At 35.6% G+C, this 144,179-nt stretch overlaps 4 protein-coding genes and 2 long non-coding RNA genes across 6 annotated transcripts; 1 reads left to right on the forward strand and 5 right to left on the reverse strand.

The window, feature by feature from the left end:
* Positions 1–18,942: 18,942 nt before the first annotated feature.
* Positions 18,943–20,474, reverse strand: LOC113693758 (receptor-like protein EIX1). The gene is made up of 2 exons (XM_027212436.2): positions 20,190–20,474; positions 18,943–20,070 (listed from the first exon to the last, which is right to left on the reverse strand). The coding sequence occupies exons 1-2, from the start codon at positions 20,472–20,474 to the stop codon at positions 18,943–18,945; spliced, it is 1,413 nt and encodes a 470-aa protein (XP_027068237.2).
* A 2,787-nt stretch (positions 20,475–23,261) lies between these two features.
* LOC140009499 (uncharacterized) lies at positions 23,262–32,213 on the reverse strand. Its single transcript, XR_011816912.1, has 3 exons — positions 25,585–32,213; positions 24,185–24,222; positions 23,262–23,461 (listed from the first exon to the last, which is right to left on the reverse strand). It is a non-coding gene; the product is annotated as an uncharacterized lncRNA (long non-coding RNA).
* A 30,440-nt stretch (positions 32,214–62,653) lies between these two features.
* LOC140009501 (uncharacterized) lies at positions 62,654–65,300 on the reverse strand. Its single transcript, XR_011816914.1, has 2 exons — positions 63,146–65,300; positions 62,654–63,000 (listed from the first exon to the last, which is right to left on the reverse strand). It is a non-coding gene; the product is annotated as an uncharacterized lncRNA (long non-coding RNA).
* A 13,872-nt stretch (positions 65,301–79,172) lies between these two features.
* On the reverse strand, positions 79,173–81,752 carry LOC113702969 (uncharacterized). The gene is made up of 2 exons (XM_027224166.2): positions 79,823–81,752; positions 79,173–79,565 (listed from the first exon to the last, which is right to left on the reverse strand). Exons 1-2 carry the CDS (start codon positions 81,657–81,659, stop codon positions 79,312–79,314), a joined length of 2,091 nt encoding a protein of 696 aa, XP_027079967.1. The 5' UTR covers positions 81,660–81,752; the 3' UTR covers positions 79,173–79,311.
* Positions 81,753–99,551: 17,799 nt separating this feature from the next.
* Positions 99,552–101,465, forward strand: LOC113693772 (protein FAR1-RELATED SEQUENCE 5-like). The gene has a single exon (XM_027212458.2). The coding sequence runs from the start codon at positions 99,552–99,554 to the stop codon at positions 101,463–101,465; it is 1,914 nt and encodes a 637-aa protein (XP_027068259.2).
* A 35,262-nt stretch (positions 101,466–136,727) lies between these two features.
* Positions 136,728–140,484, reverse strand: LOC113693787 (uncharacterized). The gene is made up of 2 exons (XM_072055223.1): positions 137,851–140,484; positions 136,728–137,120 (listed from the first exon to the last, which is right to left on the reverse strand). The coding sequence occupies exon 1, from the start codon at positions 139,823–139,825 to the stop codon at positions 138,554–138,556; it is 1,272 nt and encodes a 423-aa protein (XP_071911324.1). The 5' UTR covers positions 139,826–140,484; the 3' UTR covers positions 136,728–137,120; positions 137,851–138,553.
* Positions 140,485–144,179: the final 3,695 nt, after the last annotated feature.

The raw sequence follows: 144,179 nt of genomic DNA on the forward strand, positions 1-144,179 counted from the left end.
TTGTCTAGGCAACTGAGATATCCCCAAAGAAGAAAAGATGGGGTTTCAAAGATGGTGAGCTGGTTCCAAAGTTGAGTGAGACGGAGTCAAAGGAGAAGAACCAGGCAGCTGAGGAGGAACATGGGCAAACAGCAGATGTCAATCAGGTAAATGACAAAGTTGACATAGCTAAGCAGGCGCAACTAGAGTCTGAAACGAGATTGTGTGGAGGCCAGCTCAATGTAGTGCTGGAAAAGTTAGTGGAACAGTCTTCTAAGGAAGTAGAAGTGGAGAACATGCAAGTGGAAGCTCAACTAGAGGAGGGGGAGGAAATGTGCAACCACAAAAGAACTACACGCACAAGAAGCAAGTTGAATACTCCACTGATAATCAGGAAATCACACAAAGGGAGTCAGAAACAAAGGCTAAGTAATCAGGCCACTGGGAAAAGGAAAGTGCAGCTGCTGGATGAGGATATGTTCGATGTTGAAGTGACTGAAATAGTGCCAAAAAAGGGAAAATTGGGGACTGATCAAGAGATCTCTGCAAGCAAAGCTAAAGGGGCGGTGACCAGTCTAACCTGGTCACCTATGGATAAATGAAAGCTCTGGTGTGGAATTGCCAAGGTGCTGGGAGCCCATTGACAATTCCCCAATTAAGGGAGGCTTGCAACCTCCTCTCCCCACAAATGGTGTTCTTAAGTGAGACCAAAAACAGATTACAGTTCATGGAAAGGATCAGAAGACAACTAAGATTTGATCAATGTGAAGTGGTGGAGTCTATGAATAAAGCAGGTGGCATGATGGTCTTGTGGAACTATGAGGTGATAGTGATGGACATTAAAACTACGGCTTTCACTATGGAATTTCAAATCAAGGATACAGAAAAGAATGAGGATTGGTGGTTCATTGGCATTTATGCCAGTACTGATAATCAGATTAGGAGGAAGCAATGGGAACTGGTGCAACAAAGAAAGATTTTGTGAGGTCATAAGTGGATCATCACAGGTGATTTTAATGACATTACCTCAAATGAGGAAAAGTGGGGAGGTAGGAAAAGAGAGCAGGGGTCATTCCAAGATTTTAACAACTTCATTGAACATAATGGACTAATAGACATTGGATTTGAAGGTAATCCCTGGACTTGGAGTAACCATTGGTCTCATGAAGGGGAAATCAAGCAAAGATTAGATAGAGCCTTAGTAAGTCATGATTGGAGCCAGATTTTCGACAGAACCATAGTCAAACACATTGACACCCTGGGATTAGACCATAGTATGTTGTTAATAGACTCCAATCCCATCCAGGTTAAGAAAAAAAAACGATTCTTTTTTTATAAGAGATGCATGAAAACAGAGGGGGTGGAACAAGTCATAAAGAATGCTTGGGAGGAGGCACAAACTGGTTCTAATATGTTCAAAGTGCATAGGAAAATTGCGAATTGCAGAGTGGCTCTTTTGAAATGGAAAAAACCCTTCCAAGGAAACTCGAGAAGCAAGATTGATGGCCTCAAAAAACAAGTGGTAGACCTTCAAGGACAGGATTGTGAAAACAAAAAGGCTGCTACTAAGGAGCTCAAGAGGAAATTAAAGGAGGCATACGATGAAGAGGAACTCTTTTGGAGTCAAAAATCTAGAGTGCAATGGTTGAAGGAAGAGGATAAAAACACTCATTTTTTCCACTCTAGTGTTAAAGGTAGGAGGAAGAGAAATAAAATGCAAAGAATTCAAAGGGAGGGCAGAACTTGGACCACATCTGAGGAGGACATTGGAGAAGAAGTGGTTAAACATTACAAGGAGCTTTTTACTAGCAAGGTAGGTAGCCCTACTGAGTTGGTTCTGGATGTAACGACCCCACTTCTCCCAAGGGCGAACCCAAGGGTATCGGCGGGCCGCCTGCCTAGCTCGCGCCAGGACTCAAAACTTAACACAATCAAAGCCAGAAAATTCAAAAGAGTACTATATACAACCCCAAAAGAGTTATAATTACATTCTCCAAAAGTATCGAGTCAAACCACCAAAACAAAACAAACATCCTAACTGTTCAACTATTACAAGCCAATCTTACTATACTAGTATACGAGCCAAAAGTCCCCGCGTCGGCCCCTGCTAAGGAAAACAAAAGGAATGGGGTAAGCTATATGCTTAGTAAGTAAACAGGGGCGAAAGCATAAATTTCACGTAACAGTTACACAATAAGAGTAAAGTAAAAGCAGAAAAGTAACATCACATAATAAGGATACAGGTGGCTCCAAAGCCAACTCATGTGCCATGCGTGATCTCCTGCCGACACTCCGTCGACCACAAATAATAGTCCGTAGAACTTCACTTGTACACCCACCGACACCTTATCACCCTCACTGGCCAGTCACCTCACAAACTTGCCCGGGCGAACGAAATCACAAACTTGAGCTTGAGTCACAAGCTCGGGTCACAAACTTGGTCACATTCTCGGTGAACCGGATTCACAAAATTGGTTCATAACATGAACCTACAAACTTGGTGACCTCAGACTAAGTTGGACTGCCTTCGACCAAGCTCTAACCGGCTCGAATAGTCCAACCAGGTCAAGAGTTCGCCCCAAACTCACAAACTTCACAAAATTATTCAAAATCACAAACTTTGCAAACTTCACAAACTTTATTCGAAAGTCGCCCCGAGCCACAAGCTCAAGGGTTTTGGTTCCAAAAGGTTCATATACATATGCCAAGTACAATTATACATTCAAATTAGGGTTTAGGTCGAGTGCGATAAAGTACACCCTCGCCTAAGTGCCCTTTTCACATATCTCAAACACATAGCAAAGAAAACACACCAAACTGGCCTGAATACTTACCCAGAAACTGAAATAGCAAAAGTACGAAGTCGGATCGAAATGAACAGCTAGTAGTGGGCCCACCAGTTCCGCCCAGCTCACCACCGTCTGAAATAGAAGATTGTGTCACATAATATCGCAAACGACTACTATCGTGCCTAAAACAAGCAAAACGGCAAAAACGGCACGCGCGCACGTAAATATGACGAACGGAAACGGAGACGGCCGTTAGCGGAAACGGCAGATTTGACACTCGTTTCTAGTTTACTCATAAGTTGAGCTACGAATATCAGATTAAGGAGTATGAGACGCCATATCGAAGCTTAAAGGATGAACAATAACTGTTATGAAGACATCCAGAACTGAAACTGGAGGCTTTAGTCCCAAATGAACCAAACACAATCACTTACGAAATCTGGCCAATGCACAAATGGTCAGTTTTGAGTGCAAACTGTTTTCTATGATACACATGGTCAAAAGAGCTGAAAATTGGCAGTTAGATAGTTCATTCCAAATGGAACAACTTTCATGAAGGTCGGCAATCCAAATTCGGAACGAAAATTGGTCATCAGGACCAAAACAGATTTCTGGTCATTTTCACGGGCAGGCCTTGTTTGCTCGGCTATATCTCAGGTTTTATAAATCCGATTCATGAAATTCCAAGGGCGTTAGAAAGCTCTGATATAGGGCTATAAGTTTGGTGTTTTGGTCGCAAGCCCAAACAGCTTGTAACCCAGTCAAATGTGAAGCCAAAGTTCCAGTCATAAACTGTCCAAAAACGTACCAGATTCACAAACCGTATTTGACCTCAATATGCGGTAATGGCACCAAATTCACTACGGTTATCGGATGGGGGTGTAAGACCCACTGTTTCGAAGCTAAGAAACAGGAGTACAACAATGTAGAAGGCCACTCAGTCCAAATCTTAGCACAACTAGGTCAAATATGCAAAATACAAATCCAGAATTACCAAAACAGGTTTGCAAATCACATAAAACTGTAATGACTATAACTTAGTCTATACAAGTCTAAATGCCGAAATTCCAAAGGCATATGGTAGCTAAGACGTCCAGCTACATTTCATCAGAAGACACCAACATCCAAATCCAAACCAATTCCAGTCAAAATGGCCAATTACCAGTACAGTTTTTCGCATTCTGTCCAAAGCAGAACAGCTACAGTAATTTCGTCATATCTCATTCTACATCAATCCAAATGACCTGAAATTTTACAGGCACCTCAAACACATCAATACCTAAAATTTTCATGTTTTGAGCTAAGGCCAAATCGGCCTCTAACTATGAGATATAAATTCGGGCAGAAGGAAGAATCAAGAACCCTAATTTTTCAATGTTTGGTCCAAAACAGAAATTGATTGCAATTATCACTAATTCACACCTACTAGAGTCTTTCCCCCTCATTATCAACCATCATAGATGACCACAACATCCCATTCATATTAAACCAGAAAATTTATCATAAAATTGAAAACTTCACCAAATCACTTCAAACCAAGATAAAAACCAGAAATTTCAGCACTTTAATCACTAATAAGCATAACTTAAGCTTCATAAGGTGTAAGAGGGTGTTCAAGCTTCACTTACCAATAAACAAGAGAGAGGAGGATGTGGGACACCTTAAACCTTCAAACAAGCTTCACTAAAGCACTCACTATCATTAAAAGGAAAGATGTAATGGAGTGGAATTGGATGTAACAAATGGTTTTGGGTGATTTGCACCAAGTAGAAGCTTGAAAGTTGAAGAAATTTCCTTCCTTCCTTGCTCAAGAAGAACCGGCCACCAAGAGAAGAAAAATGGTGATTTTTGTGCATTTTTGAGATATTTAATCCTTTGGTCAAAAAAGTCAAGAAAGTGAATAGTAATTCTTAAGTCTTCTCCAATGAAATGGTGACACTTGTCACCACCATTAATGCATTCCTATCCTTTCTTTTCTCTCTCACATCAATCATATCTCACTCTCTACTTATCTCTTAACATCCGATAAATTTTACACAGTATCCGGAATTTAACCTAATTGGCCGAATTTTTCTGAACTTTTCGCACTAGTGGGTCCCACGTCCGATATACGCTCTTAATTTCTCAAAATCTAACCAATACTAGAAAAATCATTTAAAAACTATATTTACTCATAAAAATTATCTGGGGAATTTTCTAATAAAGAAAATGTAGAAAAACGGGTTTTCAATCTTAACCGGAACTTAGGGTTTAAATCTTAATCCCTACTTAGGGTTTTTGAAATACTCCCAAAACCAAACGTTACCACCCAATTAATGATTTTATCAACGTAGAACGAACTGGGGCCTCACAATCTCCCCCACTTAGGACAATTTCGTCCTCGAAATTTCTATGAACGGAATCTATCAAATCTAAAGTAACCAGTAGCCTGTACCTTCCACGTTCTTAAAAGAAACGAGGCTCTTCATTCCAGTCCCTTCTCTAGTTGACGGTCCAGGGTCGGTCTGGGTTAGTTGCTGAGTTCCTTTCTTTTCGTGCAATAAACCCGGACAATTAGCAATTTGGTGCTTGGCGTTCCCACAGCGCAGACATCTCCTCCCCTTTCTCCAACAATTCACTTCAATGTGATTGGATTTTCTACAATAACCACAAGTTGTCACACCACCCGCTCCACGACCCTTCTTAGCAGATGACCTACCTCGCTTACTCGGTTCTGGCCTTTGATTCTCAAGAGATGCGCTCCTTTTCTTTGCATGGAAGGTCTTCACTTGCGGCCTTGATATTTCTGTCCTTTGAGTTTTCTCTGGAACCCCCATAGAAGTAGTGCTCTGTGCCATTGCTAAGGCCTCCCCGGAAATCCCTTCGTATTTCCTTTTTAGCTCTAAGTTCTTGTGCAAGAGCTCAATTTTCTCTGAATACTCGTGCTTCCATCGCCCTTCCCAGTATGCGACTAGTTTCTTTTGGACTTCTATTTCGTCTCGAAGAACCGTAATTTCCTTATACACCTCAACCCAATGTGCCATCTCACAAAATTGCTGGAACTCAGATGGTAGCCTGTCGGGCAAAACAATGGGTCATAATCAATTCTTGACCACAAGTGGCATTCTCGGTCCATGTTTTGTTCAGCTATTGTTTCCTCCCTTTCTTCTCTTGATTCTCGGCCTCGTTTTGTTCCACAGTTATGACCATGTCCGCGACTATGTCTTCCTTCCACATGTATACACACATATATATATATATAGTTTTCCCTTCTCTCTCTTTTCTTTCCAAAAAGGTACTTTAATGAATGAATGCAGTAAATTGACTACAATAACAAAACCCAACATACCAATTACACAAATAACATATCGCACATAACACGCCATATCAAAAGACGGACAAGCAAGTATACAAATACATATCAAGTTGGACAGATAAGCATGTACACAAACACATATACTAACTTTAGGTGGTCGTAATATACGGGCGAACCAAAAGGAAAAGGTGAAGTCGTCCCAGTATCAGACCGTCTGATCTCTCACGTCCCTTACTATCCAAACTAGATGTCCGTTGACCTTTTGTACGCATTCTAGTCAGGCAAAGCCTGTTCATGTTTCCAATATACAAGTCTCAAGTACCTAGTAGCTTGCATCGCCTCAATTCTGGAGTATTCGGGCACAAGAATCCGAAATAAGATAGTTCACATCTCGAGCTGGCCAGTCCCAAGAGTAAACCATCTACAAATCGAACTTCCTACCCGACATACCTATCTATGGTTCTTAGATACCATGAGAAAGATTGAAAACCTATAACACTTCAGGGTTCATAGCTTATGCTCGAACGAGCACTTAATCCTTCATACCTATTCACCACTCAACCCAAGCTCACTCCGCGCGGAGACCATGCGAAGCAGGCTCTAGGTTTTATCCCTCAATTGCTTGACTTTCAAATCAAATCAAATCCCACAGTCCGGCATCCTAAACTTCAAGCCTAGGATACACTACAGGAATCTGAAACCTAAGCTCTGATACCAACTGTAACGACCCCACTTCTCCCAAGGGCGAACCCAAGGGTATCGGCGGGCCGCCTGCCTAGCTCGCGCCAGGACTCAAAACTTAACACAATCAAAGCCAGAAAATTCAAAAGAGTACTATATACAACCCCAAAAGAGTTATAATTACATTCTCCAAAAGTATCGAGTCAAACCACCAAAACAAAACAAACATCCTAACTGTTCAACTATTACAAGCCAATCTTACTATACTAGTATACGAGCCAAAAGTCCCCGCGTCGGCCCCTGCTAAGGAAAACAAAAGGAATGGGGTAAGCTATATGCTTAGTAAGTAAACAGGGGCGAAAGCATAAATTTCACGTAACAGTTACACAATAAGAGTAAAGTAAAAGCAGAAAAGTAACATCACATAATAAGGATACAGGTGGCTCCAAAGCCAACTCATGTGCCATGCGTGATCTCCTGCCGACACTCCGTCGACCACAAATAATAGTCCGTAGAACTTCACTTGTACACCCACCGACACCTTATCACCCTCACTGGCCAGTCACCTCACAAACTTGCCCGGGCGAACGAAATCACAAACTTGAGCTTGAGTCACAAGCTCGGGTCACAAACTTGGTCACATTCTCGGTGAACCGGATTCACAAAATTGGTTCATAACATGAACCTACAAACTTGGTGACCTCAGACTAAGTTGGACTGCCTTCGACCAAGCTCTAACCGGCTCGAATAGTCCAACCAGGTCAAGAGTTCGCCCCAAACTCACAAACTTCACAAAATTATTCAAAATCACAAACTTTGCAAACTTCACAAACTTTATTCGAAAGTCGCCCCGAGCCACAAGCTCAAGGGTTTTGGTTCCAAAAGGTTCATATACATATGCCAAGTACAATTATACATTCAAATTAGGGTTTAGGTCGAGTGCGATAAAGTACACCCTCGCCTAAGTGCCCTTTTCACATATCTCAAACACATAGCAAAGAAAACACACCAAACTGGCCTGAATACTTACCCAGAAACTGAAATAGCAAAAGTACGAAGTCGGATCGAAATGAACAGCTAGTAGTGGGCCCACCAGTTCCGCCCAGCTCACCACCGTCTGAAATAGAAGATTGTGTCACATAATATCGCAAACGACTACTATCGTGCCTAAAACAAGCAAAACGGCAAAAACGGCACGCGCGCACGTAAATATGACGAACGGAAACGGAGACGGCCGTTAGCGGAAACGGCAGATTTGACACTCGTTTCTAGTTTACTCATAAGTTGAGCTACGAATATCAGATTAAGGAGTATGAGACGCCATATCGAAGCTTAAAGGATGAACAATAACTGTTATGAAGACATCCAGAACTGAAACTGGAGGCTTTAGTCCCAAATGAACCAAACACAATCACTTACGAAATCTGGCCAATGCACAAATGGTCAGTTTTGAGTGCAAACTGTTTTCTATGATACACATGGTCAAAAGAGCTGAAAATTGGCAGTTAGATAGTTCATTCCAAATGGAACAACTTTCATGAAGGTCGGCAATCCAAATTCGGAACGAAAATTGGTCATCAGGACCAAAACAGATTTCTGGTCATTTTCACGGGCAGGCCTTGTTTGCTCGGCTATATCTCAGGTTTTATAAATCCGATTCATGAAATTCCAAGGGCGTTAGAAAGCTCTGATATAGGGCTATAAGTTTGGTGTTTTGGTCGCAAGCCCAAACAGCTTGTAACCCAGTCAAATGTGAAGCCAAAGTTCCAGTCATAAACTGTCCAAAAACGTACCAGATTCACAAACCGTATTTGACCTCAATATGCGGTAATGGCACCAAATTCACTACGGTTATCGGATGGGGGTGTAAGACCCACTGTTTCGAAGCTAAGAAACAGGAGTACAACAATGTAGAAGGCCACTCAGTCCAAATCTTAGCACAACTAGGTCAAATATGCAAAATACAAATCCAGAATTACCAAAACAGGTTTGCAAATCACATAAAACTGTAATGACTATAACTTAGTCTATACAAGTCTAAATGCCGAAATTCCAAAGGCATATGGTAGCTAAGACGTCCAGCTACATTTCATCAGAAGACACCAACATCCAAATCCAAACCAATTCCAGTCAAAATGGCCAATTACCAGTACAGTTTTTCGCATTCTGTCCAAAGCAGAACAGCTACAGTAATTTCGTCATATCTCATTCTACATCAATCCAAATGACCTGAAATTTTACAGGCACCTCAAACACATCAATACCTAAAATTTTCATGTTTTGAGCTAAGGCCAAATCGGCCTCTAACTATGAGATATAAATTCGGGCAGAAGGAAGAATCAAGAACCCTAATTTTTCAATGTTTGGTCCAAAACAGAAATTGATTGCAATTATCACTAATTCACACCTACTAGAGTCTTTCCCCCTCATTATCAACCATCATAGATGACCACAACATCCCATTCATATTAAACCAGAAAATTTATCATAAAATTGAAAACTTCACCAAATCACTTCAAACCAAGATAAAAACCAGAAATTTCAGCACTTTAATCACTAATAAGCATAACTTAAGCTTCATAAGGTGTAAGAGGGTGTTCAAGCTTCACTTACCAATAAACAAGAGAGAGGAGGATGTGGGACACCTTAAACCTTCAAACAAGCTTCACTAAAGCACTCACTATCATTAAAAGGAAAGATGTAATGGAGTGGAATTGGATGTAACAAATGGTTTTGGGTGATTTGCACCAAGTAGAAGCTTGAAAGTTGAAGAAATTTCCTTCCTTCCTTGCTCAAGAAGAACCGGCCACCAAGAGAAGAAAAATGGTGATTTTTGTGCATTTTTGAGATATTTAATCCTTTGGTCAAAAAAGTCAAGAAAGTGAATAGTAATTCTTAAGTCTTCTCCAATGAAATGGTGACACTTGTCACCACCATTAATGCATTCCTATCCTTTCTTTTCTCTCTCACATCAATCATATCTCACTCTCTACTTATCTCTTAACATCCGATAAATTTTACACAGTATCCGGAATTTAACCTAATTGGCCGAATTTTTCTGAACTTTTCGCACTAGTGGGTCCCACGTCCGATATACGCTCTTAATTTCTCAAAATCTAACCAATACTAGAAAAATCATTTAAAAACTATATTTACTCATAAAAATTATCTGGGGAATTTTCTAATAAAGAAAATGTAGAAAAACGGGTTTTCAATCTTAACCGGAACTTAGGGTTTAAATCTTAATCCCTACTTAGGGTTTTTGAAATACTCCCAAAACCAAACGTTACCACCCAATTAATGATTTTATCAACGTAGAACGAACTGGGGCCTCACAATCTCCCCCACTTAGGACAATTTCGTCCTCGAAATTTCTATGAACGGAATCTATCAAATCTAAAGTAACCAGTAGCCTGTACCTTCCACGTTCTTAAAAGAAACGAGGCTCTTCATTCCAGTCCCTTCTCTAGTTGACGGTCCAGGGTCGGTCTGGGTTAGTTGCTGAGTTCCTTTCTTTTCGTGCAATAAACCCGGACAATTAGCAATTTGGTGCTTGGCGTTCCCACAGCGCAGACATCTCCTCCCCTTTCTCCAACAATTCACTTCAATGTGATTGGATTTTCTACAATAACCACAAGTTGTCACACCACCCGCTCCACGACCCTTCTTAGCAGATGACCTACCTCGCTTACTCGGTTCTGGCCTTTGATTCTCAAGAGATGCGCTCCTTTTCTTTGCATGGAAGGTCTTCACTTGCGGCCTTGATATTTCTGTCCTTTGAGTTTTCTCTGGAACCCCCATAGAAGTAGTGCTCTGTGCCATTGCTAAGGCCTCCCCGGAAATCCCTTCGTATTTCCTTTTTAGCTCTAAGTTCTTGTGCAAGAGCTCAATTTTCTCTGAATACTCGTGCTTCCATCGCCCTTCCCAGTATGCGACTAGTTTCTTTTGGACTTCTATTTCGTCTCGAAGAACCGTAATTTCCTTATACACCTCAACCCAATGTGCCATCTCACAAAATTGCTGGAACTCAGATGGTAGCCTGTCGGGCAAAACAATGGGTCATAATCAATTCTTGACCACAAGTGGCATTCTCGGTCCATGTTTTGTTCAGCTATTGTTTCCTCCCTTTCTTCTCTTGATTCTCGGCCTCGTTTTGTTCCACAGTTATGACCATGTCCGCGACTATGTCTTCCTTCCACATGTATACACACATATATATATATATAGTTTTCCCTTCTCTCTCTTTTCTTTCCAAAAAGGTACTTTAATGAATGAATGCAGTAAATTGACTACAATAACAAAACCCAACATACCAATTACACAAATAACATATCGCACATAACACGCCATATCAAAAGACGGACAAGCAAGTATACAAATACATATCAAGTTGGACAGATAAGCATGTACACAAACACATATACTAACTTTAGGTGGTCGTAATATACGGGCGAACCAAAAGGAAAAGGTGAAGTCGTCCCAGTATCAGACCGTCTGATCTCTCACGTCCCTTACTATCCAAACTAGATGTCCGTTGACCTTTTGTACGCATTCTAGTCAGGCAAAGCCTGTTCATGTTTCCAATATACAAGTCTCAAGTACCTAGTAGCTTGCATCGCCTCAATTCTGGAGTATTCGGGCACAAGAATCCGAAATAAGATAGTTCACATCTCGAGCTGGCCAGTCCCAAGAGTAAACCATCTACAAATCGAACTTCCTACCCGACATACCTATCTATGGTTCTTAGATACCATGAGAAAGATTGAAAACCTATAACACTTCAGGGTTCATAGCTTATGCTCGAACGAGCACTTAATCCTTCATACCTATTCACCACTCAACCCAAGCTCACTCCGCGCGGAGACCATGCGAAGCAGGCTCTAGGTTTTATCCCTCAATTGCTTGACTTTCAAATCAAATCAAATCCCACAGTCCGGCATCCTAAACTTCAAGCCTAGGATACACTACAGGAATCTGAAACCTAAGCTCTGATACCAACTGTAACGACCCCACTTCTCCCAAGGGCGAACCCAAGGGTATCGGCGGGCCGCCTGCCTAGCTCGCGCCAGGACTCAAAACTTAACACAATCAAAGCCAGAAAATTCAAAAGAGTACTATATACAACCCCAAAAGAGTTATAATTACATTCTTCAAAAGTATCGAGTCAAACCACCAAAACAAAACAAACATCCTAACTGTTCAACTATTACAAGCCAATCTTACTATACTAGTATACGAGCCAAAAGTCCCCGCGTCGGCCCCTGCTAAGGAAAACAAAAGGAATGGGGTAAGCTATATGCTTAGTAAGTAAACAGGGGCGAAAGCATAAATTTCACGTAACAGTTACACAATAAGAGTAAAGTAAAAGCAGAAAAGTAACATCACATAATAAGGATACAGGTGGCTCCAAAGCCAACTCATGTGCCATGCGTGATCTCCTGCCGACACTCCGTCGACCACAAATAATAGTCCGTAGAACTTCACTTGTACACCCACCGACACCTTATCACCCTCACTGGCCAGTCACCTCACAAACTTGCCCGGGCGAACGAAATCACAAACTTGAGCTTGAGTCACAAGCTCGGGTCACAAACTTGGTCACATTCTCGGTGAACCGGATTCACAAAATTGGTTCATAACATGAACCTACAAACTTGGTGACCTCAGACTAAGTTGGACTGCCTTCGACCAAGCCCTAACCGGCTCGAATAGTCCAACCAGGTCAAGAGTTCGCCCCAAACTCACAAACTTCACAAAATTATTCAAAATCACAAACTTTGCAAACTTCACAAACTTTATTCGAAAGTCGCCCCGAGCCACAAGCTCAAGGGTTTTGGTTCCAAAAAGTTCATATACATATGCCAAGTACAATTATACATTCAAATTAGGGTTTAGGTCGAGTGCGATAAAGTACACCCTCGCCTAAGTGCCCTTTTCACATATCTCAAACACATAGCAAAGAAAACACACCAAACTGGCCTGAATACTTACCCAGAAACTGAAATAGCAAAAGTACGAAGTCGGATCGAAATGAACAGCTAGTAGTGGGCCCACCAGTTCCGCCCAGCTCACCACCGTCTGAAATAGAAGATTGTGTCACATAATATCGCAAACAACTACTATCGTGCCTAAAACAAGCAAAACGGCAAAAACGGCACGCGCGCACGTAAATATGACGAACGGAAACGGAGACGGCCGTTAGCGGAAACGGCAGATTTGACACTCGTTTTTAGTTTAATCATAAGTTGAGCTACGAATATCAGATTAAGGAGTATGAGACGCCATATCGAAGCTTAAAGGATGAACAATAACTGTTATGAAGACATCCAGAACTGAAACTAGAGGCTTTAGTCCCAAATGAACCAAACACAATCACTTACGAAATCTGGCCAATGCACAAATGGTCAGTTATGAGTGCAAACTGTTTTCTATGATACACATGGTCAAAAGAGATGAAAATTGGCAGTTAGATAGTTCATTCCAAATGGAACAACTTTCATGAAGGTCGGCAATCCAAATTCGGAACGGAAATTGGTCATCAGGACCAAAACAGATTTCTGGTCATTTTCACGGGCAGGCCTTGTTTGCTCGGCTATATCTCAGGTTTTATAAATCCGATTCATGAAATTCCAAGGGCGTTAGAAAGCTCTGATATAGGTCTATAAGTTTGGTGTTTTGGTCGCAAGCCCAAACAGCTTGTAACCCAGTCAAATGTGAAGCCAAAGTTCCAGTCATAAACTGTCCAAAAACGTACCAGATTCACAAACCGTATTTGATCTCAATATGCGGTAATGGCACCAAATTCACTACGGTTATCGGATGGGGGTGTAAGACCCACCGTTTCGAAGCTAAGAAACAGGAGTACAACAATGTAGAAGGCCACTCAGTCCAAATCTTAGCACAACTAGGTCAAATATGCAAAATACAAATCCAGAATTACCAAAACAGGTTTGCAAATCACATAAAACTGTAATGACTATAACTTAGTCTATACAAGTCTAAATGCCGAAATTCCAAAGCCATATGGTAGCTAAGACGTCCAGCTACATTTCATCAGAAGACACCAACATCCAAATCCAAACCAATTCCAGTAAAAATGGCCAATTACCAGTACAGTTTTCGCATTCTGTCCAAAGCAGAACAGCTACAGTAATTTCGTCATATCTCATTCTACATCAATCCAAATGACCTGAAATTTTACAGGCACCTCAAACACATCAATACCTACAACTTTCATGTTTTGAGCTAAGGCCAAATCGGCCTCTAACTATGAGATATAAATTCGGGCAGAAGGAAGAATCAAGAACCCTAATTTTTCAATGTTTGGTCCAAAACAGAAATTGATTGCAATTATCACTAATTCACACCTACTAGAGTCTTTCCCCCTCATTATCAACCATCATAGATGACCACAACATCCCATTCATATTAAACCAGAAAATTCATCATAAAATTGAAAACTTCACCAAATCACTTCAAACCAAGATAAAAACCAGAAATTTCAGCACTTTAATCACTAATAAGCATAACTTAAGCTTCATAAGGTGTAAGAGGGTGTTCAAGCTTCACTTACCAAGAAACAAGAGAGAGGAGGATGTGGGACACCTTAAACCTTCAAACAAGCTTCACTAAAGCACTCACTATCACTAAAAGGAAAGATGTTATGGAGTGGAATTGGATGTAACAAATGGTTTTGGGTGATTTGCACCAAGTAGAAGCTTGAAAGTTGAAGAAATTTCCTTCCTTCCTTGCTCAAGAAGAACCGGCCACCAAGAGAAGAAAAATGGTGATTTTTGTGCATTTTTGAGATATTTAATCCTTTGGTCAAAAAAGTCAAGAAAGTGAATAGTAATTCTTAAGTCTTCTCCAATGAAATGGTGACACTTGTCACCACCATTAATGCATTCCTATCCTTTCTTTTCTCTCTCACATCAATCATATCTCACTCTCTACTTATCTCTTAACACCCGATAAATTTTACACAGTATTCGGAATTTAACCTAATTGGCCGAATTTTTCCGAACTTTTCGCACTAGTGGGTCCCACGTCCGATATACGTTCTTAATTTCTCAAAATCTAACCAATACTAGAAAAATCATTTAAAAACTATATTTACTCATAAAAATTATCTGGGGAATTTTCTAATAAAGAAAATGTAGAAAAACGGGTTTTCAATCTTAACCGGAACTTAGGGTTTAAATCTTAATCCCTACTTAGGGTTTTTGAAATACTCCCAAAACCAAACGTTACCACCCAATTAATGATTTTATCAACGTAGAACGAACTGGGGCCTCACACTGGAGGGAATATCACAGTCAATATCGGATCACATGAACACTGATCTTACCCAACCAGTCAAGGAAAAAGAAATTAAAGATGCACTTTTCTCTATGCATCCAACCAAAGCCCCGGGACCTGATGGCATGACACCAATTTTCTTTCAGAAATATTGGCACTTTCTTAAAAATGACATCATTTCAGCAATCAAAAGTTTAAATCATTCGGGTCATATGTTAAAGGCTTTGAATCACACAACCATATCACTCATTCCCAAAGTCGATAATTCCACTGAGGTGAAGCAGTATAGGCCTATAAGTCTTTGTAATGTACTCTATAAAACCATTTCCAAAATCCTAGCAAATAGATTGAAAAAAGTTTTGGGAAACTGCATTAGCAAAAACCAAGCTGCTTTTATACCTGGAAGACAGATTTTGGGCAATGTCATTATCTCTCATGAGTACTTGCACTACTTAAAAAACAAAAGTGAAGGATCTAAAGGGTTTATGGCTCTAAAGTTAGATATGTCTAACGCTTATGACAGGGTTGAGTGGGGATATCTGAAGGCAATCATGATTAAAATGGGTTTTTGTGATACCTGGATAAACTGGATAATGGAATGCATCTCAACAGTCTCTTTTTTCTTTAACATAAATGGTGAGCTTAAAGGATATGTGATACCGTCAAGAGGGATTAGACAAGGAGACCCATTGTCGCCTTACTTGTTTCTACTAGTATCAGAAGGGTTTTCCAACTTGCTGGCTCAGGCACAAAGAAGCAAAAAATTGACTGGAATGCAGATTAGTAGAACCGGACCTTCACTAACTCATCTCTTCTTTGCCGATGACTCGTTAGTTTTTTGCAAAGCCGATAAGCAGCAAGCTCAAGAAGTGATGAAAATTCTGCAAATGTATGAAAAAGGATCCGGACAGATGATCAACATGGAAAAATCTTCAGTTTTCTTCAGCAAAAATGTGGCGAAACAAGCACAAGAAGATATTTGCAGCAGTCTACAACAGGTTAAGGTAGTGAAGTAGGGGAAGTATTTGGGTTTGCCAATGGTAATCACAAGAACCAAAGCGCAAATCTTTGGTTTCATTAGAGACAGATGCCAAAAATCAATCCTCAACTGGAGAAATACACGGCTTAGCCAAGCAGGGAAAGAGGTGTTGCTGAAGGCTGTCACTATGGCGATGCCAACTTATGCCATGTCGTGTTTTAAGCTGCCCGTGAGGTTATGCAAAGACATCAACTCTTTGATGGCAAGATTTTGGTGGGGGGAGGCGAATAGTCAAACGAAAATGCATTGGGTTTCATGGAAGACTTTGTCAACTGGAAAACAAGCTGGTGGTCTTGGCTTCAAAGATCTTCAAAGCTTTAACAAAGCTTTGCTAGGCAAACAGATTTGGAGGCTCTTCACATGCCCCAATCTTTTGCTTAGCAAAGTTTTGGAAGCCAGGTACTACCCTAAAACAACCCTCTTCGACTGCGAAATCAAAGGAAATGCATCATGGATATGGAAAAGTTTAATGTCCGCAAGAGAGGTGGTGCAATGCGGAGCTAGGAAACAGATTGGAAATGGGAACAACACCAGAATTTGGGAAGATGCTTGGTTGTTGGAAGGAAAGGGTGGTAAGATTGCATCCACAAAACCCCCTGGTTGCAATATCACAACAGTTAGTGAATTGATAGCCAACTTTAGGTGGAAATCAACTCTCATCTTCAGGCTCTTTAGTTCACATGAAGTTGCTCATATACTCAAAACACCTATAAGCTTGACAGGGAGACCAGATTGCTATTTTTGGACTCATAGCAAAAAAGGGAACTACACGGTTAGCTCGGCATATGCAGCACTCACAAGTCTTGCCACGCAGCCTATGGGGCAATTGAATGGCAAGGGGGAAACAAGCTGGTCAGGGGGAAATAAGAAAATCTGGAAACAGTTATGGGGTCTTCCAGTAAAGCACAAACACAAGGTGTTTTTATGGAAGTGTCTCCATCAAGTGCTACCAGGTCGAGAGGCAATCTTTCGGAGAATGGGAAAAGGTGACCTAATGTGTAAGCAATGTGGTGAAAACATGGAGACAGTGGAGCACATTTTCTTCCAGTGCAAGACCGCAAGGATGATCTGGAAGATGGCGCCGTTGCAATGGGATGGTCTGCAGCAGTTTACAAGCGATTTCAGGAAATGGTGGAGTACGCTAATGGACGTCACAGATAGGAAGGAAGGAAGGGAACATATAGCATTGACAGTGGACATTCTTTGGCAAATTTGGAAGGCCAGGAATACAGTAGAGTTCGACAAAGAAAGACATCCAATGAAAGTGATTACAAAGGCAGTTATGGAATGGGAGGAATATTTGAAATCCCAACAGACTGAACAACAAGTGAGCATCTCAGAAACAGATATAGCTGATGCACAAGAGCAGAGGGTGGTCGAAGATACCAACACACTGACCATTAGTGTACATGTAGGACAGCATCTCGAGGGTCTGAACATGGGAATCGGTATTACAACAAAAAACAGATTGCATCAACTAAGTGCAGTGTGGCTGATGAAAGAAAGAAGCACCGGATCACCAGTACTGGACAACCTTGTGGCTATACGGTTGGCACTTTGCAAGCTTCAGGAACGTGGCTGCTTTAGTATCAAACTTCAGACACCAAGCCTACATGTTTACAAGCTTCTCAACTGTCAAGTTTCATGCAACATGCTACTAGCAGCCCACATACAAGAAATAACAGATCTTAGCTTAATGTTTACGATATGCTCTTTTGAGTTTCAGTCCGCTAATGATAGCATTAATTGTCTCAGTCATAAACTGAGTCAGCAGGCAATGCATTTACATTTAGATGAGGAATTCTTCGATCCTCAGTATTTCAGTACACTTTTGTGAAGAAAAACTTGAGCCTTTACTCGAATAGTGTAATTTCTCTTTTAGTAGAAATAAAAACTTCTACCGTTTCGGGAAAAAAAAAAGGTTAAAGATAAATTGATTTTGACTATGAGAATTATTGAATTTTCATCTATTGTCCTAAATTTGAAGAAAAAGGAGAAATTTTGGTGATCAAATTTATTTTGATCAAAACATTTCTGACCACTTTAGTACGTGGGCCCAATACTGGATCAAAAAACTGAACTGCTCCCAATAAAAATGTTCATCTCAAGTTTACAGTTTGATATGCATTTTTGGTAATATTGACTTTTCTTCCATTTACATAATTACATCAAGAGGAGGGGTACAAACGTCATTTCCTATTGTTATCAAGTAGATAACAATGACCATTAGGTGGAATCTAACAGTCATAGCTTCAAAACACTGGTGCATCCATTACGGTTAAAAATTACAAAATTACATCGCCAACAGCACACAAAGTCACTTTGATGTCTATCTTATTTTTACCCATAGGATCAAACATCAAATGCCTCCACAAGTCTGCTGTGGGGTTCCGAATTCCAAACTTATTTATTCATGATTTACAAAGTCAAAGGTTATCGGACCAGTGAGACTGTTATTACCCAAACCTAAATAATCCAGATCTTCCAAATGAAACAATGACCTTGGAATGCTTCCGGTGAAGTTATTGCTGTTGAGGTTGATGTGATACAAGTGTGAGTAATTCATCCAACAGTCAGGAATTTCTCCTGATAGAGAATTGTCCCCAAGATCCAGATACGAAAGTCCTTGATTTTCATTCTTCACTTCACACAAAGCGTGAGAGATGCCTCCTGAAAACAAATAGTTGGAAATTAAATTCTAATTATGTCAATCAATGATAAATTAATTGGGTGTGTAGGCAATTGAATTTGTTTGATTGTTGTGTGCATATAAACCTTTTAACAGTTTTAGAGATATTTGAACTTTTATCATAAAATTAATTGTGAGAAAGTTCCACGTGGACCAATGATGGGTTGAATAATCAAGAGAGAATAGCTATTGAACTCTTACCATGGATTTGATTGTGAGAAAGGTCTACGATATCCAATGATGAGTTGAAAAACCAAGGTGGAATGGTATCTAAAATTCCTGTGAATGACAAGTTCAAATACTGAAGGAATTTTTGTGATCGGATCCATGTAGGAAATTGGGGACCCAGCTTCCACGAGCTCAATCCAAGTACTTCAAATTGGACACGAGGAGTCCAGCTTGCACTTACTTTTAAGGTCAAGGAGTTTCCAGATGCATCAAAATACCTTAAAGCTGTCAGATTGTCTAGGTGGCTCTCACTCACAACACCTTCCATTAAATTGTCGAAAATAATAAGCTCTTCAAGTTTGAAAAGCTGCCCAAGACTTTTAGGAAGAGTTCCAGTGAGTTTGTTGTGAGATACATTCCACAGCTGCAAGGATGACAGTTTTCCTAAATTTGATGGAATTGAACCAGATAGAGCATTATCATTTAGCGAAAGGTATTCTAGCTTGGTACAGTTGCCAACTGTGCTTGGAATTGGACCATTCAAGTGATTCTCCTGAAGGTTGAGAGAAATGAGATTGTTAAGATGAATAAGCTCGTTTGGTAGCGAACCATTCAGATGGTTGAAAGAAAGATCCAAGTATTTGAGAGAAGTCAAGTTCCAAAGATCTCTGGACAATGGCCCTTCAAACCAGTTCTCACTTAAATCAAGAGAAGCAAGGGCAGTAAGACCGAAAATCCATCTAGGGATGAGGTGTCCAAGAAAATTTCTAGAAAGATCTAGGACAGTAAGAGAAGAAAAGTTGGCATGGAAGACAAATGTATCTCTGCCAAGATGATGAGAACTTAAATCAAGTTGACAAGAGGACAGATGTATCTCTACCAAAGAAGGGATCGTGTTAATCACCTCTAGCCAATTAGACGCTGTACTAAGGTCCACGCCACTCATGTCTAGGTGCTCCAGATTAGAGAGACCAGCCAACCATTGCAGGTTATCAACTTGAAGATCGAACCGATGGCCTCCTATGCTTAAAGTGCGTAAACTTGATAGGTTTCCAAGCTGATAGGGAACCATTCCTTGAAATCCAGCTCCAGATAAATCCAGATACCTTAGACTTCTGAGAGACCAAAAAAACTGGGAATTGGAATTCCAATGAAATTATTTTGACTTAGATCAAGGTAACGCAAGTGAGTCAAATTTTGTAACGAATGACTGATTTTACCGCTTAATGGTAAGTTAGGAGCAACCAACACCTCATCACCTTCGGCCACGACATAAATTTCAGGATCAGGACTCTGAAGGTGAAGTTGAATCACGCGGCCACTTCGGTTGCTACAAACAACTCCTTCCCATTTGCAGCAATCAACGTCGTGAATCCAAGACGAGAGTCTGCCATGGGGATCTTTCAAGTCTTTCTTGAAGTCCATAAGAGCTTGTTTCTCACTTGCATAGCAAGTTGCATTTACAGTTTTGCTGGAAGAACAGTGTAAAATTATTGCGACGAGTAAGAAAACAGAGAAATGGGTTGAGCCATCCATGATCATGTGAAATGTCGGAAAAAATGCATTGCATTCGGCTATGTTGCAGGTAGATATACAGAGCTGGATGGAAGAAATGCACCGTTGATGTGACTATGAATGTCAGGCTTGGAAAGCATATTTCACTTTTGCTGCGTTTACATTGACAAGGCAACAATGGAAGACTCAAGAATCTGATTTCGAAAAGAATTTATTATTCGTTTTTTGCTTCATCATTGAGAAATTTTAACCTCAGAAATGATTTGAAACAATTTACTAAGAAAATTACATAAACATAAAATTAACAAGTTAAAATGAGAACTGGGATTGGGGGAGAGGAAAGTTCTTCTTTTGTCTTTTTTTTTATTATATAGTTTTTGTGTAAATTACGTTGTTCAAAACCAAATATTGCTACGATAGACAAAATATATTAGGATTAATATTTTTGTGGTAACAGTGCACTAAAATTAGTAAAGCCAGAAAGTTTTATAGGAAAGCCAAGGAATTGCCTTACACTAACACTAAACAGAATAGCATAGAGTCGAATTTCCACATTTTTCTTTATACATTGTTTTTATTTTTTTTTATTTCTTGCATCTAATTATAATCTATCGTGCTTTCATTTTGCTTTTAATATGCTTTATTTGCTATAATATCATTGATGATTCGTGCCCACTAAACTTTTGAATTCGTCACTGATGCTGATGCATATTTTCAAGGGTAAATACATCAACATAACCTACATATAAAGACGATTAAACATAAGAAACTTAATAATTCTGTTGATTTAAATCTACATATAAGATTGTTATACAAGTCATTGAAAATAGTTTATTGAAACTTTTTAGTATAGATGAAAGCCGTCAAAGTTTATCAAATATATACGTGTCTTTAAAAAACAAAATACAAAGAAGAAGACGTCAGGGAAACACCTACATGCTAGTGAAGAAAATCATATCAAAATTGTTTTAAAGAAGCCAAAAATACACTAGAAATAATTGGTACTCTTTCACCTTGGCGGCTGACGGGATGCTGTCTCCTCAAATTTTCAAGCAAAGACATAATACTTCACCGAAGTAAAGAAATATCTGATTGAAGCCTCAGAGAGACTTTTGCTGGGTTACATTGACAAGTCAACAATCGAAAACCATTGAAAAATCAAGTTTGATTTCTCATTTATGATTTTAGGCCATGATGTAACAGGTCTAGGCATTAATTTGAGTGGAATCTGATTAGGATAAGAATGTATTCATTTTTGGCCTGAGTAGTGACAAATAAAAACTCGACTTTTAAGAAATCTTCTTGTTCTCATTCAACTTCTCAAATTCAAAGTTTTTTTTAATTAATCATCTTGTTCTCAAGCACCGCAGTAAGAACAGTTTTGCTCGGTTCGCATTTCAAATTTTCTCCAATAATTGTTCCTTTTTTATTATGTGGTTTAGAGCTAGAAATTGGCCCCACAGGTTAAAATCACTCCAATAATATGCTAGGATTTAACTCTTATTGCCATCACTAAAGCACTCATTTAGTAAGATTTTTTTTTTTGTTGCACAATGTAGTAAAATTAGTAAAGCCAGAAAATATGAAAAAAAAGAAACATTAAAGTTGCTTTGATTATTCTAATTTTGTAATTATTCTTTAATACAAGTTGTAATACCAAAACAATTTAACGCAATCTCATCACTTAAGCATAGACTTTAAGCCTCTTGCCAAAAAATTCAAGTATATTTACTCATATATATATGCACACTGTTTTTTCCCTCGGAATATTTTGTTTGGATTGTGAATTATTAGAGATATTTTTACTGTAGCACTTTTTGTGATGTGATGTATGTGAGATAAAAAAGTAATTGGGAAGATAAAATGGTGTGTTGGAAATTGTAATGATGATGTAAGCAAATAAATTTTGGTAAATAAATTGCAATCCAAAATGGATACCCAATGTTCGAGGGATACCCAAAATTTTGGCAAGTATTGCGATTTACTTTTACGAGAAATTCCAATTTGGATACCCAATGTTCGAGGGATGGAGACCAAAATGGTCTCTTTTGCATACACGTTAAACAAAACAAATTTAGCAATCAAAGTTTGGAAGGTGAAAAAATTTGATTCAAATAATAATTCTTTTTCTTAAGTAAATTAAAAAAAAAAGGAAATTTCAGTCTGCACAATGTTTTCTAAGAATCGTAGTAATTTATTTATTTATTTTTTTGCAATGCAGAAACTTCCATTTCAAGTTTAGGATGGAAAAAATACTGAAATGGAAAATAAAATTGAAAGAAATTGATTTCAGTGCACACATGCACAAAAGCAGTGGAAAGTGCTGAAAATACTTGATTTTGGAAGCACATATAATGCTGATATGTACCTTAGGCATAAGTATATCATCACATCCTATGTGCAAAGTAGATTAAACATAAGAGACAAAATATTTTTCTTTCTGATCTACCTTATTTTTTGACTAACTTTTCCTCATTTCTTCATATTTTATAAATGTTCGTCCAATGAAAAGTTTGAAGATAATTACGTTTATTATGAAAGTCTTTGAATGAGGGGCCGAGTAATTTTGTTATTATTCTAAAGTTGAACTATTCATTTGTTCATTTATTTGCAAATTAGGATTTAGGTTGCAAAGGTGCACAACTTAATATTTTGAGGCTAGAAAAAAAAAATCGGTGATATTTTGTGACGACCCCACCTTCCCCTAAGGCGTACCAAAGGGTTCGGCGGACCGCCTGCCCAGCTCTCGCCAGGACTCACTCACTATCTCAATCGAGTCATGTACACACATCCATGAACCATAAATAATATCCGCAATTCAAGCTTATAATTTACATTGATAGAAATCGAGGTACAAAGCCTCAATACACCAAACTAGTTCAAAATGTATACAATCCAAGTACAACATGTTCCATTCAAGGAATAGCGCGAGTACAAGACCAAAAGTCAAAAGTCAAAACAAAAGGCTACGCTAGTCTTTTACAAGTCTCACGCGTCACTCGTACCCCCTGTAAGGAAAACAAATAACGTGGTATGAGCTAAAAGCCCAGTGAGGTTCCAAATAGTAAATTGACCATTATTTATAAGTACAAGTTTTCGATATAGCAAAGTAACGAGCATGAAGAGTTCATAAATGTGAGTAATAACACGTCAAGTAGAAATCTCAAAATGAGCGAGTGTAAAAGTTTTTCAAAATCAACAATAATCCAATAAGCAATAATCAATCCAAAGCATAAGGATACGGATGGCCCTCAGGAGCCAACTTCCATTCATCATCAGGAGCTTGATCACGTAGTAGTTGACACTCCGTCAACTTTCAAGTAAAGGAACCAATCCAGTAGAGCACCACTTACACGACTCTCCGTCCACCATTCACACCCCCTACTGGGCCCAAAATCCTCAATAAACATGGGTGGTAATACTCGAGTATACCGATTAGCCGAGGAGGTATCACTCCACTCGACAAAATAAGAGACCCAGGGTTCGTTACCCAATCGACCAAGCCCTTGCCGGCTCGACTAGAGTAACTCGCCACAGGGTTTCTGGAATTCCAGGAAGTGCGCACATCAAGTATATCAAGTCAATTGCAATCAATAAACAAGTATATCACGTAAGGGCAAGTGCGATAAAGTACACTCTTGCCCTGTCAATTCACGTATATAACAAGTACTCATATTGGTCACGTATCCAGTTCAAGTATCTAGTGCAATTCAGTATTTGAAAGCACTCACCACAAGATATAGTGCCTTTACTGGTTCGGAGTCCAAATCTGCGATAAAACTCAATTTGAGAACTTTGAAACATGACTAGAGTTCGAAACTTAGACGTTTCGTTCAATAAGAATCAAGAAATTGAAATTCACTTGGACAGTAGTCGTGAAACACTTGCTCGCCTTTTTAAACAGTAAAACTTTGTAATATTTATACTTGAAATTGTCTTGCGAGTTGAAAGTACAAGGAAAACATACTTCGAGCAATCATTATTTCATTTCTCAAGGGTACAAGTTCGTCCAAGTCCTAACGTATAACACTCAAGAAACATAGTGGCCAAGGTTCTCGCTAGTTCAAGTAATAAGTACTTAACCTTCACTCAAGTTGCTAATATAGTTTTCTAGTCCTCGAGTAAAAATTCGGGCAGCATGCCCTTTGTGTTTACCTAATTTTCCAGCCTTTTAGGCTTCATGATTTTTCTCAAACACAACCCAACATTATACATATCAGCAATTCATGTCAAGAGCCGTTCCATAGGCTCACAATATCATAATAACAAGAATTATAACAATCACAAGTGCAGAAATTCAACTTAGCACAAGACAGATTTGACATACGAATGCGGAAATAACATATCCAAAGCAACGCTTATCGGATTGAGACGAAACCTATGCCGTTTCGAAGCTAAGACACAGATCTACAACATTCATGAAGGTCACTTAGTCCAGTTCCTAATGTAACTCAGTCAAATTCTCAAATTACTAAACCAGAAACCAATTCGTCGGCTGTTTAAACGCAGAACACTGTAATGGACATATCTCAGAGTACACAAGTCCGAATCAGGTGTTCTTAGAGGCATTTGAAAGCTAATTCAGAATACTACAACTTTCATGTTTTGGTAAAAAGCTAAATCAGAATGGATCCTAGTCGAAAAACGGCATAAACTGGACTTAACTGATCACACGGACTGCTTGGGAAATACTTAAAACAGTAAGGGTATTTTGGACTTTTCACATCCTACGTTGCTCTGATTGAGCTGAAATTTTGTAGGCACCTATAAAATGTCATTCTCTACAACTTTTCTTCTTTGACCTAAGGCCAAATCAGCCTCTAACACACAGATACAAATTCGGACAGAATGTAAGCAAGAATTTCCAGAAATCTGAAATCTTTAGTTTTTAGTGGAACTTTCCTAAATTTCTTGGTCTAATCACTACCACAACACCTTATGAAACCTCAATTGCAACATATAAGCATCTTACAACAATTTGGGCAGAATTTCCATAAGCCCTAGTTCATCAAATAAATTGGGGAAAAACCTCTAAAACATGCTAATCATCCATGATTCCACCACTATAATCAACTACTAAACTTAATTTAACAAAATTGAAAGCAAAACTTAGAGAGATAAGCTCTCTTACCTTGAATAGAGATTACAAAGAGCAGCCCAAGCCTTCCCTTTCCAAACTTTCACCACCAAACACTAACTAACCACTCAAGGACAAGATTAATCGGTTTAGTTCTTTGGTTTTCTCACTTTGTAGCTTGAATCAAGAAGAAATGAAGAAGTTTTTCTCTTGGTCTTTCCCTCTCTCTCTTATTTCGGTTATGGAGCAAAAAAATGAAGGAAATGGAGCTTAACTTGTCTTATAAGGAAGTAAGAAGATTAAGGCTAATTGTGTCCACAATTTTTGGCCAACACTTGGACTAATCTTGTCCACAAATTTTTCTCTTTCTTCCCTTACATTTCTAGCCTTATAATTTCGGTCAAACCAGCTGCAAATTAGGAAGATATTTTGTGCAAAAGTCAATAAGCTTGTTTGGTAAGAAAAATGGTGGTCAAGCGGTGCGTTCAAACGGTAGTGCGCGGGACCCGTCGGTTCGCGCCGTTTTTCTTAAAACTCACGTACTAGGGTTTTTACTTCCCATTCACTAACCTTATATCATTGCTACTACTCACATATTATTTCTCACTTAAAAGTCACTTTTAATCACCCAATTTGGTCCTTGCTCCGTACCGAAAATTCATCCGGCGGAAAATCGCGAAAACCCTAATTTTGCTCAAATCTTGAAACCGAAGTGTAAAACCCTATTTTCCAGGTTCATCTGCACTTATTGTTGAACAATTGGGTAGTAGGGCTTTAATAAATAATAATTTTCAAATAAAAGGAAATTTTTAAGAAAACGTGAGGAATTTTCCAATTCCAATGATTAAATTTAGGGTTTCAATCAAAATGTGAGAGATTTAAGAGAACCGGTTAGTCACAAGTAAACTAGGGTTTTTGACTAAAATATTAGGGTTTCTAGTCTTTTAAAACAAAATAAGGTTTTAAATCAAACCCGAAAAAATATACTTTAATATTTTCTTCACAAACAACCTCCTAATATTCGGGATGTTACAATCTCCCCTCCTTAAAAGAATTTCGCCCTCGAAATTCCAACGGGTACTAAGAGTCGTTCAAAGTCAGTCAGGTACTAGAAATCACTCCAATCCCTTCTATATGACCTTATCATTTAGCAAAAAGCTAAGAAATAACCAAATAGAACATGCAAAAAGGGCTCAATTCACATAACTAGCCCTGAGTTGAAAGTAAAGTCTCAGATATTCGAAAAGCTTAGAACATGGCTTAGCCTCAAGTCGAAAATTTCTCAAGTCGAAAATTTTACCCCTGGCGGTGCTTGGAAACACAACAGGCAAAGCCTCACCAGAGAGTTTTAGTTCAACCGCTACAGAGGAGTAGTAGCTGGTCTACAGTCACACAAATACGAATAAGTTCAAAAGCAAGGTCAAAACAGGGTTCAAACATATAAGTTCAAAAGTAGATTCAATTACTTCAAGTTCAAGAAGCACGGGTACGAATAGGAACTCACTCGACTAGCCTCGACTAGCCTATACCCAGCAATTCACATTCTCAAACAGTCACCGAATTCAAATCCACATATAGGTCATGTTACTCAAGTGTAAAAATCAAATCAGGTCCATTACATGTACGTAAGAGCACACTCGCCAAAACAAGTTCAAGTCCCAAATGAGCTCATTTTAGTCTGTCTCAGACAGTTCAAGTACTGCAAACCCCTTTGATCAGTCCAATAACAAGGTTAAATGTTAGAATCATCCACGCTTTAACCTTTTCCATCAAAACTCACCTCAAGTGCAATCAAGATACAGACCCTTATTGTCGCGCCCCACTTTTCGATAAGAAAAGTGTTGTGGAGTGGTGGTGTGAGTGTGTGTGATATACATGTGAACGTGTGCGGAATGAAAAGTAAAAGGCCATGGGACTTAGAATGCGACGATTTGGCCAAGTGAAGTTCAAAAGGGTTTTTTGTATCAAAAATGGAGTCGCCACTTGGTATAGAGTTAGGGTGTACCAAGTCACCCAAAAAGTGTTTTTGTTTTTGAATAAAAAGTAAATAAACCCTTTTTGAGAACTTTTGGGTCTGCGTAACCAAAAGAGGGATCGGGGGTCACATTTGACGAAGGGGAAGGCAAGGATAAAAATCCAAGGCACCCCTTCGACCTAGCCAAGGCTAGTTGCGTGACTTAAGCCAATTTTCCTAATTTTTCTACCCAATGTATGTTCGCACGTTGGATATAACTGAATGCAAAACGGAAAGAAAAATGCAATCCTAGACTCTAAAATGTCTCTTGTAAGGTTTTTGGTCCCAATCACATGAGTTGTGGCGGCCAATGAAGGAAAACCTTATAGACGTCGATTAATGCAAATGATGGCTAAAGTGCAAGTGTGCATGTGTGCGAAAAGGTGCACGTGTGAAATTGTATAAAAATCCAAGTGTTTGTGTGCAAGTGTATGAAAAGGAGCATGTGTGAAATTGTATGAAAAATCCAAGTGTTTGTGTGCAAGTGTATGAAATATAGTGATAAGTGCATATAGGTGTAATTAGGTGCAATTTTGTGAAGTAGAAATCAAAATGAACAATAAGGAAAGAAAAATGTGAATTGAAAAGGATGAGTAAGTGATAAATGAGAATGAATGAACCTAAGGGAATGCATCAGGTCGGGTATGGGAATGACTCCTAACTTTTCGACTTCGATTTTCCCTTTGATTAGAAGGCGAAACTAGCGTGCTAAGGCTATCGAGTAGTCACACTCGCTCGTTTCCCTTATCAGAAGGGGACTCTTCAGGCAAATGAACCCTATAACTAGCATGAAATGCAAAAATCCTAAAATGAGGGGAAGGGGGAATCGAGGAGCATGCCAGATGATAAAACTAAGGAAAAATGCATGATATGTAGTGAACAGGCAAATAATGCATTAATGAAAAACAAAGGAAAAATCCTATTGGGTCTAGCGTTGGACTAGCCCTTTCTATGAATTCCTAATGAAATAATGAGCCACAACTAGCATTGGACTAGTGTGGTGACGTACATTCATCCATCACATTTATTCAGGCTATGGAAAGCGAGTAGACATGCCAAACACTTATAAACACATAGCACATAACATTTTGCATGCTCGACTAGATGCAAGGCCCTAACAAAGCAAATTAACACGTAGCAACTAAGCATGCAAGGCACATGAGACAATTAAAGCCCTAACTATTACATTTGCTAGCTAGGCACAAGTCTTCGATAGGTCTTCATTGAATGCTCCTCCAAGCCCTATCTATTACAAGCCAAGAGGTGTACACATACCCCATTAAAAATAACTTAAATAAAAAGCAAAAGTAAATGACATAAATAAAAGAAATTAAAGAAAGGCTAGGAAAGCAAAGTAGACATGTATTTCTCACATAACACGTAGGAGCACGTAGGAAAAAAAAAAACTCAAGAATATAGAAGTTACCTCCCTTGCAATGGAAATCGAGTAAATGAGATATTAGCTTCAAAACAATAAAAAGAGTCAAAGCACCAATTTATTTAACAAATAATCACAAAGGATAAAATAAACATGAATTTGAATCAATTAAATCATGTCAACAACCCACATTTAAGAAGTCAAGAGAAGAAAGGACTTGATTGCAAAGATTGGCAAAATTTTGGGGCCAAAATTAAAGAAAATAGAGTCCAAGGACTTATTTGCAATTAAAGTAAGGACCGAATTAAAAGAAGTTAAAAATGTCTAGGGCCACAGTACAGTTAAGGAGAAATTCAGGGACTGGTTCGCAAATGCATTTTCTGGTTTCTTAGTGGATCAAGCCACTTGGGCCATTTCTTATTTGCTTGGGCCACAACCTTCCAAGCCCAACCAAAGCCCAAAGCAAAACAAGCAAGCCAGCCCATCTTAAGTCTAATCAAAATTCCACTAAAAACGTATGGGCTTTATCTCTCAAGCCCATGTCAACAACCCAGAAAAATCAATCATTAATCCATTTGTTAAACCCGAACAAAAGGTCCAGACCCAAACCGAATTATATCTTATGAGAAGCCCAACAAGATAAAACCCAACTAAAAAAATTGCATTGAACCCCAAAATTAATCTATCCAAAGTCACATAAAGCCGTATTAAAGAAGAAAACGTTTGGAGGGACAAAATTGGTTAAATTATTTGATTCTCTGATTCAAGACAGAACAAAAGGCAGCTTGAGGGGTTCAAATGCAACCAAAGCAGGGACTTAATTGGAGGAATCATGAAGACTTTGGGGTCGAAATTAAAGAAAAGCAACGTCCAGGGGTCAATTTACAAATTTCCAGATTTTTGCAAACAAATGGTTCACTGAATCCTTTTTCTTCAACGAATTTCACCAGAATTTCATCTCCTTTTATTTCAAAAGAAACAAAACTCACACAAACTCAAATCACGCAACAAAGTCCATAAGTAAAACAGAAAATCAAGAACCAAAGGAAAAAAAATGAAACAAAATCTAAACCAGAAATTTCTGTAAAACACTCTTGGCCCTTGGTTCCTCACCAGCGAACTCGCTGGCTATCTTCTGGCAGGCATTTGCCAAAATTTTGTCTCCCTCACACGCAGATGGGCAAGTCAATTTGCCCTTAGAGCTTTGTTTTTCAATTGGGAAATTTCATCAAACATTACATGGGCGTAAGAAAAAATCCAGCAGAGCTTTGTTCAATTGATGTCATAATCAGCCCCAAAACGTCAGAAACCAAAGAAATTTCAACCCCAATCAAACCATACAGCATACGTATTCAAAAATCATGAACAAACAACCCTCTCACGCCAATTCAAGATGGAACGCGAATTCAGAAAAGGCAAACACAAGCATATTAAAATCCCTCAAAAACAGCCCATTCGGCCTTAAAAAGCATTAAACCTGCTGAAAATCCATTTTTCTTCACACATTAAAAATGCAAATGAATTGTCTTCAAATGGAACGTTCGACTAAACATTTTATCGAACATCAACTGGGCATCAAAAACATCACCAATTCTCAACTTAATTGATATCATAATCAGCCCCAAGATGTCAGAAACACAAGAAATTTCAATCCCAATCAATACAGAGAGCAAGTATATTCAAAAATGGCGTATAATTACAGAAACATTGCTTGAACAAGTTCACAGAAGATGAGGTTTGTGATTTCCAGCTTTGGGCCTTGAAGAAAAACTGAAATTTAAGGGAAGGAAAAGATACCTTTTCAGCAAGCACTTTTTCTGATGAAATTCTCAGGCGATGGTGGTAGATTCTAGCGACGGCAATGGCAGCTCCGGTTGCGGCTTCTTCCAAATTCGTCTTTCCTCTGGTTCTTTCGCCTCTGCCCCAAACTCCTCCTCCAAATTCCAGATTGCAGCCGCGGCTTACTCTGTTTTCTTTCCTCTGTTTTTTCCATTAGTTGCCGCCTCTGTTCTTCTTTTCCCTCTTATTGCTTTCTTTGTTTTTGTTCGCCGAGACCTCCTTCCCAATTTTTCCAGTTTTTCTTTTTTCAGTTTCTCCCCTGCTAACAGCCGCCAACTGCCTTTTCCTTCAGCCCAGCCATCCACTCTCTGTTTCTTAGCCGAAACCATTCCTCCCCTTTTCATTTGCTTGCCCGACAGTTTTCGCTTTCTTCCCCCAAGTTCGCCGTAGCCCTTTTTCTTTCTTTTTGATCCCCTCAGCCCTTGCCGAAGACCCCCTCTCTGCTATTTTTCCTTTTTTCATTCGGCCAAGCTCTCTGTTTTTTTCTTCATTTCCTTCGCCGTCTCCTCTCTTTAGTTTTGCCCTGCTTTTCTTTAGCCGCCCCCCTTTTTCCTTTTTTTTCCAATTCCTTCCAACTTCCCCCCTGTTTCTCTACAGCCGTATACCCTAGCTCCCTTCTAGAATCCTCCTTCCAGGTGTCCTAGACACCTGGCCTTTAAAGCTCCAAATTTCATCCCAAGGCCTTCCTCCCATTTCTCTTGCAAGCTGCGGCAAGAAACGCAGCCTTTGCTGCATACGCGACTCTTTCTCTTTTTTTTTTATTTTAAACTAATTAATTAAAACAAAAATTGATAATAAAAAGAAATGACAATTTAATCGTAAATAAAATGTACAAAATTCGCAACAAAAAGGTGAAATAAAAAACTAAGATTTTCCTGTATTTTCTTTTTCTTTTTTCATTTTTTTCATTTTTTTCAATTTTTCATTTTTCCTTTTCATTCTTAAATAATGAAACTAAATCTAAAACAACTAAAACATATTTTTTTTTGAACGCTTTTTCTTTTTCCTTTGAGAAATTCTACGCTAAAACTTAAAAATAAAATAACAACATAAAAACTAAAAAGTGAATAAAACGAACACAGACTAAAAGATAAATAGTAAATGAAATTACACCAAAATTTGGTGTCTATAGTTTGCCCCTCTTTGTCTGAGTTTTGAAAAAAACTTGAGACAAAGAAGTAGACATCAAATACTTACCTGTGTTATTTGGCTGTGAACGACTCGAACGATGGGGATTGACCCCGGACAGGAAATTAAACGGGACTGACCCGAACAGAAATTTAAACGGGATAGACCCGAAACGAAATGTAAATGGGATAGACCCAGACAAAAATGTAAATGGGATAGACCCATGGGATAGACCCGAACAGAAATTTAAAATAGGGATAGACCCACGGGATAGACCCGGACAGAAATTTAAAATAGGGATAGACCCACGGGATAGACCCGGACAGAAATTTAAAATTGGGATAGACCCGGACAGAAATGTAAAATTGGGATTGACTAGAGATTGGAAATTCAAATCATGGGACTGGCCCGAACAAGCTTTAATCACGGGACTGACCCGAATAAGCTTTGAATTGTGGGACTGACCCGAAAATGCTCTTGATCGTGGGACTGACCCGAATGAGCTTTTGATCATGGGACTGACCCGAAAATGCTTTTGATCGTGGGACTGACCCGAATAAGATTTTGATCACGGGACTGACCCGAAAATGCTTTTGATCGTGGGACTGACCCGAAAATGCTTTTGATCGTGGGACTGACCCGAAAATGCCTTCGATCATGGACTGACCCGGAAATACTTTCAATCATGGGACTGACCCGAAAATGCCTTCGATCGTGGGACTGACCCGGAAATGCTTTCGATCGTGGGACTGACCCGGAAATGCTTTTGATCGTGGGACTGACCCGGAAATGCTTTTGATCGTGGGACTGACCCGGAAATGCTTTTGATCGTGGGACTGACCCGGAAATGCTTTTGATCGTGGGACTGACCCGAAAATGTTTTTGGTCATGGGACTGACCCGGAAATGCTTTTTGATAAAATTTTGTCATGATAAAGTGAGGTTGGCGGCACGACATCCAGGCCCAACGTGATAAAGTGATGTTGGCGGCACGACATCCAGGCCCAACGAGATAAAGTGAATGGTCAGCGGGATAAGACCCAGTCCTACCATCCAATTGGTCAAGAACTTGAATTTGATTTGTCAGGAATCAAGAAATTTGATTTTCCAAGTAACAAAAATTTGAATTTGATTTTTGATTTTTTGACTTTTGAATTTTCTGATTTTTCGAGAGAATTTTTTCAAAAAATAATTTGCCCCAGTGTAGGGCCTTCTCTTTCCCTTCTTTCTTCTCTTTCTTCGGCGTCGGCCTTCCACATCGCCAGATGCTCTTTCGTCGATTTCAACTATGAATACCTGCACAGGGGGCTTTCATGCATTCAAATTTTCATGAAAAGGGCAGCGTGATTGACTTGAAAAAATACATTATTTGATTCTTGGACGAAATCCTCAATTGGATTACACAAATATTTGCCCCTGTGTGGGCTTATTTTGTGAAATCTCATAAACAAAAATTTGCCCCAGTATGGGCCCACTTGACTTCAAAAATTTTGCTTGGATGACGCTCCATTTGTTTGAACAAAGTAAGCATAGCATGTGAAGAAAATTGAAATGTCTTGCTTAAACTCATATAGCAAAATTCATGATGAATATTTCCAAGATAACACCAAATTCAAGAAGATTTCTCCCTCACTTTTAGCATCGGTGCTTTGGGTAGTGGGTGACCCTTTCTTGTTGGCTCATCTGTCAGGACCAATCAAGTGACTATATTTTTGATTTGGAAATGGCTAAAGGAAGATGGGAGGTCAAGATTTGTCTCATTTTGTGCTCATTCGATATCACGTCTTCATGAAAGCAAAATAGTTTGTCACCCTTATATGCCAAGAAAACTGAGTCAACATACAAGCTTGACAGGCTTGCAACAAAATGGGTAGAAACGATAGCTAAACCGGTGAAAACTGGTTATACTCCCATGATCACAAATGATTGATGGATTTCTTACGAGCATAATCGTCACTTTGGATTGTCATGAAGGAATAAGTCAACGATGGACTTTATTAGCTTGTAATGTGGCTTGAACACGATAGTTAAAGAAATAATTTTCAAGGACATTGCACCAAAGATCGCATTTTTTCCAAAATTGCCCCTATTTTTGGACTCCAAGATCTTGGACTTCGTTTGACTTTTTATCATCGCTTAACAGGGTCTTTCAGCATCAAATCTTTTTGCATCTTTCTTTTGCATTCATTTCGCTCATTTTTCCTTTTCCCCAAAAATGCCCTCGCGGGGTTTCACATGAAAAGCAGTGTCAACCTCACACCTAATCAATTCAGAATACAGCTAAAATTTTCCGACATCAGAAATTTTCTTGACAGGGCCATTGCAAAGAACAGAAGTCAGGACTTTTGGCTTTTGTAATGGGGTCAGGCGGGGTGTTTAGGCAAGTTAAGGCTTGAAGGCAGATTTCAAAAGCAGTTTGAAAAATCTGAGATCGCATTGTTGCCAACCCTATTTTAGGGTTAAACCAGAATTTGCCCCAATTTATGCTCAATTGAGGCTTTTCACTTTCATTTTCTTTTCTTTTGCCTTTTCGGCTTTTTGCCATTCTTTGAAATTTGCCCCAGTTTATTTTTGAACTGAGGTTCTCTTTTCTTCTTTTGATTTTGATTTTGATTTTGTGACTTTTCACTTTTTGAAATTTTCTTTTTCAACACAAACTTGCCCCCAGTGTGGGGTTTGCGATTCTCAGGGGTTGCCAAACGAAATATTTTATTCTGAAGGCTCAAAAAGGATAGCTAGGGATAGAATGTTTGATTGGAAAAGAAGATGGCCTGACTTGTATTCCGTTCCTTACAATAACTCCGAAAGGAAACTTTCGTTAATGGGAAATTTTTGGCATGTATCTGAATTAACTGATTGAGGAAGACCCTTGTTCATCCATATTTGTGAAACGTTGGCGATCCACGCGGACAAATCTCTTCCCTTTCTTTTTTCCCAAAAATTGAAACCCAGATAGATTCAAATTTCTCCAATTTGTGATTCCCTCTTTTCTTTCCTTTTGGCATTTTTGCTTTTCTCTTTTCTCTCTTTTTTTTTTTCAAAATTTCCCAATCTCCTTCCCCAATGTGGGGTGCGATCATATGTGCACTCGAAAAGAACCACCAATTTAGCTCAAACGAGGATGCAAGGGATGATCAGTGTTTAGATTGTAGAAATGATGGCCAAAGTATCATTCTTACACCTCATGACAATCAAAGTAATGCAATGCTCATTAAGAACCCATTCCCTTTTGAAAGTTTTTCCAATGTAGGGTAGAGATCATTAAGGCACTTATGTGAAACGAAATTATTCTTCCATAGGCTCAAATGGAAGAGCAAATGATAAAAATCTGTATAGGCAGCGAAAAGAATGCTCAAAGTATCATTCCAAATTTTCAAAACAAATAAGAATAACACACATTTTTGCTTTCACTTAGATGTGATTGAACCAGATTAGACACCTTGAACATTTTCAAGCAAAAGTTGCCCCAATTTATCAGTCAATGTGACTGACTTTATTTCGGGATTAAGTGAAGGAGAAAGGTATCTCATGGGCCTTCTGAATGACCTCTTTCAAAAAATTTTTTTTTTTTTTGAGCACTCTCATTGTGTAACTCGGATCAACAATCTAGTGTACACAAGGATTTTTGAAAGCGTACACTTGTGAATTTTCAGGTTGGAGGTTGAAAATTCTTAATTTGGTCTTATTTGTCAAAATTCATCATGAAATCTCCAATGAGTAAGAATAAAGAATGAAATGTACATAAATATACACAAAACAATAATTGTCCAAAAATTTTATTGCTGAAAAAGTTTGAAACAAAATTCCTCATTCAATTATGATACGAATGAGAAAAGAGAAACTTGTAAAAGGCTCCACATGTACACTTTTCATCTCCTTTTCTTTTGACACAAAAATATATTAACAAGTCAAATATACAGAAATTTCTTTGAAAACAATTATGAACTCTCTTAGAAACTCTTAGCCTAGAGCTTTCAGATGGATCTTTCAGGTTTCCATTGTTGGATCTGCCCAAGAATCAAATAATACTTTCCAAACTTTATCGGATCAAAAATTGTTATCCAATATAGGGAAATATTTTCATCTTATTGCAACATTTTTATGAATGCAGGGGAGGGGGGAAACAAAAGAAAAATACCCCGAGTTAGTGAACAATAATATAAAATCGGTATGCATGTCCTATGGGGGAACCCTTTTATGCCAAGGGTAGGCCTAGCATGAAAATGCAATCCGTTAGAGTAGGCACCATACTATACCTGATGGATCCAATCAGCTTATGGAGTGAAAAATAATTTGAAAAATTTGGCCATTGGAGTGACGAGAGATTTGTCAAAATGAGGACAACGTCCGAATAGATTGATCACCTTTGATTTGCAAAACGCATGGGTTTAACCTTGACGAACTCCTATCGAAGAGATTGGAATTCGTTGACAAATTTCCTCAGTGAAGCATGAGTCAAAAACCCAACTGATTAAATAGTTGGATATAATGGATGGTTTTCTCAAAAATTGACTAGATTTCCCAATTTGGAATTTGACAATGAAACCCTAATAGGGCGAATGGATTGAATGAAATTGATAATTTATTTAAAATCGACCGAATTACCCTAAAAAGGGAAACAGGTCAAATGAATTGAATGAAATTTATCCAAAATTAATCAGATCACCCTAAAAAGGGTAAATTGATCAAATAGATTGAACGAAAACTTGATTTATTCAAAATCGGCTCGGTTACCCTAAAAATGGGTAAATTGGTCAAATGAACGAAATTGAATTAGGGATTTATTCAAAAATCGGCCGAATAACCCTAAAAAGGGTAAATTGGTCAAATGAATTGACGATTTATTCAAAATCGACGGAATGACCCTAACAAGGGTAAATTGGTCAAATGAATTGATGATTTATTGAATGAATTGGCCAAATGGACTGGTTGAAATGTCCAGCCATTGGTTATTTCAAAATTATTGAGGTGCATTAGTCTATGACCTTCTAAAAATCAAATTTTGGCCTCAATTTATTTATCGTCTCAATAGAAGGAATCATTTGTGAATTTTCTTCGAATTAATGTCCTTTTACGCAAGGGAATTTTACCAATTTTGAGAAAATGGCCAAAAAGTGATTATTAGATGCTCATATTCCAAAAATTGCTTCATGAAAATGATCGGATCTTTACCTTACCTTGTGCACTACCCCTTCGGATGGTACGAGAAAGGTAAACGTGCAAGTCTCATTTGGATTATATATCCGAGACATGGGGTGGTTTATTCCTAACGCGGGATCCCCTAAATGGCATTCCCTTTCTAGGGTTTATGCATGATGCCAGTTTACTAAAGCAGTAAAACATGCAATTTGAAATGAAATCATGATCTAAAAGGACCTTTTATACTCCAAGGTAGGCCTAGAATGATATGCAATTACTAATCTATGAATGCAACACACCAAAATATTTAAACGTGCAATAACCTATCTATAAGGGTAGGTTCTAAAAGGAGGTCGTACCAGACCTCTTATTTGCTAGAGTTTGTGAATGCGATGGGGACACAAAACCAAGAAAAGTTAGCTCAGCCAGCTAAATGCACATAACACATTGTAACAACAAGATAAAGCAATCAAAGAAATAAAGCAATAAAAAGGAAAAAGGGGTTGGACCCCTCCCCTCGTGAATAGTGTCCCTAATTTAGGGTAAGGTCGACTCTACCCTAGGCAATTCTAATATGGATGCATGAGGTTGGGGTTCGCTAATGCATCTAGACTCGATAAGCTCAGGTCCCCGAGCCTTTAGACTTAGAAATCAAGGGTCATCAATCCCAAGGTTCTTTGTCGGTGGCTCGAGCGATTCCCCAAACACCGCTACGCACACATCGTGTCGCGGCTACGTGTTTGAGTGAATCTATCAAAACCTCAATCTTCGACCAAAAGCTAAAGGCTATCAACCAATAGCTTTAAGTGGAAGATTGAGTGACCCATTGGAACATGCTACACACACATCGTGTCGTGATCACATGTCCAAATGAGTCACCTAATCCTAATAGGGTAGAGTCGCGTGACAAGCCACTAAAAGAAAAATAAAGGGATAAAAGAAGTAAAGCGTATGCTCGTATGCTAGTGCTCGTTTGGAGGGGAAGGGTCAAGAACCAACGCGAGGCTCTAGGGTGACCCATACCTCCCAAAATGCAATGCAAGCGCGAGATAACAAGTAAACATTCATTCAAACATACATTCGTGAGTCGAGGGATTTAATTACGTACATAAGACAAAATGTCCTAAAAATGAAAAATGCAATCCTAATATCCACATGCTATACATAAAAAGGGTAGAAAAAGGAAACGAATGGCTAAGTCAAATGCTCGGACCCACTTAGGAAGTCCCCAGTGGAGTCGCCAACTGTCGCGCCCCACTTTTTGATAAGAAAAGTGTTGTGGAGTGGTGGTGTGAGTGTGTGTGATATACATGTGAACGTGTGCGGAATGAAAAGTAAAAGGCCATGGGACTTAGAATGCGACGATTTGGCCAAGTGAAGTTCAAAAGGGTTTTTTGTATCAAAAATGGAGTCGCCACTTGGTATAGAGTTAGGGTGTACCAAGTCACCCAAAAAGTGTTTTTGTTTTTGAATAAAAAGTAAATAAACCCTTTTTGAGAACTTTTGGGTCTGCGTAACCAAAAGAGGGATCGGGGGTCACATTTGACGAAGGGGAAGGTAAGGATAAAAATCCAAGGCACCCCTTCGACCTAGCCAAGGCTAGTTGCGTGACTTAAGCCAATTTTCCTAATTTTTCTACCCAATGTATGTTCGCACGTTGGATATAACTGAATGCAAAACGGAAAGAAAAATGCAATCCTAGACTCTAAAATGTCTCTTGTAAGGTTTTTGGTCCCAACCACATGAGTTGTGGCGGCCAATGAAGGAAAACCTTATAGAGGTCGATTAATGCAAATGATGGCTAAAGTGCAAGTGTGCATGTGTGCGAAAAGGTGCACGTGTGAAATTGTATAAAAATCCAAGTGTTTGTGTGCAAGTGTATGAAAAGGTGCATGTGTGAAATTGTATGAAAAATCCAAGTGTTTGTGTGCAAGTGTATGAAATATAGTGATAAGTGCATATAGGTGTAATTAAGTGCAATTTTGTGAAGTAGAAATCAAAATGAACAATAAGGAAAGAAAAATGTGAATTGAAAAGGATGAGTAAGTGATAAATGAGAATGAATGAACCTAAGGGAATGCATCAGGTCGGGTATGGGAATGACTCCTAACTTTTCGACTTCGATTTTCCCTTTGATTAGAAGGCGAAACTAGCGTGCTAAGGCTATCGAGTAGCCACACTCGCTCGTTTCCCTTATCAGAAGGGGACTCTTCAGGCAAATGAACCCTATAACTAGCATGAAATGCAAAAATCCTAAAATGAGGGGAAGGGGGAATCGAGGAGCATGCCAGATGATAAAACTAAGGAAAAATGCATGATATGTAGTGAACAGGCAAATAATGCATTAATGAAAAACAAAGGAAAAATCCTATTGGGTCTAGCGTTGGACTAGCCCTTTCTATGAATTCCTAATGAAATAATGAGCCACAACTAGCATTGGACTAGTGTGGTGACGTACATTCATCCATCACATTTATTCAGGCTATGGAAAGCGAGTAGACATGCCAAACACTTATAAACACATAGCACATAACATTTTGCGTGCTCGACTAGATGCAAGGCCCTAACAAAGCAAATTAACACGTAGCAACTAAGCATGCAAGGCACATGAGACAATTAAAGCCCTAACTATTACATTTGCTAGCTAGGCACAAGTCTTCGATAGGTCTTCATTGAATGCTCCTCCAAGCCCTATCTATTACAAGCCAAGAGGTGTACACATACCCCATTAAAAATAACTTAAATAAAAAGCAAAAGTAAATGACATAAATAAAAGAAATTAAAGAAAGGCTAGGAAAGCAAAGTAGACATGTATTTCTCACATAACACGTAGGAGCACGTAGGAAAAAAAAAAACTCAAGAATATAGAAGTTACCTCCCTTGCAATGGAAATCGAGTAAATGAGATATTAGCTTCAAAACAATAAAAAGAGTCAAAGCACCAATTTATTTAACAAATAATCACAAAGGATAAAATAAACATGAATTTGAATCAATTAAATCATGTCAACAACCCACATTTAAGAAGTCAAGAGAAGAAAGGACTTGATTGCAAAGATTGGCAAAATTTTGGGGCCAAAATTAAAGAAAATAGAGTCCAAGGACTTATTTGCAATTAAAGTAAGGACCGAATTAAAAGAAGTTAAAAATGTCTAGGGCCACAGTACAGTTAAGGAGAAATTCAGGGACTGGTTCGCAAATGCATTTTCTGGTTTCTTAGTGGATCAAGCCACTTGGGCCATTTCTTATTTGCTTGGGCCACAACCTTCCAAGCCCAACCAAAGCCCAAAGCAAAACAAGCAAGCCAGCCCATCTTAAGTCTAATCAAAATTCCACTAAAAACGTATGGGCTTTATCTCTCAAGCCCATGTCAACAACCCAGAAAAATCAATCATTAATCCATTTGTTAAACCCGAACAAAAGGTCCAGACCCAAACCGAATTATATCTTATGAGAAGCCCAACAAGATAAAACCCAACTAAAAAAATTGCATTGAACCCCAAAATTAATCTATCCAAAGTCACATAAAGCCGTATTAAAGAAGAAAACGTTTGGAGGGACAAAATTGGTTAAATTATTTGATTCTCTGATTCAAGACAGAACAAAAGGCAGCTTGAGGGGTTCAAATGCAACCAAAGCAGGGACTTAATTGGAGGAATCATGAAGACTTTGGGGTCGAAATTAAAGAAAAGCAACGTCCAGGGGTCAATTTACAAATTTCCAGATTTTTGCAAACAAATGGTTCACTGAATCCTTTTTCTTCAACGAATTTCACCAGAATTCCATCTCCTTTTATTTCAAAAGAAACAAAACTCACACAAACTCAAATCACGCAACAAAGTCCATAAGTAAAACAGAAAATCAAGAACCAAAGGAAAAAAAATGAAACAAAATCTAAACCAGAAATTTCTGTAAAACACTCTTGGCCCTTGGTTCCTCACCAGCGAACTCGCTGGCTATCTTCTGGCAGGCATTTGCCAAAATTTTGTCTCCCTCACACGCAGATGGGCAAGTCAATTTGCCCTTAGAGCTTTGTTTTTCAATTGGGAAATTTCATCAAACATTACATGGGCGTAAGAAAAAATCCAGCAGAGCTTTGTTCAATTGATGTCATAATCAGCCCCAAAACGTCAGAAACCAAAGAAATTTCAACCCCAATCAAACCATACAGTATACGTATTCAAAAATCATGAACAAACAACCCTCTCACGCCAATTCAAGATGGAACGCGAATTCAGAAAAGGCAAACACAAGCATATTAAAATCCCTCAAAAACAGCCCATTCGGCCTTAAAAAGCATTAAACCTGCTGAAAATCCATTTTTCTTCACACATTAAAAATGCAAATGAATTGTCTTCAAATGGAACGTTCGACTAAACATTTTATCGAACATCAACTGGGCATCAAAAACATCACCAATTCTCAACTTAATTGATATCATAATCAGCCCCAAGATGTCAGAAACACAAGAAATTTCAATCCCAATCAATACAGAGAGCAAGTATATTCAAAAATGGCGTATAATTACAGAAACATTGCTTGAACAAGTTCACAGAAGATGAGGTTTGTGATTTCCAGCTTTGGGCCTTGAAGAAAAACTGAAATTTAAGGGAAGGAAAAGATACCTTTTCAGCAAGCACTTTTTCTGATGAAATTCTCAGGCGATGGTGGTAGATTCTAGCGACGGCAATGGCAGCTCCGGTTGCGGCTTCTTCCAAATTCGTCTTTCCTCTGGTTCTTTCGCCTCTGCCCCAAACTCCTCCTCCAAATTCCAGATTGCAGCCGCGGCTTACTCTGTTTTCTTTCCTCTGTTTTTTCCATTAGTTGCCGCCTCTGTTCTTCTTTTCCCTCTTATTGCTTTCTTTGTTTTTGTTCGCCGAGACCTCCTTCCCAATTTTTCCAGTTTTTCTTTTTTCAGTTTCTCCCCTGCTAACAGCCGCCAACTGCCTTTTCCTTCAGCCCAGCCATCCACTCTCTGTTTCTTAGCCGAAACCATTCCTCCCCTTTTCATTTGCTTGCCCGACAGTTTTCGCTTTCTTCCCCCAAGTTCGCCGTAGCCCTTTTTCTTTCTTTTTGATCCCCTCAGCCCTTGCCGAAGACCCCCTCTCTGCTATTTTTCCTTTTTTCATTCGGCCAAGCTCTCTGTTTTTTTCTTCATTTCCTTCGCCGTCTCCTCTCTTTAGTTTTGCCCTGCTTTTCTTTAGCCGCCCCCCTTTTTCCTTTTTTTTCCAATTCCTTCCAACTTCCCCCCTGTTTCTCTACAGCCGTATACCCTAGCTCCCTTCTAGAATCCTCCTTCCAGGTGTCCTAGACACCTGGCCTTTAAAGCTCCAAATTTCATCCCAAGGCCTTCCTCCCATTTCTCTTGCAAGCTGCGGCAAGAAACGCAGCCTTTGCTGCATACGCGACTCTTTCTCTTTTTTTTTTATTTTAAACTAATTAATTAAAACAAAAATTGATAATAAAAAGAAATGACAATTTAATCGTAAATAAAATGTACAAAATTCGCAACAAAAAGGTGAAATAAAAAACTAAGATTTTCCTGTATTTTCTTTTTCTTTTTTCATTTTTTTCATTTTTTTCAATTTTTCATTTTTCCTTTTCATTCTTAAATAATGAAACTAAATCTAAAACAACTAAAACATATTTTTTTTTGAACGCTTTTTCTTTTTCCTTTGAGAAATTCTACGCTAAAACTTAAAAATAAAATAACAACATAAAAACTAAAAAGTGAATAAAACGAACACAGACTAAAAGATAAATAGTAAATGAAATTACACCAAAATTTGGTGTCTATAGTTTGCCCCTCTTTGTCTGAGTTTTGAAAAAAACTTGAGACAAAGAAGTAGACATCAAATACTTACCTGTGTTATTTGGCTGTGAACGACTCGAACGATGGGGATTGACCCCGGACAGGAAATTAAACGGGACTGACCCGAACAGAAATTTAAACGGGATAGACCCGAAACGAAATGTAAATGGGATAGACCCAGACAAAAATGTAAATGGGATAGACCCATGGGATAGACCCGAACAGAAATTTAAAATAGGGATAGACCCACGGGATAGACCCGGACAGAAATTTAAAATAGGGATAGACCCACGGGATAGACCCGGACAGAAATTTAAAATTGGGATAGACCCACGGGATAGACCCGGACAGAAATGTAAAATTGGGATTGACTAGAGATTGGAAATTCAAATCATGGGACTGGCCCGAACAAGCTTTAATCACGGGACTGACCCGAATAAGCTTTGAATTGTGGGACTGACCCGAAAATGCTCTTGATCGTGGGACTGACCCGAATGAGCTTTTGATCATGGGACTGACCCGAAAATGCTTTTGATCGTGGGACTGACCCGAATAAGATTTTGATCACGGGACTGACCCGAAAATGCTTTTGATCGTGGGACTGACCCGAAAATGCTTTTGATCGTGGGACTGACCCGAAAATGCCTTCGATCATGGACTGACCCGGAAATACTTTCAATCATGGGACTGACCCGAAAATGCCTTCGATCGTGGGACTGACCCGGAAATGCTTTCGATCGTGGGACTGACCCGGAAATGCTTTTGATCGTGGGACTGACCCGGAAATGCTTTTGATCGTGGGACTGACCCGAAAATGTTTTTGATCGTGGGACTGACCCGGAAATGCTTTTGATCGTGGGACTGACCCGGAAATGCTTTTGATCGTGGGACTGACCCGAAAATGTTTTTGGTCATGGGACTGACCCGGAAATGCTTTTTGATAAAATTTTGTCATGATAAAGTGAGGTTGGCGGCACGACATCCAGGCCCAACGTGATAAAGTGATGTTGGCGGCACGACATCCAGGCCCAACGAGATAAAGTGAATGGTCAGCGGGATAAGACCCAGTCCTACCATCCAATTGGTCAAGAACTTGAATTTGATTTGTCAGGAATCAAGAAATTTGATTTTCCAAGTAACAAAAATTTGAATTTGATTTTTGATTTTTTGACTTTTGAATTTTCTGATTTTTCGAGAGAATTTTTTCAAAAAATAATTTGCCCCAGTGTAGGGCCTTCTCTTTCCCTTCTTTCTTCTCTTTCTTCGGCGTCGGCCTTCCACATCGCCAGATGCTCTTTCGTCGATTTCAACTATGAATACCTGCACAGGGGGCTTTCATGCATTCAAATTTTCATGAAAAGGGCAGCGTGATTGACTTGAAAAAATACATTATTTGATTCTTGGACGAAATCCTCAATTGGATTACACAAATATTTGCCCCTGTGTGGGCTTATTTTGTGAAATCTCATAAACAAAAATTTGCCCCAGTATGGGCCCACTTGACTTCAAAAATTTTGCTTGGATGACGCTCCATTTGTTTGAACAAAGTAAGCATAGCATGTGAAGAAAATTGAAATGTCTTGCTTAAACTCATATAGCAAAATTCATGATGAATATTTCCAAGATAACACCAAATTCAAGAAGATTTCTCCCTCACTTTTAGCATCGGTGCTTTGGGTAGTGGGTGACCCTTTCTTGTTGGCTCATCTGTCAGGACCAATCAAGTGACTATATTTTTGATTTGGAAATGGCTAAAGGAAGATGGGAGGTCAAGATTTGTCTCATTTTGTGCTCATTCGATATCACGTCTTCATGAAAGCAAAATAGTTTGTCACCCTTATATGCCAAGAAAACTGAGTCAACATACAAGCTTGACAGGCTTGCAACAAAATGGGTAGAAACGATAGCTAAACCGGTGAAAACTGGTTATACTCCCATGATCACAAATGATTGATGGATTTCTTACGAGCATAATCGTCACTTTGGATTGTCATGAAGGAATAAGTCAACGATGGACTTTATTAGCTTGTAATGTGGCTTGAACACGATAGTTAAAGAAATAATTTTCAAGGACATTGCACCAAAGATCGCATTTTTTCCAAAATTGCCCCTATTTTTGGACTCCAAGATCTTGGACTTCGTTTGACTTTTTATCATCGCTTAACAGGGTCTTTCAGCATCAAATCTTTTTGCATCTTTCTTTTGCATTCATTTCGCTCATTTTTCCTTTTCCCCAAAAATGCCCTCGCGGGGTTTCACATGAAAAGCAGTGTCAACCTCACACCTAATCAATTCAGAATACAGCTAAAATTTTCCGACATCAGAAATTTTCTTGACAGGGCCATTGCAAAGAACAGAAGTCAGGACTTTTGGCTTTTGTAATGGGGTCAGGCGGGGTGTTTAGGCAAGTTAAGGCTTGAAGGCAGATTTCAAAAGCAGTTTGAAAAATCTGAGATCGCATTGTTGCCAACCCTATTTTAGGGTTAAACCAGAATTTGCCCCAATTTATGCTCAATTGAGGCTTTTCACTTTCATTTTCTTTTCTTTTGCCTTTTCGGCTTTTTGCCATTCTTTGAAATTTGCCCCAGTTTATTTTTGAACTGAGGTTCTCTTTTCTTCTTTTGATTTTGATTTTGATTTTGTGACTTTTCACTTTTTGAAATTTTCTTTTTCAACACAAACTTGCCCCCAGTGTGGGGTTTGCGATTCTCAGGGGTTGCCAAACGAAATATTTTATTCTGAAGGCTCAAAAAGGATAGCTAGGGATAGAATGTTTGATTGGAAAAGAAGATGGCCTGACTTGTATTCCGTTCCTTACAATAACTCCGAAAGGAAACTTTCGTTAATGGGAAATTTTTGGCATGTATCTGAATTAACTGATTGAGGAAGACCCTTGTTCATCCATATTTGTGAAACGTTGGCGATCCACGCGGACAAATCTCTTCCCTTTCTTTTTTCCCAAAAATTGAAACCCAGATAGATTCAAATTTCTCCAATTTGTGATTCCCTCTTTTCTTTCCTTTTGGCATTTTTGCTTTTCTCTTTTCTCTCTTTTTTTTTTTTCAAAATTTCCCAATCTCCTTCCCCAATGTGGGGTGCGATCATATGTGCACTCGAAAAGAACCACCAATTTAGCTCAAACGAGGATGCAAGGGATGATCAGTGTTTAGATTGTAGAAATGATGGCCAAAGTATCATTCTTACACCTCATGACAATCAAAGTAATGCAATGCTCATTAAGAACCCATTCCCTTTTGAAAGTTTTTCCAATGTAGGGTAGAGATCATTAAGGCACTTATGTGAAACGAAATTATTCTTCCATAGGCTCAAATGGAAGAGCAAATGATAAAAATCTGTATAGGCAGCGAAAAGAATGCTCAAAGTATCATTCCAAATTTTCAAAACAAATAAGAATAACACACATTTTTGCTTTCACTTAGATGTGATTGAACCAGATTAGACACCTTGAACATTTTCAAGCAAAAGTTGCCCCAATTTATCAGTCAATGTGACTGACTTTATTTCGGGATTAAGTGAAGGAGAAAGGTATCTCATGGGCCTTCTGAATGACCTCTTTCAAAAAATTTTTTTTTTTTTTGAGCACTCTCATTGTGTAACTCGGATCAACAATCTAGTGTACACAAGGATTTTTGAAAGCGTACACTTGTGAATTTTCAGGTTGGAGGTTGAAAATTCTTAATTTGGTCTTATTTGTCAAAATTCATCATGAAATCTCCAATGAGTAAGAATAAAGAATGAAATGTACATAAATATACACAAAACAATAATTGTCCAAAAATTTTATTGCTGAAAAAGTTTGAAACAAAATTCCTCATTCAATTATGATACGAATGAGAAAAGAGAAACTTGTAAAAGGCTCCACATGTACACTTTTCATCTCCTTTTCTTTTGACACAAAAATATATTAACAAGTCAAATATACAGAAATTTCTTTGAAAACAATTATGAACTCTCTTAGAAACTCTTAGCCTAGAGCTTTCAGATGGATCTTTCAGGTTTCCATTGTTGGATCTGCCCAAGAATCAAATAATACTTTCCAAACTTTATCGGATCAAAAATTGTTATCCAATATAGGGAAATATTTTCATCTTATTGCAACATTTTTATGAATGCAGGGGAGGGGGGAAACAAAAGAAAAATACCCCGAGTTAGTGAACAATAATATAAAATCGGTATGCATGTCCTATGGGGGAACCCTTTTATGCCAAGGGTAGGCCTAGCATGAAAATGCAATCCGTTAGAGTAGGCACCATACTATACCTGATGGATCCAATCAGCTTATGGAGTGAAAAATAATTTGAAAAATTTGGCCATTGGAGTGACGAGAGATTTGTCAAAATGAGGACAACGTCCGAATAGATTGATCACCTTTGATTTGCAAAACGCATGGGTTTAACCTTGACGAACTCCTATCGAAGAGATTGGAATTCGTTGACAAATTTCCTCAGTGAAGCATGAGTCAAAAACCCAACTGATTAAATAGTTGGATATAATGGATGGTTTTCTCAAAAATTGACTAGATTTCCCAATTTGGAATTTGACAATGAAACCCTAATAGGGCGAATGGATTGAATGAAATTGATAATTTATTTAAAATCGACCGAATTACCCTAAAAAGGGAAACAGGTCAAATGAATTGAATGAAATTTATCCAAAATTAATCAGATCACCCTAAAAAGGGTAAATTGATCAAATAGATTGAACGAAAACTTGATTTATTCAAAATCGGCTCGGTTACCCTAAAAATGGGTAAATTGGTCAAATGAACGAAATTGAATTAGGGATTTATTCAAAAATCGGCCGAATAACCCTAAAAAGGGTAAATTGGTCAAATGAATTGACGATTTATTCAAAATCGACGGAATGACCCTAACAAGGGTAAATTGGTCAAATGAATTGATGATTTATTGAATGAATTGGCCAAATGGACTGGTTGAAATGTCCAGCCATTGGTTATTTCAAAATTATTGAGGTGCATTAGTCTATGACCTTCTAAAAATCAAATTTTGGCCTCAATTTATTTATCGTCTCAATAGAAGGAATCATTTGTGAATTTTCTTCGAATTAATGTCCTTTTACGCAAGGGAATTTTACCAATTTTGAGAAAATGGCCAAAAAGTGATTATTAGATGCTCATATTCCAAAAATTGCTTCATGAAAATGATCGGATCTTTACCTTACCTTGTGCACTACCCCTTCGGATGGTACGAGAAAGGTAAACGTGCAAGTCTCATTTGGATTATATATCCGAGACATGGGGTGGTTTATTCCTAACGCGGGATCCCCTAAATGGCATTCCCTTTCTAGGGTTTATGCATGATGCCAGTTTACTAAAGCAGTAAAACATGCAATTTGAAATGAAATCATGATCTAAAAGGACCTTTTATACTCCAAGGTAGGCCTAGAATGATATGCAATTACTAATCTATGAATGCAACACACCAAAATATTTAAACGTGCAATAACCTATCTATAAGGGTAGGTTCTAAAAGGAGGTCGTACCAGACCTCTTATTTGCTAGAGTTTGTGAATGCGATGGGGACACAAAACCAAGAAAAGTTAGCTCAGCCAGCTAAATGCACATAACACATTGTAACAACAAGATAAAGCAATCAAAGAAATAAAGCTATGCCGTTTCGAAGCTAAGACACAGATCTACAACATTCATGAAGGTCACTTAGTCCAGTTCCTAATGTAACTCAGTCAAATTCTCAAATTACTAAACCAGAAACCAATTCGTCGGCTGTTTAAACGCAGAACACTGTAATGGACATATCTCAGAGTACACAAGTCCGAATCAGGTGTTCTTAGAGGCATTTGAAAGCTAATTCAGAATACTACAACTTTAATGTTTTGGTAAAAAGCTAAATCAGAATGGATCCTAGTCGAAAAACGGGATAAACTGGACTTAACTGATCACACGGACTGCTTGGGAAATACTTAAAATAGTAAGGGTATTTTGGACTTTTCACATCCTACGTTGCTCTGATTGAGCTGAAATTTTGTAGGCACCTATAAAATGTCATTCTCTACAACTTTTCTTCTTTGACCTAAGGCCAAATCAGCCTCTAACACACAGATACAAATTCGGACAGAATGTAAGCAAGAATTTCCAGAAATCTGAAATCTTTAGTTTTTAGTGGAACTTTCCTAAATTTCTTGGTCTAATCACTACCACAACACCTTATGAAACCTCAATTGCAACATATAAGCATCTTACAACAATTTGGGCAGAATTTCCATAAGCCCTAGTTCATCAAATAAATTGGGGAAAAACCTCTAAAACATGCTAATCATCCATGATTCCACCACTATAATCAACTACTAAACTTAATTTAACAAAATTGAAAGCAAAACTTAGAGAGATAAGCTCTCTTACCTTGAATAGAGATTACAAAGAGCAGCCCAAGCCTTCCCTTTCCAAACTTTCACCACCAAACACTAACTAACCACTCAAGGACAAGATTAATCGGTTTAGTTCTTTGGTTTTCTCACTTTGTAGCTTGAATCAAGAAGAAATGAAGAAGTTTTTCTCTTGGTCTTTCCCTCTCTCTCTTATTTCGGTTATGGAGCAAAAAAATGAAGGAAATGGAGCTTAACTTGTCTTATAAGGAAGTAAGAAGATTAAGGCTAATTGTGTCCACAATTTTTGGCCAACACTTGGACTAATCTTGTCCACAAATTTTTCTCTTTCTTCCCTTACATTTCTAGCCTTATAATTTCGGTCAAACCAGCTGCAAATTAGGAAGATATTTTGTGCAAAAGTCAATAAGCTTGTTTGGTAAGAAAAATGGTGGTCAAGCGGTGCGTTCAAACGGTAGTCCGAGGGACCCGTCGGTTCGCGCCGTTTTTCTTAAAACTCACGTACTAGGGTTTTTACTTCCCATTCACTAACCTTATATCATTGCTACTACTCACATATTATTTCTCACTTAAAAGTCACTTTTAATCACCCAATTTGGTCCTTGCTCCGTACCGAAAATTCATCCGGCGGAAAATCGCGAAAACCCTAATTTTGCTCAAATCTTGAAACCGAAGTGTAAAACCCTATTTTCCAGGTTCATCTGCACTTATTGTTGAACAATTGGGTAGTAGGGCTTTAATAAATAATAATTTTCAAATAAAAGGAAATTTTTAAGAAAACGTGAGGAATTTTCCAATTCCAATGATTAAATTTAGGGTTTCAATCAAAATGTGAGAGATTTAAGAGAACCGGTTAGTCACAAGTAAACTAGGGTTTTTGACTAAAATATTAGGGTTTCTAGTCTTTTAAAACAAAATAAGGTTTTAAATCAACCCGAAAAAATATACTTTAATATTTTCTTCACAAACAACCTCCTAATATTCGGGATGTTACATATTTACACTACGTCCTTCCCCTATTCAAATTGACGGCTAATAGGGTACTGTATTGACAAAGGACCTCAAATTTTCCAGCAGACACAAAAGGACCGAGACCTCAAGATCTCAGATTTTCTGGCAAATAAAGAGACTTCACTAAACTGGAGAACTATTTGATTTAAAGTCTTTACGTGTGGAATACGTGCAAATTTTATTCGTAGTCATGATCTGGACTGTGACAAATATGTGAAATTAGACAAAGTTGGTGGGAATGCTTTGACTTTTTCATGCATAATTATATCTTATTACTTCTTCTATTTCTTATTTCATCTCTTTTGACACTTTTCTTATGCTAAACTTGTTTGGCTTTAGGTCTTTATGAAATTTAAAAAGGAAATTTAGTCAGAGGAGTGAACATTTTAAAAATTTGAAGGGGAACAATGTGGTTATGGAAGGGATTATACAAAGTTGAGGAGGGGCAAATAAGGTGCAAAATGAAAACATATTGTAAAATATTACCACCCTGAATTTTTAAAATATATATTTTTCCCACTCAAATGAATTATGTTTATGCTTTTACTTTTGAACAACCTATGTGCATATTTTTCTTCCTAGATTACCCCCAATTTTTCAAGTTTCTCAACGGTCAACTTTTAGATTGTTGCATTTTCTTCTTATGTTTTCATCAAAATATTCTGTTATTGTGTGCTATGATGTTAGATTATAATATAAATTAAATAAAAAACTCCCCCTACCTCAGCCTTTTTCCCACCCCATCCCACTTTCTTAGGAGTGCTCCCATAGTGAACATTACTATTTTTTATTTGACCTAATTTTTTTTAAAAAATGTATATATAGCACCAATAAAAATCGCAATTATCAATCTTTTGAATTAGCCAAAAATTCAATGTTAATTATCACATTTGATACTATGCGAAATCTAAATCAATACCCATTAAGTTTTTTACAAACAATATATAACATGTGACAAATAAAAGTCAAATAAATTAATATAACAAAATCTTAATTTTGCCACAAACATAATAAATGCCAAGAAATGATATATTATTTTATCACAATAAAATACCATATTGTTTATTTTAAATTTGACTTTTCATATACATATTAGTACTACACTACATAAATTCACTTAGAATAATTCACTTTTGCTCCGTTACATTGACAAGTAAACAATGAAAAAAAAAATGGAAAGCTATTGAAAACCCAAGTCGTGCTTCTCATTTATGATTTGATGTTACATTGACAAGGAAACAACGGGAAAAAAGAATGGAAGGATACCTTTATGGTGGGAACCTGCCTATGGTAGGAAGACGGAGACGTTAAATTGTTGTACAGCACGTGGAGAGGAAATATACCAGAAACGTCTGCGATGTAACCAAAAAGCACACTGACTTCCGTATGAGTTGGGACAGGAAGTGTTTTTGCATGTTAAAACCAGAGGCATTTATGTATTTGTAAATGTACCCATTATGACATGAAATATGTTGCAAATGCCTTGGACAAAAAATGTGCATAAAGAAGGTACTGAAATTTTAAGAAATAATAAATGATTATCACACACGCGTGGAGGATAATAATTTGGAAGAAGGAAAAGTGGAGGTAAATCAAAGGATTCAAGCCTTCATTATATTTATATACATATATAAATTTAGTGACCAAGTGTTCAGCTTAAGCATTCGGGAAAATGGTCCCATGACTATCGTTATGGTAAAAAAACTTATTATAATAGATTATAATAAATTTAGCAACCATTTGATTACCTGTTGGACTTATCCACTTGAATAGGATTATGCGTAAAAATAAGGAAGTAAGTTTGTCATCTAAAATAGTAAGTTAACGTAATAAACTAGTAATTTTTGCAGCCCAAAACGTGAATTGAAAGTATTACAAAACATACTTTTTAAAGAGATAAATTACAATTTTTATCCTCAATATACTTTTGAGGGAGTAAGTTTATTTGAAGTAATAGTATGTTTTTATACATAAATAATCATTTTTACTTATAACATAGTAAATTTGATTAATGACAAAAACATGCTAATTTATGGCAAAAATTCTCTATTATGCTTAAAAAACTTATGCCAAGCCCATATTTTATTGTTATTTAAAATAACACTAAAATGTTTTATTAATGATTAAAACTGAGTACCTTACTTAGTAAGTAATGTTAATATACTTGTATAAATACTTGATCGTATGTGAAAAAATTAGTATTTTTGAAATTTATACATAATTAAATTTTTTCTGTTGCAGTTTAAAAAAAAAGTAAGCGAAATTTTTTTTTGCGCAAAGCACCAAAATTCACAAGTCAAAATAGTTGGTCTGAAAGGGAAAGATACAGCTGAATAGCATTGTTTAAAGTACCAAATAAATAGATGTAAAATGCTGGTTAAAAACTGGTAGTTAGACATATAACAAAGGAAAGTCATAAAAATCAGGCCATTTATGGAAAAAGTTTTCATTAATAAAAATTCCAGCTCTTCACGGCTTTCTTACCAGTCCTCCAAAGCATGAGCAAAGTGCCAATATTTGAAATAGTAATCTTTTCGATTTATACAAAATTAATTTATTTTTTACAAATTAAAAAAATAATTGAAATTTTTTATCAGAAAGCAAATAAGTCAAAAGGTTGGTCTAAAAGGGAAAGGAATAGCAGATATGTACAGTACTTGTATTTCATGTTCGAAGGACTACAGTGTTGTTTTTTACAATACCCCGAAAAATATGCAATGCAAACGGAACCGATTCTTCATTATTTAAAATACCAAATCTGTGATTGTGTTTTAACTGTTATCCATTGGTATTCTAAAGTATCATTTTTTCATCCAATACCACCTCTTTAACACTCGTTTCCCCTTAAAAAAATTATTTATTGGATGAAAAAAATAAACCTTTTATGCAATAAAACATTAACTCTTTATGTCTTTCCTCCATTATAAGAACAAAGTACTCATTTTTCCCTAAAAAATTAATGGATAAAATAAAATAAAATAAAATAAAAAATCGATTTTAGGTTAAAACACTAGCTCTTTATGACTTTTCTCCATTATAAGAGCACAGTACCCATTTTCCTCATCAAAAATTTTATTTATCGGATAAAATAAAAATAAACCCATTTTCCCATAAAACACCAGCTCTTTATGACATTTCTCCATTATAAGAATAAAGTAACCATTTTCTCACAAAAATTTATTTATCACCTAAACTTAAAATAAACCCATTTTTTAATAAAATACTAACTCTTTAGCACTTTCCTCCATTATAAGAATACAGTACCGATTTTTGCATAAACAAAATTTATTTATTGACTAAACTAAAATGAAATCCGTTTTCCAATAAAACACTAACTCTTCTTTATAACTTTTCTCCATTATAAGAACAAAGTACCCATTTTGTCATTAAAAAATTTATTTATCGGCTAAACTAAAAATAAACTCATTTTTCAATAAAATACTACCTCTTTATCATGTTCCCCTGTTATAAGAACACAGTACCCATTTTTGCATATAAAAATTTTATTTATCGGATAAGATAAAATTAATTCTGTTTTCCAATAAAACACTAGCTTTATGGCTTTCCTCCATTATGAGAATAGAGTACCCATTTTTCATAAACAAATTTATTTATTGGATAAAATAAAAATAATTCAGTTTTTCAATAAAGGACCAGCTACTTGTGGCTTTCCTCCATAAATTATCTATTTTCATACGTTAATTTTTTAGTTAGATAAAATCAGAATGAAATTAGGTTGAACAATAAATTACCCTTTACAATGAAATTGAAATACAGAAAAGTAACCCATAGCAAGTTTTAACTCCATTTCCAATACAAAAATATGCTACGAATTCTTTTGGCAACCGCAAGACACCTCATTCATAAAGTCTCAAGAAAACTTTCCAACCATTATGCAAAAGCAACTTATTCATTCTAAATTTTTAGCATTAATTTGATTATCAATTGGACGTATCCACCTAAATAGGATAATATGTATTTTCTGGGACACAAGACATAATAGGAATTAAACTTGCATTAATGTAGACCTAACAAAATGAGAGAAATAGCATAACAATTAATACAATAATAAGAATAACAGAGTTGGTATAACAAAATTAGTTTAGTCTACAAATTTATTTTTTTCTGCAGATAGTTTGCGAATATGACATTCAACCACCAAAAAAAAGACATCTATATCTGTCTATATGTATTGCAGAGAGAATTTTAGATAAGGAGCTTTTCAAATTGTCAAAAGTTCGAATACTATTTTATTACAATTTTACATTTCTAAAATTAAGAAATGTTTATCTCACAACTAATCCTTTAATTGCTCGTACAAATCCTATAATCATGCTCATGTTTTTCCCACATTTCCCTCACATTTTCCCCACTAACCAATAAAATTAAAACTCCCGAATTTTAACTAACAGATAATAACCAAGCATGTCAAATTAATATCTGCAAATTCCAATTAACATCTCACATTTACTGCTGACTTTACTGATAGTATTAACTAACAGTTATTACTGACATTCACAACTCACACTTACCACATTACTCATAATAATAACTAACTGTTAATTTAAGATATTCGCAACAGTGAAAGTCACATATCCAAAATTTAGGAGCATGTAGAAATAATAATTTTCACAATTCAATGTATTTTATTGCCATAATATAGTTTACTCTCAGAATCATTCACAAAACTGCTGCACACTAATCCAATTGACCCATTTAATTTGCCATCATATAAATTCAATACAGTGAAAAAATTATGTATTATACATTTTTTCACTAAGGATAAATCTCAGTTACAAACATTTCAATCAGTGACAAAGCCAAGATTTTTTCTCTAGAGAGGCTAAAATGGATACTCAGTTTTTATAATGGAGAAAAGTCATAAAGAGTTAGTGTTTTATTGAACAATGGATTTATTTTAATTTCATCCGATAAATGGATTTGTTTATGCAAAAATGGGTACTCTGTTCTTATAATGGCAGAAAGCCATAAAGAGCTAGTGTTTTATTGAAAAATCGAATTTTCATGTATTTTATCCGACAAATAAATTGATTTATGGGGAAATTGGTGTTAAAGAGGTGGAATTTTTGTAGAGGGGCTGAAATGGGTACTCTGTTTTTATATTGGAGGAAAGGCATAAAGAGTTAGTGTTTTATTGAACAATGGATTTATTTTTATTTCATCCGATAAATAAATTTGTTTATGCAAAAATGGGTACTCTGTTCTTATAATGGAGGAAAGCCATAAACAACTACTGTTTTATTGAAAACCGAATATCATGTATTTTATCCGATAAATGAATTGGTTTATGGGAAAATTAGTGTTAAAGAGATGAAATTTGATGGGAAAATGATACTTTATGATACCAATGAATAATAGTTACAACACAATCACAGATTTGATATTTTAAATAGTGAAGAATCGGTTCCGTTTCGATTACATATTTTTCGGGATATTTTTCAAAAATAGCACTACAGTTCTTCGAACATAAACTATAGGTACTGTACGTATATGCTATTCTTTTTCCTTTTACACCATTCCTTTGACTTATGTGCTTTCTCATAAAAGATTCTCATTCATTTTTTAAATGGAAAAAAATTAACGAAATATGTATAATTCAAATAAAATACTATTTTAATTATTGCCATTTTGCTCATACGTTGCAAGACTGATAAGAAAATCGTAAAGCGTTGCTATTTTTATGAATGACAACTTTTCCCGTAAATGGCCCGCTCTTTATGTCTTTTCTTTATTATATGTCAACGCACCTGCTTTTAACGAGCATTTTACATCTAATTTATTTAGTACTATAAACAATGATATTCAGAATGTTTCTTTCCCCTTTAGACCAACAACTTTGACTTGTGGATTTTTGTGCTCTGAGAAAAAAGATTTTCGCTTACCTTTTTTTTTTAAACTGCAAAAGAAAAAATCAATTTTTCCCCATAAATCTCAAAAATGCTTATTTATACACATACCATCAAGTATGTATACAAGTATAATAACTGTACTGACTAAGTAACGTACTCAGTTTTAATGATTAATACTACATTTTTGTGTTATTTCAAATAACTCTAAAATATGGGCTTCGTATAAGTTTTTTAAGCATAATACAATATTATGGCCACAAATTAGCATGTTTTTGTCATTAATCAAATTTACTATGTTATAACTAAAACTCACTATTTCTGTATAAAAACATATTTTTACTTCAAATAAACTTACTCCCTCAAAAGTATATTTGGGATATACTATTGTAATTTATCTCTTTAAAAAATATGTTTCATATTAATTACAATTTACCTTTTCGACTGCAAAAGTTACTAATTTATTACGTTAATTTACTATTTTGAATGACAAATTTACTCCCTTATTTTTACCTATAATCATATTCAAGTGGATAGGTCTAACGGGTAATCAAATGATCGTTAAAATTTTTAGAACCTATTATATCATGTCTAAAACTGTGTTGTTTACCGTATCGATAGTTATGGGACCATTTTCTCGAATGCTTAAGCTGAACACTTGGGTACTAAATTTATATATGTATATAAATATAATGAAGGCTTGAATCCTTTCGTTTACCTCCACTTTTCCTTCTTCCAAATTATTATCCCCTATGCGTGTGCGATAATCATTTATGATTTCTTAAAATTTCGGTACCTTCTTTACGCACATTTTTTGTCCAAGGCATTTGCAACATTTTTCCATTGGTAATGGGTACATTTGCAAATACATAAATGCCTCTGATTTTAACATGCAATAACACTTCCTGGCCCAACTCGTACGGAAGTCAGTGTGCTTTCTGGTTGGATCCACAGACGATTCTCATATATTTCCTCTTCACGCGTTGTGCAACAATTAAACGTCTCTGTTTGGACTGTATATAACGTCAACACGTGTCACTCTCTGCCGGTCTTCCTACCATAGGCATGTTCCCACCATAAAGGTTTCCAAGAATGGAAAGCTACTGAAAACCCAGGTCTTGCTTCTCATTTATGATTTGAGGTCATGATGTAACAGGTCTAGGCATTTGAGTGGAATGTACATTGGAATTTGATTTGGATAAGAATTTATTCATTTTTTGCTTGATTAGTGACAAATAAAAACTCAGGTCTAGGCTTATAATTTGGATGAGAATGTATTCATTTTTTTCGATAAGAATTTGTAATTTGGATAAGAATTTGACAAGTAAACAATGGGAAAAAATAATGGAAAGCTATTGAAAACCCAGGTCTTGCTTCTCATTTATGATTTGAGGTCATGATGTAACAGGTCTAGGCATTTGAGTGGAATGTATATTGGAATTTGATTTGGATGAGAATTTATTCATTTTTTTGCTTGATTAGTGACAAAAAAAAAACTCATATGGCTTATAATCACTCTCAATCTGATTTCAATAAGTATATTTAATGTACAAATGAAAGAGTAACAAAAAAGAATGAGAAAAAATCTTCTAGTTCTGTTGGACTGAAACTAATATTTCATGATTCGCGTTTCAGATTTTTTTCCGAAATGATTTGAAATGACATGGGAAGAAATCACATAAACATAAAATTGACAAGTTAAAGAGATACTTGGGATTGAGGGAGAGGAAGGTTCATTTTGGTCGTTTATGGTTTTTTGGCTTGTGTATACACTACGTTGTTTAGAGCCGAATATTGATCCAAGAGGTAAAATTCACCCTTTCTAAGCACATATGTTGGGATTTAACTCTTATTGCTATTGTTGACGCACTCATGTAGTAAGATTCTTGTTGTAACAATGTACTAAAACTAGTAAAAACCGAAAATAAGACGAAGGAAAAATAAACATGAAAGTTGTTTTGATCATTCTACTTTTGTATGATACTCTAACAAAAGTTCTAGTACCAGAATAATTCATCAAAATCTGGTGTTGTAAACACGCACTTCAAGCCTCTTGCCTAAAAAAGTAAAAAAACACCAACTGAGGAATTACTCCGAATTTTTTTGTTTGCAAATGTCATGATTTATTTTTACGAGAGAATTACTATTTGGATATCCAATTTTTCGGGGGGATAGACGAATGTAGCCCTAGATAATTTGGTAAAAAGAAAAAAATAATTCCTTTTGTTAAGTAATACTTAAAATTTTTGTTTAAATACAGCTTTTAAAGCATCATAGTAATTTTATTACAATGCACGGAGGAATTTCTATTTCAAGTTTAAGATGGAAAAGAACTGAATGAAAAAAATGAAGTTCGACCGAAATAGATGTCAGCCAACAAGCTCAAACAAAAAAAATAAAGGATAAGCGTCTTTGAATGAAAATACTTGACTTTGGGAGCACACATATTATGCTGATACATATTTTCAAGTGTAAATATGTCATCACAACCTACATATAAAGATGATTAAGCATAAGAAACTTCATATTCTTTTATGCTTGCAATTCATAGAAACATTCATGCACTAACAAGAAGTTATTTAACCTTATTTTCAGCTTAAGTTTTTCTTTCTTCAAATTCTTTATGTTCGTTTAATGGATACGTTTTCATTATAAAAACCTTTTAATGATTCGGGACCGAGTAATTTTTTGTTGTTGTTTTATAGTTTAAGAAGTGATTTAGTTGCAAATTAGCATTTAGGAAGCCAAGGTGCACAGCATAATGTATAAAACCTTTTGTTGTTCGTTTGATATTTCTATTATACCCCTAGAATTGGCTAAAAATTTTGAAGGCAAAATAAGTAAAGAAAAACACATTTCCCAACCTACCTTTTTATATTTCCAATCACCTTTTTATCTCACATATATCATATCACAAAAAGTGCTATAGTAATTATTCCAAATAATATTTCAAATAATACACTATCCAAACAAACTGTAAAATTAACTGGCTATATCTCAAGGGGAGATTTTGTAATTAATTCTAATTTTAATTAACATTCCTAGAGATATTTGAAATCTGTCCATGAAGTTGATTGTGGGAAAAAAAATTTAAGAGCAAGAGTTGGATTGATAAATTCTAAAAGGAAGGTGATATGGCACGTAAATTTTTAGTGAAGGAAAATTCCAAAGAGTAAAATGCTTTCTGTCACAGAACCCACGTAAGAATCCGGTACTCAAGTAATGCACTTATAAAATATGGCTAAAATCGATCACAAGTTAATTTTGTAGAAGAATGTTTCATCAAATTCTGATGCAACTCCATTTGATGATTAAAATTTAAATATTGTAACATAAACTAACAATCAATATTATGGATTTTTCTTTTATTTTGTAACTGTAATTCAAATTTCAAACTTCCAGAATTTATACATGAATAAATTAATTGTACAAGTTGGTTTTTTTTTTCACTTTAGCGGCAACTTCTAGCCTAGTCTAGCCTACTCCTACTCCTAAGGGGGGGAGAACTTACTTTTTAAGGGAAGCGACTCTAGGGAGTGGGTCAATTGAGTATGGGGAACCAGACGGGGACTTAACCACCATCTGACCAGACGGGTGCACCACTCACCCGCATGGATTTAAAACACTCCTCATATTGAGGCACGTTGATGGGAGGCAAGATTTGAACCCTTGACCTCCTATCCTACTATATACAGTGGTGGCCAACTCCTCTATTGGGAGTTGGTTATTTGTACAAGTTGGTTGAGAAAGAAAATTTTTTGAGTTGCCATATAAACGGCAGACTTGCTATCAATACTTGAGAAACGAAGCTTTTCTCTTGATTTCTCAAAACACTTGATTTCCCCTTACAGATTTGAAGCATAGTTATTAAACTCAGATCAGCCCGATGGTCAAATTGGTCATCCCGCTGAACAAGTCGTTGCATCAGGTTGGGTCTCTAATTGGATCACTTGAGCACAGATTTCGTTGACTGGTTAATGCCAGCAATTAAATCGAATTAGACTGGAATCCGACCGATTTTGTCAATGAGCCGGATTTTATGGAAAAGATGTTAGTAAGCTCTTATCAAGATTTGAACTTAGGACTTTAAGCATAAATGTATGGTATACTCACCACCATACCACTTGACATATGTAAGTTGAATAGCATTCTTATGCTATATGAATGTTTTGTCAATTCTATCTTTGTTTTTTTTTTATTTTTCCAAACCATTATTTGAAATCTTTTAATAAAAATTTATGACCCCCCTCCCCAAACATTATAAGTTATAAAATGGATTTTAAAAATATTATATTACATAATCTATTTTAAAGACAATTATTGTTTCAAGTAATTATTTGCACTTAAGATTTGTAAATAAACTCGATAATTACACTAAATACGATAAAATTTTATGCTTGAAGTTTGGTGGATTATTAATTAAATTTATGTTTTGTTGATTCTTATATGAATTAATTATTCTACAATGAATTAAATTAAATAAGCATTTACTATGGCATTTTTTATTATAGTTTATAACATATATCTCATATCAAAAATTATGAGACATAATATTTAATTATATTTAGTGACCCACTGGTTCAACCATTTACTAACTGGTTGAACCAATGATTCGTTGACCCACCTCCTTCGTCAAATTCCTTTGTGGGCCGGGTTTAATAACTATGATTTGAAAAGTTATTTTTGTGTTTTAGAAAATGGATAATAATAATTACAAGTATTAGAGTTGGGATGGCCCAACATTTGAGTTCAAACGCGCCATAGCATCCAGAGAGCTAATTGTTAAATCTGGAAACATTTCGGACTTCAAAACACGTAGTTTGGGCCGCCAACGTCCACTTGCACAGATTTGTGTAGGTTTTCTAAACGACTCAACAATCCCCCACTAATTTGCAAAACATGTGTATCCTAAACCATGAACTCTTCAATAGTTCAACTTTAATGGATGAATCTTAAGCATAATCAGAAGTATCTCTTGATAATTTAAAAAAAAAAGAAGAAGTTTCTCTTGATTTAAACTTCTAACTGGTATAGATGATTTAAATTTATAATGTAGTTGTTAGTGTTCTTAAATTAGGGAAGTTCTACGGTCTCTTTAGAGCACTGTGCCGACGAAATTAAATTTATTGTTGGATATAAAATAGGAATTATCAATCTTTAGATTATTTTAAGAGTTTAAATTACTAAATGATATGATAAGATATGAATAGATTAAAATTATAGGTACCGTACCAAAAAAGGACTGTAGCATTTTTCCTTAAATTAAACTATATCTCTTAAATGTCAAAGACTAAGGCTCCGTTTGATAACACTGAATCTGAATTCTGAATTCTGAATTCTGAATACTGAAATAATTAATTTGCTGAATTTTAAGCACTGAAAAGAGATATATGAATGTCTGAATCTTAATGCTGAATCTATTTATACTGTTTGATAAATATTCATAACTTAATGCTTAATAAGCTAAATTGTACAATTTTGCCCTTCTATCTTTTAATCCAAAAAGGAAATAGAACCTATGATTTAATTAGCTTAAAATTGTTAGGTATGAAAAAGACAATATTTATTTTTAAATCAAATTAATATAAAAGAAGAAATATATTATGCAAAACATTAAAAGAAACATTACAATCCAATAATTCATATAACATATAAATTCGACCTAAAAAATTTAGAAATGATTGTTTGAATAGAGAATATCAGATTGTTTTGTTTAATTAGATAAGGATTTTGAATAGAGAATATTAGGTTGTTTAATTAGATAAGGATTTTGAATGTAATTAACAAATAGGGATAGATTTGGTAGATAAGATAAAGTAGTTGAAGTAAATCTCTTGATTCTTATCAAATTAAGCATTCAGTTACGATTCTTGTGCTGAAAAAAATACATACAAATTTAGCACCACTTAATAAGTTCAGCAGGTGAATTTTTATTTATCAAACACCCAAAATCTCTTAATGTCTGAATGAATTCAGTTTCAGCACTTTTTTATGTTATCAAACAGGCACTAAAACACAGCACAATTAATGATATATACTTTTCTCGAGGTTAATATTAGCTTTACAGCTATTTTACCCACGTGCTAAAGTGTGATTACAGGATGATAAAGAAGATTATGGGTCGTCATGGCGGATTTTATGGAGAGTAATGCCTTGTATTCCGGCATTCAGGGTGTTGTTGCCGCAAAGGCAGAATGGAGTAAGAAGAACTGAAAAAGAGGAGGAGAGCAAAACGCATTTTCAGTTTGCGTATTGGGGTATTTTGTGTGCATGGGATTTGGGAACAAGAAGAGTTTGATATGTTGACAAAGGAACGATTGAAAACTCGAGTTTTGTTTCTTATTTATGATTTGAGGTCATGATGCAATAGGTCTAGGCATTTGAGTGGAATTTACATTGAAATTTCATTTGGATGACAATATGTTCATTTCTTGGTTCATTTGTGACAAAATAAAACTCGTACCATTTGATAAGTATACTAGTTTTGGGCATAAGCTTAAATTAGTTATTTGTTGCATTTGAAGAACCACAAAATTCTGCTTTCTAGAGCTGATTGGACAAAAATTTTACCATACAACTCCATAAAATTTCCACCAAAAAAAAGAAAATCATCTTCACATAATGAAAATAAAGATAGGTACATTTGTCAACTCAATTGCCAGTGAAGTATTTATAAAGGAAATTTTAATCTACTTTTCCATTTCCTTTGCCTTGATTCTTTTTCGTTTCAAACTTTACATGTATGTGTGCAATAGTCCCCACCGCAGTTTCCTCCTTCCTCTACTCTTCTCCTCTTCTTTAGTCGCAATAGCAAGCTTCCTCTGTTTTTTGAGCTCCCTAATCTTCCGAAGAGGATAGGATTAAATTTTTGTCTGAACCTCATATTGAAACCAATTCCAACTATCAACAGGAAAGAAACAGTAAATATTTACTATTATCCAAACATTAAATGAAGGCAGAACTAACAAGAAAGTACAAAGGAGATTTTAAGCATAAAGTGTGATTACCAAATTCCCAATTCCCGTGAGAGATAGTTGATACTCACCTGCATATGCACAAAATGTTCAAATGCAGTTTGAAATTCCCAGTTCCCGTGAGAGGTAGTTGATACATGTCTGTATATGCACAAAAAGGTTCAAACGCAGTTCAAACGCAGCAAGATAAAGGATCATTCTCCTTGTCTACAAGTATGATCTTTTCTCTGCAATGTGAGTAGGGAAGGCCTGCAACGTGCTTAGTCCCTTCAATATATCATATTTGCAATAGCTGCACAAAGTCAATCAAGAGCTTGAATCTCACACTGCAAATCCCATCACCAAAATTTTTCTTTTGACTAGGAAATTACATTTGAAAGTTTCTTATCCTCTAATCATGACTATAGTAAATTCCAATTCAACACATCATCTTTTAGCTACTATTAGAATCCACCACAGAAAAAGAGGAAGTAACAAAACTTCCAACAAATTAATGTAAAATTCCTCTATTTCAATAACATTCTTTTCCAAATTTCCCAAAAAAAAAATTGAGAAAAAACCATAGAAAATCTCTCCATACAACCTGGATAAGCAAGTAAGAGGAAACCTGCTGTGCAGTTATAAAAAATTCTCAAAAAAGGCCCAGTTTGTATTTGAAACAGTGGTTGTAGAGCATTGAATCATCTCTAATGTCCTAAATGACTTCTTTCTGAAATCCAAACAATATCAAAAGTTCATCACCTTTTCTCTTCTAAGCTAACTACTAAGCTAAAAGCTAAAAATAATATGCAAACCTAGTTGGTTCAATGATTTTTTTTTTTTCCAAATTTGCAATAACTTGAACTGAATATATCATATTTCTTCAACAATACAGAGGGTATATCATTATAAAGCTGGCCAGTCATAAAATATACAATAGCACAGATGCTTTCCTCAATGCAAAGGCCATGTTTTTTCTACTTTTGTTTTTATTCAGATATGAAAGCTCTCAACTTGCACACTGCCCATGCTTTTTCAACTCTTAATACCATAAGAAACAGAAGAGGAAAAGAGAATGCAGAGCTATCCTAAGTGATAACTTATCATGGTTGAAGTTCAATGATCAACTAACTTCAAAAACTCCAGCAACATTATAACAGCAGAAAAGCCAAAATGTGCCTAAATAAATCCGAAATTGCTGTAATTTAAAACAATTATAAAGCTGCGACTGAGCTCATGTTGGTACTGAACTTGACTGGTATAAGTTCACTTAATTTTCATCGATGGGAAATTGCATGAGAAGTATAGCAGTCGACTCTAATGAAATCATATGACCCTTTAACCAATTGTTCTATTCATGCATGAATCTTAGAAGCACAGCTCTCACAAAAGCCGCAATGATGAACTGATAGTCACCAATAATTTTGCAATCCTATTATTTATATTAAAAAACAGAGTGAATTTAATAATGGAAAAATCCTACAATTACACCACACCTTCCCTAAAAATCACGAATACTGATTTCTAGTTGCTGGACAAAAACCAATAACAGCATCCATTACAACCAACCCAAAGAAAGAAGTTGATCATAGCTAAACTTTCGGTAAATAGCATTTTTGTGGATATATAACCCCAAGCGCATCACTGGGAAGGGCTATCCGAAATAATCTAATGTAGAAAATTGCAAGAAAAAGCAATACCTATTCTGTGATGTCAAGGCCCAACATTGAATATCACCACAGTATTAGATTTAGAAATTAATTTTGATGCCCAGTATCCTATACCGCCTTTGATTTTTAAACTTCATCAAAATACCAAAGTAAAGTTGGGAACTTAGCAAAATCATACGTGAAAAGGCTCAGTATTCAATGCCAAGAGGGAGGAATAGTGCCATGGCTGCAACCCAGTTGCGTGCAAGCGAGGGGAACTATTAAATTTGTTCCCATCTGAGATCTGCCATTCGAGTGGCCCTGCCATGGAATGGGTCCACAACCTCCATGCCGAATTCATAAACCACTACAAAAATAACATCATAGCCGGCATTATGAATTTTGCTATAACAGATTCCATGGGAGGCGGTTTGGATATAGACTTTAGGTTGGATTAGGAGGGTGAAAGGGAAGAAGGAAATTTCTCAAAGGGATAAGCTCATTAAGAGGATAGAAGGACAGAGTACAGGAGGCGGTGAAAGCAAGGGGTGGGCGCTCGACAGAGAATGCAAAGAATATAATCGCTGCCATCAGGTACTGTATCTGAAAAGTGAAAAGTGCGAAAAAACACGTGGCATCTCAGCCCATGACAGCAAGAATGAAATGGGAATATCAAAGCAAATTTCTTTCCTATCCACGTGGAAAGATCGTGGGGCATTAGTCTCTGGGTTTAAGGTTTATGGATGGCCGGTTCTATCATCAATTAGCTGAACTTGGTTGCTTTGTAGGTCTCACCTTAAATTGCTCGTTTGGGCTGTTTTTTGATGTTCTCCAAGTGTTTAATCTAATTGTGTGCGTGAATTCTTGATCATTTGTGAGAAAAAATCGTTTGGCTGTTCGTTGATGTTCTCCGAGTGTTTAATCTAACTGTGTGCATGAATACTTAATCATTTGTGAGAAAAAATCGTGGGGCATTGGTCTCTGGTTCAAGGTCCATGAGTGGCCGATTCTGTCACAAATTGGCTGAACCTGGTTGCTTTGTGAATCCCACCTTAGATTGTTTGTGCCTTGGTTCTTGATCATTTGTGAGAAAAAAAAAGAAGCAAATTTCTTTCTGTTGACCAAAAGACCCTCAATTAATGGAGCAGAAAATCGAGAACGCCCTTTAAAACCACGGAATCACGTTGAAACCCGACGAAATTATTGCCCCTCAAAAAGTCAATATTTATGTTGAAATCGGACGAAAGTCACTTTTCAAAAGAAGCATTGACGCTTTATATGTCTGTTATGATTTAAGGAATATGGGAAAGCGCCCCAAAAAAAAAAAAAAAATCTTGTTCTCTTACGCTTTTTCAAGTTCATATTTTTAGGTAGTATCCCACCGAGAAAACTAAACTTTCATCGTTCAGAAGTCAGATTTTCTCCGATAACTATTGACAATTTTTAATTTGTTTCAGCCCGGGGACTGATTTCAGACAATTTAGGAATAGAAGTACATAAGCATGAATTTCACAAATTAAACTGAGTATTGGGATTGAGGGAGAGGCAAGTTCTTTTGTGTCCTTTTTTTTGTGTATATTATGTTGTTTAGTTTAGTGCCAAATATTGGTCCAAGATGTTAAAGCCACTCTTTCTAAGCAAAGATGCTAGGATTTAACTTTTATGCTGTCTTTGAAGCACTCATGTAGTAAGATTTTGTAGTAACATTGTACTAAAATTAGTAAAGCCAGAAAATAAGAAGGAAACATAAGAGTTGTTTTATTTATTCTGTTTTCATAAATATAAATAATAGCACTAAAATAGTTTAATAGAAATTGGTTTTTTAGAGTTTGAACGTCTTGCCTTAAAACCACCCATTGAGAAATTAGTCACATATATGCACACCTTTTTTTCCTCAAAATACTCTTTTGTTTCTTCATTGCAAGTGTGGCAGTCCTGTTTGGATTGCTATTTTTATGATTTTTATATAAAAATATATATATATATTATAGTAACTTGATATATGTGAGGCAAAAAAGTGGTTGAAAAATGTGTTTAAAAAATTTTTTTGATAGAAAACCATAATCTAAACACTTTTACAAGACAATTACAAATTTGATACCAATGTATGTTGGAGGGGTGGGCAAAAATGGTCCCTTTTAGTGTGTATTTTATGCAAAAAAAAAAAAAAAAATGTAGTCCCAAAGTTTGAAAGATGAACCAATCTGGACCCTTATATTTGGACACAAATAATCTAGTTCCTGATTTTCCCCAAATTTAATCATGGGTAGATTTCTATATGCTCCCATTGTGGTTTCACATTATACCACTTATTCCCTTTTGTTCAATAGTATTATTCAATTTCTCTATATTTTATTAAAAGTGAACAAAAAAAGATGTAAAAGCAATTCCAATTATATTAAGGGATAATTTTAGAAACCTTCCCTGAGGTTTCTAACGATTTCACTGGTCTCTCATGAGATTTGTAAAATTACACTTATCTCCCTTAGTAGAATGGTGGGCCCAGTTATATCACATGGGAAAAATTGCTCATATACCCTAAGACATTATGTCTTATAGAAACTAATATCTAATGAATGAGTAATTAGATCACTAATTAACTATAAGTAACTAATTAATGAAAATAATTGTTGAAATTTTCTTTAATGATGAATAGTGACTTGCAATTGTAAGATAAGGCCAATTGATATACCAGATGGTGATATTTTGTGATTGATAGAACTTGACAATAATTAAAATCTAGTTATACACAATGTGAGAAGAAGAGCTTTGGTAAAAGGAAAAACATATGGCAAAAGAAGATTGTTCATGGAGAAATTTTTTTTTGAAACTCTTAAAACTATAATAGTTATAAAGTAATTTCATGGAAATAAAGAAGAAATAAGGGAAAAGAAAGGCGAAATTTAAAATTTTTTTCTGTTCATAATCACAAGAATTATAGTAAACCTAATGTTAAGAGTGATGACCGGTCTATTTTACTAATTCTTATTATCATTAGTATAGTTTTATTGTTTATTTGTGTTATCTAATGTGTTGAATGTGAACTTTTTGAATAGTGAAATGTATGTATTAATTATTTCTAACTTTTAATTTTTTTATGCTTTTACTAATGCAGCTTATATACATGTATAAGGGGTATTTATGGGATAAAAGTTTCATTTTTCTCCTTAAAGTATTTTTAAATGTTACGTTTTGTGATTTGGATTAATTTGTTACTAAAACATTAATCTCAAGGGAGGTTTGTGCAATTTTACAAACGTCAAGGGAAGTAGTGATATTGTCAGAAACCTTAGGGGAGGTAGGGGAGGTTTCTGAATTTATCCCTCATATTAATTGATGCAAACATATTTCAAAAACTTGTGTGAGGCATGAAATATAGAATATCCACCCACCCCACAGTGATTTCACATTCGATCACGTGATCTTCCTATGATTTTAGGTAAAGTGGTTAGGATCTTGTTATATTTCATATTTAAATAAGAACTTAATTGAAATTTTAACGAGTGCCGTTACTAGATGTGCTTTTTTTTTTGTTATATGATTAGATGTGCTTCGAATCAATTTTACATCTAAAACTACAGGGGATAAGTATATGTTAAAACATAACTAGTGGACTGATTATGTGGTCGAAGGCGAAACAAATGGGGGGTAAATAATAATTTACAATTCAATTAATGTAACACAAACCAACCCAACATGGTTGTAACTAGTGTTTAGCTAACTTGATAACTAGCTCTCGAATGGCACTTGTGAATTCTTAAAAAGGTGCTTACACCAAGGCTATTGATTGAATTAGGGACTAGATTCCTCTTTATTGTGTTGTAGAGAACTTCTCTATTACACTAATAAAATTAATTTAGAACTTTTATTTTTGAAAGTTAGCACCATTTATAATGTACTTCATCACTAGTAGTTATATACAAAAATTGGTTTGAACAACAAAGAATAGGTCAAAATCCTAACAAAATTTGTAATGATGAATAATAAGAGACTTAATATTTGAAACAAAAGTGAGATTTTAGTCAATTCTCTAAAAATTAGGGACCAAACTCGCAATTCTCCCTTGCTTTTATAGTACTACAACTCCACAAGGGTTAGTGTTAAGCGAAGAGAAATTGTACGCAAATAAAAAGATTGATAAACGTCACAATCTTATCTGCACAAGGCAAAGCAAAGGTAATATTCATCCACAATTCAATAAAAGAAACTCGATATTTATAGTTTCATATGTATTTTAAATTTTTCCTGTCACTGTAAACTGCTTTTGTCCTTGACGGGTCACCATTTTATTCCACGTCAACATATGTCATGGTTAAAATCTGGAAACTTTCTATAGCCTTTATCCATTATCCAAAAAAAAAATATATAATTAGTAAAAAACAAAAAAGTTTACATTAACTAAAATTTCCTTTAGTGATTAACAAGATAGAGAGTGATTAAAAAAAATGAAAAAGATAGAGAGTGATTAAAACTCTCACAAAGTTTTGCATAAATTGATCTCTCACGAACATCAAGGTCGATTCTTAAATCACTGAAAGTATTCAACTCTCACAAATTTTTAATATCACCCAAATTGCTGAAATTTCAACAACTGCTTGAATCACAATACAGACATGCATAAGAGCCTTCTATTTGTTTCATAGCATGTGATTGGGTAATAGCAACAAAGTTATTCCTCAAACACTTCCCGGGGCACTGCTTTATTTTTCTTCAAGTTTTTCGATATATATTTCTTTTTAAAGGCATTCTCCCATGATTTAGAGTCGATCGGATTTTAGAATTTCTAATAAGAAGAGATTCAAAGGGAGTTGAAAGTTACGCTCACTAGACAATTAGATTGAAGGGGGTAATAAAAATTCGTTGGAAGAAGTAACTGCATATTAAGCAATAATGTTTCAATGAAAATTTACAGCAAGCAGCGCTTCTCATATTGTTAAGCCTCAGAGACTTTGACTTGGCTGCCAAAAATCAGGCTCGGAAAGAATTACACACTTTTGGTCTATTACACTTACTAGTCAGCAATGGACAACGACGCAATATCAGGCTTTTTTTCTGATTGAAGATTTGAAGTTTCGATGTGACAGGTGTGAACTATTCGTTAAAACTAGTAATCTAGAGTGGGGGGTAGTTATCTCTTAGCAGCAGGACACCCTGTAGGATTTTCCATCTCACATCGGATTGGGAGGATTGGGTGTTTGGGTAGATAAGTCCCTCGCAGGACTTCAAAAGTTGCCGGCTTTTGAAGTTACTGTGGGGATTAGGTTTATTTGCAAAAACAATCTTACTTTCGTAAGAAAATGTTGGAAACAAGTAATCTAGAGTGGAAAATAATCTCCAAAATTCATATATATACTGAATTTTGATCCGTGTTATGCACAGATTTATATTTTAATTCAAAAAAAATGTATACATATACATTGAAGTTCTTGATAGAGGATATGAAAAGAATTACAAATTTCAAAGAAGTTGTGCTTAACATGTTCAAAAAAATTACTTCGTGAGTACAAAATGGACTTTCTTGATTTTAACATCTTAAATAAATTGAAATCAAAATTTTTTTACACATTGTCTATCAATATAAGATAAAAATTTGAATAAAATAAAATAATTTATAATAATTTACATGATAGAGCAATTGAAAACCTATTTATCAATAGCCGACGAAAGATATCATGTTATATTGACATATCAAAAATTATAATATAAAAACATAAATTATAACTAATTCATTTTTCTCGATTTTAGAAAAAAATTTCGCCCATCTTGTACCCTTAAAATTGTTGAGTGCTTTATAGAATAGTGTTTTTCATGTAGTTTAATATAGATTACAAAAAAATCTTTGTAAAATACAAAAGCAATTTTTTAAATTATTAAAAACTATTACCCTTTCTGTCCTTTTTTATTTGCCAACTGACTATCCGCTGCCTCCTATGACTTTCGCAAGTCCTATCGCAATGTCATCCTTCCTATCGTTTTTTGTCATCTTTGTCATATTCGCGTAATTCCCTTATTTCTTCCCTCCTTTCTTTGCCCAATCTTGTTATTCACTTTCTTTTTTTGACTTTTCTCATCATTCTTTAATTCCTCACCATTTTCTTTATGTCTGCCTCTAACTTCCTATTCTCATAACTTAATTTTTTATCCCGTTCCCCTTATCATTCTCCCAAACACTTGGATAGGCCCTAACCTCTATCCTGCATGGCCAACCTTCTCCATTCCCACTTCCTCTGCTTCTCCCTTTTTCTTTTACCCGTCCAATCAGAATAAAGTAATATCAAAGTTTTTCATTCTAGATATATTACGTTATAAAAAATCTAAAGTTTTCTTATACATTTATAAGAATTACATATGTATAAATGTATATAACTGCTCTATGTGTGTTGAAATTTTCCTTTTGTAGTAATTGTGATTAGCATTTTTCACATCTATTGGTCTGAGAGTCCAAATTTTTTTTATTTTTATTGAAAATATAACTTAACATATTGTCAATGTTACACTATTGCAAAGTGAATTTGGTGAGTAAAATATAAAAATAAAAATTCAATACAAAAGTATAAAACACCAAATTTAATTATTTTCATATACATTTTGAATTGAATAATTTCAAATTTTAAAGGAGAAGTTGAATCCATATTCTATTGTTATGTTTTTTTTATTTTTGGTAGAATTGGTGTTGTTTTTATTTTTTTTGTCAAAAATAAAGATTTCAAACAAAATTTTCCATATCCAAATGGTAAGTAGTACTTTGTTAATTAGTTAGTGATTTCATAATTTAGGTTTCATGAATGGTATCATTCTTGAATTTTTAAATCCATGAACAATGAATATTATTTTCTTTTCATTTTCTATATAATTTGCCCTCTTAGTTAGAATTACGAAGTTGAAGACAAAATATTATTATTTACTTTTTACTTTTAGTTGTTTTGGTGATGTTTCCTTTTTATTTAGACTTACATTAATAGATTTCAAACCAAATTCCTATATAAGTGGAGCCACTTTTTACTTTTTAAATTCAAAAAGCATGAAAGGACATATAACAATTTTTAAAAAAATAAAATTCTATAAACAAAACGAAAAGTTGGAAACATTTTGATTTAACCATACTAAAAACTTCTTCTCAAATTTATATAGATATAGATTCTCAAATACAATTAAAAAATAAAAATAAAAATAAAATAATTCCTACCACTATCCACTGCTGTCTAACACTATCACCACCCTCTCCCTCCTCTCTCCTCCCTCTTTCTCTTTCTCTTCATCCTCCCTCCTTCCTTCTCCTCCCTTCCCCTTCCCTCCTTTCTTCTTCTCCCTTTCCCTACCCTCCTCTCCTCTCCCTTCTTTTCCACTTGCAGAACCTTCTCCCTCTTTTATAAAAGGGTTGAGACCTTCGATAGCAATCATATCTCATTAGATAGGGTTGGTAGCAACTTAAGCATCTCATCGTAGAAAGGGGAGTGGTCTGGGTTAGGGTCACACTTGGATAAACCAATTTTTCAATAATTCAATGACCCAAATTGTGCTATACCATCTCACCAAATGATGTGGTACAATATAGATCATTGGGTTTTTGAAAAACGGGTCTACCCAAGTTTTGACCCAAGGGTGAAAACAGGGAGGGGAGGGGAGGGAGGAGGAAGGAGGAGGAGAGAGCGGGAGAAGAGAGAAGAAGGGAAAGAGTGGTAGCGATGGTGGTGGGTGATTTTTATTTAATAATAAAAAAAACCCTGAGAATTTTAAAATTTTAAAAACACCTCAACAAACAACTACAATAGATGATGAAAACAGTTCCAAAAATACCTAATCCATATAGATTTTTTTTTTTAAATTTCTCTTCCTCTCAACGTTCACAGTGGCCCGTCCTCCTCCTCCATAATCTCCTTTTTAATATTAATTGCCAATTACCAAACTTTCTCTTGACCTCTTTCACACAAACCCAAAAAAGAGATCCATCATGTTATTTGACGTTTTTGATATGTCTTTATTCAAATATGTCTCTTTGATTTGTCACTACTTTGATCAATGGAATTGGAATTAGAGAAGGGATCTATGGAAAACTATAAATAGCGACAGGTCAGGTAGGATGGTAGAATATCTTCTTGTTTTTTGCTATGTTTGTTATACCTGGGCATTTGAGCCCAGAAAATGTATGTCCGTGAGTTCTAAATTTACTATCCCTTTAATCCATTTGATTTGGCATGAGTGACAAACTTTTAGCCGGAACAAGTTGCCTTACTTTATTCAAGGTGCAAAAGCGATCATGTGTGCAAGAAACTTTCTCTTGACTTCTTTTTTTTTTTTTTAATTATACATATGAAAACGTAGTGGACAAAAAGTCCCAGTGGTGATTTGATTTTTCCTAGAAAGAAAGTCTCGGAACTATTTGGTGCATTTTTGTAGAGATATTATATTCCATTGAGTGATTAGCTTTATAATTTCTTGACAGGTTTTTAAAACTTTTTAAGTTTTTTGAATGATTTATTAATCGAAGAATTTTTTATACAGTTTAGGAAATTTTTAGGAACAGGTTGATGTTTAAACAAGTTCACAAGTACGATAAGACTATATGGATGCTAGCCTCAAAATTTTCCTCCAAACATTACAAAAGATATTAGAAATTGGCTTTAAGTAGATGTGGTTACATATGTGACTTTCGATGTGCGAAGGTATTACAACTAGAGGTGGCAAAATGGGTTATTTGGGTAGATTTGGGTTGGGTAAAATGGGTAATGGGTATAAGTGAGTCAACCCATTTATATCCATTTAATTAGATGGGTATAAATGGGTATGTCAAAAAATGAGTTGGGTAACCCAATTATCCATTTATAACCCATTTATTCTAATTTTTTACAAACTCATATAAATTCATTTTGTAAACTAAATTATCAATCATCATTAATTTTAAATATTTACTTATTATGCCAAATAAGTCTAATTGTCAATTTTTTTTCCATCCGCGTGCTATGTTGCAAAATTATATATTATTTAATAATTGAACAATTAGAATCTAAAAATTTGGACTAAATAATATGAAAGTTCACATAAAAATTTAATCCAAAACTTTGAACACCTAGTATTTTTTCGTGTATAAATTTAAATTTTCATTTTGAAAAGGTAAAAAAGGAGGCTAAAATTTGTCATAAATTAGTAATGCTAAAAAATGATCACATTAATAAATTACGAGGAAATAAAGCGATAAGACAAAACCAACAAATAAATAAAATAAAAATAGTTAACATAAAAAATGGTTAAAAATCCTGATGAGGATTAGCAATCACTTCATTTAGCATACAAACAAAGATAAATTTTCAATAAATAGGAATAAATGATAGAACGGTGAAAGGTTACATGGCCAAAACTTCTTGCCAACCTTCAGTACTAGAATAAACAATAGCTACTTGAATTCCCACAAATTGGTAGACGAAATAAATACAATTACAATCCATGAAACTTTTACAATTTAATACTCCTACCAAGGATTGTAACAAAAAGACTTAACAAGCAAGTTAATACTTCAAATTTGCAACAAAAAATCCTCTTCTCAGTTTTCAAAATCCAGGTGGAGCCAACTCTATCAAAATACTTAACAAACATTCAGCTTCTCAAGCTTCGTACAACTGCATAGCATAAAACTCCTCTAGCTCACTGTTGGAATCCGCCAACAAGTTTGCTGCTGGCTCAACACAAAACAGAGAAGATTCCTGACAATCAAAACCAAATTCAAAGTTTTGTTTTTTGTTACTTAAATTTCATCTAGACAGAAAGATAAAAAAATTTTCACCACATTTCTAACAATCTCCATATATCAAGACAATCAACAAACAAAAATTTGCAATCAGGCTCAGAATTGTGAAGTGTGAACGGACAGGGAAGGGTTGATACTGCAAAAGTCAACTCTAATCTACTAGCATATTTCCTTATGCAGCTAAACAGAACTTACAAACAAACATCAAAAAATCCTTTTCATACTAAATCATCAAAACTTCTTGTTGTGATGATCATAAGAATACAAGTTACCTAAACATGAAGGTTAGTAAGTTTAGCAACTAAAGGTGCAAAGTCAATACTCAGTCTTTCTCTATCTTCTTCATCTTCAGAAGCTGAAATCAAAAGTAAAGTTCAATAAGTGACTAAAAAAGTAAAATACAAGATCATGTGCACAAAAAGGTTAAGTATAACATACATGTTACTCCATATAACCAGTCCCTAGTACATAACAAGACCTCCACATTTTCTGGTAGGAGCGAAGTACGAAATTTACCCACAATTCTACCACCACTACTGAAAGCTGATTCCGAGGCCACTGTAGTGATAGGAATACTTAAAATATCCCGTGCCATCAAAGAAAGAATAGGGTACCGATTTTTGTTTTCTTTCCAAAAATTGAGAACATCCAGTTCTTGAGTTGAAAGGAGTCGAGTATCATCCAAATAAGAGTCTACTTGTGACTTATTCCTCTTGTTTGCATGTTGTTGACTCTCAAATTCAGCAAAATCATCATTGTCATTGCCCAAATCACCACTAGAGCAGCCCGCTATTGATCCATCCAGCAAATCACCATCAAAAGTATTCTCATACTCCTCAAATAGTAAATAAAATTTATCCCAAACTTCCTTAGCACGTTCTTCATAATCAAAAGGATACAGCTTCTTAAAAGCATACACCACATAATCCATTTTGAAGCGCGGATCCAAAATGATAGCAAAACTCAAAACCAACCTATAACATTCCCAATACTTCTCAAATTTCAGTTTCATTTGCTTGGCCATTTCACTCTAAATTATTGACCTCTTCCGTGATAACTTTTTGAATTTTCCAGACACCATGAAAATACAAATTTGCAGTTGGATAGTTAGTCCCCGAAAAAAGGGTGGTCAGGTCATAAAAAGGCCTCAGCAGTGTTGTAAATTTCTGCACCCTAAGCCATTCTTCTTCAGTTGGGTAAAATCTGCTGAAGCTGCGATCAACCACGTGCAACTGATGAAAGGCAAGCTTATATTCAAGTGCACTATCCAGCATCACAAATGTAGAGTTCCATCTGGTTGGGACATCTTGATGCACCCTCTTATTGCATGGCAAAGAAACTTGAACAATACACTCTGCAAATTTCAACTTTCTTGATTCACTAGCTCTGATATATTTCACACAGTCTCGGATCTTTGAGACTGGTTTGGAAATAACTTTGACACCGTCTTGGACAATCAAATTTAGCACATGTGCACTGCATCTTACATGAAAAAATTCACCCTCACAAAATAGTGTATTTCTTAGCCTCAAATGCTGCTTCAACAGATTCACCATACCATCATTGTAAGATGCGTTATCCAATGTGATAGTAAAAACTTTTTTTTCAATAGCCCAATCTCTCAATAAATCTATGACTTTTTCAGCTAACATTGGACCACCATGTGGTGGTGGCATGTGGTGAAAATTTAGAACCCTCTTTTGTAAAATCCAATCTTCATCCACGAAATGAGCCGTCAATGCCAAATACCCATCTGTTGCAATAGATGTCCACAAGTCTGCAGTAAGGCAAATTCGACTTGAAATTGAATTTAATTCTGTCTTTACTCTCTCTTTTTCCCTTTTGTACATCTTTTCAATATCAGCCTTTATTGTGTTTCTCGAAATGGGTAAAGCATCTGAATTTAAGTACACGCACAAGTCTCGAATTCCTTCTTGCTCCACCAATCTATAAGGATGGTTATGCTTAACAATAGCAATTGCCATCTTTTCCCGATAAATTCCTTGGTCAATTGGAGACCGTTCTTCAAAATCAGATTGTCCACGCTTAGTACAATTTGAAAGATGACGCCATAAGTTGCTTGTTCCGGTTGTTCTACCACATGCATAATCACACTTGCACCATTTACATTGTGCTCTTTGTGAACCATCTGGTTCAACATACAATATATCAAATTCCTTCCAAATCAATGACGTGAGCTGTCTCGAACGCTTAGAAGAACCTTGGATCAACTCATCTGTATTGGTAGGCTCATGGCTTGTATAAGAACATTGTTCCTGAATGTGCTCTGACAACTCATCTGTTGGATCATGAAGGGATAGCATTTCTGTTATCTATACTACCAACTTTGTACACCTCATCTGATGTTTTCCTGTCTAAGACTCTCAGCCTTCATATAACTTGTCATGACATTGTAGCTCAAACTCTAATTTTCTGAACCTTTTGACAAGTGCAGCTGAAGAAACTACTTCAAAAGAAACTGAAAACAGGAAACCTTCACTAGCTATGCAAAACTTGAAATTTATTCAGCATGTAAAGTAAAGTACTACCTACTAGTATTTTGAAAAAATAGTAGTAGTGCTACTAGTATTTTGACAATAAGATGCAGAATAAACCACGGCTGACTTTACAAATCAAATTGAGCAATCAATCAGCTACTCAGACGCGTGCTATGCAACGCACATCCATTTAAACTATTTTAGATTAGTAATATAACCATGTAGGATGAATCCTGAATACCAGTGATTGCTGTCCATTTAGATTATAAAGAGTACTAATGAATGGTTTTATGAGAAACAAGACAATTTTATAGTAGATTCAGAAATCCTAGAATTTTCTGAACCTTTTGATTTCCCGATATAAACTACAAAATTTCTTCTTATAAATCTTAATTAGACTGCCGGCTGCCCTCGTAGTAAAGCCGCATCTCTGACCATAAGCAAGAAAATATGTGAAAGAACAATTGAGAACCCCAACTTGATTGACAACCTATGGTTCAGCACTTTAGCCAGACTCCAAATCTTCTACAAAAATAAGGATCATCAGGAAGTGACATTTGGAATGCATTACAACCATGCCAAGTTAGCAAAGACTTCACGTATCAATTTCATGATTAGTCAGAGACCCCATTTTGCATTTTTGTGCCTTCAAAATTCCAAAACAAATCGCTTCAGTTTATTGTTACTTTGAAATAGTCTTAAGAGTCCCGACATCAGATAAGAGGTGGTTGTGTTGTGGGTACCTGTTTGCAGAGGTGGTGAGCAGCGGCCAGACTCTTAACATTCTCCAGGAAAATCTTCAAGACACCGCGAATTTATTCATAGATTAGCTCAGGAATCGGACATGGAAGGGGCAAAAACCTTCTATTAAGCAGAGACGGGGAGAAGGGAGAGGGGAATCAAACACTGGAGGAAGAGGGGGGGGAAGCAGTGGGCTTGCTGATGGGGAGGAGAAGAAGATTGACGGTGAAAACTGAAAATACAAAGAAGTTTGGGGATGTAAGTTAAATGGGTTAATTGGGTTTGATGGGTTACCCAATTATACCCATTTAATAAATGGGTATAATTGGGTAACCCATTTATACCCATGTATAAAAATTTAATGTACCCATATCCAATTATTAATGGACGGGTATAGGTAAAATTAATTAAATGGGTTTATTTGACACCTCTAATTACAACCTGTCATGGCAATGTAACGTAATGATTATCTTATTGTCTTAACTTTGTAAGTGTATAATTATTGATTATAATTTTGGGCATGCCTCGCACTTTGTGCATAAATTATTGCAATACTTGTGGACATGTGTTTGAAATGCTTTTAGTTAAAAATTGTGGTTAAAATAACTAATGAATGTAAGTATCAATACGACGTACTTCTATGGATTCTGAATTTTTTTTGTGCCTCCCCTTCATATTAGAACCTAATTTCCAAGAATAAGTGATTAATTGTTATAATGTTCATGTATGTAAAAAATTTTATCTCAAAATCTAAATAATTTTATATAATAGATATTTCATTTCGAACTGGATTGATAATCTGTTGAAATGTACAAAGAAAAAAAGAAAGAAAATATATGTTAGCTTGTCAATCTAATTTACATATAATATAATTGAGTGTTTAATAATTAATATATGTGAAATAAAGGGAAAGAACTCAATTTGAGACCATGTAGTATGCCCAATTTGAGACCAACTATAAATCCAAAAGAGAAGAAAGATATGAGAAACTAGTGGCATTATAAAACAAAGAAAATAAAAAAATGAAGTAAAAGAAATTTAAACAGTATTTGTAATACACGTCTAAAAACAATTTTGATCTAATTCATTTATATTTTTATCTAAAACTCTTAATAATATTACTTAAAACTTAAGAAACTATAACAATTCAAACTCTAAATAGTGGGGACAAAAATAATGCAAAGTAAAAACTGTTGGCTGAAGGTAAATTGATTTTGACCATGAGAATTATTGAATTCTTGTCTATTGTCCTAAATTTGGAGAAAAAAAAAAGGAGAAATTTTGGAGGCCAAATTTATTTTGATCAAAACAGTTGGGCCTAATACTGGATCAGAAAACTGAACTTCTCCCAATAAAGTTTACAATTTGATATGCATTTTAGGTGATATTGACTTTTTCTTTTGTTCATTTCAAGAGGACGGGGTGCAAATGTCATTTCCTATTGTCGTCAAATGTATAATAGAAACCATTGCGTGGAATCTGACAATCATAGCTTCAAAACACTGGTGAATCCATTAACGACTGTTAAAAATTACAACATTTTCTATATATGAAAGATTTGGGATTGCAGCTTGACCTGCAATTACATCACCACAACTCTGCTGGAGGGTTCCGAATTCCAAACTTATTTATTCAAAGTCAAAGGTTATCGAACCAGTGAGGCTGTTATTACCCAAGCCTAAATAGTCCAGACCTTCCAAATGAAACAATGACCTTGGAATGCTTCCGGTGAAGTTATTGCTGTTGAGGTTGATGTGTCCCAAGCTTGGGTAATTCATCCAACAGTCAGGAATTTCTCCTGATAGAGAATTCTCCCGAAGATCCAGATACAAAAGAAATTGATTTTCATTCTTCACTTCACACAAAATGTGAGAGATGCCTCCTGAAAATCAATAGTTGGAAATTAAGTTCTAAATATGTCAATCAATGATAAATTAATTGGGTGTGTAAGCAATTGAATATCTTTGATTGTTGTGTGCATATAAATCTTTTAACAGTTTTAGAGATATTTGAACTTTTACTATAAAATTAATTGTGAGAAATGATGGGTTGAATAATCAAGAGGGAATAGCCATTGAATGTGTTTGACTATAATGCACATATAAACCTTTAACAATTCAGAGACATTTGAACTCTTACCCTGGAGTTGATTGTGAGAAAGGTCTATGGTTTGCAATGATGAATTGAACAACCAAGGTGGAATGGTATCTGAAATTCCTGTGAAGGACAAGTTCAAATCCTGAAGGAATTTTTGTGATCTGATCCATGTAGGAAATTGGGGATCCAGCTTCCATGAACTCAATCCAAGTACATAAAATTGGACATGAGGAGTCCAACTTGCACTTACTTTTAAGGTCAAGGAGTTTCCAGATGCATAAAAAATCCTTAAAGCTGTCAGATTGTCCAGGTGGCTCTCACTCACAATACCTTCTATTAAATTATCAGCAATACCAAGCTCTTCAAGTTTGGAAAGTTGCCAAAGACTTTCAGGAAGAGTTCCAGTGAGTTTGTTCTGAGATACATCCAAGTGCTCCAAGGATGACAGTTTTCCTAAATTTGATGGAATTGAGCCAGATAGAGCATTATCATATAGCCAAAGGTATTCTAGTTTGGTACAGCTTCCTAAATTTGATGGAATTGAACCAGATAGAGCATTATCATTTAGCCAAAGTAGTTTGAGCTTGGTACAGTTGCCAACTGTGCTTGGAATTGAACCATTTAAGTGATTACCGCTTGCACCAAGTGTAATCAAGTCCTTCAATGTGAATACTTCACTTGGTAAAGAGGAGCCAAGGTTGTTATAAGACAGACGAAGATATTGAAGGTTGGAAATGTTGGCAATAGAGCTTGGGATAGAACCTCGAAAGTGATTGGAGCCAAGATTTAGTGAAATTAGGGCAGGTAAAGTGGATAATTGGCTTGGGAGGAAGGTAGCGAAGTTATTCACTGAACTCCAATTCCAAATTCCATCCAAAGAGCCTTCGAATTGATTCCCCCCAAGGTTGAGAGAAATGAGGTTGTTAAGATGAACAAGCTCATCTGGCAGTGAACCATTCAGATGGTTGAAAGAAAGATCCAAGTGCTTGAGGGCAGTCAAGTTCCACAGATCTCTGGGCAATGGGCCTTCAAACGAGTTCTCACTTAAATCAAGGGAAGCAAGGGCAGTAAGACCGAAAATCCATCTAGGGATGAGGTGTTCAAGAAAATTTCCAGAAAGATCTAGGACAGTAAGAGAAGAAAAGTTGGCATGGAAGACAAATGTATCTCTGTCAAGATGATGAGAAATTAAATCAAGTTGACAATAGCGCAGATGTATCTCTACCAAGGAAGGGACCGTGTTAATCACCTCTAGCCAATTAGACGCCGTACTAAGGTTCACGCGACTCATATCTAGGTGCTCCAGATTAGAGAGACCAACCAACCATTGCAGGTTATCAACTTGAAGATCGGACAGCGGCCCAAATTCTGCGCCAACACTTAAAGTGCGTAAACTTGATAGGTTTCCAAGCTGATAGGGAACCGTTCCTTGAAATCCAGCTCCAGATAAATTCAGGTACCTTAGACTTCTGAGAGACCCAAAAAAACTGGGAATTGGAATTCCACTGAAATCATTTAGACTTAGATCAAGGTAACGCAAGTGAGTCAAATTTTGTAACGAATGACTGATTTTACCGCTTAATGGTGATGTTTCCTCATCACCAAAATCATCAATTTCAGGATCAGGACTCTGAAGGTGAAGTTGAATCACGCGGCCACTTCGGTTGCTACAAACAACTCCTTCCCATTCGCAGCAATCAACGTCGTGAATCCAAGACGAGAGTCTACCAGAGGGATCTTTCAAGTCTTTCTTGAAGTCCATAAGAGCTTGTTTCTCACTTGCATAGCAAGTTGCATTTACAGTTTTGCTGGAAGAACAGAGTAAAATTATTGCGACGAGTAAGAAAACAGAGAAATGGGTTGATCCACCCATGGTCATGTGAAATGTCGGCAGATATACATTGCAGTACTTCGGCTATGTTGCAGGTAGATATATAGAGCTGGCTGGCAGTGGTCGTCAAATTATGGTGGAAGAAATGCACAGTTGATATAAAGCTTCACTGTTGACGTGGCTGTCCATATCAGGCTTGGAAAGCATATTTCACTTTTGCTGCGTTTACATTGACAAGTCAACAATGGAAGACTCAGGAATCCTGATTTCGAAAAGAATTTATTTAAAATTCTCCCTATAATTTTAGTTGTTATCCCCCTAAACAAAATTATTTTTTTCGTTACTTTGTTTAATTTCTTTTGATAAAGTGTCATATATCAAACTAACAATTAGTTTCCTTATAAAAGTATACCATTCATATCTACATTACTATACAGTTAGTATTATTTTTGAATAAAAATTATAAAAATATAAAGTTTTCTTTTCTCCGAGTTTCTTATGACAAACCAACTCTTAGTCTCTTTGATAACTACAATTTTACAATAGAAACTAAGGTAATACTGTATATGTTACATAGGAAATCAAAGACAAAGAAAAGAAAAAAAAAATATTCTAGCTATCATACAGATTAAAGAAGTTTCAACTGTGATTTTGAATACCTTACACTGACAGTAAATAGAATGGTAGAGAGTTTAATTTTCACATTTTTCTTTATACATTGTTTTTATTTCATTTTTTTAAATTTCTTGCTTCTAATTATAATCTATTGTGCTTTCATTTTGTTTTTGATATGCTTTATTTGCTATAATATCATTGATGATTCGTTCCCACTAAAGTAAAAGCTCGAATTCGTCACTGATGCTTATGCATATTTTTAAGGGTAAATACATCAACATAACCTACATATGAAGACGATTAAACATAAGAAATTTAATAATTCTGTTGATTTAAATCTACATATAAGATTGTTATACAAGTCATTGAAAATAGTTTATTGAAACTTTTTAGTATAGATGAAAGCCGTCAAAGGTTATCAAATATATATGTGTCTTTAAAAAAAAATACAAAGAAGAAGGCGTCAGGGAAACACCTACATGCTAGTGAAGAAAATCATATTAAAATTGTTTTAAAGAAGCCAAAAATACACTAGAAATAAGTGGTACTCTTACACATTGGCGGCTGACGGGATGCTGTCTCGTCTTTCAAGCAAAGACATAATACTTCACCGAAGTAAAGAAATATCTGATTGAAGCCTCAGAGAGACTTTGAAAAGAATCTTTGGAAAGAGTAATTCACTTTTGCTCGGTTACATTGACAAGTCAACAATGAAAACCATTGAAAACTCAAGTTTGATTTCTCATTTATGATTTTAGGCCATGATGTAATAGGTCTAGGCATTAATTCGAGTGGAATTTGATTGGAATCTGATTAGGATAAGAATGTATTCATTTTTGGCCTGAGTAGCGACAAATAAAAAGTCGTATGACTTTTAACTAGTCTCAGTCTGATTTTAATATGTATATTTAATGTAAGAAGAAATCTTCTTGTTCTCATGCACCGCAGTAAGAACAGTATCAGATTGAAACTAATGTTTCATGGTTCGCACTTCAAATTTTCTCCAATAATTGTTCCTTTTTTATTATGTGGTTTAGAGCTAGAAATTGGCCCCAGAGGTTAAAATCACTCTTTTTAAGCTCATATGCTAGGATTTAACTCTTATTGCTATCACTAAAGCACTCATTCAGTAAAATTAGTAAAGCCAGAAAATATGAAAAAAAAAAAGAAACATTAAAGTTGCTTTGATTATTCCATTTTTGTAATTATTCTTTAATACAAGTTGTAATACCAAAACAATTTAACAGAATCTCATCACTTAAGCATAGACTTTAAGCCTCTTGCCAAAAATTCAAAAACCACCCGTTGAGATATTTACTCATATATATATGCACACTGTTTTTTTCCCTCAGAATATTATTTTTTATTATTGCAAGTATTGCGATTTACTTTTATGAGAAAATTCCGATTTGGATACCCAATGTTCGAGGGATGGAGACCAAAATGGTCTCTTTTGCATACACGTTAAACAAAACAAATTTAGCAATCAAAGTTTGGAAGGTGAAAAAATTTGATTCAAATAATAATTCTTTTTCTTAAGGAAATTAAAAAAAAAGGAAATTTCTGTCTGCACAATGTTTTCTAAGAATCATAGTAATTTTTTTTTCTGCAATGCAGAAACTTCCATTTCAAGTTTAAAATGGAAAAAATACTGAAATGGAAAATAAAATTGAAAGAAATAGATTTCAGTGCACACAAGCACAAAAGCAGTGGAAAGTGCTGAAAATACTTGACTTTGGAAGCACAAATAATGCTGATATGTACCTTAGGCATAAATATATCATCACATCCTATGTGCAAAGTAGATTAAACATAAGAAACAAAATATTTTTCTTTCTGATCTACCTTACTTCTGCAATTCGTAGAATCCTTCATATACTTTTTTTTTTTTTTTGAAATGTGAAGGTTTATGAATCTTTAAAACATGGGCATTTCAATATTAAGAAAAGAATGAGTGCTTTTTTTTTAAAAAAAAATAAAACTTTTATTGATGCAACCAACAAACGTACACATATCAGGTCCAACCCATTCCTAGGAGTACAAACTTAAAAACCCTGACCAGTCCTAGCCACCCCCCACCGCTGGCGTCTTCGAAAACTTGGAAACCCGTACGCATCCAAGGTAATGTCCCCCCTCACCAACCTAGGCAATGCACTATAACCCTCATAAATTGTAGTACACCCAGCCTCCACTCCAACATTAGACAACCTGTCCGTCGGCTTGTTTGCCTCCCGAAAGCAATGAGAAACGGCTTCAAAATACCGTCCAAATTGCTGCAGCTCTAGTAGCTCCTTCTGCAACCGCCAAGGACACCGAACCTTCCCCTAAATAATACGGACCAACACCATTGAGTTAGACTTCAGATGCAACCTAATTAAGCCACGGGATACACCTCATCGAACACCAAAGAGAAGCGCTTTCAGCTCCGCATGAAGGCTCGTAGCCTCCCCAAAAGAACACGAGAAGCCAAGCAGGAACCTCCCATCAGAATCCCTGAACAAACCCCCACCACCACTCCTCCTCGGATTACCCCTTGAACAACCATCGGCATTCAGTTTCACCATCGACTGAGTCGGACATCCCGAACGAACCTCCCGTATGATAACCTTGCTCCGCAACCTAGATATCATCTCAAAAAAACCAATCCGTGAATTACAAGACAGAGATATCTCTCGAAACTGAAGACAGACGCATTCTCTCAGCTCCAAGAAAATCCGATCACAAATATGCACTACCGAGTCTAGCTTACCATAAAAAATCCACATATTCCGCATCTTCCACAAATTCCAACAAATTAACAATGGCAATGTGTGGAGAACAAAACCAAGGTATGGATTAATACTAGGTTTAACCCACCAACTCATCACCTTATGTCTAATCGTGAGAGCCTCACTAAACCCGCCAATGAGACCCTCAAAGCAACCCCAAATCTGCCTAGCCACCTCCCCTGTACAAAAAATGTGGCTAATAGTTTTTGGGGATGGTCTCAGAGAACAACAAAAGCTCTTAGAAGGGCCCAGAAACCCAAACTTGTGTAACACATCCATCAGCGGCAACCTACCATACATCAATCATAGCATGAAGAAGGAAATCTTGGATGGTAGGGCCTGATGCCACAAGGAAGCAAACAGACTGGAAACGTTACCTCCTTGACGCACTATCTGATATGCCGACGCAATAATAAACTCACCTGAATTAGTGGGGGCCCAGAACATTTCATCTACCGCCACCGCTGTAGGGGGAGCCACCCCCAGCACCCGCGACACCCATTCTGATGGTAACACCCTACTTAAGCCTTGCAAATTTCACCTGTCTTCCACGACAAAGTCTGCAACCGAGCGCTCCTGAAATGAGTCCACCTGCCTACTTAAGCTTTTGGCATCCTTCATATACTAATAAAAGTATTTTGACTAACTTTTCCTCATTTCTTCATATTTTATAAATGTTCGTCCAATGAAAAGTTTGAAGATAATTACGTTTATTATGAAAATCTTTGAATGAGGGGCTGAGTAATTTTGTTATTATTCTAAAGTTGAACTATTCATTTGTTCATTTATTTGCAAATGAGGATGTAGGTTGCAAAGGCGCACAACTTAATATTTTTAGGCTAGACACAAGAATCAGCGATATTTACGCTATGTCCTTCCCCTATTCAAATTGACGGCTAATAGGGTACTGTATTGACAAAGGACCAAGACCTCAAATTTTCTAGCAGACACAAAAGGACCAAGACCTCAAGATCTCAAATTTTCTAGTAAATAAAGAGAGTTCACTAAACTGGAGAAATATTTGATTTAAATTCTTTACGTGTAGAATGTGCAAATTTTATTAGTAGTCACAATCAGAACTATGCCAAATATGTCAAATTAACAAAGTTGATGGGAATGCTTTGACTTTGTCATATATATATATATTAAGGGAAGACGAGATTTAAGGAGTGGGAAAGGAAAAATTTGAGCACAAAAATTCTAAATCCCAAGATCTTATAATTATATCTTATGACTTCTTCAAATTCAAATTAATTCATCTCTTTTTGAGCTTCCTTCTCCTCACTTGTTTCCTCAATGCGATTCATCATGTGGTTGGTTTATGGGAATAAAAATTAATGAACTACTATAATTTGGAGAGCTATTTTTGAATCAATTTTTACTATAATTTGACTTAAGAAGGGTAATTTTCCTGTTTGGATTGCATTTTTCTGGATTTTTTGTAGAAAATTACTGTAGCGATTTGATATATGTGAGGTAAAAAATTGATAGGAAAATGTGTTCACAAAAAATGTGGTAATTTTTCTGAGAAAAATCGCAATCCAAACGGGAGTATTTTTACGAAAGAATACTGTGCTATTAAAATTTGTCCTATGGAATAACTTCACTAGGTACTTAAACTTATTACCATTTTCCTGCAGCTAAATGTTTTGTGCACTGAAAAAGTATTATACTAGAAAGTTGCCAGCATTGTATTGTTGTTTCCAAGGTTCGGGTTGTTGTCGTGCAATATACTAGCTAGGTATTTAAGTAGGCTTATGACTGTTGACCTTGAGTTCATTTCTGTCAAGAGTAGGTTTTTCCAGTGTAGTCCTAATTTTTAGGGTTCTCTACCGATTAAAACTGAAGTAAAATGTTCATTCTTCTAATGGATATGGAGTAAAAATTGGTACCCAATATGTATGTGCATTTAGAAATGTCATATTTTAGAGTTTTAAATCTATAACCTACCATGAGAACTAAAAAAAAAACTGCAGTCCCAATCCCATCATGGGATTTCTGCCTTGCATTTCCCCTTTTCCTTCTTTATGTTTCTATCTATTTGTCAATTATCATTGTGAACTAAAATATTATGAACACCATTGTGAGCATTATATGTGTATTTTCTAGCAAAGACAAAAGACTTAATCGAAGTGGAGAAATATCTGACTGAAACTCTTTAATGTGTATTTTCTTCTTCTCTTGTCAATAACTTTTTATGTGTAGAATGTGGAAATTCAAATACTAGTAATGATCAAGAATATGACTACAAGTGAAAATTCATTTGATGTGGTCACATCCTAATTGGTTACTTTCTTATTTGTCATTAAATTTTTGGATATCTAACACAATGTTTGGAAATGATTAAAAGGAGTGAGTAAATTAGTTTCTAATTTTCTTTTTTGTTAATCTTTTTTGTTCAAGGGAAAACTCCAAACCTTATAATGGGGAAAGGGGAAAAAGGAAGAAGTATCAAAGGTGAAGAGGAAGGATTTAAGAGTCAAATAAGGAATTTCATAAACAACTGACTAAATATCCTAAATTAGGTCTTGGGGACAATTTTTGTTACCTTAACAATATCTAAAGCATTACTTTCAATTTAAACATTTTTTTATGACCTTTTAAACTTCAATTCTTACTCCTTTGATGGAGGAACAAAACTAATTCCTGCCCAAATTACTTATGCATATGATGTCAACATAAACACATATAAGCATTGTGAGTAATTGCAAGTTCTATCTAAGAAGATAACTTTCATTTCATGAAGTAAAGGAATATCATAATTTTGCTTTAGTTTTGAAAATTTTTTGTCCAATAAATTCAAAACCAAAATTTACGTACTTCCAAATTTAATACCGCATCAAGTATTCTATTTACACTAATTATCATACGGTTACTTTTCGATTCTGCGAACCCATTGACATCATAATCCTTCCCATATTACATCGAGGGCTTATTGGATTTCGTACAGACTAAAGACCAAGAAGTCTATTTCCCAGCAACCAGATACCAAGATTTCAATTCTATCGTTTCTGAAAAAAAAAAAGATACCAAGATTTCAAATTTTGCAGCAAAGACGGAAGACTTTACGTGTGGAATGTGCAAATGCACAGGATAGTGATGAATGCCTCTAGAAAACAAATTCTCAGAAAGGTCTATTGTTTTAAACATAAGAAAATTCATATTCTTTTATATTTTTTTCTCGGTCTCAGCAATTCATAGAAACATTCATACACTAACAGTAAGTTATTTGACCTTATTTTCTGTTCAATTCATAGAAACATTCATACACTAACGGTTTTTCTTATTTCACCAAATTCTTTACATATTTGTTCAATGGAACGTCTGAAAATAGTTACATTCACTATGAAAACCTTTTAATAAGGGACTGAATAATTTTTGTTGTTATTTTAAAGTTCAAGAAGTGTGATTTAGTCGCATATTAGCATTTAGGAAGCAAAGGTCCACAAGTTAATACTCCAGTCTAATGACGCCAATGACTAATGGGATGCCGTGTAGACAACGGACCGAGACCTCAAATTTTCCAGCAAAGCAAAGGACCACGACTCTCAAGACCTCAAATTTTCCAGCAAAGAAAGGGACTTCACAAAATTGGAGAAGTATTTGGTTTAAAGTCTTTACGTGTGGAATATGTACAAATTTTATTCGTAGTCATGATCTAGACTATGACAAATATGTGAAATTAGACAAAGTTGATGGGAATGCTTTGACTTTTTCATACATAATTATATCTTATTAAATCTTCTATTTCTTATTTCATCTCTTTTGAAACTTTTCTTATGCTAAACTTGTTTGGCTTTAGGTCTTATATTGCACTTTTTCATGTTACATTTTAGGGTAAAATATCAAAAAATTTCTTGTGGTTTGTCAAATATACGGTGTAGGTTTCCAAATTAGAGAGAGTTAAATTGTACATTTAACAAACTACAGGAAGTGTTTTGGTATTTTACCCTACACTTTATTATACAACTTCTTAAAGTGACATATGTCCCATGAATGGGGATATTTTAAATAACTTGGATTGTTACTTATTATTACATAGGACATATCATTCTGATGGATAGTATAACAAAAATATAACAGAAAAAGTTGTCATAGAGGATCTTGTGCTGCCCAATAGGGCTTTCCTCTAATGTAGGATAGCATAGAATTAGTGCAGTTGCCATTGATTGATAAAAGACTCAGTAGAGAAGATTGTACTGCTTTGACTCATTCATTATTGTTTTGTAATTTTTTTTGGGACAGTGCTTCCGCATCGAGAGTTACTATCAATGGCAGAGGGGAGCAACTATCCTTTGGGGATATATTCTTGGAGATTCGATCGGCGGAGCAACAGGTGGTAGAGGCCGAACTAGCCTATGATGGCATCCCTTCCGCGGAATTACTGATACACCTACATGAGGCACGAGCGCGGCTGCGCAATGCTTTGGTAGTTGAAGAAGGGTTTTGGAAGTAGAAAGCTTGGGTCAAGTGGCTGGCGGACGGTGACCGGAATACGGCTTTCTTCCATTCTGTAGTGACGGAGAGGAGAAGAAAGTCGGTTATTCATCGAATTCGGAGTACAAATGGCGACTGGGTGGGCGACGAGGCAAGTATTTGTAATGAGGCCGTCGCTTTCTTCAGGGTTTGTTTACAGAGGAGGTAGGAAGTGTCCCCAGTGACATGTTGGAGGTGATTCCGAGGGTTATTGATGATCAGGATAATAGCGGGCTGACGAAGCTCCCTTCTATGGATGAAGTGAAAGAGGTCGTGTTTTCGATGGATGGGGACAGTGCCGCAGGTCCGGATGGACTTACAGGGAAGTTTTTCACGGCTGCTTGGGAGGTAGTTGCCGAGGATGTTCACCGGGCTATAGAGAGTTTCTTTTGTGGCGCGGAGTTGCCAAGATTTGTAACTGCTACTGCCATTGTGTTGTTGCCTAAGGTTCTCTGTCCACAGGATTTTACACAATTCAGACCGATAAGTTTATGCAACTTTGTCAATAAGGCCATATCTAAGCTCTTATCCGTCCGCCTGGCTAAGGTTCTTCCTCGGAGTATCTCGCCGTAGCAGAGTGGTTTCGTGCCAGGACGACAAATGCCGGACAACTTTCTGTTAGCTCAGGAGTTGTTGAGCGATATTAGGAAACCCAACCGGGGAGGGAATGTTGTGCCCAAGTTGAATATGATGAAGGCCTATGACAGGGTATCGTGGATGTTTTTAATACAAGTCTTTCGGCGGTTTGGGTTCAGCAAGCTGTGGATTGATATGGTGTGGAGGCTGGTGTCAAATGTGTGGTTTTCTGTCATTGTGAACGGCTCGCCGCAGGGGTTCTTCAGGTCCACCCGAGGCTTGCGCTAGGGAGATCCGATATCGCCGGCTTTGTTTGTCATTGGAGCAGAGGTACTTTCCCGTTCTCTGAATGCATTGGCGGTGCAAAGGCATTTCCACCCCTTCAAAGTTCCTAGTGGATGCCTGGTAGTTACGCACTTGGCATATACAGACGATGTGATTATTTTCACCAGCGGAGTCAAGGCTTCGGTGCAGTTAGTCAAGCAGGTAGTCGATGGGTATTGTTTTCTGTCGGGGCAGCGAGTTAATTGTCAGAAGAGTTGCTTTTTGGTGCACCCTAGGGTGCCTCCGCAAAGACGAGCAATGATCAGGGCGGTTACGGGCTTCCCGCACAAGTTGTTTCCTATCAAATACCTTGGATGTCCTTTGTTCATTAGGAGGAGACGTGTGTATTATTTTTTCAGATATCTGCAGTGCGGTCACGGCTAGAATTTTATCATGGAAAAATCGGGTCCTGTCATCTGGGGGCAAACTAGTTTTACTTATGTAGGACCCAAAACAACCAATGCAAAGATCATAAACGAAACAATAAGTAAATAAAAAGGAAAGGATTGCAAACCAATTAACTACCCAACTCCTCTTGAGCTTGTAGATTAATTGAAACAAGCTACTTCAAGTTGATGAATTACAATCACTCTTGTGTACAAAGGAAGGTTCACCTCCTCCTTGCCCCAAGCAGCACTCGGTCAAGCCAGGACGTTTTACTATCCCTCAGGACAACCCTCACAGAGTTACACTCATGAAAGATTCACTCACAAATGAAAAGCTTACAATGAACCTCACACCACTAAGACTACAAATATTCTTTTTGGAGTATTTTCTCACTAAAATCTCTCTAGATCTTTTGTATCTTTAGTGTGCCAAAGTTCTTTGAAGTATCTGACCAACCACTATTTATATAGGACCAAGAAAGAGCCTCATTAAAGCTTCCAACGGATAGAAAGTAGCTGAACAGTCAACTAGCCGTTGGTAGTGTCGGACGTCCGATAGCACTGTTTTATGCGTCCGACAGCAGGCAGTGAGTTTGAGAAATTTTCTTCAATTCTTTCGGACGTCCGATAGGCTGGTTTTCTGCGTCCGAAGATACTCAATGGTTGTCGGACGTCCGATGCAGTCTTTTTGAGCGTCCGACAACTTCAGCATACTTTGTCTTCTTCCAATTGCACTTGTTCATGGAATCAAATAATTTCATAACTGAAAATATATCTTGAAGAAATATTAGTATCATCCATTTGTTTTGTAAACATCAAAAGATAGGGATCAAGATCAACAACTTAGAAGCGTCCTGTCCTCAATACCGATCCACTTGTTAGCGGCGGCATCACCGCCGAAGGCAGTGTTTGTGTCCCTCGAGAAGGTGATGGCAGCCTTTTTGTGGGGCTCATCGGAGATTGGTCCTAGGTTTTAGTGGATAAATTGGGCGGAGCTATACAGGCCCCCGGAGACAGGTGGGGTCAGTTTGCGTAGTATTGCTAAGGTGTATGATGCATTCGCCATTAAGCTTTGGTGGAATTTTAGGCAGCAAAAGTCGTTATGGGCGTAATTCCTGTCTGCGAAATATTGTAAAGGAGGGCATCCTTGTTTGGTAGAAGAGATCGCTTCACAGTCCTATACTTGGCGAAGATTAAGGTCAATCCAGGATTTGGCGGAGGAGCATATCGACTGGGTCCTGGGTGAAGGTTCCATGGATTTCTGGCATGATAATTGGATGGGTAAAGGAGCGCTATGCCATCGGGTAGATATCTTTCATGAGCATAGGGTGGCAGATCTCGTCTTTCAGTCACAATGGAACTGGTGACTGCTTAGTCAGTTATTGGCGCCGGAACTAGTGAGGCAAGTGATGCAAGTATCCCCTCCGGTCTCTAGAGGAGCAGATAAGATGGTCTGGGCTTTAACAGCTGATGGGGCGTTCTCAGTAGCCTCGGCTTATTCCGTTGTTACAATGTCAGATACTTGCTCTTGGGTAGCTTCACGTGTTTGGCTGCAGGGTTGCCCCCTCAAGATTTCCTTCTTCATGCTCCGGCTGTTGCGGTCGCGCCTTCCTCTGATAGATATGATACAGGGATTTGGGGTCCAGGGGCCGTCTAGGTGTCAGTGTTGCGCTGAGCCGGGTGAGGAAGGGATCCAGCACACCTTCTGCACGGGGGAGTTAGCAAAGGCTGTTTGGACTAGCTTTGAGGAATATCAGGGAGAGTTGGCTAGGGTTTCCACGGTGTGTCATCTGGTCGTGCGATGGTGGCTGCGCCGGGGACACAATGAGTACCTCAAGTTCGTTTATCGATTACTCCCAATGCTGATCTGTTGGGAGTTGTGGAAAGCGAGAAACAAAGGGGTATTTGAGAGGAGGAAAGCGGTGTGTTCGGCAGTGGTGCGTCAGGTATTTCTACAATTGAGTGCTTTATTTCATTGCCGCTTCCCAGAGATAGATGGCTCTTTTAGGTCATGGGAGGCTTTTCACTTGACATTGGTGGGTTTGAGACGAAGGGTTTCTATTATACAGGTGGCATGGGTGGCTCCGACGGAAGGGTTTAAATTGAATTCTGATGGATGCTCTAGAGGGAATCCGGGGATTAGTGGAGGTGGAGGTGTGGTGCGTGATAGGGAAGGGAGGTTCATTTTCGATTACTCTTGCTTCTTTGGGTCCTTGACGAGTGTGCATGAGGAGCTCAGGGCAATGCTGTTTGGGGTACGGTTATGTGTCGCTAAGGGTTTACATGGGTTGCATATCGAGTCCGACTCGCTCAGCTTGGTGCGGACTCTGCAAGGGAGTCAAAGTTGCCCGTGGCGACTCCAACAGGAGATGTACGAGTTGCTCAGCTATAAGCAGTACTTCACGGAGATCACGCATTGTTATCGGGAGGCAAACAAGCCTGCTGATTGCCTGGCTAACATGGGAGCGGAGTCGGAGCAGGAGAAGGTCTTTACTAGCTTTTCCGCTTTGCCTTGTAATGTTCGAGGGGAATTGGCTTTGGAGCGCGTAGGGATTCCTAATTTTCGTAGGAGGTGGGCTCGTTGAGCGTTGTATGCTATCATTTGCTTATTATCAAGTTCAATAAAAAAATATATATATATTTTGTATTGGACTAAAAAGCTTATTGTCAATATGGGTTATTGAACATATTACCTTATACAGGATGAATCTTTTTTTTTCCCTGAAACTGACGCTATATTTGATTTAAAATATATTCAATACTTCCATTGAAGTTATTCATTACAAAAATTTTCTGTGGAAAAGAAAACTCTATAAAATTTAAAAAGAAAATTTAGATAGAGGAGTGAACATTTTAAAATTTTAAAGGGGATAATGTAGTTATGGAAGGGATTTTACAAAGTTGAGGAGAAGCAAATAAGGGGCAAAACAAAAAATATTGTAAAATATATTATAAAGTGTAAGGGGCCTATTATATAACTAGTTTTGTACCCGTTCATTGAACGGGAATCGTCGAAAAATAATAAACTATTTAGTCAATTTTATAAAAATGTCGATATAAAATACAAACTTAATGTATAATCTATTATAACCTGTCTTAAGTATAATAGTATGTGCGCATTGTAATATAAAGTATTCTTATAACCTGTCTTACTGTATTGAAGAAAGATGTACCTGATAATCAAGAGGAATGAAAAACCCAAAATCGATACTTTAATGTGCCAACTACTTGCATTGGAAATACCTAACCATGAATTTGATGCTTGAAATTCATATAGTAGAGGCTATATGAAGTATAGGCATAAGAAATAAAAATTGATAAGGATATAAAGAAATATTGATAAGAATATTAAAAGTAATTTTATCTTGATTTAAGTTGCTTAAAGTACGTAAGCCACGTAGGAAAGAGAAAACAAAGGCAAAAGAAGAGAGAGATGAAATAGGGTAGGTCATTTTATAGAGCGTGTTGAAATTATTTGCCGTTAAGCCACGTAGGAAAGAGAAAACATGAAACTATATAAATTTGAGAAGGGATTTTTAGTAACAAGTTTCCACACATCTTTCCACTATCAATTCTATTTTTCTAGCATTTCACATTTAATTTAATTTATAAAATATATTTCTCTTAACTTCCACATCTACTCTTCACATTTGAAATTGTTGGTTACTTTTTAAAATAATTTCATTTCAAATTGTTGGTTAATGTGCATGTTATCTTATTTGAACTTCAACCTATCACGTTTCCGATTGTCTTGCGTTATTTATGATTCTACTCCAATTAAAACTTCTATAAGACCATAACAAGAGATAACAAATATAACATCCTTTCATGCTTTCTTATTAATTTAAATAAGTAAGATTATTTACACTATATTTTTGTTATTCACACTTCAATAATCTTTTTGATCATATAGTTTTCATTAATTAGACTATATGATAAAACAAATGGTGGAATTGCAAATAATAAAAAATGGAGTGCAAATAACATTTTTCTAAGTAAGGAGTGGCTTCCATGTCTTTCTAATTTAAATAAGTAAGATGTGCCTCCATTTATATAGGAATTTGGTTTGAAGTTTATTAGTGGGAGGGTAAATAAAGAGAAAACATTGCCAAACTTGGTAAAAGTAAAAATGTAAATGATAATATTTTATCTTTTAACTTAGTAATCCTAAGTAAAAGAGCAAAATTAAATAGAAAACGAAAAGAAAATAATGTTGTGGATTTAAAAAATCAAGAATGGTACCATTTATGAAATCTAAATTATGAAATCACTAAATAAAAAACAAAGTACTACTGGCATTTTAACGTGCAAAATTTTTTTTTTTGATAAATATGATAATAACAATACCAATTCTACCAAAAATTTTAAAAAAAGTAACATTATAGTTTAAGAGAAAAACATTGCCAAACATTCGACCCTAAAATACTACTTAATTTGTATATATCTAGCCCAAATTTGACCCTGATTAGATTTGAATAGGAGTGTAAAACCCAAACACTAAAGATAACTTTTGGTATCATTAATTATTTTATGTATTCTTATTGCCGTCTTCATATGTAAATATGTATTTGCTAAGTTATATATATATATATTGTAGTACTTGAAGATATTATAGATATTATCAGTTTTTCATTTCCATTTTTAGATACTAATAATTGCAACCATTGTAATCAATTTTCAATTTTATATTTTCATTATGATAGGTAAAGTTAAAAATATTTTTTTTTATAGAAATAGGGGTTTATTCATCAAGAAAGCAAAACAATCACAAGTTCTTCTTACAAACGCCTACTTCTCCAAAATGCATGGATATGAATTTAGAAGTTGGGTATGGGGGGAAAAGGGAGGGAAGAAAATGGTGAGGAGTTGAAAAGTGACGAGAAAGGTTGAAGAAGAAATGTGGGTTACAAGGAAGGGCGGAGTAGGGAGAGAAGAAGAAAGGGAATTGCAGCAATATGACAGAAATGACAAAAAAAAATAGAGAGAATGGTATCATGATAGAAGATACGAAAGTCGTAGGAGGCATCTCATGATTAGCTGGCGGATAAGAAAAGAGGGAAATGATGGTGATTTTTAATAATTTTGAGAACTCTAAAAATATATATTACAGAGATTTTTTTTAAATATACGTTAAAGTTTATAAAAAAATGCTAATCTAAATGCAGTCAACAATTTTAGCGGTACAAGACAGGAGAAAGATTTTTTTCTAAAACTGGAAGAAAATAAATTGATTATAATTTATTTTGTTATATTATAAGTTTTGATATATGGGTATAACAGAATATGTTTCGTTCGATACTGATAATTTGATTTTTTTTTTAGAAAACTCTTCTCACCTTACCACTCAACCTAACCCTTTCCTTAAATGCGTTAACAATTTCTCTATCATGTAAATCATTATAAATTAAAATTTTTTCAACATGTTAAACATACACTTCTTTAAAATTTTTAGTCTATATATATATATTATTCTGTACCACAATATATAAATATATACAATATTATTTTAATTTGAAATATAATCCCGTGCATAGCACGAGTCAAAATACTAGTATTGATAAGAATATTAAAAGTAATGTTATCTTGATTTAAGTTATTTAAAGTATGTAAGTCACGTAGGAAAGAGAAAACAAAGGCAAAAGAAGAGAGAGATGGAAGAGGGTAGGTCATTTTATAGAGCGTGTTGAAACTATTTGCCGTATCGTTAAGCCACGTAGGAAAGAGAAAACATGAAACGATAAAAATGAGAATACGACTTTATTATATAGATATAGGATTAATCTTTCCTATACTGACAGTGTATACACTATCAGCATTGGATGAATGATAACTATGCAAAATTTGAAATTGAAATTCAACTTTTGTACACATGTCATGAATCCAACGATGATAGTGTATACACCGTCAGTGTAGGAAATATTTACTCATATATATATATATATATATGATTCTTTAAAACTTGAAAGGATGGGGCAATTGCCCACCCTCAAGCATCCATGGCTCCGCCCTCGGTTACTGTGCCAATAATAGGCTGATTGTATTGCTTTGACTTGGTCATAACTGCTTTGTACTATTATCTACTTTTTTTTATCTCAAAATGATTTATCTATTTTTTTTGTTTGAGTTTTTATGCTATGTAATATTTGTTTCACAAATCAATATATTTTCATTTTATCATGTATCTAGTTGAGGGAAAAAAGTTAAAGGTTTAGCAGAATTGGAGAATGGTAATAACCGATTCACGAAATAGACCACAGTATAATACAACAAGACTTAGTTTTAACCTTATTTTCAGAAGTCAAAATTGTGGAAGATGTTTCATTAAATATTGATGCCATTCTACTTCATCATTTTCATAAATAGATCTTGAATAACGCTTTGCCCCCCTTGACCTTTACGATCTTGAATTTCAAAAATATATATTCTACCCATCTCCCCCCTCAAATGAATTATGTTTATACTTTTAATTTTGTACAACCTATGTGCATATTTTTCTTCGTAGATTACCCCCAATTTTCCTAGTTTCGCAACAGTCAACTTTTAAACTATTGCATTTTCTTCTTATGTTTCCATCAAAATATTTTTGTTATTGTGTGCTATGATGTTAGATAAAAACTCCCCCTACATCAGCCTTTTCCCCAACCTATCCCAGTTTCCTGGCAGTGCTCTTGTGGTGACCATTATTATTATTTATTTGACCTAGTTTTTTGTTTAAAAAATGTATATATAACACCAATAAAAATCGCAATTATCAGTCTTTTGAATTAGCCAAAAATTCAATGTTAATTATCACATTTGATACTATGTGAAATCTAAATCAATACCCATTATTCTTTTACAAATAGTATATAACATGTGACAAATAAAAATATAAGTAAATTAATATAACAAAATCATACTTTTAACACAAACATAATAAATCTCCAAGAAATGGTACATTATTTTATCACAATAAAATAACATATTGTTTATTTTAAATTTGAATATTTACAGACATATTAGTACTACACTACATTATATATAAGGCAGGGGATAGGGTAAGGAATTTAGCCCAATTTAAATCGATGCTAAGTTATATATAAATCTATGTAATAAGTTAATTAAACTATTGTCCAACATCACACCAAACGATAGTAAAATGTTTTGATGAATATATAATAAGAAAATACAACAAGCTAAAAGTTGACCATTGAGAAAATAGGAAGGTTAGGAGTAATTTGGAAAGAAAAATATGCATATCGATTTGTCAAAGTTAAAAGTACAAATATAATGCATTTAAGAGGGCACAATGTATATTTTTCAAGTTTAGGGTGGCAAAGTGTTAGGTTTTTGTTGGGGGGGGGGGGTTGCAAAGTGTTATTAACCCATGTTAAATATTGTAACATAAACCAACTTTGAACATTTATGCATTTTTTACATTTTGTAACAGTTCGCCACCAACTGCGGTTTCAAACAGGAATAAAACGCCTTTTTCCCCACTTTTTCTGGCAAACCGTTGGGTATGACGGACAAGGGGCTGGAGCGGTTGTCTGACAACCGCTTATAAATTTTTCATGGCCAAGATGTGGTGGGCCCATCATTAAAGGCCAAAATGAAATCGAACAAAATGGAGATGAGTGTAGAGGATTGTTGCTTTAATACAAGCTTAACTTTTAACTCCGTTTGGTCTGGCCGTTAAGGGTATGAAAAATTCAAAATCAAAATTTGAAAATCAACTTTTGGTATGATCGCGCGGGATTTAAAACTGTTTCAACTTAAAAGATGTGGGAAGAAAATGACAGTAATGAATTTTCTCTGAACACAATACATTGTCGTTGTAGCTCCTTTTGTTTTTCTCCTTTCAACAAGCTCCTTCTATTCTTCTCCACTCAACAAATTATTTCGCATAACATAGACATAAATTTTTGTCTTCTTCTCTTCCAACTCTTAAATAAACCTTATCAAAACGGGCATCTTTTCTGAGGTGTGCACAAGATAATTGTGAAGATCCGCTGCAGCAACAATACACGCTGATTTAAGTAGTGGATGACTGAGATAGATATTCATCGAGTAACAAATGCATAACCGAGACTTGTGAGCGACCCATCTGAAATTTACTGCATGGTGAACTCTGTCCAAGGTAAACGCTAATATTATATGTAATTCGGTTGTAATAAATGTGTTATTTAGTGAAGCATGATTTAAAAATTATAATAAGTATGTCATTATCCTTTTAGAGAGAATGGTTAACTTGTACAATAAAGATCCCGTACAGAATTTCAAAATATAAATGAGGATGTGTACAAATAAAATAACATAAGCGTAAAAATAACTTAACAATGTGACCAACTTAAATAACTACATAAACGGTATAGATGACAATGTATAGATTTTGAGAATTCTGTCAAACCTTAAGCTATGTAAAAGTGTATGAGGCATACATGCATTTGTTATGTTACAAGTTGATATAAAGGGTGTACACATTGTTATAAAGTGTGTACATATGATTGTAAAATATGTAAATACTGATATTATGCACAAATTGGTTATAATATTTGTTTGAAATGTATATATTATGTAGTGAAATATGCTATGCAAATTATTAGAGTTATGTGATTACCTATTACAAAGAAGATACACATCCATAAAAATTATTTTACAAAATGTTGTAAGGTGTGTACACGTCGTTATAAAGTATGTACATATGTGAATACAAATAATTAAGTGCTTATGATGTGAATAAAGAAATAAAAAATAAATATAATTGTTTGTCCTGAAAAACAATAGCAAAAAATGCTTTTGTCGAATACAGCACAATGGAAGAAGCATTGTGTCCTAAGATCGGCATGGAGTTTCAGTCAGAAGATGAGGCATACAACTTCTACAATAGGTACGGATTAGTTGTTGGGTTCAGTGTTCGGAAAGACTACTTGAACAAGGATAAAGACGGTGTAGTTACATCGAAAAGGTACACATGTTGCAAAGAAGGTTTCAAACCACGGTACAAAGGAGATGTAAAACCAAAGAGAACTCGGGCTGAAACAAAAACCGGATGTGAAGCTAAAATGGGGATAATTTTGAACAGAGAAACAATGAAGTATCAGGTTCGAGATCAGGTAATCGAGCATAATCACACACTACACATTTCAGAATGTGCTCATATGATGCGTTCGCAAAGAAAAGTAAGTATTTCTCAAGGAACCCAAGCTGAGATTGCAAATGATGCAGGAATATCCTTGAAACAATCCCATGAACTCATGGGAAAAGAGGCAGGTGGATTAGGCAATATTGGCTACACTCATGATGACTTAAAACGCTATCTACGAGCAAAAAGAGAGAGGGGATTAAAGTATGGTGAAGCTGGTGCAATGCTACTATACTTTGAAGAACAAAAATTGGAAATTCCGTCATTCTTCCACGTAGAGCAGCTTGATTGTGAAGAACAAATTACAAATATATTTTGGGCTGATGCATCAATGCTGATGGATTATACCTATTTTGGGGATGTGATTACATTTGACACCACATATAAAACTAACAAGGAGTACAGACCATTGGGCGTATTTGTGGGATTCAATCAATTTAGACAATTGGTTATTTTTGGAGCAACTCTATTGTATGATGAGACCATTGAATCATTCAAGTGGGTGTTCAGTACATTTGTAGAGACAGTTTGTGGAAGGCACCCAAAAACCATCTTCACAGATCAGGATGCAGCCATGGCCGCTGCAATTTCAGCTGTTATGCCTTCAACATACCATGGTCTGTGCACTTTTCATATTATAGTCAATTTCATGAAACACCTTGGGAACTATTACAAGGATGGTAGTAATCTCCCATATAGATTTGTTGAATGTATGTATGAGATAGAAGATGAAAATGAGTTTATCATGGCCTGGGATGCAATGCTAAAAGAACACAAACTCGAAACAAATGAATGGTTGTGTGGCATTTATGCATGTCGAAAGAAATGGGCAAAATGCTTCATGAAAGGCGCCTGGACTGCAGGTATGCGTAACACCCAGCTAAGTGAGAGTCTAAATGCTTCAATAAAAAATTATCTGAAACTTGATCATGATCTGGTTCAATTCTTCAAACATTTTAACCGAGTTGTGGATGAAAAAAGATATAATGAACTAAGAATTGAGTATCACAGTCGACAGAAGCTGCCAATGTTGGGATTGCAACAGACTCCCGTACTGATCCAGGCAGTTTCTATATACTCTCCATGCATGTTTGTTGCATTCCAGAATGAATACGATGAATCCACTATAATGGTGATCTTGGACCAAAAGCATACTACAATGCATGTGGAATACAGTGTCAGTCACTATGATGGAGGAAGGGAAAGAAGAGTGATATTGAATCCAATAACTAAAGACATTACTTGTAGTTGTAATCTTTTTGAGCAGGAAGGAATCCTATGCTCACATGCTTTAAAGGTGTATGATATGGTTGGAACAAAGTTTATTCCTAATCAATATGTGACAAAGAGGTGGACAAAGAAGGCAAGGTCCGGAGGCCGCATCAATTGCAAGGGTCGAGAAATATCATTAGATCCGTCTCTCTCTATTTCCCATCGATATAGGCTATTAGCACCCGAAATGGTAAGACTTGCTACCAGGGCTGCCATGTCAGAAGCCGCTACAAAGTTAGTCAGTAGCGCAATGTCTGAATTGTCAAAGAGAGTCGAAATGCTATTTTGTGGAGAAATAGATGAAATAACATAGAATAGTGCATCAATGGATCTATGTAAGGGAATACAGGTGTAGAATGCAGCTGGCCACTTTGTGACTCCAACGGGTTTGAAGAAACGAAGTGGCAGAAAAATTAAGAAAGTATTGCGTAGTTGGGTGGACAGGTTTCATAGGCAAAAGAAAAACTCTAGATTGTCTGAGGCAAGCACTCCTGAGATGGTTAGTACCGAATCTTATTTTTGGACTTACATAACTATATCATTTCAATTGACTCTACTATCATAAGCCGACTGAGTTGTTGTATATTCTTCTCTTGTCAGTCATCAGAATCCTATCAACCTATCCCAAGCCAAACATCAAGCAAATGTTTGTCATCGAATAATTCTGTGGCAGTAAGTAGTTATTTTTATACTTTACATAATGTGCATTATAGTTCACTGTTAGTTATTTAGGTGTTACAAATTAATATTTTACTTGTACACATTGGTTATTAAGGTATACATATTAGTGATAGGATGTTCATCACATGTTATTTATTTTTGACACAGTAATATCATATTTTGTACATATTAGTTGGTACACATTACGACGATCTCTTAATTTAATAGCATTTACATGTTGTTATTTTATGTGTACAAACTGATATATATGTTGTACGCATTGATTGATACCATGTACCACTGGTTATTTTGTTTTGAAATATCGTTATTACATTTGGACACATGATTACACATTTGGATAAAGTTTTTTACAGATTATTAATTTATTTTCTCACATTTATTTTTTCAATCGTACAAGTTACAATTATTTATCACCCGTTGATTAGTTTTGACATCGTGTTATTATTCTGGTACACGAGTGTATATTAGTTGGTACACAGTACGGAGATCTCTTGATTTAATAACAATTACATGTTGTTGTTTGATGTGTACAAACTGATATATATGTTGTACGCATTGATTGATACCATGTACCACTGGTTACTTTGTTTTGAAATATGAATAATTCCATTTGAACACATGATTACACATTTGGATAAAATTTTTTACACGTTATTAATTTATTTTCTCACATTTATTTTTTCAATTACAAGTTACAATTATTTATCACCCGTTCTTTAGTTTTGACATCGTGTTATTATTCTAGTTCACGATGTATATTAGTTGGTACACAGTACGGAGATCTCTTGATTTAATAGCATTTACATATTGTTGTTTTATATGTACAAATTGATATATATGTTGTACGCATTGATTGATATCATGTACTACTGGTTACTTTGTTTTGAAATATGAATAATTCCATTTGGACACATGATTACACATTTGGATAAAATTTTTTACACATTATTAATTTATTTGCTCACATTTATTTTTTCAATCGTAGAAGTTACAATTATTTATCACCCGTTATTTAATTTTGACATCGTGTTATTATTCTGGTACATGGTGTATTTTATCTTGTACATTACAAACCATATCATTTGAAATCTATTGCATAGTTACTTCAATCTAATGCATTGGTTATGTGTTATATCCATAGTAGCCCATAAGTTTGTAGTATAACTTTACAATGTATTCATTTATGGTCACGTATGTACTGAATTTTGATTTTTGTTTAGATTACTTTTGGTTGATTTTTGTTTACACACGTTGTTATATATTATGTACACATTTGCATCATAATTTTCCTACGACCTAACATCTTAAATTTTGGACACAATGTGTATTTAATTTTTACAAATTAGTTAGTTTGTTGTTATACACAGTGTTAGCATGACTTTGCAACTAATGTAATATGGTACTCGTGATAACAGTTATTCAGTGAATCAAATTTTGGATCTTCCCCAGTTATTCACTCAGATATGCAGTCTTGTAGGATGGTAAGTCAGATATTGCAGTTGTATGGATAATCAAGATTTTGGATAAATTTATAGGATCTTATTCAGTACAATACTTAATTGTAGCCCGGTGAAGCTTGAATCACTCCTCAAATACTGAGTGCTCATAATATCCGTATTAAAGATCGTAACAATCTCCCACTTTTGCTTCCCAACGATCCTGTGAGCAAGACAAAGTACACAAGTTTCACCGAATTCTTAATGGTCAGTAATTCTTTAAAAAGCTCATTATTTACAGTTATTATTTAAAACTATTCTAACCTTGTTACAAGACTATTGTAGGGCATGCTTTTATGAACACTGAACTTTTGATTTAAATAATTTATGCTTGTTTCAATGATTGCCAGACCCCCAAAGTGGCCTCTGTGGAAAGGTCAAAGAGCAGTACTCTCATGCAATTAAGCGACGAAGAAGTGCAACTACCTACGATATAAATGGGTAGAAGCTAATTGCCTTCCATGAATATGTATGCTAAGTTGATGTATCTTGTGACCCTTTTGGAACTGGATTGGAACAATGTAATATTAAAATGATTTTACTTTAATATTAGATAGTAGTTTGAGAATTGCAATCAATGCAGAATAGTTTTACACCTTTTACTTCTATTCAATTGATTACAAGAAGTTATATATTCATCGTGGTGTCCCAACCCTATCTGCCGCAAACAAAAATTGAAGCATGTCCCAACAGTATTGAACTTTGCTCCCAACACAAAATTCTATATGTCCCACTAGTAGTAAAAACTTCATAACTAATGAACTTTGCTCCCAACAGTAATCCCAAAAGGAGATAATTCTACACAAGTACAAAATTCTACGCAACACAACTCATAAATTACTAAATATTTGTCAATCATTTATTACAACTGGCTTTTTCATCGGGGAGGGATATTTAACAACTCAAGGATGGATTCGGCCCATTCGTTATGCTCGGTTGCAACCAACATAGACATATATTGCACTCGATACTTCCACATGTTATCCTATCCAAGCATTGAAATAATCAGCACCATATATTATACATTAGTCATCATAAAAATAATTGCTACCAAAAAATTTCTATAAATCAAAATAATATATATACCTCTGTAATGCGTATGCCTAATCTTCCATTCCAGTGCTCCAGAAATTTCATTATGAACACACCACAATCATAGCTAAAACACGAGGTATACATTGTCGTGACAACCAGATTGTAGGACATACAAGTTTTACCTTACCATCCTAATAATATAACTTAGTATTTAGTTATATTTCAAGATAGAATATAAATAAACTCTTATTTACAGGACATATACCTATTGTGTGGAGACTGTTGAGGAACATCTGCGACTTGCAATACAAATCCCTCGAAATCCACCAATTTATCAAATTGTTTTGCCATTATTAAGCCCAAGGTTCGCCTCTGCAATATAAAAATATAATTTTCCTGATTACACTTTCTCACTAGTTATATAATATAAAGCCATGAAACAGATGCATTAAAAATTCAAGGTATAAATAGTGTTTAGATTTCACCAGTCATCGTAAGATGTTAGTCTGTCGAACCCGTGATGAATCAACTCGTGAGTCAAGGAGATGAACAATGCTTTGTGCAATATCAAATGAGTATACAAACCAGTGACTTTTGTTCACCACTGGAACCAGTATCTGAAAATATAATGTGTTAAACTTTACAAATGCAACATCTTTGATATAAAATTAAAGGTATTTGATCTAGCAGTTATAAGAGATTGATCACCATATCGGCATTTGCTAGACTTGATGCATTATCTGCTCTTATTTTGAACCACTTGTTCAGTTTTGAATATAGGACATCATCAGACTTTTTCTCAAATCGGTCTACACCTTGAATGGTAGCCTACCCAACAAATCAATGAAATTAGATCGAAAGTCATACGATAGTTAGAAATTGCACGAGCAATTCATACTATTTAATAAACATTGAAATCAAATTTTCTAATAAACTAACAATAAGTGAAACTGTATATGCATGATGTTAGTTGGTGGTAAAAAAAAGTTGGTCATTATACTTACAACAACACATGGCTCGACAATGTACCGCTTAACCTTCATTAGTCTTTTACTCACATCATTATTCAATAATCTTGCATACATATCAATGACCTAAAAGAGGGGTGAGTATAACAATAAAATATTTTAGCATTCCAAAAGGTGAGACTATCTCCACAACTACAGCAGTTAACTTAGTCAAATAAAATAATTTTTCTTTTTTTGTGGCTTACCCTATCTGATACCCAATGCTTCTTCCGCAAGGATTGCATATCTCTTCGGTTAAGGCTAAATCCGAACATAGACACTAATATCTCACTACATTGAACATTGAGTCAACAATGTTAAGTTCAATTATAAATGAATATGAATAAAAATAGCATATTACTCCGAATATTATCGCATGAAAAAAGATTTTACCTCTCATCTCTCGCGTCTTGCCATGTGAAATTCGCAATCTTCCGGCTACATTGTGTCAAAGTAGCTTGTATTCGGAGCTGATAATCAGTAGACCTGATGAGGGTGTTGTGCCTTGTTGTCCGCAATGTCTTGTGCATTCGGCCATCTTCCGCATCTATATTAAGTGAAGAATAGCAAATGTTTTTGTAATGATCAATTTTTATATCATTTACAAAGTGCAATAACAAATGAAAGCAGAATTTTAGCTACAACATATATAACTTGCCTTCACACTCTCTTTTTTTATATCTAGACCGACCCTTCCATTGTGTTGCAGCACATAGCGAATGTTGCTCTACTGCAGCTCCTGATAGGGAAGTTAGACCTGCATCCAAGCAATGAACTTCTGCAATTGCCTTGGCATCATCTTTTCCTTCTTTATCTTCGGGTTCACTTGCCTCATTTTCACCAAAATTCTCATTCCTATCCCCAGCACATGTCTCGTCTTGGTTGTTTTCATATTCAAATTTGTCCGTATCAGAATCTATAACAACCTTTGCGTTCTCATCATCGATCATTCGCTTTTTTGTCCATTTTCTTGTGGATCTAACGGCTGCCTAGGAACATGATGGCATGGCACTACGTTGCGAGCAAAGGATACTGGATATATTCATTACACTTTGTTGACACTCGATTGCTATCCGCTCAGCAGTTGTCGCTTTTGTATATAGAGTGGTTAGATGAATTGATATAAAAAAATAAATGCAATTAATCCTCATATTCGTACAACTTCGGACATATTTGCATTCGTATTGCATTTAATTTGTTATCTTACAGCAATTTCTCCATGTCCATTATTCACCATCTGGCTAATCACATCCGATGGAAGCTCAGTAGGTTCCTCTTGCTCATTTTCTTCTCTGTTCGTTTTGTTTGATCCCACCTTTGTGGACAAAAAAGTATGTTGTAAGTTTCGCAAAGCAGTTAGCCGTATAATATAATGTCTTGCTAACTTAAATTCCAAAATATCATTGTTTCAATAATACTTACTAGCTTTCCTTTGCCAAATTTTCCAAGACCACTCAATTCTAGTGTTTCTCTTTCCATTATATTGGCATCAGTCCATGCTTTTGCTATAGGGCAGGTCCTACGAACACAATGATTGAGTATACTTACTCGATCATAATAATGTAGCTGCAAAATAATAACAACTTATCCTTGTTAGATACAATGAACAAATATAAGTTAAGATCATCCACTAGTTGAGATTTCTTAACTTACCAGCAAAAATAGGATGCAACCTCCAACATTTTTGTGGGCATTGCTTTGCATATTCAACAATTTTTTGTATAAATCAGCTCTGACGAACTCAGCCCAATTGAATTTTTCTATTTGTGAAGTTGATTGTAAACTCTCCCATAAATTGGCTTTAATTTCAGCTCGTGTTGTTGGAGCAAGCAAGCACCCACATGCAAAAATAACAAATAATCTCTTGAATTCATCCCCGACCTCCATGGATATTAGTTCATCTTCTATATCATGCCAATTATACTTCTTCTTCCTAGGATAATGTGGTTCGCTATCAATTCCATCATCTCCAGTATCTTCAACCGGCACTAGCCCCTCACCTGGAATTCCAAAAGCCTTTGCTATATCTTCTGACATTACAGGCAGTACACGTCCACCTTCAAGTTGTATGTATGAGTGAGTTGGATTGAAATTTTTCACCAACCACATGCATATCATACTTGGAAGGTTGTGGCATTGGATCTCCAGCAATCCACCAAAACCTATTTCTTGGATTGCAGCTATTTTTTCCCCATCAATACGCCCCACAAACCTTAAAAATTTAGCTGGTGTGCACCTAAACCTGTATGCCTATAAAAACAATATAACAATGTTGATAAAATTTACCAAATAACACTCCAATACTTGCACTTGCGCTTTGAAACTTCTAAATCATTTAATTTAAAAACAATGAAATTGTATGCTATGTCCTTACTTGTTTTGCTACATCACTCTTTATGCTTTCTCCCCTGTTAGCTATAGACTCCTTGTAGCTTTTCATCAGCTCCTTATATTTCTTCATATCTTTTTCATTCTTCCATACAAGCTTCTCCTCATCACGCAATTTGTTCCATGCATTTCTAGAGGCTATGTTTAGCTCCTGCATTGTTAATGCCTTTCCCTTTGCTTTTTCCTTGCGTGCGAAGTCAATCCTACCAACATTTAATATGATTAGATCCTATACATTGACTTTTGATTTTATCATGAGTTTTTTAACTAATTCAAAGCCCCAAATGTACACAATAATGCTTCTATAAAGTCATATATACCTGTATGCAATGAAATCAGTTGGTGGCCTCATCGGCTTTACTGGATTCTTGTCATGAAGTTCCTCAACCTGCTTGCCTTTATCTTTTGTAACATTCATCTTCTTGGTTCCCCCATGTCCCATTTCAAACTGCACCAAAATAAATGACATGAAAAAAACATAAGAGATAATTTCGATATCCTATCCCCTAAGGTTTCTTCACAGAAGTGTGTTAACTTCTGTTGTTACAAATGTACAAGAGGTTTACATAAAGTTACAAAATGTTCAAAATGAACTTCTTCAGAAAGAAGAAAGGTTAAGAATTCCAAAATATTATAATACATCTTTGCTGGATAAATATTAATTAAACATTATTTACACCAGGGTAACATTATGAATTTCCTCTGCAGAAAGAATATAAAATACACTACATCTTTCCAATTTCAATCATACAACTAAGGAGAGATAATGTATTCCAAAAATAATTGTCTGAGTTTTGATTTTTTCACAACACACTAAATAGTCTGAAAAACAGCCTCCAATGTTGACAAAAGTAAAAGCTGTTTTTAACTTAATTATGGCATTTAAATTTATTCAGTTCAAAGACACGTATATGTATAAAAATATAGTGTTATTCTTCTTAGTTGATATTTCATTACTAGGAAATGAAAATTCAAAACTCAATATGTAATGCAACACTTAACTCCAAAAAAATAATAAAATAAAAATCATACCTCAAATTTTGGTATGTTCCTCCTTGTTCCACCTTCAAATGCAAGTACAGGCAAAAATGCCAAGGTTGGTCCTTTAATGTCCACAAGAAAGTTCTGCCATGACAATTATGGTCAAAAACTAAGTGGTTAAAGCGGACAAGTAACAGTGAGGCCATCAAATGTATACATGCATCTAAAGTTTGTATACCTGTATGATTGTGTTTTAGTAGATACAAGTTGTGGAATCATACCATGTTATAGATATACAAGCGTCACTAGTTATAGTCTCAAGAAATGATATGGACACGGCACCCTCTTATTTATCAGATTGTTTCTCTAGATGTTTGCAAAAGCAAAATTTTTCTGATTGTGATCATAATGTGGCAGGAAACCAGGAGAAGAATCTTTCAGGAAAGAGGAAATAAACAGAATTTCTTAGATAAAGTCCACAACATCAGCCTTTCTTAGCAAGCTCATGTCTGAGAAATTTAAGCACAAAAACTTACCCTTTTCTGCGAGCTTTCAACCCAATACTTATTTGGCTTTGAAAACCTTAGCACAGCATCACCATCCTAAAAATGATAGCAATGCAGCTTAAGTTCTCATTTTCATTGTCTTTCCGCATCTTCAGTTATAATTTTGGGCTCAAGCCACGACGGTTTTAGATAGAGTTTAAGTTGATTTAATCTACTACTCAAAAATTTTAAAATTTAATGAACAAGACAACAATGGCAAAGGCAAAAGAAATTTTTCGAGCTTCTGGATACCTTAAATTCAGTTTGCCCATCAATAGGCAAAAAAACCAAATATTTTAGCATATCATGATTGCCAAAAGAAAAAAAAAACTTGCAATTAGGTTGAACAGAATATAATGCAAAACTGAACAAAACAGGATCAGATTTTTTTTGACAATTTCTCATCATTTCCTTTCGTTCTTCTAATATTGCGGGTTCTTTGGACTGATTACTAGATTTTCAATAATTACACAATTATATAAATTAATTAAAATCAAAATTAAACCACAACAACTTAGGCAGCAAAAAATTGACATTAAAAATTGAAAAATTCAATCAACATAATTGAGAGGGGCAAAGAAAAACCCTAGTGAAAACGGAGACATTACAGGAGAAATTACAGAGAAATTACTAGTTTGTTACAAGATAAAAATAAAAAATCAGGAAGAAGACATTACAAACCTGTAATTTCTAGTTAACAACGAAATTATTACTGATTACGAACTAGTAACAATGAAATTACTAGTTCGTAATCTAGTAACAATGAATTACGGACTAGTAACAACGAAATTATTAGTTCGTAATCTAATAACAATGAAAATACAAAGAATTTTGACCCCAATGAATTAAAAAAAATGTCAAAAAAATGAAGAGTATCAAAGTTGTCAGTACGTTACAAGGGCAACATAGGAGCAGAGAGTGTAAAAGATTCCATCTTACCTTGGATTATGCAGTTTCTCCTCCTCCAAAAAACACCGTGGGTCTTCTTTAGGATGAATTCAGGCAGTTGTTTTGGAAATTAGCAGACAACGGGGAGTGAAATGGGAGTGATTTTGTGGAGTGAAATGGAAGTTCTTTTGTGGAGTGATTTTTTGCATTAGCAGACAACGGGAAAAGGGTTTGGGAAATGGGGAAAGTGAAATGGGGATTTCCGATAAAAAGGAACTTTTCATTAATTATTTGGGAGGGATAAATTTGACGCCATTTGACGATGATGCTTCATCCGTTTCTACAATTTTCATTTTTTTATTTGCCACTCAATAAAACGACGCCGTCTTCTTCAGCTCATATAACTTTGTGACGTGGCTTCGTTTTGGCCGTTGATGATGGTCCACCACATCTTGGCCATGAAAAGTTTATGAGCGGTTGTCCATCTTGGCCATGAAAAGTTTATGAGCGGTTGTCTGACAACCGCTCCAGCCCCTTGTCCTGGGTATGACAACTCATTATGTTGAAGCCTCGGAGACAACCGTGCTAGAGACCTTGGCCCTTTTTGTTTTTTGGGCCAGAGAGACTTTGACTTTGACTAATTCATTTTTTATCTGTAACATTGACAGAGTAAACGATGGAAAAAAAATGGAAAGCTATTGAAAACCCAGGTCTTGCTTCTCATTTATTATTTGAGGTCACGATGTAACAGGTCCATGCATTTGAGTGGAATGCACATTGGAATTTGATTTGGATAAGAATTTATTCATTTCTAGCTTGATTAGTGACAAATAAAAATTCATATGACTTTTAATCACTCTTGGTCTGATTTCAATAAGTATATTTAATGTACAAATTAAAGAGCAACAAATAAGAATAAGAAAAAATCATCTTGTTCCGTTCACCTTTTCAGGTTCATATTTTTTAAACAGGTTCATAATTGTTTCATGATTCGTGTTTCAGATTTACAGTGAAATGATTTGAAACAACTTAGGAGGGAAATTACATAAACATAAAATTGACAAGTTAAAGAGATACTTGGGATTGAGGTGGAGGAAGGTTCTTTTTCGTCGTTTAAAGAGATAAAATTTTTTGGGTACAATTTCTTGAGTGCAATGATCACGTCTCTATATCTAGTTCAATATTTCTGCCTTTTTGCGATTGATAAATTAAAACCACACCAGAAATGTCAAAGTGCATAGGCTTGTTATCAAATACTTAGAAGTCCCAAAAATATATTCCACTGTGTTGTTGTAATCCCAATTATGCTGGCTTTTAACATATTGTTAATTAATCAATTGTGCTCTTTTTTTTAAAAAAAAATTTGTTAGCTATAATTGCGTTAGAAGACTCAAATTAAAAAGAGATATATATATATATGTTCTTAATGCCTTTTCCAAGTGAATACTAATTAATCACGTACAACATGTACGACACCTGACTTGAGGAACAATCTGATGGCTACAATGAAGTAACCGAAGAGCAGAATATGAAATATTTCTTACTATTTCTTACCAGAATTTGTTCGAGATTGTGAATTTTGTGCATCAGTTTCGAAGCCTAGGAGAAAATTTTGAAGAAAAGTTTGTTCCTATATTTTTTATTCACACACACAAGAATGCAAATACGAGTCAAGTTCAGGTTTATCCTCTATTGTGCGTGAGACCATCGAAGGAAATTATATCTGAGTTTATATTTCAACGATCGGGCTTTAGGTCCTGGACAGGGCTTAGCAGGAGACATAATGGCTGGGAAAAGTTTGTCCCATCATGTGCATGGTTGAACGGGTCTGGTAAACAAATCGAATCGGATCAAAAATGTTAACCGCCTGGCGTGATTTGAAATTTCAAATTTAAACTCGAGTTCTATTCAATTTAACAGTTAATATTCTCATGTTTAACTTGAATTTTTATTCAAATTTTTAGTAATCATATAAATAATACATATATAATATTAATATAATAAAATAATGTGTAATTTTATATGAAATATCAATAAATATATTATATAAAAAGTTAATCAAGCCTAATCAAACCTTGATCAGCGAATATATACAAGTTCAAATTCGATTTGATACTCAACTTAATCAAATCCTATTCTCGTTTAAATTTGAGTTTACGTTCGTTAAAAATTGAAATTAAGCCGAACCCTTGATGAATCAATCGAGTTAAAATTGTTCGCTAAAAATTCAATTTGTTTACAGCCTTATGTTGATGGTCTAAATCATGGCTGTACTGTGCAATTCACGGTCTAATCAAGCCAAATGCTAATTGTTCGATTTGGACTACTCATATAAAGATGATTAAGCATAAGAAACTTCATATTGTTTTTCCTCTGTCCCTACAATTCATAGAAACATTCATACACTTACAAGACCTTATTTAACCTTATTTTCATCTTAAGTTTTTCTTTCTTCAAATTCTTTATGTTCGTTTAATGGATACGTTTTCATTATAAAAACCTTTTAATGATTAGGGACCAAGTAATTTTTTGTTGTTGTTTTATAGTTTAAGAAGTGATTTAGTTGCAAATTAGCATTTAGGATGCAAAGGTGCACAGCTTAATGAATAAAACCTTTTGTTGTTCGTTTGATATTTCTATTATACCCCTAGAGTTGGCTAAAAATTTTGAAGGCAAAATGAGTAAAGAAAAACAATATTAGGGGACAAACTGTAAATTAACTAGCTATATCTCACGGGGAGATTTTGTAATTAATTCTAATTTTAATTAACATTCCTAGAGATATTTGAAATCTGTCCATGAAGTTGATTATGGGAAAAAAAATTTAAGAGCAAGAGTTGGATTGATAAATTCTAAAAGGAAGGTGATATGGCACGTAAATTTTCAGTGAAGGAAAATTCCAAAGAGTAAAATGCTTTCTGTCACAGAACCCACGTAAGAATCCGAGACTCAAGTAATGCACTTATAAAATATGGCTAAAATCGATCACAAGTTAATTTTGTAGAAGAATGTTTCATCAAATTCTGATGCAACTCCATTTGATGATTAAAATTTAAATATTGTAACATAAACTAACAATCAATATTATGGATTTTTCTTTTATTTTGTAACTGTAATTCAAATTTCAAACTTCCAGAATTTATACATGAATAAATTAATTGTACAAGTTGTTTGAGAAAGGAAATTTTTTGAGTTGCCATATAAACGGCAGACTTGCTATCAATACTTGAGAAACGAAGCTTTTCTCTTGATTTCTCAAAACACTTGATTTCCCCTTACAGATTTGAAGCATAGTTATTAAACTCAGATCAGCCGATGGTCGATTAATGCCAGCAATTTAATCGAATTAGACTGGAATCCGACCGATTTTGTCAACGAACCGGATTTTATGGAAAAGATGTTAGTAAGCTCTTATCAAGATTTGAACTTAGGACTTTAAGCATAAATGTATAGTATACTCACCACCATACCACTTGACATATGTAAGTTGAATAGCATTCTTATGCTATATGAATGTTTTGTCAATTCTATCTTTGTTCTTTTTTATTTTTCCAAAACAAATTTATTTGAAATCTTTTAATAAAAATTTATGACCCCCCTCCCCAAACATTATAAGTTATAAAATGGATTTTAAAAATATTATATTACATAATCTATTTTAAAGACAATTATTGTTTTAAATAATTATTTGCACTTAAGATTTGTAAATAAACTCGATAATTACACTAAATACGATAAAATTTTATGCTTGAAGTTTGGTGAATTATTAATTAAATTTATGTTTTGTTGATTCTTATATGAATTAATTATTCTACAATGAATTAAATTAAATAAGCATTTACTATGGCATTTTTTATTATAGTTTATAACATATATCTCATATCAAAAATTATGAGACATAATATTTAATTATATTTAGTGACCCACTAGTTCAACCATTCATCAACTGGTTGAACCAGTGACTCGTTGACCCACCTCCTTCATCAGATTCCTTTGTGGGCCGGGTTTAATAACTATGATTTGAAAAGTTATTTTTGTGTTTTAGAAAATGGATAATAATAATTACAAGTATCAGAGTTGGGATGGCCCAACATTTGAGTTCAAATGCGCCATAGCATCCAGAGAGCTATTGTTAAATCTGGAAACATTTCAGACTTCAAAACACGTAGTTTGGGCCGCCAACGTCCACTTGCACAGATTTGTGTAGGTTTTCTAAACGACTCAACAATCCCCCACTAATTTGCAAAACATGTGTATCCTAAACCATGAACTCTTCAATAGTTCAACTTTAATGGATGAATCTTAAGCATAATCAGAAGTATCTCTTGATAATTTCAAAAAAAAAAAAAAAGAAGTTTCCCTTGATTTAAACTTCTAACTGGTATAGATGATTTAAATTTTTAATGTAGTTGTTAGTGTTCTTAAATTAGGGAAGTTCTACAGTCTCTTTAGAGCACTGTGCCGATGAAATTAAATTTATTGTTGGATATAAAATAGGAATTATCAATCTTTAGATTATTTTAAGAGTTTAAATTACTAAATGATATGATAAGATATGAGTAGATTAAAATTATAGATACCGTACCCAAAAAGGATTGTAGCATTTTTCATTAAATTAAACTATATCTCTTAAATGTCAAAGCACAGCACAATTAATGATATATACTTTTCTCGAGGTTAATATTAGCTTTACAGCTATTTTACCCACGTGTTAATCCTAATTTCACAGTCATCTACAAAAGTATGCTCAAACTCTTGTTGAAGTGGCATCACTTCAATACTTATATAGGTGAGATTGTGCTTGTAAGAGTTCAAATTGAAGGAACTTGAAGGGACGTTTTGTTGCTAAAAAGGAGGCTCTAGAATCATCTTTTGGACTCCTTTTTCTCTACATATATATCATTTGAGCAAAAATCAAGAGCTAGGAAAAGGAGAGTGAAACAAATACCACACAAGATGTAAAACTTAGTTAGTTTCTTAGTTCTTTAGCTTAGTATAGGTTAGGTAGTTTTATTGCAAACTTGTATCTTAACTTGGATGAACATCAAGATTGAAGAAGAAGAGAGGGAGGCCCACATGTGACAAGGGGTTTTTTCTTTTCCAACCCTTTAATTCTTGTATTAGATTCCAATGTTTAGCCATAATATAAGTTTATTATTTACTTTTATTTTCTTCATGTTTTGTTAAGTTTATATCTAGAGTTATAGATGAATTTTCTATATCTTGTTTGTGAGGTTTGCTTGCGTATTTGATACTGTTATTTTAAGCAACTTATTTAACACTTTTGCTTATCTAATCATGATTAACTGATCATTAATTGTAATAATTTCATGGTGTTAAATTTGCGATGAGAATTGAAATTTAACATTAGTTCAAGAAAGTGCTAAATATATGGAGTAACTCACAAAAATAGAGGTGCACTTTTGTGACTTTCGTGACTTATTCCATTTAATTTCATAGAATTTAATGAACTTGTAGTCAATTTTATAATTATGAGAGTAACTGTGGATTAGTTATAGGTATGTTCGGTATACTGGTTATAGGTATGTTCGGTATAATTATGAGAGTAGATATTGCATACATTAGGAAATTACATCATAACTAGTTAAGGTAGTAATATTCAATTAACTGGTAGATTCATTTGCAAGAGTAGTTATGAATTCTATGACTCTAGGAGCTTTTTATTGTTGTTTTTACTTCCATTTATTACACATTTGTAGTGCATATAAAATTTCTCGTACTTGTGATCATCTAGAAAGGACCGTGTATTCCATTGATGAGTTGAATAACCCAGAGGAAATATTATCTAAAATTCCAGTGAGGCAATTATTGCCCAAGTCTAAATGCTCCAGATATTCCAAATTACCAGTGACTTGGAAAGCTTCCAATGAAGTTATTGCCGTTGAAATTGATGTATCCATGGGTGGGTAATTCATCCAACAATTAGGAATTTCTCTTGATAGAAAATTTGCTTGAAAATTTAGACATGTAAGATATGGTTTTCCATTTTTCACTTCACACAAAAAGTGAGAAACAGCTCCTGAAAACAAATAGTTGGAAAGGTCTAGATATGAGGTAAATGAGAAATTAATTGTGGCAGTGGGCCGTTGGATCTATATGACTATAGTGTACATGTGTACATGTAAACCTCTAACAATTTCAGAGATATTTGAACGCTTATTATGAAGTTGATTGTGAGAAAGGTTCATGTAATTCGTAGATGAGTTGAATAACCAAGGAGGAATAGTACTTGAAATTCTCATAGAGGACAAATCCAAATAACAAAGTTTCTTTTATGACTTGAGCCATGTAGGAAATTAAGAACCTAGCTTCCACGGACCCAATCCAAGTCCTTTAAAGGCATAAGGATTCCAACTTGCCCTTACTTTTAAGGTCAAGAGTTTTAGATGCATAAAAATGTTTAAAAACTTGTCATATTGTTAAGTAGATTGTCACTCACAAAGCCTTCTATGAAATTATCGTTAATAAAAAGGTATTCAAGTTTGGAAAACTGCCCAAGACTTTCAGGAAGGATTCCAGTGAGTTTGTCTGTACTTATAAACAAGTGCTCTAAGGATGACAGATTTCCAAAATTTGATGGAATTGAACTAGCAGAGCATTGTCACAAAGCAAAAGATATTTTAGATTGGTGTGGTTGCCAACAGTGCTTGGAATTGGATCACTCAAGTAATTACTACTTGTATCAAATGTAATAAAGTCCTTTCGATGTGAATAACTCACTTGGTAAAGAGAAGCTAAGGTTGTTATGAGATAGATCAAGATATTGAAGGCTGGAAATGTTAGCAATAGAGCTTGCCATATAACCTTGAAAGTCATTGGAGCCAAGATCAAGTGAAATTAGGACAGTTAAAAGTGGATAATACGCTTGAGAGAGAGGCAGAGAAGGTATTATTGTACAGATCCAAAAATGTAAGGGATCTCCAATTCCAAGTTCCATCAGGGAATGTAACTTCAAATTGATTTGACGCAAGGTTGAGAGAAACGAGGTTATTACTGAAATTGTTTTGACTTAGATCAAGGTAAAGCAATTGAGTAAAATTTTGTAATGCATGACTGATATCACCACTTATAGTGATTTCAAATTACGCTCTATTGCATTGACGTGAAAGTAGTACGGATGAATATTGAACATAGGAACAAGATATTGAAGACGAATATTACTAGTCAATTTGTTCGAACTGAGGTCGAGATTTTGAAGCTTCCCATTAGTCCCTAGCCTTTATGGGATGCTTTCAGTGAAACTGTTCTGCCATAACTGCAACACTTCGAGCTCCGGCTAGTCTCCAATGAAGTCCGGTATCGACCCTTGAAGTTGGGTTCGGAAAAGATTCAAGAGAGTCAAAATTTTCAGCTTGGCAAACGAGGAAGGTATTTCGCCGGTGAACATGTTGCTGGACAGATCCATATATTTCAAGCTTTTCAATTACCCTAGCTCCGGCTTCAACGGCCCAGAAAACGCATTCACTTGAGGAAAGAGAGTATCCGAGTTCTGCAACTTCCCAAGCTCCGGCAGAATCTCGCAAGAGAGGCCATAGTTGGCTGCATCTGCGATAAGTTGCCAATTTCTGGTGGGATCCCACCGGAGAAAGTGTTGAAGTAGCCAATGTAAAGTTGTTGAAGTTTGGTCAAGTTTACTAACTCTGGTGGGATCTTACCCGAGTTCATTGCCAGAAACGGCGAGGTATTCGAGATTTGGAAATGTACAATACGCCATGGGAATGCTTTCGGTGAAGAAGTTACCGCCCAAATGGAGATGCATGAGGTATGTTAACTGATAAACGTCCACCGAACATGTTATTATTGTCGAAATCAAGCACCTCAAGATTATTTAGGCGAATGAGCTCCTGGGGAAAGGTGAGGTTAAAGATATTGTTGGACAGGTTTAGGTAGCGGAGGGTGGAGATTTCAGGAGGGACGGGACAACAGAACTGGTTGGCCGCGAGGGAGAGGTTAAGGAATAAGCGGAGATGGCCAACATCAGGGGAAAGGGTCTGGTGAGATTAATCCCGGAAATGTCAAGAGCAGCCACGTGATGGCAACCGGAACAAGTGCTTCATATTCAAATCATTTGTTCGGGATTTTGTGTGCCCTGTCTATTTCATCTTTATTTTAACTGCCATGAGTATTACGACATGTATGTATTGTGCTATGTACTTATCCTCCAATAAAATTATAAGATTTATTAATTGTTCAATTTATTTACAATAAAATTGTAAGACTTGTTAATCAATACACGTGATAGTGAAATAGAGGCAGGATCGAGACAAAATTCGGGACAGATGATTTTAAACATAGGCCATGAGCAATGACTCGTGGAGGGCAATGTTTAAAAGGCAATCACTCATCTTGAGTGTAAATTTCAGAAATTTTGATTTTTTAAATATATAAAAAATAAAATATACAATAATACAACAAAATTACAATATTCATACATATATGTGTATATATACTAATAAACATAAATTTGAAAAAAATTAAGAAAATTACAAAAATATTATTATTGTCTAACAAATAAAATCGCAACATAACTCTAACTCATATATTAGTTATTTACCTAGAATCATGCTAATAAAAAATAGTTATATTTTGGGATAAAAAATGAAAAACTATTAGAAAAGTCTTGAATGCTTTTATTTTGTATTTTTCCTAAACTATTTTCAAAGAGAAAATAAATAGAGTCATTCTTCAAAATTATTAAACAATAATCAGGACAGGAAACAGAGATAAGGAAGATAAAATAGTAAAATCAAAGTTCAAAATAATGAAAAGAAAAATATACAAAAATGCCATGAATGCCCAAATGCCCAATGCCTTAAACACTCATATGTTCGCCCCATTCAAACATTCTAGGGCATTTGGGGCTCATCTCGCCCCGGGGTTTGCCCCGAAACTCGCCCCAAAAATGCTTTTTAAATTAATGGTGGAGGCATTCCAGGATGATAAAGAAGATTATGGGTCGTCGGTAATGGCGGATTTTATGGAGAGTAATGCCTTGTACACCGGCATTCAGGGTGTTGTTGCCGCAAAGGCAGAATGGAGTAAGAAGAACTAAAAAAGAGGAGGAGAGCAAAACTGTTGTGGTACAGAACCTAAGATCCAGCTGGGAATGGAAAATAATGCTGAAGTAATCGAACTTTTAATTGACGCTCAAATGAATTGCAAACTCAATTGAATGAACCACTAATTTATTGATGAACTTCAAATTGGATACAGAAACAGATTTGGCGGGAAAAGGAAGAAGGGGAAAAAGAATGCAGGAAACTTGAGGGAAAAGACAGAGGGAATATTTCCTCTCTGATTACAGAACAAATCTAGACAAAAAGCTCCCTATCTATTACACGATCAATTCATTTATAGGAAATTATCCTAACTAACTTATTTCCGTAGCTAATAAACAAATGACACGTGTGGTAGGAATCTCAGGTTGTTTGGATTCCAGTTCTCGTACAGAAAGCATGAACCCAGAATGGGCGTGCTTCCTTGGTCGCGCCTTTGTTGCTTCTCCCGCGCCTTCCCCTTTGCTGACTTCGCGCCTTCACTCTTTTGCTCCCATCCACTTGTTGTTATTTGTTGGTTCGCGCCTTTCCTTGCCTGTCCTTGCTATCCCCACGCCTTTCCCTTTGTACTCCCCACGCCTTCTTACCTCCAGCTACCTACTTCATTACAATGCTTCCCCCTTGAGAACAAATCTTGTCCTCAAGATTGGAAAGTAGGGAACTGTTGTTTGATTCCTTCGGCGTCCTCCCAGGTGGCCTCTGCAGGATCAGTGCCCCACCAGTGGATCAGCCACTGTGTTGCTGCAGCATTTCTTCTCTTCACCATCCTCCTATCCAACACTGCTACTGGTTCTACCCTCCAGTGTCCTCTCTCATCCGTGTCTGGCAATTGAAGTGTAGGGGAGACTTTGTTCCCCACCTTTTTCTTGAGCAGGGACACATGGAAAACAGGGTGGACTTTTGAGTGAGCTGGTAGGTTCAGTCTGTAGGCCACATTTCCTATCCTTTCTTCCACTTTGTAAGGACCAAAATACTTGGCTGAGAGTTTGGTGTTCCCTCTCAAGGCTACTGAAGACTGTCTGTATGGTTGTAGCCTCAGATACACCCAATCTCCTGTATTGAATTCCCTCTCACTTCTCCTCTCATCAGCATACTTCTTCATCCTTTCTTGAGCCTGTTTCAAGTTCTGCTTCAGTAAGCTGTCAATCTGTTGTCTTTCCTTGATATACTCTTCTACTGTAGCTACTCTGGGCTGCTGATAAGGTCCCAGAGCTAGTTGGGGAGGGGGAATGCCATATAGTGCTTCAAAAGGGGTCATCTGAATAGCAGTGTGATAGGAGGTGTTGTACCACCATTCTGCCATAGTTAACCATTGGTTCCATTTTCTAGGTTCTGTATGAGTCAGGCATCTGAGGTACATTTCCAGCACCTGATTTACTCTTTCTGTCTGGCCATCAGTTTGTGGATGATAGGCCGTGCTGTAGTTCAGCTTGGCCCCCAGCATACTGAACAGTTCCCCCCAGAATTGACTAACAAATATCCTATCTCTATCTGAAAGCATGCACTGAGGAATCCCATGAAGTTTACTAACATGATCAATGAAGAGCCTGGCTACCTTTGGGGCATCAAAAGGATGAGTGAGACTGATGAAGTGAGCATATTTTGTGAATCTATCTACTATCACCATTATGGTATTCTTTCCTTCTGACTGAGGCAATCCTTCAATGAAATCCATGGTGACATGGCTCCACGAATGTTGAGGTGTAGGCAGGGGCTGTAGCAGGCCTGGATAAGCTACATGTTCATCCTTACACTTCCTGCATGTGTCACATTCCAGAACTTTCTCCCTGATAGCTTGGTACATTCCTGGCCAATAGAACAGTAGCTTGGCTCTCTGGTAGCTAGCCTGGACTCCTGAGTGTCCCCCTATTTGAGAGTTGTGTAGAGCAGTGATGATCTTTTCCCTGATGTCTCCCTGTCCTCCTACTACCAGCCTTTTCTTGTATCTGAGTATATCATCTTGGTAGGAGTAATCTGGCACCTGTGTGGGGGTCAGGAGCACCTGTGATATGGTTTCCTTGATCCAATTGTCTCCCTTATAGCTCTCCTGCACTTCTCTGATCCAGGTAGGTACTGCACAAGATATGGCTGAGCATTCTTCTCTGCCTTGCCTAGAAAGTGCATCAGCAGCCACATTGTCTTTCCCTTTCTTGTAGTGAATCTCATATCTCAGTCCTAGTAACTTGGTGAGCCACTTCTGCTGGAGGGGGGTGGTAATCCTTTGTTCCAGCAAATACTTCAAACTCTGGTGGTCAGTGTTTATGATGAAGTGGTGTCCCTCCAAATAATGCCTCCACTTGGATACAGCAGTCACTAGTGCCAGCAATTCCTTCTCATAGATGGATAGTCCCATATTCTTTTGTCCCAGGGATTGGCTGAGGTAGGAGATGGGTCTCCTGTCCTGCATTAGTACTGCACCTATGCCATGGTAGCAGGCATCGGTTTCAATGAGGAATGGTTGAGTGAAATCAGGTATGGCTAGGACAGGGGTGCTGCACATGGCCTCCTTTAACTCCTGAAAGGCTTTCTCTGAATCCTCACTCCAGTGGAAGTTGTCCTTCTTCAACAGGTTGGTCAAAGGCCTTGCTATGGCCCCATATCCCTTGACAAATCTCCTGTAGTAGCCTGTCAACCCCAGAAATCCCCTCAACTGCTTAATATTTGTTGGTTTTGGCCAGTTCTTCATGCACTCGATCTTCCCTAGGTCAGCCTGCACCCCTTCTGCTAAAATTATGTGTCCCAAATACTCCACCTGCAGTTGTGCAAAGGAGCATTTACTCCTCTTGGCATATAGCTGGTGCTGCCTCAGGATGTCCAAGACCTCAGTTACTTGCTGAACGTGTGCCTCCATGGTTGGACTGTAGACCAGTATATCATCAAAAAACACCAGTACATGTTTTCTCATCTGCTCCTGGAAGACTTGGTTCATCAAGCTCTGGAAGGTTGCAGGGGCATTGGTCAAGCCAAATGGCATGACCTTGAACTCATAGAGTCCTTGATGTGTCCTGAAGGTTGTCTTTGGAATGTCCTCCACCTTGACCCTGATTTGGAAGTAACCTGCCCTTAAGTCAATCTTAGTGAAGTACCTGGCCCCATGCAGCTCATCAATCAGCTCTTCAATCAAGGGCATAGGGAACTTGTTCTTAATTGTCAGCTCATTCAGTTGCCTATAGTCCACACAGAATCGTCATGATCCATCCTTCTTCTTGACTAGCAACACTGGAGAGGCAAAGGGGCTGCTGCTAGGCTGTATGATGCCTATTTCTAGCATTTCCTTCACTAATTTTTCAATTTCTGTTTTCTGTACGTAGGGGCATCTGTAGGGCCTTACTTGAAAAGGCTTGGCTCCTTCCTTCAGATTAATCTGGTGATCATGGCTTCTGGTAGGTGGCATCCCCTTAGGCTCTTCAAAAACATCTTGGTACTGGTCCAGAACTTGACTGATTTCAGCAGGTGTTTGCTTTGGATCAGCTGCCTCCACCACTGCTGCCAATTGTGCTACTACCCCATAAGGTTGCTTCCTCAGCCACCTCTTCAGCCTGTTCCCCTTGAGTCCTCTCAGCTTGACACTGCTATCCTCCCCTCTTAGCACTACCTTATGTTTTCCTTGGTGGATCCTCATACTGAGGTCCTTGAAATTGAACTCTATGGGACTATGCTTTGCCAATCAGTCTACTCCTAGAATCATGTCACAGCCTCCCAACTTAAGAGTGTTGAAGGTGTGCTGGAATTGGTGTCCCTGCATTTCCCACTGCAGGGGTTTGTCCAATCCCTTTGAATCCACCTTTTCACCATTTGCCACATTGACCAACAAGCTAGGCCCCTGAGTACCAAGCCTCAGTTCTATTGCTAGTTGTTCATCAATAAAGCAGTGGGTGCTGCCACTGTCTATTAAGGCAGTGACCTGTCTTCCTTTGGTCAAACCTTTAAGTTTTATGGTCCTGTGTCCTGCACCTCCAGCCAAGGCGTGCACAGACACCTCTATATGTTCATCAGCCAGCTCTCCATTAATACAGTCACAGTACACCTCATCCCCCTGTTCTTCACTCCCTCCTGTAGCCCCCTCCTCTTCAGCCAATAGATAGTGAACATGGGACTGTTTGCATACATGTCCCATGGTATAAGGTTCTGCACATTTATAGCACAATCCCTTCTCCCTTCTCAGGTTAAACTCTTCAGGAGAAATCCTTTTGAATTGATTTTGGTTGAGGGAATTTTGGTTATAGGTTCTAGGAGTGTGTTTGGGGTTATCCTGGTTCCATTTGGGATGAGTAAGTGCCTTTAATGGCCCTTTCTGGCTATGGAAACTAGCAGGAGCAGGTTTGTGTATCTTTTGTATGGCCTTAAGGTTCCTTTCTTGCAGTTTAGCTATTTCAATGGCATCAGCAAGAGATTCAGGTTTAGATATCTTAACCATATTAACAATTTCCTCTTTCAGTCCACTCATAAAACATGCTTTATAGTAGGAATCAGACAAATGTGGTAGGGATGGCATTACCAGGGCTTTAAGCATCTCGAATTTCTCCAGATAATCAGCTACTGATCCAGCTTGTGTCAGCTTGTTAAACTCCTCGATGGCCTCTTCAGGTTTCCCTTCTCCAAACCTGACACACAGAGCAGTAGTCAGCTCCTCCCAGGGTATGATCTCCCTTCCATGGAACCAAATGTCTGCCCTATCCCTGAAGTAGAGCTCAGCCACATCAGATTTCATATCGTCTTCTACTCCATGTATCTTGAAGTATTTGTTGGCCTTCCTGATCCACTCTCTAGGATTGTCCCCAGTGAAAACTGGTAGGTCCATCTTAGGTATCTTGTGGTCATTCCTGAACTCTCTCCTTCCAGACGATTCTCTCCGTGGATCCAATTTAGATCCTTCTGGTTGAGTTACCTCCTTAGAACTGCTGCTTCCTTCCTGGTCTTTGCCTCGATCATTCACCTTAGACATAAGTTGAGCCATCATGTTCATCATTCCCTCATATTTCTGATCAATCCCCTTCAATAGCTTTTCAGTAGCATCTTGCCTGAATTCCATTGATCTGATAGCCTGCTCCATTCCCTCATTTTTGTTAGTGAAGGTCCTGACCACACTGCCGAGCTCCACTATCTCCCTCCTCAGAGTCTCATCCTGATTTTTCGTCATCCCTATGGCTTGTTACCTCAGCTCTGATACCACTGTTGTGGTACAGAACCTAAGATCCAGCTGGGAATGGAAAATAATGCTGAAGTAATCGAACTTTTAATTGACGCTCAAATGAATTGCAAACTCAATTGAATGAACCACTAATTTATTGATGAACTTCAAATTGGATACAGAAACAGATTTGGCGGGAAAAGGAAGAAGGGGAAAAAGAATGCAGGAAACTTGAGGGAAAAGACAGAGGGAATATTTCCTCTCTGATTGTAGAACAAATCTAGACAAAAAGCTCCCTATCTATTACACGATCAATTCATTTATAGGAAATTATCCTAACTAACTTATTTCCGTAGCTAATAAACAAATGACACGTGTGGTAGGAATCTCAGGTTGTTTGGATTCCAGTTCTCGTACAGAAAGCATGAACCCAGAATGGGCGTGCTTCCTTGGTCGCGCCTTTGTTGCTTCTCCCGCACCTTCCCCTTTGCTGACTTCGCGCCTTCACTCTTTTGCTCCCATCCACTTGTCGTTATTTGTTGGTTCGCGCCTTTCCTTGCCTGTCCTTGCTATCCCCACGCCTTTCCCTTTGTACTCCCCACGCCTTCTTACCTCCAGCTACCTACTTCATTACAAAAACGCATTTTCAGTTTGCGTATTGGGGTATTTTGTGTGCATGGGATGTGTGGGCTGGGGAAGCGTAGAACAAGAAGAGTTTGATATGTTGACAAAGGAAACGATTGAAAACTCGAGTTTTGTTTCTTATTTATGATTTGAGGTCATGATGCAATAGGTCTAGGCATTTGAGTGGAATTTACTTTGAAATTTCATTTGGATGACACTATATATTCATTTCTTGGTTCATTTGTGACAAAAAAAAACTCGTACCATTTGATAAGTATACTAGTTTTGGGCATAAGCTTAAATTAGTTATTTGTTTCATTTGAAGAACCACATAATTCTGCTTTCTAGAGCTGATTGGACAAAAATTTTACCATACAACTCCATAAATTTTCCACAAAAAAAAAGTCATCTTCACATAATGAAAATGAAGATAGGTACATTTGTCAACTCAATTGCCAGTGAAGTATTTATAAAGGAAATTTTAATCTACTTTTTCATTTCTTTTGCCTTGATTCTTTTTTGTTTCAAACTTTACATGTATGTGTGCAATAGTCCCCACCGCAGTTTCCTCCTTCCTCTACTCTTCTCCTCTTCTTTAGTCGCAATAGCAAGCTTCCTCTGTTTTTTGAGCTCCATAATCTTCCGAAGAGGATAGGATTAAATTTTTGTCTGAACCTCATATTGTAACCAATTCCAACTATCAACAGGAAAGAAACAGTAAATATTTACTATTATCCAAACATTAAATGAAGGCAGAACTAACAAGAAAGCACAAAGGAGATTTTAAGCATAAAGTGTGTGTGATTACCAAATTCCCAATTCCCATGATACTCACCTGCATATGCACAAAATGTTCAAATGCAGTTTGAAATTCCCAGTTCCCGTGAGAAATGGTTGATACATGTCTGTATATGCACAAAAAGGTTCAAACGCAGTTCAAACGCAGCAAGATAAAGGATCATTCTCCTTGTCTACAAGTATGATCTTTTCTCTGCAATGTGAGTAGGGAAGGCCTGCAACGTGCTTAGTCCCTTCAATATATCATATTTGCAATAGCTGCACAAAGTCAATCAAGAGCTTGAATCTCACACTGCAAATCCCATCACTAAATTTTTTCTTTTGACTAGGAAATTACATTTGAAAGTTTCTTATCCTCTAATCATGACTATATTAAATTCCAATTCAACACATCATCTTTTAGCTACTAATTAGAATCCACCACAGAAAAAGAGGAAGTAACAAAACTTCCAACAAATTAATGTAAAATTCCTCTATTTCATTAACATTCTTTTCCAAATTTCCCAAAAAAAATTTGAGAAAAAACCATAGAAAATCTCTCCATACAACCTGGATAAGCAAGTAAGAGGAAACCTGCTGTGCAGTTATAAAAAATTCTCAAAAAAGGCCCAGTTTGTATTTGAAACAGTGGTTGTAGAGCATTGAATCATCTCTAATGTCCTAAATGACTTCTTTCTGAAATCCAAACAATATCAAAAGTTCATCACCTTTTCTCTTCTAAGCTGACTACTGAGCCAAAAGCTAAAAATAATATGCAAACCTAGTTGGTTCAATGATTTTTTTTTTCCAAATTTGCAATAACTTGAACTGAATATATCATATTTCTTCAACAATATAGAGGGTATATCATTATAAAGCTGGGCAGTCATAAAATATACAATAGCAGATGGATATTGCTATGTACTTTCCAATCTTGCTAGCACAGATGCTTTCCTCAATGCAAAGGCCATGTTTTTTCTACTTTTGTTTTTATTCAGATATGAAAGCTCTCAACTTACACAATGCCCATGCTTTTTCAACTCTTAATACCATAAAAAACAGAAGAGGAAAAGAGAATGCAGAGCTATCCTAAGTGATAACTTAAAAAACTCCAGCAACATTATAACAACAGAAAAGCCAAAATGTGCCTAAATAAATCCGAAATTGCTGTAATTTAAAACAATTATAAAGCTGCGACTGAGCTCATGTTGGTACTGAACTTGACTGGTATAAGTTCACTTAATTTTCATCGATGGGAAATTGCATGAGAAGTATAGCAGTCGACTCTAATGAAATCATATGACCCTTTAACCAATTGTTCTATTCATGCATGAATCTTGGAAGCACAGCTCTCACAAAAGCCGCAATGATGAACTGATAGTCACCAATAATTTTGCAATCCTATTATTTATATTAAAAAACAGAGTGAATTTAATAATGGAAAAATCCTACAATTAAACCACACCTTCCCTAAAAATCACGAATACTGATTTCTAGTTGCTGGACAAAAACCAATAACAGCATCCATTACAACCAACCCAAAGAAAGAAGTTGATCATAGCTAAACTTCCGGTAAATAGCATTTTTGTGGATATATAACCCCAAGCGCATCATTGGGAAGGGCTATCCGAAATAATCTAATGTAGAAAATTGCAAGAAAAAGCAATACCTATTATGTGATGTCAAGGCCCAACATTGAATATCACCACAGTATTAGATTTAGAAATTAATTTTGATGCCCAGTATCCTATACCGCCTTTGATTTTTAAACTTTATCAAAATACCAAAGTAAAGTTGGGAACTTAGCAAAATCATGCGTGAAAAGGCTCAGTATTCAATGCCAAGAGGGAGGAATAGTGCCATGGCTGCAACCCAGTTGCGTGCAAGCGAGGGGAACTATTAAATTTGTTCCCATCTCAGATCTGCCATTCGAGTTGCCCTGCCATGGAATGGGTCCATAACCTCCATGCCGAATTCATAAACCACTACAAAAATAACATCATAGCCGGCATTATGAATTTTGCTATAACAGATTCCATTGGAGGCAGTTTGGATATAGAATTTAGGTTGGATTAGGAGGGTGAAAGGGAAGAAGGAAATTTCTCAAAGGGATAAGCTCATTAAGAGGATAGAAGGACAGAGTACAGGAGATGGTGAAAGCAAGGGGTGGGCGCTCGACGGGACGAATTACTCAGATTATAGCCGAACAAAAAAAAAATCGCACATGTACCGATTTGACAATGTTATTGTACAAATTTATGGGTACCGGGCTGACACGGCCCGGCACCCAAGTTTCATCAAAATTTTTTCTTTTATATCTGGCACCGCCCGGCAGCGGGAAAATTTTTTTTAAAAGAAAAAACTGTCTACTACCGGGCTGACAATGCCCAGTAACCAACCAAGGCTGAAAAAGAAAGCTGGCTGCCGGGCTCTCTCTGCCCGGCAGCCAGTCAAATTGAAAAAAAAAATTGCAAAGCGCCTGACTTGCAAGAGAACCGTTTGAAACCAAGGGCTTTGCAAACATGCAATCTTCCTATTTGGGCTTTGCAAGGGCTTTCCAATTGCTAAATTGGAAAGAGTGAGCAACATTCGTTGGGAATCTAAGAGCTGGGAATGTGCGAAAAAAAAATTCTAGGTTATTCCCAACCTTTTTTTTTAACTAACTTAGATTCCCAAATAAATTAACAAATTCTATTTTTCTTGTCATGTCATGCAAGAGTTTAAACTTATTGTTTGAATATTTCAAATTTTACATGAAACGTTATCAATACTTATTCCTTTCTTATTTTTCAAAAATAGTTTGATTGTGATATCACTCCAGATACTCATTGGAAAAAGGCCAACTCTACTATGTGGAGACGGACGAAGAAGTATATTCGGGCACCGGAGAAAGTGAATTATGCATGCATCAAAAATATTATATATTTTAAAATCACAATAAAAGTTCTCTTAAAAATTTATTCATCATCTAATGTCCAATACTTATATTCGATAAATTAAAATAGTTAATTAAATATTCTATTATAATATAAGTAACTATATATTATTGAGTCGAATGAATAATATTTGCTTTTTTCTTTTTGTGGTATTTCAACTAGTTGTCTATTAAGTTTCAATTGGAATAAGGATTTTATAATTATTTAAATTATTCAATAAAATTATCAATTTAAGATGAACATAAATATAAATACATTAAATTGTATTACTGAAATATTTAATTTAATATGAAGGAAAGACAAGATGAAATAGCAAGAAATTTTTTAAAAATTCATATAAGTACTTTATATTAGTAATCACATTTATTTGTTATTATAATTATAACACCTGATCATAATTGATTGAAACTCATATCCTAATATTATTTACAACTAAAGTTACTATATACTGAAATTAAAATTTTCTTTTTTGCACTAAATTTTCTTTTATATTTACGCCTCAATTATTTAAAATATGAAATTCAATTAAAAAATAAAATGTACCACAATATTTGTTTTGACATATACAAAATTCACTAAATAATGTTAAAAATTTCAAATATGATCCAATACAACAATTTCGCCCTTATTTTTTTTGTCCACTTATCTGCTACGTACTAACTTTCTTTTTTCGTTCAGCTTTTTTGCTTCACGGGAGCTGCCAGCCTTCTTCCTTTTTTGTCCACAACCATGCTTTGCAATTTTGGTTCACTAACTTCCCTTTTTTGGTTCAGCTTTTTCTTTCTTTCCGCTTTGCAATTTTTTTTTTAAATAACTTGACTGGCTGCCGGGCAGAGAGAGCCCGGCAGCCAATAGCTTTTAAAAAAAAAAAAAATTCCCGCTACCGGGCTGTGTCGGCATAGAAGTAAAAAAAAAAAAAAATTTTATTCAAGCTTGGGTACCGGGCCGTGTCAGCCCGGTACCCATAAATCTGTCCCAAACCATTGTCAGATTGGTATATGTGCGAATTTTTTTTGTTCGGCCATAATCTGAGTAATTGGCCGCTTGACGGAGAATGCAAAGAATATAGGGTCTGTTTGGTTGGAAGTAAAATGTTTTCCTTGGAAAAATATTTTCCGTGGAAGTAATTTTTCATGAAAATCATTTCCCTCTCATCATTTTCAGGTGTTTGATTAGTTTATTGAAAATATTTTCTTACTTCATTTTTCTGGTGTTTGTTTAACTTTTAAAATATTTTTACTTTTATCTCTATCTTTACTTTCTACACATTATAACTACATACTTCTTCCCATGCAAAATAAGAAAATTTATCTCATTGTTTAACTTTTAAAAATCTTGGAGAAATGTATATATGAATAAAAAATATCTCCTTAAGCAATAAACAAATTGCTGGCCATTTAGTGTCAAATATCAATCATATGCAATGCTTATTGTGACATATATCTTGCACTGTCACCGCTAAAAGTTCTCTAGACAAGAATGTCCCTATTATACATAATTAATTACTAGCATAGGATGAGCAGGATGAGATTTTTTTTTATTTTGAATATACTAGGGGGAGGGTTGGGTGGTATGGGAAAGGGAGTGTAAGGAAGAGGTCTTGGGTTCGAATCCTCCTGTTTACACTAAAAAAAAAAAGAACATACAACAAGATGTTTTCAGTAAGTTTGGAACATATTACAGGCGGGATGCATGCATTTCGAAAAACAACTTCAATAAGTTTGGAAGGGAAGTTGTTTTCCATAAGATGAGTGAAAATATTTTACATAGGAAAATATTTTCAGTAACTTTTGTGCAACCAAACACGGGAAATTAGGAAAATATTTTCCTGGAAAACATTTTCACTCAAAACAAACGGACCCATAATCGCTGCCATCAGGTACTGTATCTGAAAAGCGCGAAAAAACACGTGGCATCTCAGCCCATGACAGCAAGAATGAAATGGCAATATCAAAGCAAATTTCTTTCCCGTGATCGTGAGGCATTAGTTTCTGGGTTTAAGGTCCATGAGTGGCCGGTTCTATTACCAATTGGCTGAACGTGGTTGCTTTGTGGGTCCCATCTTAGATTGCTCGTTTGGGCTATTCTTTGATGTTCTCCGAGTATTTAATCTAATTGTGTACGTGGATTCTTGATCATTTGTGAGAAAAAAACCACTTGTGTGGCGAGGTTGTGCTCGGGGGGATAGGGGCATCCCGTCCCACATCGAAAGATCGTGGGGCATTAGTCTCTGGGTTCAAGATCCATGAGTGGCCGGTTCTGTCACCAATTGGCTGAACCAGGTTGTTTTGTGGATCCCATCTTAAATTGCTCGTTTGGCCCGTTCTGCGTGGATTCTTGATCATTTGTGAGAAAAAAAAAAAGGCAAATTTCTTTCTGTTGACCAAAAGACGCTCAATTAATGGAGCAGAAAATCGAGAACGCCCTTTAAAGACCACGGAATCACGTTGAAACCAGACGAAATTATTGCCCCTCATAAAGTCAATATTTACGTTGAAATCGGACGAAAGTCACTTTTCAAAAGAAGCATTGACGCTTTATTTGTATGTTATGATTTAAGGAATATGCGAAAGCGCCCCAAGCCAGTGGCCATTTGGTCCACTAGTCATCACCATCTTTGGTGATGCTGGAGATCAAGGTTCAACCCCTACCTCCCACAAAAAAACTTGTCACTTTGGGTCTGTTTGGTTGGAAGTAAAATATTTTCCTTCGAAGTAATTTTCATGAAAAATTACTTCCCTTTCATGAAAATTTTCCGTTGAAGTAATTTTCCATGAAAATCATTTCCCTTTCATCATTTTCAGGTGTTTGATTAGCTTATTGAAAATATTTTCTTACTTCATTTTTCTGGTGTTTGTTTAACTTTTGAAATATTTTCACTTTTATCTCTATCTTTACTTTCTACATATTATAACTCATACTTCTTCCCATGCAAAATAAGAAAATTTATCTCATTGTTTAACTTTAAAAAATCTTGGAGAAATGTATATATGAATAAAAAATATCTCCTTAAGCAATAAACAAATTGCTGGCCATTTAGTGTCAAATATCAATCACATGCAATGCTTATTGTGACATATATCTTGCACTCTCACTGCTGAAAGTTTCTCTAGAAAAGAATGTCCCTATTATACATAATTAATTACTAGCATAGGATTAGCAGGATGAGATTTTTTTTTATTTTGAATATACTAGGGGGAGGGTTGGGTTGGGTTGGGTGGTACGGGGAAGGGAGTGTAAGGAAGAGGTCTTGGGTTCAAATCTTCCTGTTTACACTAAAAAAGAAAAAAAAAAGAACATACTACAAGATGTTTTCAGTAAGTTTGGAACATACTACAGGCGGGATGCATGCATTTCGGAAAACAATTTCAGTAAGTTTGGAAGGGAAGTTGTTTTCCATAAGTTGAGTGAAAATATTTTACATAGGAAAATGTTTTCAGTAACTTTTGTGCAACCAAACACGGAAAATTAAGAAAATATTTTCCTGGAAAATATTTTCACCCAAAACAAACGGACCCTTTATGTGGCTGGTCTTCTGCCCCCACGGGATAGCTCGAACGGTCCGCTCCCCCTCCTTAGGGTATGGCGACCTTCCTGACTTGTCCAGGGTTCGAATCCCGTTGTTAACGTGCTCGGAGTGGAGTGGGGCCTCCTCTCCCGGGTCGCAGGGGATTAGTCGGACCCCGTAAGGATTGACCCGGACACCCTTGTGTTGACAAAAAAAAAAAAAAGGGAAAGCGCCCCAAAAAAAAAAAAATCTTGTTCTCTTACACTTTTTCAAGTTCATATTTTTAGGTAGTATCCCACTGAGAAAACTAAATTTTCATCATTCAAAAGTCAGATTTTCTCCCATAACTATTGACAATTTTTAATTTGTTTCAGCCCGGGGACTGATTTCAGACAATTTAGGAATAAAAGTACATAAGCATGAATTTCACAAATTAAACTGAGTATTGGGATTGAGGGAGAGGCAAGTTCTTTTGTGTCCTTTTTTTTGTGTATATTATGTTGTTTAGTTTAGTGCCAAATATTGGTCCAAGATGTTAAAGCCACTCTTTCTAAGCAAAGATGCTAGGATTTAACTTTTATGTTGTCTTTGAAGCACTCATGTAGTAAGATTTTGTAGTAACATTGTACTAAAATTAGTAAAGCCAGAAAATAAGAAGGAAACATAAGAGTTGTTTTATTTATTCTGTTTTCATAAATATAAATAATAGCACTAAAATAGTTTAAGAGAAATTGATTTTTTAGAGTTTGAACGTCTTGCCTTAAAACCACCCATTGAGAAATTAGTCACATATATGCACACCTTTGTTTCCTCAAAATAATCTTTTGTTTCTTCATTGCAAGTGTGGCAGTCCTGTTTGGATTGCTATTTTTATGATTTTTATATAAAAAAATATATTATAGTAACTTGATATATGTGAGGCAAAAATGTGGTTGAAAAATGTGTTTAAAAAATTTTTTTGATAGAAAACCATAATCTAAGCACTTTTACAAAACAATTACAAATTTGATACCAATGTATGTTGGAGGGGTGGGCAAAATGGTCCCTTTTAGTGTGTATTTTATGCAAAAAAAAAAAATGTAGTTCCAAAGTTTGAAAGATGAACCAATCTGGACCCTTATATTTGGACACAATTAATCTAGTTCCTGATTTTCCCCAAATTTAATCATGGGTAGATTTCTATATGCTCCCATTGTGGTTTCACATTATACCACTTATTCCCTTTTGTTCAATAGTATTATTCAATTTCTCTATATTTTATAAAAAGTGAACAAAAAAAGACGTAAAAGCAATTCCAATTATATTAAGGGATAATTTTAGAAACATTCCCTGAGGTTTCTAACGATTTCACTGGTCTCTCATGAGATTTGTAAAATTACACTTATCTCCCTTAGTAGAATGGTGGGCCCAATTATATCACATGGGAAAAATTACTCATATACCCTAAGACATTATGTCTTATAGAAACTAATATCTAATGATTGAGTAATTAGATCACTAATTAACTATAAGTAACTAATTAATGAAAATAATTGTTGAAATTTTCTTTAATGATGAATAGTGACTTGCAATTGTAAGATAAGGCCAATTGATATACCAGATGGTGCTATTTTGTGATTGATAGAACTTGACAATAATTAAAATCTAGTTATACACAATGTGAGAAGAAGAGCTTTGGTAAAAGGAAAAACATATGGCAAAAGAAGATTGTTCATGGAAATTTTTTTTTTTAACTCTTAAAACTATAATAGTTATAAAGTAATTTCATGGAAATAAAGAAGAAATAAGGGAAAAGAAAGGCGAAATTTAAAATTTTTTTCTGTTCATAATCACAAGAATTATAGTAAAACCTAATGTTAAGAGTGATGACCGGTCTATTATACTAAATCTTATGATCATTAGTATAGTTTTATTGTTTATTTGTGTTGTCTAATGTGTTGAATGTGAACTTTTTGAATAGTGAAATGTATGTATTAATTATTTCTAACTTTTAATTTTTTTATGCTTTTACTAATACAACTTATATACATGTATAAGGGGTATTTATGGGATAAAAGTTTCATTTTTCTCCTTAAAGTATTTTTAAATGTTACTTTTTGTGATTTGGATTAATTTGTTACTAAAACATTAATCTCAAGGGAGGTTTGTGCAATTTTACAAACCTCAAGGGAAGTAGTGATATTGTCAGAAACCTTAGGGGAGGTAGGGGAGGTTTCTGAATTTATCCCTCATATTAATTGATGCAAACATGTTTCAAAAACGCGTGTGAGGCATGAAATATAGAATATCCACCCAACCCCACAGTGATTTCACATTCGACCACATGATCTTCCTATGATTTTAGGTAAAGTGGTTAGGATCTTGTTATATTTCATATTTAAATAAGAACTTAATTGAAATTTTAACGAATGCCGTTACTAGATGTGCTTTTTTTTTGTTATATTACTAGATGTGCTTCGAATCAATTTTACATCTAAAACTACAGGGGATAAGTATATGTTAAAACATAACTAGTGGACTGATTATGTGGTCGAAGGCGAAACAAATGGGGGGTAAATAATAATTTACAATTCAATTAATGTAACACAAACCAACCCAACATGGTTGTAACTAGTGTTTAGCTAACTTGATAACTAGCTCTCGAATGGCACTTGTGAATTCTTGAAAAGTTGCTTACACCAAGGCTATTGATTGAATTAGGGACTAGATCCCTCTTTATTGTGTTGGAGAGAACTTCTCTATTACACTAATAAAATTAATTTAGAACTTTTATTTTTGAAAGTTAGCACCATTTATAATGTACTTCATCACTAGTAGTTATATACAAAAATTGGTTTGAACAACAAAGAATAGGTCAAAATCCTAACAAAATTTGTAATGATGAATAATAAGAGACTTAATATTTGAAACAAAAGTGAGATTTTAGTCAATTCTCCAAAGATTAGGGACCAAACTCGCAATTCTCCCTTGCTTTTATAGTACTACAACTCCACAAGGGTTAGTGTTAAGCGAAGAGAAATTGTACGCAAATAAAAAGATTGATAAACGTCACAATCTTATCTGCACAAGGCAAAGCAAAGGTAATATTCATCCACAATTCAATAAAAGAAACTCGATATTTATAGTTTCATATGTATTTTAAATTTTTCCTGTCACTGTAAACTGCGTTTGTCCTTGACGGGTCACCATTTTATTCCACGTCAACATGTCATGGTTAAAATCTGGAAACCTTCTATAGCCTTTATCCATTATCCAAAAAAATATATATAATTAGTAAAAAACAAAAAAGTTTACATTAACTAAAATTTCCTTTAGTGATTAACAAGATAGAGAGTGATTAAAAAAAATGAAAAAGATAGAGAGTGATTAAAACTCTCACAAAGTTTTACATAAATTGATCTCTCATAAACATCAAGGTCGATTCTTAAATCACTGAAAGGATTCAACTCTCACAAATTTTTAATATCACCCAAATTGCTGAAATTTCAACAACTGCTTGAATCACAATACAGACATGCATAAAAGCCTTCTATTTGTTTCATAGCATGTGATTGGGTAATAGCAACAAAGTTATTCCTCAAACACTTCCTGGGGCACTGCTTTATTTTTCTTCAAGTTTTTCGATATTTATTTCTTTTTAAAGGCATTCTCCCATGATTTAGAGTCGATCGGATTTTAGAATTTCTAATAAGAAGAGATTCAAAGGGAGTTGAAAGTTACGCTCACTAGACAATTAGATTGAAGGGGGTAATAAAAAAATTTTTATCGTTGAAAGTGATTAATTGTTATAATGTTCATGTATGTAAATAATTTTATCTCAAAATCTAAATAATTTTATATAATATATATTTCATTTCGAACTGGATTGATAATCTGTTGAAATGTACAAAGAAAAAAAAGAAAGAAAATATATGTTAGCTTGTCAATCTAATTTACATCTAATATAATTGAGTGTTTAACAATTAATATATGTGAAAGAAAAGGAGAGAACTCATGATCAAAGAAACTAGTGGCATTATAAAACAAAGAAAATAAAAAAAAGAAGTAAAAGAAATTTAAACAGTATTTGTAATACACGTCTAAAAACAATTTTGATCTAATTTATTTATCTTTTTATTTAAAACTCTTAATAATATTACTTAAAACTTAAGAAACTATAACAATTCAAACTCTAAATAAATGCAAAGTAAAACTGTTGGCTAAAGGTAAACTGATTTTGACCATGAGAATTATTGAATTATTGTCTAGTCATAAATTTGATAAAAAAAAAGGATAAATTTTGGAGACCAAATTTATTTTGATCAAAACAGTTGGGCCTAATACTGGATCAGAAAACTGAACTTCTCCAAGTAAAGATGTTCATTTCAAGTTTACAGTTTGATATGCATTTTAGGTAATATTGACTTTTTCTTTGGTTCATTTCAAGAGGACGGGGTGCAAATGTCATTTCCTATTGTCGTCAAATGTATAATAGAAACCATTACGTGGAATCTGACAATCATAGCTTCAAAACACTGGTGAATCCATTAACGACTGTTAAAAATTACAACATTTTCTATATATGAAAGATTTGGGATTGCAGCTTGACCTGCAATTACATCACCACAACTCTGCCGGAGGGTTCCGAATTCCAAACTTATTTATTCAAAGTCAAAGGTTATCGGACCAGTGAGGCTGTTATTACCCAAGTCTAAATAGTCCAGACCTTCCAAATGATACAATGACCTTGGAATGCTTCCAGTGAAGTTATTGCTGTTGAGGTTGATGTGATACAAGACTAGGTAATTCATCCAACAGTCAGGAATTTCTCCTGATAGAGAATTCTCCCGAAGATCCAGATATTGAAGAACTTGATTTTCATTCTTCACTTCACACAAAATGTGAGAGATGCCTCCTGAAAATAAATAGTTGGAAATTAAGTTCTAAATATGTCAATCAATGATAAATTAATTGGGTGTGTAGGCAATTGAATGTAGGAAAGGTCAAGGAGATATTTGAACTTCAAAGATATAAACCCTTAACAACTTCAGAGATATTTGAACTCTTACCATGAAGTTGATTGTGAGAAAGGTCTACGGTATCCAATGATGAGTTGAATAACCAAGGTGGAATGGTATCTAAAATTCCCGTGAATGACAAGTTCAAATACTGAAGGAATTTTTGTGATCGGATCCATGTAGGAAATTGGGGACCCAGCTTCCACGAGCCCAATCCAAGTGTTTTAAATTGGGTACGAGGAGTCCAACTTGCACTTACTTTTAAGGTCAAGGAGTTTCCAGAGGCATTAAAATCTATGTTTTCAGACTCGGACCGGATATCGACTCGGCTGAGGTCAAGGGTCAGGGGTCAATGGGTTCGACCGGGTTCAACCGGGGTTGAATCGGATGACGTCATAAATATATATTAATGATATATAATTAAAATAATATATAAAAATTCCCTTTAAATTGATGGTTTATAACTTTATATGCATATTTGATGAGTTTGGATTTAGTCCAAAAGAAATGCACTTCAAAATTATAGGTAAATTTGTAGTTTAAAAAAATATAATGGGTGGATTTTATACTTCTTAAAATAATATGGGGTCAAATGAAATTATTAAAACAATTTTGGAGCAAGCATACCTAATATGATGTTAGCCGCCGCCCCAATTTGCTTTTGACTTTATCCTGGCACCTTTTCGGCTTTTCTTTCTCTCATTCACCGGAGCTCTTTTCTTGTACTTTATCTCCACAATAACTCCTTTCCTCCCATTCCTTCTTCTTCCGCCCCAGTAATACTCTTCCTATTTCTTTGCCTTTTCCTCAAGTCTCCACGCTGCCTGCCGCTGCTTCATTTATCTTATTGTCTTCCCATCATTGCCAATCTTATGTTTCTTTCATCTTTTCGTTTTCCTGATTTTTTTTTTACCTTTGCAAATTTAATTTGTTAATTTTTTCTTTTTGAACTCAGAAATCGTCTTTTCTTTTTTTTTTCTAATTTCTCTTTTCTTTATGTTTCTCCTTTCTACAATTTTCTTTGTCTTTTTTTTCGTTTATTGACATGAGATCTATGAGATCTTATTTAAAAATTAATTATAAAAGCTGGTTTTGATTGAGTCCATGCCAGCTGATGATATGTGAGAAGAACAAGAAGGAAGCTATGCTGCTGAGAACTAAACTCACAAGCGGGAAGAAAAAAGTTAGAAGGAAAGGAAAAATGGAAAAGCCCGGTTTTAACGGTTCGTACCGGTTTCCGGTCGAACCCCGGTTTTGACCGGATTTGACCGAGTTTTGGCCAACCGAGTTTTAATGGCAACTCGGACCGGATGCCTGACCGGTTCCCGGTTCAACCGGTCCAACCGGCCGGTCCGGTCCGAGTTTGAAAACATGGATTAAAATGCCTTAAAGCTGTCAGATTGTCGAAGTGACTATCGCTCACAATGCCTTCCATTAAATTGTCGTGAATACGAAGCTCTTCAAGTTTGGGAAGCTGCCAAAGACTTTCAGGAAGAGTTCCAGTGAGTTTGTTGCGAGATGCATCCAAGAGCTCCAAGGATGACAGTTTTCCTAAACTTGATGGAATTGAACCAGATAGAGCATTATCATTTAGCAAAAGTTCTTTGAGCTCGGTACATCTTCCTAAATTTGATGGAATTGAGCCAGATAGAGCATTATCATTTAGCCGAAGGTATTCTAGCTTGGTATATCTTCCTAAATTTGATGGAATTGAGCCAGATAGAGCATTACTATTTAGCAAAAGGTATTTTAGCTTGGTACAGTTGCCAACTGTACTTGGAATTGGGCCGTTCAAGTGATTATCTGTTGCATCAAGTCTAATCAAGTCCTTCAATGTGAATACTTCACTTGGTAAAGAGGAGCTAAGAGTGTTATTAGATAGATCAAGATATTGAAGGTTGGAAATGTTGGCAATAGAGCTTGGGATAGAACCTCGAAACTGATTGTTTGTAAGATCAAGTGAAATTAGGGCAGTTAAAGTCGATAATTGGCTTGGGAGGAAGGTAGCGAAGTTATTATCTGACAGATCCAAAGATGTAAGGGAGCTCCAATTCCAAATTCCTTCCAAGAAGCCGTCGAAATCATTCTCCCAAAGGTTGAGAGAAATGAGATTGTTAAGATGAACAAGCTCGTTTGGTAGCGAACCATTCAGATGGTTCGTTGAAAGATCCAAGTGCTGGAGGGAAGTCAAGTTCCAAGGACCTCTAGGCAATGGACCTTCAAACAAGGTCAGACTTAAATCAAGGGAAGCAAGGGTAGTAAGACCGAAAATCCATCTAGGGTATCCAAGAAAATTTCCAGAAAGATCTAGGACAGTAAGAGAAGAAAAGTTGGCATGGAAGACCAATGTATCTCTGCCAAGATGATGAGAAATTAAATGAAGCTGACAATAGGACAGATATATCTCTACCAAAGAAGGGATCGTGTTAATCACCTCTAGCCAATTAGACGCTAGACTAAGGTTCACGCCACTCATGTCTAGGTGCTCCAGATTAGAGAGACCAGCCAACCATTGCAGGTTATCAACTTGAAGATCGGACGGATCTCCTCCTATGCTTAAAGTGCGTAAACTTGACAGGTTTCCAAGCTGATAGGGAACCATTCCTTGAAATCCAGCTCCAGATAAATTCAGGTACCTCAGACTTCTGAGAGACCCAAAAAAACTGGGAATTGGAATTCGACTGAAATCATTTAGACTTAGATCAAGATAACGCAAGTGAGTCAAATTTTGTAACGAATGACTGATTTTACCGCTTAATTGTGAGTTAGAATGAACAAACACCAGATCACCATAATGAACAATTTCAGGAACAGGCCTCTAAAGGTGAAGTTGAATCACGCGGCCACTTTGGTTGCTACAAACAACTCCTTCCCATTTGCAGCAATCAACGTCGCGAATCCAAGACGAGAGTCTACCATAGGGATCTTCCAAGTCTTTCTTGAAGTCCATAAGAGCTTGTTTCTCACTTGCATAGCAACTTGCATTTACAGTTTTGCTGGAAGAACAGAGTAAAATTATTGCGACGAGTAAGAAAACAGAGAAATGGGTTGATCCACCCATGGTCACGTGAAATGTCGGAAGAAATTTCAGTACTTCAGCTATGTTGCAGATAGATATATAGAGCTGGAAACCTTTATGGTAGGAACTTCCTACCATAGGCAGATCCTCAGAGCATGACACATGTATTTATGAAATGAGGAGTTTACAAATCGTTATGTTGCAGTGATAACACGCGTGAAGATAAACCAAACAAGACATGTCCGGATGCAGCCTTTTTTCCCCTCTAATTCCTCCGTTCACTGTGCATTGTTTTCCCACTGCTTTATTACATTTAAAAAATTGTGAAACTATACTTTTCTGTACCTAATATACCAAACAATTTAATAAAATTAATAACAACATACCAACAATGTATACCCATGACATAAATATACTAAACAATTATAAAAATTATTAGGATAATATAGTTACTTTAGAAGTTGCTCCCAAACACCGTGCAACTAAAATTTTCATTTAAACTAACGATAGTATGAAAAAAAACTAATTAATGAAAATACGATCTCGAAAAATTTTTAATTCACAATCACAATATGTGAATTCGTGATAAATACAAAAAAGTATGGTACTTTGATCATATAATGAAGGAAAGCCATAAAGAGCAGGCCATTTACAGGAAAAATTTTTATTAATAAAAATACCAACTCTTCACGGCTTTCTTACTAGTCCACCAACGTATGAGCAAAGTGCCAATAATTAAATTAGTAATTTTTTCGATTTATACATAATTAAATTTTTTTTTGCATTTCCACAAAAAATAAATGAAAATTTTTTATCAGAAAGCACAAAAGTCAAAATGATTGGTCTAAAAGGGAAAGGAATAGCAGATATGTACAGTACTTGTATTTCACGTTCGAAAATGCTACAGTGCTGTTTTTGAAAAACATCCCCAAAAATATCTAATCCAAATGGAATCAATCTTCATTATTTAAAATACCAAATCTGTGAATGTGTTTTAACTGTTATCCATTGGTATTCTAAAGTATCATTTTTCCATCAAATACCAGTTCTTTAACACCCATTTTTTCATAAACAAATTTATTTATTGGATAAAATAAAAATATATCAATTTTCCAATAAATAACTATTTCCAATAACTAGCTGGTGATTTATTGGAAAACGGGTTTATTTTTATTTTATCCGATAAATAAATTTATGAAAAAATGGATACTCTGTTCTTATAATAGAGGAAAACCATAAAGAGTTGGTGTTTTATGGAAAAATGGGTACTCTGTTCTTATAATATAGAAAACCCATAAAAACTGGTGTTTTATTGGAAAACGGATTTATTTTTATTTTATCCGATAAATAAATTTATTTATGAAAAAATGGGTGTTAAAGAACTGGTATTTGATGGAAAATGATACTATAGGATACCAATGGATAACAGTTAAAACACATTCACAGATTTGGTATTTTAAATCACAGTCTTCATTATTTAAAATACCAAATTTGTGAATGTGTTTTAACTGTTATTTGGTATTTTAAATCACAGTCTTCATTATTTAAAATATCAAATTTGTGAATGTGTTTTAACTGTTATCCATAGGTATCCTAAAATATCATTTTTCCATCAAATACCGGCTCTTTAACACCCATTTTTTCATAAACAAATTTATTTTTCGGATAAAATAAAAACATACTCATTTTTCAATAAATAGCTATTTCCAATAAATAGCTGGTGATTTATTGAAAAATGTGTTTATTTTTATTTTATCCGATAAATAAATTTATAAAAAATGGTATTCTGTTCTTATAATAGAGAAAAACCATAAAGAGTTGGTGTTTTATGAAAAAATGGGTACTCTGTTCTTATAATATAGGAAACCCATAAAAACCTGGTGTTTTATTGGAAAACGGGTTTATTTTTATTTTATCCGATAAATAAATTTATTTATGAAAAAATGGGTGTTAAAAAACTGGTATTTGATGGAAAATGATACTATAGGATACCAACGGATAACAATTAAAACACATTCACAGATTTGGTATTTTAAATCACAGTCTTCATTATTTAAAATATCAAATATGTGAATGTGTTTTAACTATTATCCATTGGTATCCTAAAGTATCATTTTTCATCAAATACCAGCTCTTTAACACCTATTTTTTCATAAATAAATTTATTTATCAGATAAAATAAAAATAAACCCGTTTTCCAATAAAACACCAACTCTTTATGACTTTTTTCTAGTATAAGAACAGAGTACCTATTTTCTCATAAAACACCAGCTCTTTATGACTTTCTTCTATTATAAGGACAGAGTACCCATTTTCTCATAAACAAATTTATTTGTTAGATAAAATAAAAATAAATTGTTTTCCAATAAAACACCAGCTATTTAGTGAAAAACGGATATATTTTTATTTTATCCGATAAATAAATTTATTTATGAAAAAATGGGCGTTAAAGAGCTGGTATTTGATGAAAAAATGATACCTTAGGATACCAATGGATAATAATTAAAACACATCCACAAATTTGGTATTTTAAATAAGGAAAAATCGTTCAAAACGTCTCTCACATTTTGCAAAATAACTTTTTGGTCCCTCGCTTTTAAAAATGTAATTTTACGTCCCTTACAAATTCACATTGATCAAATCTTGTCCTACTTAAGTTTCCGACTAGTTTTTCATCGAAATTCACCACATACCTTGCACTTGATCATATTTTAAGGGCAAATTTGTCAAATCAAATTTTATATAATTCGATTCATAATCCCTCACATTTCATAAAATAAATTTTTTCGTCCTTCACATTTTTCAAAATGATTTTTTTTATCTTTTATTGATCATGTGTATGAATAATTTTTTTTTAGACCCATATATATATTTATTTGATTTCACCTGAACAGTACGAATAGCATGTGAAATTAAATAGAGATATATTACACACTATTCGTATTACTCAAGTGAAATCAAATAGATATATACATTGGTTTAAAAAAATTGTTAGTTTTTCACTTATATTCATTTTCTTTTACTCGAAATTTGATAATAAAGAAGACATTTAATCCTAAATATTATCGAGTGTTTATATCGAATTAAATTTGGATAGAAAAAATAAACAAAAGAAAAGTATGACAAAAAGAAATAAGTGATTGGCACTTTCAAATTTTAATACAATCACAAGGTAAGTAATTCAACTATTGGTGTTGAAAGTATTGAGTAGAAATTTCAGATTTAAACTGAAATTTGTTAGCACAATTATAGAATTCGAGTTAGGACCCATTAATTAGATGACCTTATTATACAATTCAATAAATAAATTATTATCAAAAGAGAAATGTCACAAATATTGAATAGGTTCAAATGGTGAAATCATATAAATATATACATGAGTTTCAAACAAAATTATTAGTTTAAAACCCCTATATATATCTATTGAATAGCATGTGTATAACTACAATTAGCATGTTTAGATGAAATTCAATAGAGATAAATTACATGTCATTCATACTATTCAGGTAAAATCAAATAGACGTATATGTGGGTTTATAGAAAAAAAGCTATTCGTATACATGATCAATGAGGGATGAAAAAATTCATTTTAAAAAATATGAGGGATGAAAAAATTCATTTTTTAAAATGTGAGGAATGAAGCAACTCATTTTGTAAAATGTTAGGGACGAAAAAATTGATTTTGTGAAATGTGAGGGACTATGAATCAGATTATTTAAAATTTTGATTTGACAATTTTGCCCTTAAAAATTGATCACATGCAAGTCACGTGGTGGATTCCGGCAAAAACTAGTCAGAAACTTAGGTAGGGACCAAATTTGGTTAATGTGAATTTGTAAGGAACGTAAAATTACACTTTTAAAAGTGAGGGACGAAAAAGTCATCTTGTAAATGTGAGAGACGTTTTGAACGATTTCCCCTTTAAATAACTAAGATT

This window comes from Coffea arabica, chromosome 1e (assembly GCF_036785885.1).
Source record: "Coffea arabica cultivar ET-39 chromosome 1e, Coffea Arabica ET-39 HiFi, whole genome shotgun sequence".
Lineage (NCBI taxonomy): Eukaryota > Viridiplantae > Streptophyta > Magnoliopsida > Gentianales > Rubiaceae > Coffea > Coffea arabica.

What these genes read in the sequence shown, in the direction of transcription:
- LOC113693758 (XM_027212436.2), bottom strand. Translation starts at nt 20,474, where the DNA reads ATGGATGGCTCAACCCATTTCTCTGTTTTCTTACTCGTCGCAATAATT. An exon ending in TCGTGGCCGAAGGTGATGAG is followed by an intron (nt 20,071 to 20,189) that starts GTGTTGGTTGCT and finishes TCCAATTCCCAG; the next exon opens with TTTTTTTGGTCTCTCAGAAG.
- LOC113702969 (XM_027224166.2), bottom strand. Translation starts at nt 81,659, where the DNA reads ATGACCATGGGTGGATCAACCCATTTCTCTGTTTTCTTACTCGTCGCA. An exon ending in TTCTCACAATCAACTCCAGG is followed by an intron (nt 79,566 to 79,822) that starts GTAAGAGTTCAA and finishes ATTGATTTTCAG; the next exon opens with GAGGCATCTCTCACATTTTG.
- LOC113693772 (XM_027212458.2), top strand. Translation starts at nt 99,552, where the DNA reads ATGGAAGAAGCATTGTGTCCTAAGATCGGCATGGAGTTTCAGTCAGAA.
- LOC113693787 (XM_072055223.1), bottom strand. Translation starts at nt 139,825, where the DNA reads ATGGTTCCCTATCAGCTTGGAAACCTGTCAAGTTTACGCACTTTAAGC.